The sequence below is a fragment of the Papaver somniferum genome, chromosome 2 (assembly GCF_003573695.1).
Source record: "Papaver somniferum cultivar HN1 chromosome 2, ASM357369v1, whole genome shotgun sequence".
In the NCBI taxonomy this organism is placed as follows: Eukaryota; Viridiplantae; Streptophyta; class Magnoliopsida; order Ranunculales; family Papaveraceae; genus Papaver; species Papaver somniferum.
This window is the reverse complement of record NC_039359.1, coordinates 10,000,859-10,145,037: the sequence shown is the minus strand read 5'-3', so window position 1 is coordinate 10,145,037 and position 144,179 is coordinate 10,000,859. Positions and strand designations below refer to the sequence as shown.

The window sequence follows — 144,179 nt, the reverse complement described above, 5'->3', positions numbered from 1 at the left end:
TTTTTTTTATCCAAATCCACTTTCCATCCAATTCTAATCGAATCTGGAAACCGTATCCGGTCTGTTTAGCCCAAAGGATATAGTCCAATCAGTTCCAGCGATTTAGTCTCCTCGTAACATGTCCAAATTCCGATCGAAAATTCTGCAACCTAATTTTGTTTCTTCAAAAACCAACTTCCCTCCAAATTTCAGATTCAAAAGGTTGAAGAAAGGTACCCCTTATCCATTTTTGTGTGGAAATAGTAATTCCTCCGGCATGTGTAAATAGCACCTTTTCATCCAATTTCTCCGCAAAAGCTTATTTCTCCAAAAATACCTACAAAGACATAAAATACCAAAATAAATACAAAAGTGGGTACTAACAATATAGAAAATTGAGATCAAAATAAACATATAAATGCGTCTATCATCTACCATACAGAGGTTTTCCCAATCAGAATTTAGGTTTTGAAGCCTAGCTTCTTTTTCACAGGTATTCCTTTCAAATACGGTTTCTAAGATATCCCAGGATTTTTTAGACTTAGAGCACGTAGTCACATGGTGCTGAAGATTTTGGGTAATGGCATGGATGATAGCATTTAATCTGTTAAAATTTTTCTTTGCAGCAAGAATCTCGACAGTATCATATTTGCCAATATCCTTTGGAACAGTTATATCACCTTCTGTAACTTCCAGAGGATCATAGCCATTAAATACATAAAACCATGATTGAAAATCACGTGCTTGAATAAAGGCACGCATAACAATTTTCCACCATAAGTAATTCGAGCCATCAAAGACTGGCGGTACGTTTATAGAGATAGCACTTCTGTCCATAGAGTCAAATCGCTACAAACACAGATTTATCATGTCTTGAACGTGTTAACCTGGATCTGATACCAATTGAAAAAGCGAGGATTTAACAACCACACCTAATATTTCGCTTAACAATCTGTATGGACAAACTCTAATAGAATTCCAATAGAATCAACTAGACAGTCAGACTCAATCAATGGAAATATATCCAAGAGTTATATCTCAATTTCTCAATTCAATCCGCAATCAAACAAATAGGAATTTGCGAGCCTGATTGAATATAAGAAATAACTTGCACGGTATCAAAAACCAATATCCAAGTGTCAATTAATTTAATCAACAACTAAAGGTTGGAGTCACAATTGATTGAACTTACGCACAACCTGTGATATTTCAATTATATAAACAAATATAATCCGGAAAAGAAATAACACAGACACCAGACTTATATTCCCAAAGAACAACCTAATAATATCAATCACCTCACAATAATCTTAATCGTATGGTAGCGAAACAAGATATTGTGAAATCACAAACGATGAGACGAAGATGTTTGTGACTACTTTTTATCTTGCCTATCGGAAATTAAATCTCGAGCCAATCTTAGAGAAGATAGTACTCAATCACGATAGAAAGCAGCAAGATCAGAACACGCAACTACAGAGAAAATAGTTGGGTCTGGCTTCACAATCCCAATGAAGTCTTCAAGTCGTTAACGTACTGGGTTTTGGAAAAACCTAAGGTTAAAGGAGAATCGACTCTAGTCGCAACTAGTATCACACAGGAAGTGTGAGGATTAGGTTTCCCAGTTGCTAAAGTTCTCCTTTATATAGTCTTCAAATCGGGGTTTGTAATCAATGTTACCTTGGTAACAAAGCATTCAATATTCACCGTTAGATGAAAACCTGATTAGACTCAAGCTAATATCTTTCAACCGTTAGATCGAACTTAGCTTGTTACACACAAATGAAAAGTGACTTCATTTAGATATGAGTAACCGTACCTACACGTGAGCACCTTGTTGGCTCAACAATAGTTAACCGAAGTTAGCCATATGGACACTTTCATATCAACCATATTCATCTTAACCATAACTAGTTCAAATGACTCAAATAAAACTAGTTCTAGAGTTGTTCAATTGTTTATATTCTCATAGAAGTATACAAGACACAATTGAAGCAAAAACGATTTTGATTCACTCGAATCAATTCATGAAAATTATATCCACTGTTTGCAAAAGATTTCATTCCTTATTATATAAATGTATTAGTTCATGAACAAACCTATTTTAGAAATAAACTTCTCAAGTGCAAACGGGTACGCATACCTAAGTAGCCGGACTTGGACTGTGTTTGCCAGTATACAAACGGGTACGCATACTATCGTTCACATCCAAACTCAGTTGAATATAGTGCGCGTACGGGTACACATACCAAGGTTCCTGGACTTCAACTGACTTCGCCAGTACGCATACGGGTATGCATACTACATTCCGGTCTTGGATCAACACATATTCAATTACCCATACTGTGCACATAATCCAATCATGGTTAAGTGTTATAAACTCCCATTTCAATCATTGAAACATTCTTAGATGACGACAATAGCTGTCTCACACAAACTATTAGCTTCAAAGCAATTTTCAAGTGATCGAATGATCAATACGAAATATTCTGAGTCTAATCAAATTATTGTCTCACACAAATCATGTAAGATGTTACCAGACGATTTTCACATGATCATCTTTTGACTTTCGTCAAGAATATAAGATGAACTTGGTTAAAGAGAAAGCTGACCAACACATATTTAGAGAAATATGTAAGCGAGTTAAACTCAGCTCGAAATATCAAATGTGTATAATTGAAGTTTATATAGCTATACGACTTTTGTATCAAATATGAGATTGAGTAGATAGACTTTTGAGTGATAGATAAGTTCAAGTCTCCACATACCTTTTATTGATGGAGTTCCACAAGGTCCCCTTAGTAGTTCTTTGTCTTCAATCGATGAACGTCATGAAGTCTAAATCTAAACTACACTTTTTATCTTAATCCGAGACTTAGCTCTAAGTAGACTAGAAATCAAGACTTATAGTTTTGACAACTAAACTTGACAAACAAGATTGAGATAGCAACGCTTGCGAGTTCGAACGAGCAGTACTCTAACAGACCCAAAGTCGAAGACTTATACACAAATATTCTCCCACAGATATGTCTATTCTTTATTCTGTTTTTGTTTCGTATTTTGATATGAAAATCAAGGTGAACATGAACCAAATAAGAATACGGTATTTTACTCCCGATGAGCAGCCTATAAATTTTAGTCACCTCACAATAACCCAACTGATTAATATGAAAAGTTATTGTGGAATCACAAGAGTCTGAGACGAAGAACTGTTGTGATTACTTTTTATATCTTACATATCGGAGATAAATCTCGAGTAAATCTTAGAGAAGATAAAACTCAATACGATTGAACAAGTAAGATCATAATACACAACTACAGAGAAAATAGTTGGATCTTTCTTCACGAATCCCAAATGAAGTCTTCAATTCGTTAACCTAATAACGGCTTTGGAAAAACCTAGGTTAAAGGAGAATCAACTCTAGTTTGCAACTAGGACATAAGAAAGTGTCGGGATTAGGTTTTCCAGTTGCTAGAGTTCTCCCTTATATAGTCTTTCAAATCATGGTTGCTTACAATCAAAGCTAAGTGTTAGAGCACTGCTCGGTCGAACTCGCAAGCGTTGCTATATCAAGCTTTTTTTATCAAGTTTAGTTGCCAAAACTATAAGTCTTGATTTCTAGTATACTTATAGCTAAATCTCGGATGAAGATAGTAAGTTTAGTTGAGCGTTAGACTCCACGATGTTCATCGATTGAAGACGAAGAATTACTCAAGGGAACTTGTGGAACTTCATCAACAAACGATATGTGGAGACTTGAACTTATCTATCACTCAAAAGTCTATCTACTCTATCTCCTACTTAAGACAAAAGTCGTATTGTTATATAGACTTCAATTATACACATTTGCTATTTCGAGCCGAGTTTACCTCGCCTATGTATTTCTCCAAATATGTGTTGGTAAGCTTTCACTTTAGCCAAGTTCATCTTTACTCATTACGAAAGTCATGTTGATTATTTCAATAACTTGAAAATCGCTTTTGATGAAAATAGTTCGTGAATAATAACTATTTTAACATTCTCTAAGAAAGTTTCAATGATTGAAATTAGAGTTTAGAACATGTAACCATCTTTATGTATAAACATAGTGTGTTCTCACATTTGTGTAAAAGTCCAAAACCGGGAACCCAAAGTATGCATACCCGTAAGCGTACTGGCGGTTGTTGGAAATCCGGGTAAGTATGCGTACCCGTACGCATACTAGCGGAAAGTTCACGTCCGTGAATTTCTACTGGAGTTTGAAAGTGAAAAACAAACTCAATCCGGTTACTTAAGGATGCGTACCCGTTTGCATAGTTAGGTAGGTTACTTTCTAAAATCGGTTTGTTCATGAGCTAAAACATTTATATAATAGGGAATGCAATCTTTGCAAACCGTGGCTATAATGTTCATGAATCGATTCGAGTGAATCAAAACCGATTTTGCTTCGATTGTGTCTTGTATACTTCTATGATATCTAAGCAATTGAACAACTCTCTAACTAGTTCATTTGAGTCATTTGAACTATTTATTGTGGTGATGAATAAGGTTGATATGAAAGTTCTCATATGGTTAGCCATTGGTTAACTATTGTTGAACCGACTAAGTGTACATGTTTAGGTACGGTTACTCAAAACTAAATGAAGTTACATTTTATTTGTATATAACAAGCTAAGTTCGTTCTAACGGTTCAAAGATATTAGCTTGAATCTAATCAAGTTTTCATCTAACGGTGGATATTGAATGCTTTGTTACCAAGGTAACTTAGATTGCAAACCCTGATATGAAATCTATATAAAGGAGAACTCTAGCAACTGGAAAACTTAATCCCCACACCTCCTGTGTGATACTAGTTGTATAAGCTAGAGTCAATTCTCCTTTAACCTTAGGTTTTTCATGAAACCCTGTAGGTTAACGACTTAAAGACCTCATTGGGATTGTGAAGCCAAACCCAACTATTTTCTCTGTAGTTGCGTGATCTAATCTTGTTGTTTCTATCATGTTTGAGTACTGTCGTAAGATTGTCTTAAGATTTATATCTCCGATAGGCAAGATAGAAAAGTAGTCACAAACACCTTCGTCTCATCGTTTGTGATTCCACAATATCTTGTTTTGTTAATCGATTAATATTGTTGTGAGGTGATTGATAATTCTGGCTTGTTCTTCGGGAATATAAGTCCGGGTTATCAATTGGTTCCTGTTCACCTTGATTATTATCAAAATACGGAACAAAACCTTTAGGGTTTATCTGTGGGAGACAGATTTATCTATTCAATAGACTTTTCTGTGTGATACAAATTTGTTTATCAAGTCTTTGACTTTGGGTCGTAGCAACTCTTAGTTGTGGGTGAGATCAGCTAAGAGAATCAAGTGTGTAGTATCCTGCTGGGATCATAGACGTAAGGAGAACGAATGTACCTTGAATCACTGTGAGATTGATTAGGGTTCAACTATATTCCAGACCGAAGTTATATTTGTGGTAGGATAGTGTCTGTAGTGGCTTAATACAGTGTGGTGTTCAAATCTGGACTAGGTACCGGGGTTTTTCAGCATTTGCGGTTTCCTCGTTAACAAAACTTTTGGTATCTGTGTTATTTATTTTTCGCATTATATTTTGTTATATAATTGAAATATCACAGGTTGTATGTTGAATCTATCAATTGGTAAATCCAACCTTTGGTTGTTGATTGAAATTGATTTATCCTTGAACATTGGTCTTTGGTACCGTTCAAGTTATCTCTCTTATATTCAATCGGGCTCACAAATTATTATTTGTTTGATTACGGATTGAATTGAGAGACTGAGATACAAACTCTTTGATATACTTTTCTTAAGATTGAGTCTAACTGTCTAGTTGATTCTCTTGTAAGTATATTGGAGTTAGTCCATACAGATTGCTAAGCGAAATATTGGGTGAGGTTGTTAGACCCACGCTTATTCAATTGGTATCAGAGCAGACAAACACGTTTAAGACCCCATAAGTCTGTGTTTGTAGCGATATGACTATATGGACAGAAATTCTATCTCCATAAACATACCACCAGTCTTCGATGGCTCAAACTACTTGTGGTGGAAAATCGTTATGCGTGCTTTTCTTCAAACTCATGATTTTCAAACATGGGTACGTGTTGTTAATGGCTACGATCATCTGGTTAATACAGAAGGTGATGTATCTATACCTAAGGATATTGTTAGATATAATCCAGAAGAAATCCTTGCTGTAAAGCAAAATTATGACGGCTTAAATGCTATCATACATGCCATTACCCCAGATCTTCAGCATCATGTGACTACTTGCACAAAGTCTAAAGAAGCCTGGGATATCTTAGAAACCGTATTTGAAGGGAAGACCTGTAAAAAAGAAGCTAAGCTTCAAAACCTTAATTCTGATTGGGGAAACCTTTGTATGGCAGATGAAGATTCATTTGATGAGTTTAATCACAAAGTGTTTGAAATTGTTAATGCATCTTTTGCATTGGATAAAACCATTCCTGAAAAGGACATTATGATGAAGATTCTCAGATATCGACCATCTAGATACGATTCTAAGAAGCATGTCATCGTTGAAGGAAATAATCTCGCAACTTTTTCCATAAATACTCTGGTTGGGAAGTTAAAGATCTTTGATCATGAGCATTCATCCAAATCCGGAAAGGATGTTGCTTTCAAAGCACAAAAGAGCACTAAATTACTTGACAAAAGTAAAAGTTTTTGTATCTCTGAAGATGATCTTTCTGAGGCTGATTCATCAGATGAAGATCTTGACAAGTCAGTCTCCTTGATCACAAGACAGTTTAGGGACCTTCTTTTGAAGAGAAGTAAACGGTTCTTCAGAGATAAACCCAGGTCATCAGATAAACCCCATAATCGTGTTCCTCCTAAAATAGAGATAATGATGAAATTGATGACGAGGATATGCCTCAGTGCTTTAAGTGTAAAGGTTTTGGCCATTTTGCAAATGAGTGTCCAAATCGTAAAAAATAGACTGGGAACAAAGGTCTTGCTGCAACTCTTGATGAAATGTCTGACAACTATGATTCTAATGAAGACGAAAAGTCAAGTGTTGCACTTCTTTGTGAAAATTTTGATTTTGATAATTGTAGCAATACATACATCAATCTTGATATTCTTTCATAAGAAATCTCAACCGATCTGGAAGAAAAATTTGATCTACCTGTTTCTACTAGAAACTCTTTTTCTGATTTGACAGGTTCCACTAAGTGTCTATCCCCGTACACATCTCGGGCGTCTGAATCATTTTCCAGGTTGATATGCTTTTATTGTTCTCTCAAAGGTCATGAACTTTCAAAGTGTTTCAAGTTCAAACAAAAAATGAGATATGTCAACAAACTTCAACGAAGAGCGAATCGATTAGCAAACAAGCTAAAATTTGTTCAAAAATCAGCAGAGGTATGTAAACGCATCTCTTATTTAAAGAAGTTAGTTTTCAAAGAAAAGACTAGATCATTAGAAAGAAATTTATGGTCTAAACACTATGAGAAACAGGGCTCTATGAATTCCTTTTGAAAAGGATATGGTGGACAGATTATTGCTCACCCCAGCACAACTTCAATTATGTTGGTTTGTGCATCTTGTCTCATGTGCCTAATCAAAAGAGAAAACATTTTGCACACCTTAGGCTTTAGGAAAAGAAAATTCTTTTGGATTGTTTTGATTTTCTTTTTTTTTTTTGTTTTTGTTTTTACTCTATGAGCATTGTAAAGTCTGGAATTCGTGCCGCTTTTCATATCTAATTGACATTGGAAAAGTCTTCCCTGTTTAGTCAATAAAAGAGGGTTAAAATAGACAATTTTGTCTTTTTTAGGGTATGAGTTGTGTGTACGTGAATCCTTTAAGTGTATAAAGGTTCCGTAAGCCTACATTCCTTTTTTCTTCACTAAGAAACTCTTTTATCATAAGTTTGCTTGTAGAGATTGTTCTGAGAAATTTCTCTCACAAACCCATATTGCTACGGAGACTCCAAGCATCATAACTTCTGATGGAAGAGATGTTAATATGATTGTTAAGCCATCAGTCATGAAGGAAAAATACAATCCTCCAGTTCACTCAAATTTGAAAAGAAAAAGGAGGAATGTGAGAAAATCAAGGGTTGTTCCTTCAAATCTTCAGAAACTCTCTGGTGTTCTTGAAGAATTGAAGGAATTAAGAAAGGAAGTACAAAAAATAAAGGCTTTTGTGTTTAAGACTCTTGAAATTCAGAAGGCCCTGGTTTGGCATCAGTCAAGAAGGTTTGTTGATATCAACTCCTTTCTTCATGAACCTTATGTCCCAATGGCTGTTGACGACAAGGAGTTCGGGGACGATAAAGAATTTTTCATTGGTCTTAATGTCTAGGAAACTTCTTATGAGAATTTATTCTTATGTTTTTAAGAAGGATAACTAGGATTTGTAATAGCCATTATTGTCAATACACATAGCTATTTCCAACGATTTTCATCTTGCAATGTTTTTAGATTTATTTATTTAAATTCTAAAGTTTATTAAATTTATTTTTTATAGTTATAATAAAATAAAAAATAAACAATAAGAAAATTACATACTTTTGGTTGGTAACCTAGCAACAAGCTGGGCTCCAACTCCTTTTTGAATAGCAATACCTAATCTATGGAAAATAAAACTACTAATACTACTACTAGCATCATTACTAACTAAGCAATTCTTCAGACGCTTGAAAAAACATAAAGTATCCTCCCCAAGTTCCCCTAAGGTAGAGAAAGCTAGAACACCGAGACCATATCCAAGTGATACACACTTATCCAAGTATTTAGTGCGTTTTCACGCAACAATATTAGAAATAGCTTTGCCAGGAAAAAAAGAGCGGATACCTTCACCTGTAAAGGGATAGACCCCTGTAACATCCATGCACACATCCTTACCATTTTCCCAGTTAAGAACGAGGATATCAGCCGATCGTATATCTTTGTCATCATCTGACAGAAGCCCAAGAGAAACTTCCTTACGTGCAGGCACACCAGCTTTGTAACAAATGTCAGCGACTATATCACGTACAAAGTCATGTCGGAACTTAACTCCAACATCCTTAGCACATTTGAAAAGAAGAGGGTACCCAAATATACCTCAATCTAAAACTTTTCCACCTATAAGTCCTTTTCCGAAAGTGATTGTCTATGGACTGAGTCGAGACAATACAACTAACCGGTTCACATTTCGTGTGATTATCTATGGACACGAGATCGATACAATACAACAACGAAGTATGTTTACTTGATAATAGGTTCAGACTTAACCAAACTTTAGGGATTGTCTATCAAGCAAAATAGGAATTAACGTTTGTGCAATTTACTTTAAATTATAATAAACACAATTATAATTGCGAAAAATAAAATTAAATGACACAGCAAGATTTTGTTAACGAGGAAACCGCAAATGCAGAAAAACCCCGGGACCTAGTCCAGAATTGAATACTCTCAGAATTAAGACGCTATGCAAAATCAAACCAACTTCGTATAGTTGAGACCAAGCAACTAAACCTACAGTTCACCTAGTTTCCTCAGTATCCCTGCGCCTCCAACTTGTAAATAACTTGGAACAATTCCTTTGATTTGTATTCCAAACAGTAAAGGAATAAAAAATCTGAACGGTAACAACTCTTTTCAAACAACGTGATATGAGTTTGACAAAGGCTCTTCCGCGTAACCAATAAATTCCTGTGTCGGGTCCTTAGATCAATCTCTCAATAACTACCGAAGTAATTGTTAGACTATGCAATGCTATAAATCACAAAGAAGTGTATTGATGCCGATCTACTCAACTAATAAATCCAATCTATCACAAAGATAAACCGATTATAGTTGGATCCCTTTCCAGCCGAAACAAGTATTGTGCACACCAAAGATTATGAACCCAAAAAGTCTTCTTGTCTTCAAATCTTCTTTAATCTTCAATCAACACCTGCACACAATCAACTTGAATCTCTTGTGATCAATCACACAAAAAATGAAGTCTGTTAATGTTGGATTATCTCAAGACGTCTTTAGATCTACAAACAGTTCTAAAGATCCCCGTCGAAACTTCGATCTAGTTTGAGTGAATCTTATATCAGAAGAGAAGATTCTCAAGCATAAACAAACTAGGTTCAATCAAAATTCAACAACCATTAGTAAATTAAATCAATCGAAAACTAATAATAAACTTCAATTATCTAGTTTCCCACCAACGGTACTAATAGAGCTTCTCAATCTCAAAGAAGTCTTTAAACTGAGCGGCCTTAAGAGATTTCTCCTAATTAGGCTACTTTCCTTTACGAATAGGTGGCTCCACCAGTAACAACACAACTAGGTAGTTTTACTGGCTCTGAAGATTAGTTTTCTAGAAATGCAAACTTCAATATTTATAGACAAGGAAGTTTGGACACCAAAGAATTTCCAAAACCGAATATTCTCAAAGATATGCAATAAACACAAAATCGGTTTTCATAACTCTTGGAAATGCACTGTCCAAATATTGACCGAAATCCCAATAGAAAATCTATAATCAGTAAATGCAAATTACTAATTATTATTTTCTAAAGATACGCATTTAATTGCTGGAAATTAAATAGCATATAAAAACTAAGAAACCTTAATTAAAAGATTCTCAATTTATTTCGATCCTGGGATTCTCCATTAGCTATTAAGGAATATCTTTGAACAACTAATGATAAAAGTTACTGCACATGTTCAAAGTATGTCTACATCTTTACTTTGCAAGTCCTTTTCATACTTACAATCTTGGAAACGCTTTTCCACACTTCCAAACAAGTTTAGAATTGGTTCGTCTGAATTCGAAGAACTATGTGATTGATTATCCTATCAAATCACCAATTATGGGTTTTACGGTTCTAACAAAACAAGTTCGGTTCTACCTCCATGTGAGTACTGTGCATTTTCACGCTAGTTACAAAAATTCGGTTGACTAGGTGTATATGGGGCAAAACTAGTTGCTGGTTTTTAAGGAATTTAGGAGACGACCGTGCGGAGGAAACTACTTGAACCGAGCGAACTGTCTATCCTCACACAGATGCACTGCGAAAAGGGAGTGCTTTGAATTCGAGAGATCAATCTGTAGGACTCCGGCCTAAACCAAGACAATGACCGTTATAGAGTCAATTCGGTTACAAGAGAGGATGGGTCGACATGTAAGAGGGAAGCTGAGAAATGTGTGAGATCAATGGTGATCGAAATTGTAGGTGTGTTGTATATTCTGCGTGAAGAAAAAAGATAAGCTCTGATTGATTGAATTTGCTCTGTCGAGAGTAATTGTTCAGACCTTGAGTTTTTGTTCTCTTGTTGTCCGTTCGGCGAAAGAGAGTCTGTTGTTTCAATCATGATTCAGAGACTTATTTATATTGCAAGAATTGTAGACACCTTGACCCCATGAAGTGTGACAGTTACTGGAGTCAAATAGTGGGGAAGTGGAACTCGTGTTAAAACCAGTTGCTCATCGTGCGAAGACTTGGTTGATTTTCTACCCACTACTTTTCTAACTCCTCTAACTGCTTGCACGACTTGCTCACATTCTCATCGTGTATGAACACGTGCTGTAGACCTCCAGACCAAAACCCTAGTTGATATCCCCCATGGGACACGATTGATGTCTCGTGTGATTGTGGAGTCGTCGAGGCATATTTAATCAATTGTTGACTTTATGAGACGATGAGTCTTTGTATTGCTGAGTTGAACATGATTTTTAAATGTTCTAGGACTCATGGATTGAACATGCCTGTTGAGGCAGAGGGTCGAATGAATGTTGATAGTTAAGGTGAGAAAATGTTGCTGAATTTTTGAATATTGATAGTTGAATCAATATTCCTTAGTCTAAGCAAATGTTGCTCATCTGATGAATTATTGGTAGCGGGACCAAATAAAATATTAATTTAAGATACCGGCAACTGAGCCGAGTATGATAATTAAAAAGTTGATCGCGGGATCAACGTAAAATTATTAGTGTTTGAATCTGCTTAGAATTATGTTTTGCAGAGCTTTGGATTCGAAACCCTAATTTTGATCAATTACTGATCAATTGATGATTTATTGAAAATCAACCACGGAATGAAGGAGTGACCGGCTAAATGGGATGATGGACCGGCTGTGTATCTCCCAGATGCTCGAGTGAGAAAATACCAAAGTCTCTTGAAGACCAGTTGGTGAAAGGATGATTAAATGCTGGTGTTTGAGGGTGAAAACGATTTCTGCCGATTTTGGTAATTCCGGGTGTGTGGGTGAGAAACGGGTTAAAACCCTAAACAATGTACTGCAAGGGAGTACTTTAGATTCGAGAGATCAATCTGTACAAATCCGGACTAAACCAAAAAATGTCTGTCCGGACTTGCTTCGGTCACAAAGTGAAGGAGAAGGTTTGGTCTTGGGGAGGGAAGCGAAGAGAGTGTTGAGACCAGAATAGTTGATTCTGGAAGAGTAGTTGTTTCACGACTTGTATCAGAAAGTGGGAAGCTAACAGATGTAAAGCTAGCAAATATTTTCTGAGTGTTGTATCCTCCTGACCTGAACTTGTTGTTTGGTGGAAATAGGTAATGCCTATTTATACCAGTCGAAGTGAAACGTACTCTGGTCTCATTAAGAAATGGGAAACGGGGGAGTAAATGGAAGGAGGTGGTAACCGGTAACGCCTGGAATTGATGTTCCATAAAAGAGAGCATTTCACCATTACTCCCTGTATTTATTAACCGCCTCATCCTTATGACACTATCTTATAACGGGCGTAGTGTACGCCGCACGCTGTAAACCGCCAAACCAATACCCAATGAGCATCCCCCAGTTTGTGACATGTGTTGATGTCTCGAGCGTTTTCGTAGAAAACATGTAGCATGTTGTTGTTGTCTGACAAGTTGAGCTTGGGAGACTTTCCGATTCGGTGGTGACCTTCGACGGTCAAGATTTTGCATCTTAAGAGGAAAGGTAGCTGTTGATTATTGTAACCCTTCGTTTGGTAGCCAGTGGCATGAAAGCATGATCAGTATGGCTTTAATATATCATAGTTTAGGCGCGGCCAAAAGTTAGGGTTTTGGCTTTGTTTAGGCGCGACCAAACTAGGGCCAAAGGTTTCCATGCGTTAGCTGGTAACCTTGGACGGCTAAGATCTGCATCTTAGATGAAGTGGCCGTTGAATGTTGCAAGCCTTCATTTTGGTAGCCGCACAGGGAAAGCCGGCATGGTATGGCGCGGCAAGGTGGCTGGCATGCCATTGGAAAACGTGGCATTGCCGGCATGCTTTGGTGCGGTTTGGCGTGGACAAAATTAGGGTTTTGGCGTTGGGCCAAATGTTACCATGCGTTGGTTGGCGACCTTGGACGGCTAAGATTTGCATCTAAGATGGAAGGGTGGCCGTTGATTGTTGCACGCCTTCGTTTTAGCAGCCGTGAAGGGGAAGGCTGGAATGGCATGGCGCGACAAGGTGGCTGGCATGCCATTGGCACATTTGGCATGTCCGACATGCCTTGACGCGGTTTGGCGTGGCCAAAATTAGGGTTTTGGCGCTGGGCCAAAAGTTGCTATGCGTTGGTTGGCGACCATGGACGACTAAGATTTGCATCTAAGATGGAAGGGTGGTCGTTGATCATCGCACGCCTTCGTTTTGGTAGCCTCATAGGGAAGGCCGGCATGGTATGGCGCGGCAAGGTGGTTGGCATGCCATTGGCGCGGTTTAGCGTGGCCAAAACTAGGATTTTGGGCCAAAGGTTACCATGCGTTGTTTGGCAACCTTGGACGGCTAAGATTTGCATCTAAGATGGAAGGGTGGCCGTTGATCATTGTATGCCTTCATTTTGGTAGCCGCGTAGGGAAGGCCGGCATGGTATAGCGCGTCAAGGTGGTTGGCATGCCATTGGCACATGTGGCATGGCCTGCCTTGGCGCGGTTTGGCGTGGCCAAAACTAGGGTTTTGGGCCAAAGGTTACCATGCGTTGTTTGGCAACCTTGAACGGATAAGATTTACATCTAAGATGGAAGGGTGGCCGTTGGTCATCGCACGCCTTCGTTTTGGTAGCCGCATACGGAAGGCCGACATGGTATGGCATGGCAAGGTGGTTGGCATTCCATTGGCACATGTGGCATGGCATGCCTCGGCGCGGTTTGGCGTGACCACAACTAGGGTTTTGGGCCAAAGGTTATCATGCGTTGTTTGGCGACCTTGAACGGCTAAGATTTGCATCTAAGATGGAAGGGTGGCCGTTGATCATTGCACGCCTTCGTTTTGGTAGCCGCATAGGGAAGGTCGGCATGGTATGGCGCCGCAAGGTTGTTGGCATGCCATTGACATATGTGGCATGGAATGCTTTTGCGTGGAGGTGCGGCTGGCATGGTATGCCATTGGCACAGTGGTGCGGCTGACATGGTTGGTATGCCTTGGCGCGGAGATGTGGCTGGCATGGTTGGCATGCCTTGGCGCGGAGATGTGGCTGGCATGGTATGCCATTGTCACAGTGGTGCAGCTGGGATGGTTGGAATGCCTTGGCGCGGAGACGTGGCTGGCATGGTATGTCATTGGCACAGTGGCGCGGATGGCATGCCTTGGCGCGGAGACGTGGCTGGCATGGTATTCCATTGGCACAGTGGTGCGGCTGGCATGGTTGGCATGCCTTGGCGCGGAGACGTGGCTGGCATGGTACGCCATTGGCACAGTGGTGCGAATGACATGGTTGGCATGCCTTGGCACGGAGACGTGGCTGGCATGGTACGCCATTGGCACAGTGGTATGACTGGCATGGTTGGCATGCCTTGGCACGGAGACGTGGCTGGCATGGTATGCCATTGGCACAGTGGTGCGGCTGGCATGGTTGGCATGCCTTGGAGCGGAGACGTGGCTGGCATGGTCTGCCATTGGCACAGTGGTGCGGCTGGCATGGTTGGCATGCCTTGGCGCGGTAACATGAGAATTAGGGTTTGGCATAGATGATGTTAGTCAGTGTTAAGGGTTCTGCCGTGGAACATGACCCATGTAAAAAAAAGGTAGCCCGGTAATTCTTATGTAGGCATGCTGATTGATTCAATACATGCGCTAATGGTCATAGTGACGTCATGTCAGATGTACAGTTTTACGATTTTGACCTTAAGCTAAAAACCATCATCAACATTAAGTCCCCTGCTTAGGTCAGAACATGAGCATTGTTGCGAGGTAAGCATAAGATGGTGACATGCGAGGACAAAAATCGAAACGACAGGTCGTGAAAAGATGGTCAGGAAGGTCCAACTAACCTTTTTTGAGAGGTAAGGAGAGTTCATGATCCTCGTGTTTGGCGGCCTTGCATAGATTATATTTGTGGTGTAGACCGTGAAGTGGTAAGATGAAGATCGTCGGCTTAGTCTGGCCATGCATCACCTTGGCTGGGTTAGGGAACATCATGACGCTGGATTGGCGAGTTGTTGGTGTTGGCGCGGCAAGTCATGGCGCGGCACGGTGGTGCAAGGAATGACGCGGTTTGGTGAGGCAAAGCATGCGTGGACGGCTTGGCGTGGTGGGGCCAAGGCATGGCGCGGACCTGGCGAAGCAAGCATGACGGAAGGATCGGCGTGGTGGGGCCAAGGCATGGGGCGGTTCTGTCGAGGCAAGGCATGCATGGACGACTTGGCATGGTGTTGATTTGTCTTTGCGGGCCCGATTGCCTCTTTTCCTTACTTGGCTCAAATATGAAGTCCTTTCCTCATTCAAATGCCAAAGTATCACGCCCTCCTGTCTCGTTTGGATTTCATTAGGATTTTGATGAAGGGTTTTGTTTGAGGCTGATTTCCCGGCCGTGATGTAATCAAGTTCCGTTTACTCAGTCTCTGTTTCTCTTTCTTCCTTTAGGGTTTCCACAATATTTATGCCGGTGAAGTTGCATCGTCTTCCCCATTTTACAACAAAGGTTTCCTCTTGTTGAGTCCGTCTCTCTTCATCATGTCGATCAGAAGTGAATCATCCTCGAGCCAGCTAGATTCTTCAGTCAAACGCTTGAGGCCTGACTCTTGCAACAATTACCCCGTCCGGGTCATTCGAGTCAAGAAGATTATACCGATATATTTTTATTGATCAATAGGTGTTTCATTTTTTTCCGATGAATGACAAAAGTTCTCTTCTGTGTAGAGATATCCTGTCGGAGCATGCGTCACCATCATTGATGAGGATGACTTGGTTACCCCTTTTTCTTCGAGACCGCTCCTACCAACCGCTGCAGATCTGGAGCGCCGACTTAGGAATTTCTTATCATGAGTATCCTAATGCAGGTTTGTCGTTCGAAACCCGCATGAGGTTTCTTTCCTCTAACTACCGGAACGTCGGTGGGTTTCTGGTGCGGAAAGAATTCGTGACTCTTTACACAAAGATATGGAGGATATATGGCCATATCGCCATCAGGAATATGGTGCAGTATTGTTCGTCTGCTTTAGTTTCTATAGTGAATTGTCTCTTTCCGATGGTCGCCGAAATGGAAAGTATGTCTATCCGTGTTGTCGCGGACTCAACTATTCAAAAGTGGGAGAACATGGTGTCTACCTGTGAATCTCTGAAGTTCAACGTTAGTTGGTTGCGGCACCGTATTGATATTGTGAAAGTCGACAGAGCCGACACTCTTGCCGGCGTGGTCCCTGCTACGAAAGCTATTCTGGAAGAGGAGAAAGCTCTGACCATGGAGTCACAGAAGGTGGCAGAGTCAATTCGGAACTTGAAGAGTAGGACTGAAAGGTATCAAAGCCGGTTAAAGATGATGCTTTCGAGGGATTACAATCTGTTGGATGGGCTTTTCTGAGTTATGTAGTTGCGAGATGTTTGGTTTCTTTCTGGGTTTTAAGCATGTTTTGCCCCCTTCTTTTTTTGTATTGTTTTTTTTTTTTGAAAGAATAAGAGAATTTTATTGATTTGCTTCAATCAAACAAAGGAAAAGAAACTTAATATTTGAGATGTGGAATAAAAGTGGAGAGATGCCAGGCTATCCGTGTTTGTGATATGGCGGCGCGAGGTGGCGGTCAGGCGTAGTATGCCTTAAGCCACTTTCCGTTGATGACTGCCTCCCGTTTTCCTCCGCCTTATTTAATGACCTTGTAGTACCCAACGTTGTATGCTTTCGTGACTATATAAAGCCCTTCCCACTTTGCGGAGAATTTTGGTGCAGACGCGTCTTGCTGAATATGTTTGGCAGTCTTTAGTACCAAATCTCCCACTTGAAAAACCCGAGGCTTCACGGTTTTGTTATATGCTCAGGAAACCCTATTTCTGTATGCTCGTGCGTGTTCTTCTACCTTGGATCTTCTGGAATCTACAGTGTCCAATTCTGCGACTCTGGCGCTCAATGATTCAGCTTCATTCCATCGAACTGCGCTTGCTTCGGCAATCCTAGCCGACGGGATTTTAACTTCCGCTGGGAGGATGGCGTCTGCGCCGTAAACAAGGAAGTAGGGAGAGGCGCCGGTGGAACTTCTTGGTGATGTCCGGTACGCCTAGAGTGCCATTGGCAATTGCTCATGACATGTCCGAGGATTATCATGCACTGTCCGACTAAGGATTCAGACCAGAGTTTTGTTAGTGCTTTCAGCTTGCCCGTTCCCTTGGGGGTAGTACACGGTGGAGAAGACTTGCTTAATTCCGTATTCTTCGAGTAGCTCCCTGTAGATGGGGAAAAACGGTTTGCTGGTTTTCTAAGAAAGTGGAGAGTCGAGCGTGCTTTTGAGACCCCTCAACCGAGCGAACTGCTGAACCTCACACAGATGCACCGCTGCAAAGGGGGTGCTTAGATTCGGGAAATCAATCTGTATGACTCCGGCCTAAACCAAGACAATGGCCATTCCAGAGTCAATTCGGTCACAAAGAGGGAGATGGGTTGATCTGTATGAGGGAAGCTGAGAGTTGTGTGGGATTAGTGATTATCAAGGATTGTGGGTGTGTTGAAAGTTTCTGCAATATTGCTGAAACGCTGAAGTTGAGTTCTGTGAATAAGTTTATTTCGAGTTGTTGATGGATAATGATGATAATCGATGATTGATTATATCCTGATGTCCTCGATTTAGACTTATTTTTATTGCAAGAATGATGTACCACTGATCCCTGTAAGTGTGACGGTTTCTTGAGTGAAAGAGTGGAAAAGTGGGATATCGTGGTAAAGTCAGTTCCATGTCGTGCGGAGACTTGACTGATCGTGTACCCACTACTTTGCTAACTCCTTCAATCGTTTACACGACTTACGAACATTTCTCATTGTGGATGAATCCACGTGCCGTAGACCGCCAGACCAAAACCCTAAGTGATATCCCACATTTGTGACGTGATTGAGATTTCACGAATCGTGGAGTCTGCAAGGAAGACGTGTATTAGTTGGTCAGTTGTTGACTGATTTAGATTGTGAGTCTAATTTTGTTGAATCGAGCATAAGTAATGAATGCTCGGCGATTCATGGATTTGAACATGCAGTTCTCTGAGATGTCAATGAATTACTGACTAGAGACTGAGCAAGTATTGCTCAACTCCACGAATTGCCGAATATTGAGAGTTTGTCGAGCAACTGAGCAAGTATTGCTCAATTCGACGAATTTGATAATTTTGGTGTGCAACTGAGCAAGTGTTGCTCAATTCACCAAAACACTGAATATTGATAATTTGACGTGCAATTGAGAAAGTGTTTCTCAATTCGAAAAACTACTGATGAGTTACCGAATATTGATGGTTGGATCAATATTCGAGCAACTGAGCAAGTATTGCTCAATTCAATGAATTATTTACTGGTGGTGCCGTGACCCAATAAAATAAAAAATATTAGTGAATTACCGAATATTATTAATTTGGATGTTGATTACTGAATCAACATAATTTTGTGTTTGAACTTGCTCAGAATGGTGATTCGTGAAGCATTTGTTCGAAACCCTAATTTTTGATCAATCCTTCAACAATTGGTGAATCGCTGAAAATTGGTCATGAGTGAAGAGGGACCGACCACATGGGATGATGAGCGTCCATGTGATGCCCGGTGCTCGAGTGAGCATGCACCAGGGTTCTCAGTTTGAGAGTTGGTGAAAGAACGATGATTCAATGCCGGTTTCACCATTTTTTGAAATATAGATGGGTTCAGCATTAGGTGATAAAACCTAGGTGTGAGAGATGAGGACCGACCAATAGGGCATGGGACCGGATCTTGGTGGTCACGGTACCGGTTGTTGGTCATTTGGAGAATCCTCTAGTTGGTTGGAGAGAGTTCGGGCCCAGTATGAGCAATCGAGCAAATTAGGTTAGAATTATGAGAACGTGTGGGACCGGCCTTGTGCAAGCCCTAGGAATGACTTTGGTCGGTCATGGAGGCATGCACGTGTTGCTGTGGTGTCCGTGTTTCCATAATGAGAGTTTCAGTATTTTCTGATGCACGTTCGAGCAACATAGTGAATTTTCTGAAGAGTTTCATCTCGATTGAGAATTCTTGATTTTTGTTGGAATGAGCATGTATGCTCAATTCATCAATATTTTGAAAATATTAAAATAAAAGTGTTTTAATATTTGAAATTTCCGTGAGAGGCTATCCAGTCGTGTGACTATGTTGGCTTTTCGTTTTTCATGATTTGAGCAATATTTGAGAAAATATGGAGAAATCATGAATTTTGCTCAAACCCGGGAGTTTCATGAATTGAGGAAAATAATAATTATGGGAAATTAGGGATTGCAAGGTGTGGGACCGGCCATGTCCGACCGACTAGGTTGCCCGGTCCCGCACACTTTTCCCTAATTTATGATATTTATTTTTCATGAATCCTTGAAATTATAGAGAATCCATGAAGTTATGGAGAATCCATGAGTTTTTGTTGAAACGGAGGAGTTTCGCGAGATTAGGGAATAATAATAATTATAAAAAGCTAAGGATTGTGAGGTGTGGGACCGGCCACGGCTTAGGCATGGCCAGCCGGTTAGGTTGCCCGGTCCCGCACACCTCTCATTATTTTATAATATTAATTTGTGAATCCACCAAGTTATGGAGAATTCACGAAATAACAAAAAATAAGGAAAATAAGTGATGGTCATGAAATAACAAGGAAAGTTGCTAAAACAAGGAAAGTTGCTAAAACCAAGGAGTTTTCGTGAGTTCATGAAATAACAAAAAATAAGGAAAATAATGGGAGAGGCACGGACCGACCATGGCTAGGGCACGTCCGGCCGGCCGGCTTGTGGGCCCGGCCCTGGGCGTCTCTTATTATTTTATTAATATTTATTGTTTTCTCCTGTTTTGCGAAGGATTCCTCATTATTTCATATTTTTGGACACTCATTCGTGCATCCGGGTGCTCAGTCGTGCATCATTGTCGAGTACACTCACACCATTTTTCTGGGGCTTACTCAGTGATGGTCCAGATGCCCGGTTGTTGGGTATTTATTACTGATTTATGAAATTCAGTGGAGAATAATTCATGAAACTGAGTAATAAGATGAGTAGTTATTTATTATCAATCCATAAATCAGCAGCGGATTGGACTATGGATTCAGAATAATAAAATGATAACTTATCACCATCTCATGGAATCTCAGATTTGACCATAAAATCAGAGTAATGAAATGAGCGGTGATATTACCATTCCATGGGACCGTGGTGATTCGACCATGAAATCGGAGTAATATCTATTACCATTTCATGAGATCAGCCATGGATTCGATCATGAAATCAGAGTAATAAAATAAGTGGTGATATTACCATTTCATGAGATCATTCGTGGATTCGACCATGAAATCGGAGTAACATCTATTACCACTTCATGAGATCAGGCGTGAATTCGATCATGAAATCGGAGTAATACATTTATCTATTACCATTTCGATCATGAAATATGAGTAATGAGATAAGATAGATTATCTTCTAGGAATTCAGTGGTGAATATGACCTAGAATTTAATCTCTTGCGTATAGTCAGTAAATCAGCGAGTGTTGCTAATGTCCCGAAGACGTTTTTCCCTCTCAACATTTCATGTATGGAGGACCGCCTGAGTCTATACACGGGTCTCTCTACATAGTCAGGAACAGTGAATATCACCGTCCTTAAGACGTTATTGCTCTCAATCTTAAGGAGAACTGCCCAATTGTTCTTCTATGTAGAGGTGAATTCCTCTATGTAGTCAGGGAACAGTGAGTGTCACCGGCATCCTGAAGGCGTTAAGCTCTCAATCTTACGGAGGACTGCCTAATTAAGTTATTCTACATAGAGGCTATGATGAAATGCCGGTGTCGAACGCTCCGGAGAGCCTTTCGAGCGACATATGCATCATACTTCGTAAAACACGAATCGTCACATGGATCCCTGAAGTCGTGTCAGAAACATGCAGTATCATGATTTTACGGTTTTGACCTTTGTTGAAAATCCACCATCTACACTCCTGTACTTGCTTGTTTGCGAAAGGAGTACCGTTGTCGGTGATGATGTGTTTAGGCATGCCAAATCGGCAGATAATGTACTCCTTAATGAATGCCGCGATTGTAGTTCCATTCGTCCCTCGTAAAGGTATGGATTCGACCCATTTGGTGAAATAGTCGATTGCTATTATTATGTACTCGTGATGATTTCAGGACGGTGGATTGATCTTTACAATGATGTCGAGTCCCCAGCTGTGAAAGGGCCACGGACTGCTTATCGAATGCAGGGGAGTCGACGGTACATGGATAAGGTTTCCGTGAATTTGGCATTTTTGCATCTCTAGACGAAAACAGCTGCATCATCCTCCATGGTTGGCCAGTAGTATTTCTCGTGTATCTGAAGAAATAATTTCCGTTTTTCTTGATGTTTGCCTTCGTGCATTTCTTTCAGCATGATCGGGATTTCTGCTTCTTTCAAACATCGTAGAAAACTTCCTCCAAAGCTTTTACGATATAAGATTCCTTCGTGGAATACGAATCTCTCGGACCTTTGTTTTATCTTGGCTGTATCCTTCTTATTGGTGGGGAGTATGCCACCACGAAGGTAACTGATGTATGGTTCTTGCCAGTCCCCAACGTGACCAATATTGAAAACTTCTAATTGATGCGGTGGCGCTTGACAGTTGGAACAGGTTTTTTGAAGTAACCGGGATTGAGCCTCCATTTCTGGCCAGTAATATCCAAGGCGTTGCAAATGGCGATATAGTGTTACCACTAATGTTTGCCCGCAGATTTCATCATGGACGAGATTGAGTTGTTGTTGTGCTTCTCCCTTTCCAAGACATCTTGACAAAAAATCGTCTGGATTTCGATGATATAGCACCCCTCGGAGCATGAAGAAATTTTGTAAGGTTTTGAGACTGACTTTTCCCTGGAAAAGTGAATTGTTAAGCTCTTGGATAATTGGTGTTCTCCAGTCGCCAGCTTCATCTTCTTCGGGTTGTGAAAGCCATGTTGAAGCCACGGTTCGTATCTTCACTGTCAGGGTTTCCTCAAAACCTTCAAATTGTAGTTTTGATGCTAGCGTGGCTAGGAAATCAGCGTGTTGGTTTCCGCTGCGCCCAATATGCGTTATGGCCGCGTTGGCAAAGTAGTTTAGCAGTTTTTGTGCCTCGGATCTGTATGGGGCTAAAGTTACTTCCTTCAGTGCGTATACTCCTTTCACCTGGCTGACAAGTAATTTAGAATCCCCTCTTATTTCTAGACGTGTGTCTCCAGCTCGTTTAGCCAAGGACAATCCAATGAGAAAGGCTTCATATTCTGCTGAATTGTTGGTGCAGGGGAAGTCTAGCTTGAAGGAGTGCGATAATACTTCACCGACTGGGGATATTAGAACCACGCCTGCTCCTCCAATACCGTTGTTAGGAGTAGCGGAGCCGTCGAAGAATAGTATCCATGTTTCTTCTTGGATGAAAGAGATTTCCGGAAAGTCTCCAGGGAGGTCCTCGTGTAGTGTCATGGTATTCTCTCTCGGGAACGCCGCCAGCAAATCCGCAACTGCTTGCCCTTTGATGGCTCTCGGGGAAGCGCATGTTATGTCTAACTCTAACATTTGGAGGAGCCATTTTTGGTCAGTCTTCCTATCAAGGCCGGTTTTGAGAGGAGGAACTTCACAGGATCAGAGTTAGATATTAGTACCACTTTATTGGAAAATAGATAACGCCTGAATTTATGGATGGAGTGGATCAAAGCTAAGCATGCCTTTTCTGCTTTGGGATATCTGAGTTCAGCATCTCTTAAAGTTCGACTGAAGTATTAGATGGGATGTTCAATCCCTTCGTCATCTTCTTGGGCGAGGAGAGCTCCGACAGCAGTGTCACTAAAAGCAGTGTAGAGGTGTAGCGGTCTTCCTTGTATGGGAGATTTCATGACGGCTGGGGAAGATAATGTTTGCTGAATCTTCCGGAACGCTTCTTGTTGTAGTGTGGTCCATACGAAGCTTGCTCCTTTCTTCAGTAAGGGGGTAAAGGAAGCAACAAGTTGAGCCACTCCTGGTATGAAGCGGCGAATGTAGTTTATTTTACCCATGAAACTCTGGAGTTCTTTCACGGTTCACGGTGGTGGCATAATGAGGATGGATTGTGTTTTGAATGGGTCAACTTTAATTCCCTCGGCAGTCACTTGGAAACCTAGGAACTTGCCCGGAAAGACACCAAAAGCACACTTCAATGGATTCATCTTCAGTTTGTACTCACGACATCTTTCAAACACCTGCCGCAGAATTCCTGCATGGGCTTCCCGAGTTTTTGACTTGACCACTATATCATCTACATAATCTTCGACTTGCTTGTGCATCATGTCGTGAAAAATAGTGGTCATGGCGCGTTGGTATGTGGCGCCAGCGTTTTTTAAACCGAAGGACATCACAGTGTAGTAAAAGTTTCCAAGAGGAGTTCGAAAAGCCATCTTACTCGCGTCATGTTCGTACATCTTTATTTGGTTGTAGTCGTTGTATCCATCCATGAAAGAGAACACACCATGTCCACTGGTGGCGTCTACTAGCATGTCAATGTTGGGGAGTGGAAAGTCATCTTTAGGGAAACATTTGTTCAAATCTCTAAAACCGATACAACACCTGATCTGGCCATTCTTCTTTTTTACCGGAACTACGTTGGCCAACCAAGTAGGGTGGTGAATCGGTTTGATGAAACCAGCCGCTAGTAGCTTTTGAATCTATACCTTAATTTGTTCTTCCACATCGTGTCGGAATTATCTCGGGGTTTGCTTGACCGATTTGGATCCGGGTATCACGTGTAAATGATGAGTGACCAGCTTCTCGTCCAAGACAGGCATTTCCTCATATGTCCATGCAAATACGTCTTGATATTCCTTGAGAAGGTCTACCAGCCTTACGCGTTCGTCCGCGCACAGAGTCGAGCTGATCGAGATGGGTCGCGAAGATTCTTCACTCCCGACATTAACAACCTCAAGCTCGTCCATGGTAGAGTTGGTCCCGTGTTTTAGTTGTCGTGGTGCATCAGGTACTTCCTCCTGCGGCTCGTTACTACGTTTGTGTTTCATTGGGCGGAGAGACTGTGTGGTAGTCTCTCCTGTTAATTGCTAACAGCGACGCTGATATACGGTTTTTATTTTTTCATCATGACCCATGATAAAAGACCTTCCTCGCTTGTTATGGGTGCAAGCCGAACTCCGTTTTGGCGTGTGGAGGCTGGCTTGTCTTTTTTTCGAAGGGGGGATGTGAGACCGGGTTTCTCCGTTAAGCGGTGCAAGACCATCTCTTTCTTCAATAGACGTAAACTTTAGCAGTGGAGTGTGGTGAGCCTTGTTGGTTGTGGCATGCGGGCCCTTTCTTGGTTCAAAAATCTCCATGCCACAGATCGGCGCATAGGGAATAACGATGCAGCGATGCGAACGACTTCTCCGTTTAACATGGTTTTCAAGCACTGGTGATACGTCGAAGGAATGATTTTGTTATCGTGGAGCTATGGTCTTCACAGTATCATGTGTTAATCTGGCTCCTTTTCTATTACCTCGAACCTTATTTTTGACTGGATGGGTCCTACTGATAGATTCAGGTGGATGTACCCATACGTGCTGGTTTGGTTTCCTTCGAAATCGGTCATTGTAGTGGACTGTCGCACGACTTCGTTCGGCCATACCCTGGCCGTTCTGAGCTTCCTGACGGTAACAACGTTGGAGGATGCTCCCATGTCGATGAGAGACCTTTTGAATTCCACGTCCTTGATACGGGACGTGACATGTAGGGCCCGGTTATGCCCTTTCTCCGCCATCATGTCGTCGTCGGTAAATGTGATATTGTTGATGGACATCTCTGGCGTTCTTGATGTTTCCAAGCGTGAAGGAATCAAGGAAGCGTTTAGCGCTATTCGATTGATGGCGGTGAACGTCTCCATCCATTGATCTTTTGAAAGATGTAAGAGTTCACATAAATTTTCCACCAGTGAGGCCGCTTCCTGGCCTACTGGTTTCTGATTAGTAGTGAAGCTGTTGACTTGGGAGTGATCGTTTGGGATGTTAGTCCCCAGTCCTAGAGCTCCCGGGATAAGTGAATCGTTCAACTCTGCCATTAAGTTGATGAGGAAGTCCAGTATGATGTTAATCGCATCTTTCATCAGACCCATGTTCTTGGTGTGGATCTCCTGAATCCGCGCCAAGTAAGTCAGCCTTGGTATTCCTTCGTCGATTGCGTTGTTGGGCGTTGCGTTGGAGGAGGAAACATTGCCGTTAGTCTGAGTGAAACTTGAGGACACGGATTCAGCCCTAAAACCGACCATCTTCCTGAGTTAGAGAAACGTATTCTGGAATTGGTATTGAAACCGAGAGATTGATCTCCCACTGTGGTCGCCAATTATTTGAGGGTGAAAACTATTTCTGCTGATTTTGGTAATTTCGGGTGTGTGGGTGAAAAACGAGTTTAAACTCTAAACAATGTACTGCAAGGGAGTACTTTAGATTCGAGAGATCAATCTGTACAAATCCGTCCTAAACCAAGAAATGGTCGTTCCGGACTTGCTTGGGTCACAAAGTGAAGGAGAAGGGTTGGTCTTGGGGAGGGAAGCGAATAGAGTGTTGAGACCAGAATAGTTGATTCTGGAAGAGTAGTTGTTTCACGACTTGTATCAGAAAGTGGGAGGCTAACAGATGGAAATCTAGCAAATATTTTCTGAGTGTTGTATCCTCCTGACCTGAACTTGTTGTTCGGTGGAAATAGGTAATGCCTATTTATACCAGTCGAAGTGAAACGTACTCTGGTCTCATTAAGAAATGGGAAACGGGTGAGTAAATGGAGGAGGTGGTAACCGGTAACGCCTAGAATTGATGTCCCATAAAAAAAAGCGTTTCACCATTACTCCCTGTATTTACTAACCGCCTCATCCTTATGACACTATCTTATAACGGGAGTAGTGTACGCCGCACGCTGTAAACCGCCAAACCAATACCCAATGAGCATCCCCCAGTTTGTGACATGTGTTGATGTCTCGAGCGTTTTCGTGGAAAACATGTAGCATGTTGTTGTTGTCTGGAAAGTTGAGCTTGGGAGACTTGCCGACTCGGTGGTGAGCTTCGATGGTCGAGATTTTGCATCTTAAGAGGAAAGGTAGCCGTTGATTATTGTAACCCTTCGTTTGGTAACCAGTGGCATGAAAGCATGATCAGTATGGCTTTAATATGGCCTAGTTTAGGCGCGGCCAAAAGTTAGGGTTTCTGCTTTATTTAGGCGCCACGAAACTAGGGCCAAAGGTTGCCATGCGTAAGATGGTAACCTTGGACGGCTAAGATCTGCATCTTAGATGAAAAGTGGTTGTTGAATGTTGCAGGCCTTCGTTTTGGTAGCCGCATAGGGAAGTCCGGCATAGTATAGCGCGACAAGGTGGTTGGCATGCCATTGGCACACGTGGCATGGCCGGCATGCCTTGGTGCGGTTTGACGTGGCCAAAATTAGGGTTTTGGCGTTGGGCCAAAGGTTACCATGCGTTGGTTGGCGACCTTGGACGGATAAGATTTGCATATAAGATGGAAGGGTGGCCGTTGATTGTTGCACGCCTTCGTTTTAGCAGCCGTGAAGGGGAAGGCTGGCATGGCATGGCGAGACAAGGTGGATGGCAAGTCTTGGCGCGGTTTGGCGTGGCCAAAATTAGGGTTTTGGTGTTGGGTCAAAGGTTGCCATGCGTTGGTTGGCGACCTTGGACGGGTAAGATTTGCATCTAAGATGGAAGGGTGTTCGTTGATCATCGCACGCCTTCGCTTTGGTAGCCGCATAGGGAAGGCCGGCATGGTAAGGCGCGGCAAGGTGGTTGGCATGCCATTGGAATATGTGGCATGGCATTCCTTGACGCGGTTTGGCGTGGCCAAAACTAGGGTTTTGGTCCAAAGGTTACCATGCGTTTTTTGGCGACCTTGGACGGCTAAGGTTTGCATCTAAGATGGAAGGGTGGTCGTTGATCATCGCACGCCTTCGTTTTAGTAGCCACATAGGAAAATCCGGCATGGTATGGCGCGACAAGGTGGTTGGCATGCCATTGGAACATGTGGCATGGCCTGCCTTGGCGCGGTTTGGCGTGGCCAAAACTAGGGTTTTTGGACAAAGGTTACCATGCGTTGTTTGGCAACCTTGGACGGCTAAGATTTGCATCTAAGATGGAACGGTGGTCGTTGATCATCGCACGCCTTCGTTTTGGTAGCCGCATAGGGAAGGCCAGCATGGTATGGCGCGACAAGGTGGTTGGCATGCCATTGGCACATGTGGCATGGCATGACTTAGCGCGGTTTGGCGTGGCCAAAACTAGGGTTTTGGGCCAAAAGTTACCATGCGTTGTTTGGCGACTTTGGACGGCTAAGGTTTGCATCTAAGATGGAAGGGTAGTCGTTGATCATCGCACGCCTTCATTTTGGTATCCGCATAGGGAAGGCCAGCATGATATGGCGCGGCAAGGTGGTTGGCATGCCATTGGCATATGTGGCATGGCATGCTTTGGCGCGGAGGTGAGGCTGGCATGGCATGCCATGGCGCGGAGATGTGGCTGGCATGGTTGGCATGCCTTGGCGCGGAGACGTGGCTGGCATGGTATGTCATTGGCACAGTGGTGCGGCTGGCATACCTTGGTGCGGAGACGTTGCAGGCATGGTATGCCATTGGCACGGTGGTGCGACTGACATGGTTGGCACGCCTTGGCGCGGAGACGTGGATGGCATGGTATGCCATTGCCACAGTGGTGCGGCTGGCATGGTCTGCCATCGGCACAGTGGTGCGGCTGGCATGGTTGGCATGCCTTGGCGCGGTAGCATGAGAATTAGGGTTTGGCATAGATGATGTCAGTCAGTGTTAAGGGTTCTGCCGTGGAACATGACCCACGTTAAAAAAAGGTACCCCGGTAGTTCTTACGTAGGCATGCTGATTGATTCAATAAATGTGCTAATGGTCATAGTGACGTCATGTCAGATGTACAATTTTACGATTTTGACCCTATGCTAAAAACCACCATCAACTGTTGATTTAATCATTTATTAAAATAGTGCTCGTCTGATCCTTAGGTGATAAAACCTAATTATGAAGAGATGGGGGACGACTAAGGGGTCATGGAACCGGCCTTGGTGGGTCATGGGATTGACTGACGACCATTTGATGAAATTCCAAGTTGTTTGGAAGAGTTTTAACCTAGTATGAACAAATTAGGTCAAATTATGAAAATATGTGGGACCAGCTTCTTGCAAGCCAAAAGGCTAACCCTGGTCGGTCAAGGTAGTATGCCCATGTCACCAAAGTGTTCGTGTCTCAGTCTTGAGAATTTTGATATTTTCTGATGCGCGTTTGAGCAACATTTGAGAAAATATGAAGAAATCAGGGTTTTGCTGAGGATCGGGAACTTCATAAGATGAAGGAAATAATAATAAAATAAAGAATCATAAAGTGTGGGACCGGATATGGCTAAAGCATGGCCGGCCGACCAATGAGCCCGGTCCCATGGCACTTTTTCTAATTTTATATTATTTTCATGATTTGAAGGAAATATCATGAAATCAAGGAGTTTGTTGAAACGAAGGAGTTTCCTTGAATTGAAGGAGTTTCCATGAGATGAAGGAAACAATAAAAATAATAATAATAAAATAAGGGGCGTGTGGGACCGGCCACGACTAGGACATGGTCGTCCAGCTAGGGGCCGGTCCTGTGAGCTTTTCCTAATTTTATATTATTTTCATGATTTTAGGGAAATATCATGACATCAATGAAATACTAATAACAAAATATTAAGGAATCATGAGCTGTGGGACCGGCCACAACTAGGCATACCCGGACGGCTAGTAGACGTGGTCTCATGGCACCTTTCTTAATTTTATATTATTTCCTTGGTGTGAAGGAAATATCATGAAATCAAGGAATTTCATGAGGTGAAGGAATTTTGTTCAAATGAAGGGATTTTCATGAGATCAAGGAAAAATAATAAAATATGATAAAATAAAGAAAGAGGCGTGGGACCGGTCACGGCATGACCGGCCGGCCGGTGGGCCCGGTCTCCTAGCGCCTTAGCGAATATTTTATTATTATTATTTTTCTTCCTATTTTGCATAGGTTCATCATTCCTTCGTATTTTTGAATGCTCGTTCGTACATTCAAGTGCTCGTTAGTGTATTATTGCTGAGTACACTTGCACCATTTTGGTCGGGGTCGATAGTGGCTCAGATGCCCGTACGTTAAATATTTATTACTAACCCATGGGATTTTGCTGGGAAGAGCCATGAATTGAAGTAATGAAATATTAATATTTTCTAGTATTCAGTTAATGACTAGAAATAATTAATTGATGGCTCTATACTAGCAGGCATGCTGTCTAGGAGCATTAATTATTCAAGGATTGAGTGATATGAGCTAGTTGAAGCGTCATGTTTCTTTTATATAGTCAGGGAAAACATTGTTACATTCTGAAGACGTTATTGCTCTATACTAGCAGGCAAGCTGTCTAGGAGCCGTCCAATCGTTCGATTCTCTATAGAAGTAATTACTGAAATTGCTCAGTATGCATGAAATATGTCTTTGTCTCAGCTGAGAGACTGCACATTTCATGTATGCTCTGAGAGACAGTATGCTCTTGCGACATGAGTTATCATGCTTCAATGAGAGACATGAGACTCAATACTAATCTGATTGCTGGATCAGGAGTATGTAAAATTATGGTTTTACGATTTTAACCTTTGTCGAAAATCCACCGTCTACATTAAATCCCCTGCTTAGTGAGGGACAGTCATGTTCCTCAGTCAGCACTGGATGGTGATTTTCTAGTTATAGACGAAATAAGTAATTGAACTTAGTCGTAAGATAAGATGTTACCGGATTTTCGATTGCACGAGCGAACCATGGATTGAACGAAGATCCCGATGGCATGATAGAGCATCATCTAACGAGCATAAACTAGTGTAGCACCGCTTATTCGGTGACGGAACCTTGGTCGATTTAGGATTCACGGGTCCGGGCCCAAGAAAGGAAATCCTAGTGGAATTAGGTTTTGGAAATAAAATTTAATATAAAAGAGATTAATCCTTTTTTTTTTATTTCTCCTACACACGACCGACCACCACCTTCACCCCTTCATCTTCTTCACGTCAGCAGCAGAGAAGGAAGCCGGAAAATCTCGCTGGAGCCACCAGCGTCCGACCGTCGGCGCCACCGTCCGACCAACTTCCGGCCAGCACCGACCAGGTAAGCGATTTTTTTTCCAGAAGTTTGTTGTTTGCTCATGAGTTGTTCATGTTAAACTTATATATGTATATATAGGCGTGAGTTTTATGAAAAACCCTTTTTTTAGGAATGTTCGTTCGTTCGATCATTAGTTCAAGAAACTAGCAATAATCCCTAGCTTAAGAGAGATTTTTTTTGAAATAAACCTATGTCCAGTGATAAAATTTTGTCTATGAGCTTTCATGAAAACCAAAGCTTTATCTTAAAAGGTGTGAATTTTCACAAAATCGAAATAAACTCTCGTTTCAAAGACGGACGATCGTACGAAGGAAAAAGAGATTTTTTTTTTGATAAAACCGTGAAATATCCATGACTTTTTTTTTGTATTTAAGAGAGTTTTGCTCACGTCAATTTTTTTTTTAAAATTACGTGAGTAATTCACGTTATAATATATATATATATATATATATATATATATATATATATTTTCTTTGAAAATCAAAGTTTGATTTTTGAGTAGCCATTAAAAGTAGACAATTATTTATGATGAAATATTGCCTTGGTTTGAGTCTTTTCATAACTCAATGGTGAATGTTCACATGGAAAAATTATGTTCATGATTTTATGAAAATCAAAGTTTTGCTCATTTTTGTAGGTTCGAAGAAACGAGCAAGTTTTGAAGTGCTAACTTCTTGTATCACAATCACTACTGCTAGTGGAATCGTAAACATGTAAGAGTTAAGAATTACCATTTTGTAGATGCTCGTATGAGCGTTTTTATCATCCAATTTCTCATTCCATCGTTTCGTTGATGTTCGCATCTTGTATGGATGATATTCTGAAGTAGAGTTTTGTGTGCATGTTACAGCTACTTCGCAAGGATGTCTGACTCCCATGAAAACGATGTCTCCAGAGACGATAAATGCATGGATGAGACTTTTGTTGGTGAAGAAGAAGAAGAAGAAACACCTGGAATCAAAAACGTTCCAAATGTAGATGATGCATTCTTCGCGGTTCAGCAGGGAACTGAAAAACGCCTCAAAACCCCAGCATTTCGTCTTCTGATAAATACCAGAAGTATTACTCATAAGAAATTGGTGACTCCTCGGGCAACCATTCGATTTTGTCTTGAACGAGGACTTTTTTCTTGCGTCAATTATAGAGTTTAAGCTTTCTCGACGACCTTTAGAAAAATTCTCTTGATGGGCGAAACATATGCTGGGTTTTCCTTGTGTTAGAGCCATGTTGGATAGTGCACAGGTGACAAGGGCTATCCAAGCATCTGGAGACTTGTTCATTTTTCATGATGCGCGTGGTATTGTAGCTCTACTTTATCGCTGGTGCATTCTAACTCATACTTTCATATGCAAATGGGGAGAGTTTACCATCACCTTAGAGGACGTAGTTGCTTTGTTGCATCTCCCAATCACGGGTAACCTTCCTGAAAGTCTTTCTGCGGAGGAGACAACAATCTCTAACATCTTGACAGCCGAGATGGAGGAAATTAATAAAGTGTCTGGCAAAGGTTTTTATGCTCACTGGTTAACACACTGGTGGCCGAGAGATACCCCTCTTGACAGGCCTGTCGACGGTACGTTGTCTATCGCTTCTTTCTTGTGTTTATGGCTGTCCAGAGATGTATTTGAAGATACTGGAAATTTTTTGAAGCCGTTTGTAATTCCCTTTTCCATTAAGATGGCTCAAGGTGAGCAACTTCCAATAGGTAGTTTATTCTTGGGTTCTTTGTACTCTAACTTTGACTCCTTGGTTATAGACTCCAGCATCTCAAACAACTTTATGAAGATTGAATGCTATGCCAATACAATGTTTCTCCAAGCTTTAATGTGGGAACGCTTCAAGAATTATTCTCCCATTCCTCGTACTATTTTACAAGGACCGAATGCTGATGCTCGTCATGTATTTTCTGAGAGGGATAATGCCAGGATTATGCGTTGGTCTACAAAGCATCCTCGACCGTCCATGGGTGTCAATTCCTCCGTATATTTCTCAATTGACAACCTTCAATGCTGGAGAAAGTATGGATTTGAAGTCTGGTGCAGGTTTGAGTGACGGTGAGAGGTCTTTTATGCTGAGTTGCATTCCTGGTCACTTGATATCAGCAATATATGGAGATCTTTCAGTGGAAGAATACACCATCGATAGAGCATCTCGACAAATGGGTATGGATCAGTGTGTTCCGACTTTTCGAAGGAAGAAGCCATCGATTGAACATCTTAAGACCCGTTTAGACTGCACACATGTGGAAGGAAGAACTTACTGGTTCCCTTGCTCTGAACGAGTTACGTTTTGGGATCAACAACTTGAGCATTTACACGATTTTGTGATGGTTGATAATCCTTTGGTGAAGGAACCTCCTTATGCTGAGATGATTGTTGCTCGACCAAGACTGAAGCATCTCTCTAATGGTGATAAACGAAAAACATCTCCAGGGTGTTCACAAGTATGTATCCTTTGTACAATTTTCATAAAATCATGACAATTGTATTTTGATTATTGCATCAATTTTTTTTTTGCAGGACGGTCGTATCGTGAGACCTCGAATTGATGTAAACTTCTCAGAAGCAGAAATAATTATTCACGGTGGAGAAGGCAGGAGCAAAAATTATAAGATGTTGCCTAACACCATAAATTCCCAGTGGTTTCCTTGGTGAGTTGTCAATATTTCTTTCACCGTGACTTCTTCTCATCCGTGTAATTAGGATCACAAAACTCATGTTTGTTATTCCGTTACAGGACTTTACCCCGTCAAGTATCGATGGCCTTCAATTCTCTGTTGGGCAAGTAGTTTATGAATCAAGTATTGAAGAAGAAGTTGATGTAAGTACCTCGACGCACATTTAGCTGCAACCTTTATGAATAAAATTCTAATTGTCACAAATATATCCAGGAGGATGCTTCCATGGAAGTGGAGAGTACTGGTGATGCTCATTCGTCTTCGGAAAATAGTGACAAGGAAGATTCCCGGAACTCAAGACCAAATGAAAACGATGATGTTAATACGGGAAATTCCGACTCTTTGAATGCTTAAGAGACCACCCAAGTAAGAATTTATCTTGTATTAAATTCATATAAGAATAAAATTGCTGATTTGTGAATGAATGAATGAATGAGAATCCATGTGAATACACGAAAAGTTTTGCCGAAATACACGATGTCAGATTTTAGCGATCTACCCATGTATCCTCATGCCCAGAAAATTTGAGCACATTTAGGGGCCGAAATCAGCGAAACAGTAAACTTTCAGGAGACTTTCAGAAAATTTTCAGCTGGCATGTAGTTCGATGTTTTGGATACATATTTTTATTCGTTTATCCAATCGCTATGAGATTTTGATATGTTGTAGAGAACATCCATACGAAGAGAATAGTATATAACTCAACCATATATTATTCACCAATTTCTCTCAGTTCGTCATCTTATGCAGGACAATGTAAAATCTCTTCAGATGAGCTTGTTGCAAAACATGTTTTTATGACTTTCACGCTATTTGTTCATGTCTTGAATGCATAATAATAAACTTTGATGATGTTAGACCACGTACATGCTGGAGTTTACGATTATCTTTAGTTTTCATGTTTAGATTGCTCTAATCTCATGTAATCTTCGTATTAGGTGCCAAATACCGAAGTTGAGAATATGAAACCAATAATGATAACTTGAGAAACCCTGGGGTTATTGATGAAGAGAAAACCATCTCTGCAATTCAATTCCATGAGAGGGTTGTTACTGAAGCTGTTAAGGAGACCGAGATCTCGATTGTTGTTGTTTCAGTGATGGAAGAAACCGAACCTAGAGCAGAAGAAGTTGTTGTCGAAGTTGCTCCAATAATCGAGAATCGTATAGTGGTGCATGAATACCCGAGTGCAGGAGTTGCTTTTGATCCTCCATTTGGCGCATCACTCCAATATCACGAACTAGTTGGCGGATTCAACGTTCTTATTGGATATGCAGGCTTGTACGAGAAGATATGAAGGAAGTTTGGTCACATCGTCCTTGACAGAGACCCTAAGCGTGTTAATTCTTTAACAATCCAAGTAGGTGTTATCTTGCGTGTTATAAATGATATATGCACCAGAGCTATAAATATTGTTACTCCAGATGTACTCTTTGATTGGGAGTTCAACTTGGAGAATTCTAAGAGACTTGCCTTCAACGTGAAGTGGCTTCGTAAGAAGATAAATGTTATCAGGGACTCATGTAAGAATAACATACCTTTCCCAATGATGTTGTAGTGGAGAAGAAAGACAAGATTGCTATATTGACCGAAGAGCTGAATATGGAGAAGCCGACTTTACAAGTCTTGAAGGATGCAGAGGAGCGAAAATCTTACTTTGTTGATTTTCTTTCCATAATATCTTGAACTTATGAGAGATGTGAAGTTTTTTTTTTTTTTTTGGTTTTGATTGGTTTTGGATAAGTAGATGATTGAGGATTTTCTTTGGGTTTGATAGAGATTTTCTTTAAGTAAACTGAATTTTGATAAATTGTTAAACTCAAATTACTTAATGCAAGTATTGCAAACATTTTGGAGGAAATTGAAATACATTGAAAGAAAATCCTAAATGCCAAATTCGGATATTTTGTGCGCTCATGCCTTGAACCCAAATACCTCAAAGATCCCATATCTTAGACGTCGAATGCTTTGAGGCATGTTTCGTGTATTACTGCCACATTCGATTTGCCATCCATGTTGATCAATCTGTAGTATCCACCATGTTAGAGCATTTCTCGGTCGAACTCGCATGCGTTGCTATCTCAAGCATGTTTGTAGTGATCAAAACTATATGTCTTGATTTCTAGTTTACTTATGACTAAGTCTCGGTCTAGGATAGTCAAGTATAGTTGAAGCTCCAGACTCCATGGCGATCATCCTATGAAGATGAAGAACTACTCGAGGAACCGGTGGAACTTCATCCGACTAAAAGGTATGTGGAGGCTTGAACTTATGTATCACTCAAAAGTCTATTTTATCTCCTACTCTTGAGACAAAGTCGTATAAGTATGATAGTTTTAATACATACACATTTGCTATTTCGAGCCGAGTTTACTCGCCTATCTTTTTCTCGAAATATGCGTTGGTAAGCTTTCGCTTTAACCATTTGCATCTTTACCCGTAACGAAATTCATGATGACGTTTCAATCTTGAAAATAGCTTTGATGACGATAGTCGTGAATAACGATTGTTATAACATTATAGAAGAATGTTTCAATGATTGAAATGTAGAGTTGAGATTACCATCTATGGATATAAGCATATATAGTGTGTTCTCATATTAGTTTATGAATCCATGTGCCGGAATCCAAGTGCGTGCATATGTGTGCATGCGGTATTGGTGAAGGAGACAGTTTGAGTACACATACCCACGGAAGTTTTCATACCGAAAAATTCTGCTGGAGTTCATAAGTTTGCAAACTAGTAAACCAGTCACCTTAGGTACGCGTACCCGTATGCGTACTCATGGAAGTTTTTGAACCGAAAATTTCTGCTGATTTTGTAAACTCAAATCCGGTATCTAAGGTACGCATACCCGTACGCGTACTCAATCTGGTGATATCTCAAATCGGTAGTCCATGAACTTAAAATAATAAATTATAAGGAATGCAATATTTGCAAACCGTGGCTATATTGTTCATGAATTGATTCAAGTGGATCAAACCGATTTTGTTTCAATTGTGTCTATGAATAAAGACCTAAGTAATTGAACAACTCTTCAACTAGTTCTTATGAGTCATTTGAACTATTTATGAGAAAGATGAATATGGTTAATATGAAAGTGCTCATATGGCTAACCATTGTTTAATTATTTGTGAACCAACTAAGTGTACACGTTTAGGTACGGTTACTCAAACCTAAATGAATACATTTCATTTGTGTGTGTAACAAGCTAAGTTTCGATCTAACGGTTGAAAGATATTAGCTTGGTTGAATCAGGTTTTTCATCTAACGGTGAATATTGAATGCTTCGTTACCAAGGTAACTTAGATTGCAAACCCTGATTTGAAAACTATATAAAGGAGACATCTAGCATCTGGAAAAACTAATCCCCACACCTCCTGTGTGATACTAGTTGGTTTGCTAGAGTCGATTCTCCTTTAACCTTAGGTTTCTTCTCGAGACCCTGTAGGTTAACGACTGAAAGACATCATTGGGATTGTGAAGCCACACGAAACTACTTTTCTTGTAGTTGAGCGATCTGATCTTGCCATTTTCTATCGTACAAGTTCAATTGAATAATTGGCTTGAGATTATATCTCTGATAGGGCAAGATAAAAAGAAAACATAAACATCTTCGTCTCATCGTTTGTGATTCCACAATATCTAGTTTCGCTACCATACGATTTAGATTATTGTGAGGTGATTGATAATACTAGAATGTTCTTAGAGAATATAAGTCCGGTTTATCAATTAGTTCATGTTCACCTTAATTTATCAAAAGAAGGAACAAAAACTCTTGGGTATTTCTGTGGGAGATAGATTTATTCAATTTTATAAACTTTTCTGTGTGAGACAGATTTGTTTATCAAGTCTTCGACTTTGGGTCGTAGAAACTCTTAGTTGTGGGTGAGATTAGCTAAGGAAATCAAGTGCGTAATATCCTGCTGGGATCAGAGACGCAAGGAGCGCAACTGTACCTTGAATCAGTGTGAGATTGATTAGGGCTCAACTACAGTCCAGACCGAAGTTAGTTTGTAGTAGGCTAGTGTCTGTAGCGGCTTAATACAGTGTGGTGTTCAATCTGGACTAGGTCCCGGGGTTTTTCTGTATTTGCAGTTTTCTCGTTAACAAAACTTCAGGTGTCTGTGTTATTTTTATTCCGAATTATATTTTGTTATATAATTAAAATATCATAGGTTGTGCATTGTATCGACCAATTGTGAAATCCAACTTTTGGTTGTTGATTGGAAATTGATTGATCCTTGGATATTGGTATTTGTTACCATACAAGTTTTTATCCTTGTATTTGATAAAGACTCGCAGATTTCTATTTGCAGTAAAGATCAAACAAGAGATTGAGATATTAACTCTTCGATATAATTTTATCTAGATTGAGTTTGACTGTCTAGTTGATTCTCTAGAAAGTATATTGGAGTTAGTCCATAAAGATTGCTAATCGAAATATTGGGTGAGGTTGTTGTACCCCCGCATTTTCACACCAGCAACAGACTTAGAGATCATAAATGGTCCTTCCCAATTGGAGTTCTTTGCAGAATGAAAGTTACGCTTAGTTGTTTTGAGAACTAAATCTCCTTCTTGAAACTTGTTAGACTTGATTGTCCATTCCCTGAATATGTTTTGTTGGTTTGGAATTCCTCGTGCAGTGGGATTCCATGTTGTCGAATCCTTCCAATCTTGCGGTACATATGGACATTCGTGAAAAAGAGAGTATCTAGGATATTGTTTGTCGTGTTCATCCATTATTTCAGCAATGGCCGTATTAGTGGGATGCTCAACTTGGGGCGGTTCTGCATCCAACCACTTGGTGAAATATTGCTGAGGTGAGGTTATCCATTCATAGCATTTTGCAATAGCTAAGTTGTTAGTGTAGTGAAGCCCTCGGACCCAAGCAACATATTTGAAAGTTGATAAAATGGATGCATGAGGAGGAATAAGCCTTGCCTCGGTGCAGAACATTTTGATGAAAGTATTTGCACTTTCTTCAGGTTTTTGTGTCAGTTCCATTAAGGCTTTGACATGATCAAATGGTGGAGTATCTTTTATTTCTTCCGAATCAGAGCTTTCTTCAACAGAGAAATATACAATTGAAGGTGTTGGAGTTACCTTTCCAGCATGAATCCACATACGTCCAAGAATCATATCATATCCTGGATCTTCCCGGATTATATAAAATTTGGTTTCTGTCCAGGTTGAGTTCACCTTCATTTTGAGAGTAATGTAGCCATAAGCATCTCTGGGCGTCCCTTCATGATCCATGATTGAGGTTGGAGCATGGATAGCTTCTTGTCGAGTGATACCAGCAGCTCTGAGAGTTTTTAGAGGGATAATATTGACAGTAGTTCCAACACCAATCAACGCTCGTTTGAACTCATTTCCTTTGAGATGGACTGTGGTGAGAAGTCTCCAGTCATACATCTCTTTTTCTGTTACTGAAGGCTCAGGAAGTGTCTCCTGGATCAACAAACGCTTTCCTGGCATGATGTGATTCAATGCAGCAAACGTGTCTTTTCTTTGATCCCTTGATAAGTACATCAATTCACAGGCGTGTTCGATTAAGGATTGAACTGCTTCTTTGACAGGTGGCTCAAAGAGAGTGAAGGTTCTGACCGGGAGAGGGTCTCTGTGTACTCCTTCAGTCCCCAAGTTAAGCTCCCCTGATTCGACCTTTTCTTGGAATATGCGCTTCAAGATTCTGCAGTCCTTTGTGGGATGATTGACAAATCTGTGAAAACGACAGTAACGAGGATTTTTCATGTCCTCTTCGGTTGGTTCTTTCTTGACATACAGTAACTTGATTACACCGTCTTGGATCCAGACATCTAGTAGTTCAATCACCTCTTCAATGGGAAAAGGGAAATCAGGCGCTTCTTGATCAACTCTTGTGCGTTGAGGGGCTTGTGCGTCTTTTTGGTTTTGTGCTTTCGAAGGAGCTGGAGAAATATGCTTGCGTTGCAGCTCGGCTTTTCGTTTGCTCCCTTATGCAATAACGTTTGTGGAAGGTTGGAGGCTGTACTATTTGTTGATTAAACGTCTGCTACCTCGAGTTTCTTGTGGTTATTCAGCTTTTGTAGCTTTAGCCTTCTCTAGTAAAGCAGATGTGGTAGTCGCTGATCTCTTAGCCGCTTCATGAAGTTCTGAAAAGGTCTGGAACCGGAGATTTTCCAGTAAAGCTCTGTAGACCGGGATCATTCCATTGATGCACAAGTCTACAAGTTGCTGCTCTGTGATATTTGGATCATGACAGTCTAGGGATTGAACTCAGAACCTTTTCAAATAATCATTAGGATGTTCATTGCTCCTTTGAAACATCCTTCCAAGATCAGAGAGGGTAATTTGCTCTAACACAAAGAAATATTTTATGTAGAAAGCATTAATCATTTCTCCCCAACTTGTGATACTTCCTGGTGCGATGTTGTTGTACCAGGTATATGCCCTTCCTTTCAGAGATTTTGAAAATTCCTTAAGACGGACGACATGGTTATGCTCATGTTCTCCCAATGCCTCGAGAAACCGAGAAACGTGTTCTCGAGCATTGCATGTTCCATCATAAAGGGTGAACGTTTGAGAGACATAACCTTTTGGAAGAGGAATCCTTTGTGTAGCAGCAGGGTATGGAGGTTGGTGACGATGGACATATAATGTCTTATCTTTTCCACGGTCCTCCAAGAGGCGTTCCAAGTCTTCACGAGTGATGAAACTGGACGGTTTCTTCTCCGGCGGGTTGTCTGCAGCTTTAATAACTTCTTCATCATCTACTAGATGGATCGGAGTGACTTCAGGATCAGCGTCCGAAGATGTTTCTTTAGCTTTTCCTTTCTCCTGAGTTTTCTCTGACATCTTTTTTGTAAGAGTACTGAGATAATTGCATAACTCTTTCTGAGTAGCAGCCATGTCAATCTGATTCTTGGAAAGAGTTTCTTGCACCTTCATGAGGTCACCTATGGTAGGTGGATTTTCCCTGATTTCTTCAGGAGACCGGCAGAAGAGAGGATTGCTTCCGGTGTTGATTTGAGGGGGAGTGGTACCGCCAGTGCCGTTGTTAGGAGCCGAAGCAGTTTCTGGAGTACCATTAGTATTGCTAGTGCTAGCATTGTTTGGGTAAGGATTTGTAGCTGAACCTGACCTAAGATCAACTATCTTTGTTAAAATTGAGATTCCAACTGAGAAAACGATCTCCCACTGTGGTCGCTAATCTATAGATGGGGCAAAAAGAGTTGCTGGTTTTTAAGGAATTGAGGAGACGACCGTGCGGAGGAAACTCCTTGAACCGAGCGAACTGTCTAACCTCATACAGATGCACTTCAAAAAGGGAGTGCTTTGAATTCAAGAGATCAATCTGTATGACTCCGACCTAAACCAATACAATGGCCGTTCCAGAGTCAATTCGATTACAAGAGAGGATGCGTCGATCTGTAGGAGGGAAGCTGAGAAATGTGTGAGATCAATGGTGATCGAAATTGTAGGTATGTTGTGTATTTTGCGTGAAGAAATGAGATAATCTCTGATTGATTGAATTTTCTACGTTGAGAGTAATTGTTCAGACCTTGAGTTTGTGTTCTCTTGTTGTCCGTTCGACGAAAGAGAGTCTATTGTTTCAATCATGATTCAGATACTTATTTATATTGTAAGAATTATAGACACCTTGATCCCATGAAGTGTGACAGTTGCTGGAGTCAAAGAGTGGGGAAGTGGAAATCGTGTTAAAACCAGTTGCTCATCGTGCGGAGACTTGGTTGATTTTCTAGCCACTGCTTTGCTAACTCCTCTAACTGCTTGCACGAATTGCTCACATTCTCATCGTGTATGAACACGTGCTATAGACCGCCAGACCAAAACCCTAGTTGATATCCCCCATGTACACGATTGATGTCTCGTGTGATTGTGGAGTCTGCGAGGAAGATTTAATCAATTGTTGACTTTATGAGATGATGAGTCTTTGTATTGCTGAGTTGAACATGATTTGAAAATGTTCTAGGACTCATGAATTGAACATGCCTATTGAGGCAGAGGTATAATTGTCGAATGAATATTGATAGTTAAGGTGAGCAAATGTTGCTGAATTATTGAATATTGATAGTTGAATCAATATGCCTTAGTCTGAGAAAATGTTGCTCATCTGAGTAAATGTTGCTCGTTTGATGAATTATTGGTAGCGGGACAAAATAAAATATTAATTTAAGATACTAGAAACTGAGCCGAGTATGATAATTAAAATGTTGATCGCGGGATCAATGTAAAATTATTAGTGTTTGAATCTGCTTAAAATTATGTTTTGCAGAGCTTTGGATTCGAAACCCTAATTTTGATCAATTGCTGATTTATTGAAAATCAACCAGGGAGTGAAGGAGGGACCGGCTACATGGGATGATGGACCGGGTATGTAGCGCCCAGATGCTCGAGTGAGCAAATACCAAAGTCTCTTGAAGACCAGTTGGTGAAAGGATGATTAAATGATGGTTTAATAATTTATTAAAATAGTGCTCGTCTGATCCTTAGGTGATAAAACCTAATTATGAAGAGATGAGGGACGACTAAGGGGTCATGGAACCGTCCCTGGTTGGTTGTGGGATTGACTGACGACCATTTGATGAAATTTCAAGTTGTTTGGAAGAGTTTTAACCTAGTTTGAACAAATTAGGTCAAATTATGAAAATATGTGGGACCAGCTTCTTGCAAGCCAAAATGCTAACCCTGGTCGGTCAAGGTAATATGCCCATGTCACCAAAGTGTTCGTGTCTCAGTCCTGAAAATTTTGATATTTTTTGATGCGCGTTTGAGCAACATTTGAGAAAATATGAAGAAATCAGGGTTTTTGCTGAGACTGAGGAATTTCATAAAATGAAGGAAATAATAATAAAATAAGGAATCATAAAGTGTGGGACCGACTATGGCTAAGGCATGGTCGGCCGACCAATGAGCCCGGTCCCATGGCACTTTTCCTAATTTTATATTATTTTCATGATTTGAAGGAAATATCATGAAATCAAGGAGTTTGTTGAAACAAAGGAGTTTCCTTGAATTGAAGGAGTTTCCATGAGATGAATGAAACAATAAAAATAACAATAATAAAATAAGGGACGTGTGGGGCCGGTTAGGGGCATGGTCCCGTGAGCTTTTCCTTAATTTTATATTATTTTCATGATTTGAGGGAAATATCATGACATCAAGGAATTTCATGAGATCAAGGAAATAATAATAATAAAATAATAAGAAATCATGAGGTATGGGACCGGCCACAACTAGGCATAACCGGCTGGCTAGTAGACCCGGTCTCATGGCACCTTTCCTAATATTATATTATTTCTTTGGTGTGAAGAAAATATCATGAAATCAAGGAATTTCATGAGATGAAGGAATTTTGTTCAAATGAAGGGATTTTCATGAGATCAAGGAAAAATAATAAAATATGATAAAATAAAGAAAGAAGCGTGGGACCAGCCACGGCATGACCGGCCGTACGGTGGTCCCGGTCCGCTAGCGCCTTAGCCAATATTTTATTATTATTATTATTATTATTCCTATTTTGCATAGGTTCATCATTCCTTCGTATTTTTGAATGCTCGTTCGTACATTCAAGTGCTCGTTAGTGTATTATTGCTGAGTACACTTGCACCATTTTGGTCGAGGTCGATAGTGGCTCAGATGCTCGTACGTTGAATATTTATTACTAACCCATGGGATTTTGCTGGGAAGAGCCATGAATTGAAGTAATGAAATATTAATATTTTCTAGTATTCAGTTAATGACTAGAAATAATTAATTGATGGCTCTATACTAGCAGGCATGCTGTCTATGAGCATTAATTATTCAAGGATTTGGTGATATGAGCTAGTTGAAGCGTCATATTTCTTTTATATAGTCAGGGAAAACATTGTTACATTCTGAAGACATTATTGCTCTATACTAGAAGGCAAGCTGTCTAGGAGCCGTCCAATCGTTCGATTCTATGTAGAAGTAATTACTGAAACTGCTCAGTATTCATGAAATATGTCCTTGTCTCAGCTGAGAGACTGCACATTTCATGTATGCTCTGAGAGACAGTATACTCAGTCAGATACTCTTGCGACATGAGTTTTCATGCTTCAATGAGAGACATGAGCCTCAATACTCATCTGATTGTTGGATCAGGAGTATGTACAATTATGGTTTTACGATTTTAAACTTTGTCAAAAATCCACTGATAAGCTCAGAAACCTACCATAAAATACTGCAAGTGCACAGTGTCTAACTAGTAGAATAATGGCAAGTACAGGTCGTTCCCACGAGGAGTGTGAAATACTACTACTAACTAATATCAAAAATAAATAATCGACAAGATGATGTTTTAACGATTCTTCAGAAATTTGGAACAAAACGAAATAATATAAAATTCTAACAATAAACAAAGTTGGAATGGGTTATTAGGATTTTCGATTTCCACCAATTAATTATGCAAACTCTACTAATCTTTAAAAATATATTCCATGTATTTTTAAATATTATTTCTCCGCTGTAATTTTCTTCGTTTCATGGGTAGTGATTCTAAAACATTACCTATCAATCCTAAAGTATATCACGTCAAATAATTTAACCAAAGCACGTCATATCAATTGAAAAGTATAAATAATCAAGAAAATCATATGAGCAATTACGTACCAAGCTATGAAGAAAAACTACTAATCAATCAAATCATTATTAAATATATAAATGTAGAGTTTACACAATAAAATTGGTTTCTACCTAAACCCTAACAAGGATCTAGCTAGACATGGCTTTCTCAAAAGCCATAAACATATTCAAATCAAACTAGCTAAGCAAAATCGGATTCGGAGAAGCAAAACTCCAAACCCTAGACTGTGAAACGGCTGTGTAGCCGCGCTCCCCCCTCCTCCTGTTTTCAGTCCCCTCGTCTTATATCTTTTCTTTCCTCTAGGTGTTGCTGCGAACCAAAACAAAATAAGACCTAGCAAATATAGTATCTGCCAAGGCCCAGTCCACCGGTCCAATACTGGATCCAACTTGCCTACCAGATCCTGAACGGCTTAGCACCTTCCTCCAACTTCGCTGCACCAGTTCAGCTCGAGATCGTCAATGTTTCATTCCGTCATTGTTGTTTGAAGAAGTCTATATAACGCCACTGCCTTCCGTTTTCTCGAGAATCATACTCCCATCTCGGTAGCCGAAACCCACCAATTCTCGGCACCCAATTCAGCCTTATCTTCAATTGTTCGAACCCATAAAAATCCCAACCGTTCTCCTCAAATCTTCATTTATTCGAACCTGACTTTGTGTAACCATTTATTTTCGAAATCCCAGCTTAACTTCTTCGTACACAGCATAAAATCATGGCAGTTGATCACCGGTTCTTCTATTCATCTAAACCTCGGCTACAACAATGCACTCCATATTTGATCTCCACCAGCAAACTATCGAGTCACTCGCTTCATCCATTAAGATCAACCAACAACACTGTCTTCTCATTCTCCAAACTCGAGTCATTCACAGCATCAACCACACACCACCAATTTTTTTTACGAGAACAAAACTCTTCTGAGCATACAAATCTCGACCACCAACTTCAGAACATAAATATCAGTCAACCACCGATCACCACCTAGATTTGCTGCTGCCTTCTTCCATTCGAGTGCCTGGCAGTTCAAGTACAAACCATCCACAACCATTTACTCCATCGACAGCTCCCTTCCATACACTCAACCGCGAAATCTCAACTGTAGTCCCATACTCATGCTGTCTCAGTTCGATTCCATCTACAGCACCTATCGAACCCAAACAGATTCATATGGTTCATCCCGTTCCGTTCCAAGCCAATTAACGTCGCCTAACCCTCGACAAACAACAGACGAGTTTCTCCAATCAACCCCGCATCCTTACTACCAAGTTTGAGACAGATAATCTAACTTCCATTCTTCTTCTCGGTCTCAGCAACTCATACAAATCACCGCTGCTTCTTTCCCAGGCCATCTTACCAAGCCTGCGAAGCTCAACCAATTCACGTACACAGAAAGAACCCCAATTCATTGTTTTGTTGCTGAAATGGCGAGACTCCATGCTCCAAAGTTGCTGTTGATCGATCACCAAATCCACCAGTCGACCACAATCCAATTATCCAGCTCGTTTCAAATTCAGGGTCCTTCCGAATTCAGGCAATTACCAAGTCCGGTCACAGCATCGTTCTCCATGTTCTGAACCTTTGAGAACCATATCCACTGTTTACAATCACTTCAGCCGACCATCCCTTAGCCCTTAAAGAACCTCCACCAGTTCACCCAAGTACCTTGCAGTATAACCAGAACAGCTAACATGAGCGTCTTGTTGTTCTTGTAGCCTGAGGTTCCGTTAACTCCAGTCTCGATCCGTTTCATTCAAAGCTGAATTCCTACTATGAATAATCAGTGGGCAGATGCTTGGAGTAATGAGAACGCTCCAGTTTATGCCTAAAATCCTTTGTCTTTTGTTATGAACAGCTCAGAGAAATGAAGTTTTAATACCACCAACAAGAAGAGATGGAGTGTTAGCTACGTCCACTCTTTGATTCTCAAAGTTCTAATTGGGTCCAGGACCTCCAGGTGCTTGAAGCAAATTCATTCTTTAGAGCAACCACAGTCACGGCCAAATTTGGGGACTAAACTCAAATTTGGTCTCAAAATATGCCGCAACGGAAGGGACCAAACCCAAATTTGATCGCCAAAATTAGGGTTTGAGACCAAATGTGGTCGTTAACCCAGACTAAACGAAATATAGTGGGACGGAAGTATTAATAGCGTATGAAAGCAGACGAGATTTTAGTGACCGTATGAAATCAGACGGAAGTATAATTAACGTATGAATCAGGCGCATCTATAAACTCCGCCTAACCAAACGCATGTAATACATACGCCCCAACACAGACGTAGTTATATTGTACGCCCCAATGGGACGTTGGTATATTTTACGTCCCAATGGGACGTTGCTTTAATGTACGCCCCAATGGGACGTTGGTATATTCACTCGTTTAGTGGGCTAATACGTTATTAGAAGAAGATTAGTGGGCTAATACGTTATTAGAAGAAGATTAGTGGCTAATATTTATGTAAATTCACTAATCAGGCGGTCATTAAAAGTGCGCCTGAATCAGGCGGTCATTGAAAGTGCGCCTGAAATCAGGCGATCATTAAAAGTGCGCCTGAATTAGACGGACATTAAAAGTGCGCCTGAATCAGGCGCACATTAAAAATGCGCCTGATATCAGACGGTCATTAAAAGTGCGCCTGAATGAGGCGGACATTAAAAATGCGCCTGAATGAGACGGTCATTAAAAGCGCGCCTGAACTGGGACGGTCATTAAAAGTGCGCCTGAACTGGGGCGTTTGTTATACTTCCGCCTGACTAAAAATAGTCTTCCACGACTGTGGTTGCTCAGTGTAAAATGCCAATTTTTTTTAGCTTTTGGTCTGCTATTTGGCATTTGGTCGACTCCATGACTGTGGATGCTCTTAGCCCACTAAACGAGATGTCCATGAAATAGCTTCAGTGCTGCTGATATATAGAAATACCAGGCCGGCCACAAAAATGTCTTTCGACGTCTTTGTCGCAAACTCCGTTCTAGCTCCTGTTTTAACCATTTACTTACTGGTTGATTGAATTCGCTTGTACTTTCTACAAAAGCACTAAAATAGTATTGTTATCCAAAATATCGAGTCCTAGCTAATATAAATATGGGTATAAAATGAAGCACTTACGTGCTTATCATCCACCATCCACACTAGGTACTAGGATCGGTTCCCCACAACTTATGGTAACTACTTGTATTCGGTTGCACATGTCCATAGGATCGGTTCCCCCAAAACTACAAACTTGTTGCACATGTTCATAGGATTGGTTCCCCCATTTACTAAAAACGTGTTGTACCTCTTACAAGGATCGATTCCGTCTTGTAAATTTGTTGCACCTCTTACTAGGATCGGTTCCCCATTGACTAGATAAAAGTTTTTATTTACAAGGCATCGATCATACCATATTGAGTGATTACTTAAGATCGGTTTCACTGATAAAATTCATACCAGTACATAAGTCAGGCCTTGTGAATAGTTTTACCAAGATACATAAACACGTTTATGAGCGGTTATACTAAACACACATATTGGTAGTTCAAAATAGATTTGCAATGAATAACAATCCCAGTAAGCCTAGCGATTTCCCTTTTGATTCACAAAACAAGTTTATGAACTTACTTCCTTTAAACGAATGTAAAACATCGTTTCCTAGGATGAAATCTTCACTCATACCCATACATAATCACAATAGGACTCGTATGATCATGTCGATATATTATATACAAAGTTTAATGGTTAAGCAATAAACCTCGTATTGTATTCCTTAATACTATGTCTAACTATAGTATCATACACAGCTTCGCAGTTATGTTTTCAATATGCACGACTTGAAAGATACGTTAGGGAATGAAACATTTCAAGTCAAATATTACTAACCTCGAGATAAAGGATGATGTTGTCGTTGTAGCTCCATACTTCTTCACATTCTTCATGTCTTCATGTAATACTTGTAAGTCTCATATCCTAACACTTTCAAGCTAACCTATACGAAGTTGACTCTAGTATATAATCAAGCGACTCTTTAAATGAGTTTTGATTCACTAAAATATGACAACCAAACTTGACATACCAACGCTTGGTGGGTTCAACTGAGCTATGCTCTAACAACAATGAAGCGCGTGATCTCCATAAATATCCATAGTTTTGTTACAACTGGAGCATAAACCATTCTCAACAAACAATGGGATACCCAGGCGGTAGCAAAGGACAGCTCTGAACTGTCTCGTCCCGAGGCATTGATTAAGCCCATTGATAGGTACCGCTAATAAATAATCGTGTGCATGCTTAACTCCGTTACACTGCCACAAAATGGAATCTCTATCAAACATAGAAAATTGGTCTGGTATTTTCTTCTTAATCGCATCAAAATAGGTAACTGCCAGGGATTGCATGGGGGGGGGGGGAGTATCATCGACGCACTGCATATCCAACTGATAAGCATAGCCTTTGTTTGTTGAGAATAAGTTACCAAGGATCACCTTTTGCACTGAAGCCGTCTGACTCTGAGAACCAAGGTAACAGTAGGCACGGGTGTCTTCCATGGTATAAATGCCGAATCCACCATCTTTGATAGGCAAGGTAGCTAATTTCTGCTGTAAAGGGACAAACCCCGAGCCATCACCAGTGATAAGGAGTCTCAAGTACTTGAGCAAATGATCATAAAAAAGCTCAGTAGCTTATTGAAGGGATGCAGGATTGGTAGTACGTAATGCAAAATATAATCTAGAAACACCAGTGCAATTACAAAGTAATATCATCTCGCTTTGAGGATCCTTGAGTTTTTTGATGGAAGTCATAAGTTGAATAGTCTTGTTCATTCTACTCAGCATCATATCAGTAATAAAGTTCAAATCCAGACTCGTAGAACCACCCAAGAGTTTAACACCATTAGACGGTCTACCAATATCAGGCGGGAAAACACCCTCTTCAATACTTCTAGGATCAATTGAAGGCCAGAAGACTTAAGTTTTCTTTTCATTGAGATGTAAACCCCTACCTGGCCCTTCGGTTTCTATTATATGCAAGGCCTTAGACACCTCAAGTGTATCACCAATGATTGTACCATTATCAAGGTACCAAGCGTGCAAATCGAATTTGCAGCTGGAAGCAATAGTCTTTACTAGAGGCTAAAGAGTCAAAGCAAACAACAAAGGACCGAGAGGGTCACCCTGTTGGAGTCCGAGGGCAGAAGACAAAATATATTTGTCGTAGTAGAGTTTAGCAGGTCGCATATAACAAAATTCTATCGAGAAATACCTGGACAATGAAAACGAACCTCCTTGATGAGCTGAGATATGCTCACCATGTTGAACGCATTAGAAAAGTCAATGAGCAGCATTGACATCATGTCTGAGTGACCTTTCAACTGAAGGAGACCATTTACAGCATGTAAAATACTCTCCCCTTCAACAGGAACACCAACCCCGAATTTGTAATCGCCTAAATAAGAAGTCATATCCTTTCCAACAGCGAAAGCATCCACCTTAGAAACCAATCTATGCCAAACCGTGCCAACTACAATAGGCCTAATGCCTCCTCCAGGCTTGAGTAACGGTGTTAAGGGCGCGCTAGCTATGAACTCTCCTAACTACGCAGGGTATTTTCCAGGCAACCAAAGATTGAAAACTCCTTTAATCGAAGCAAGTAAGTCATCTGCAACAAAATCCGCAGCCCCACTCATCACATCAACTAAATGTTGAGCCCATAAGCCATCTCGTCCGCATGATGTTCCTTTAGGAAAACTCTTAATAGCTCCCAAGACTGCCCGAAAATCCACAATAATTGGATCCGTTGTAATATCATCACAAGGAACAATTGGAGGAGGCGTTGTTGGGTGCTTATCTTGCAATTCCAATAAAGTTTTTTCATTGTAGGGAGCCATCCCACTTGAAGAAAGCACTCGAATCGCTGCAGCAAAATGGCCACATCTAATTTTCTTATGGCAAGCCGTCAAGTTAGCCAAACCCTGCTTCTTCTCATCTTTATTCTTAGACCCAAAACGGGCAGGGAGCTGTAGCATTTTGTCAACCAAAACACAACAGTCGTTGGGCTCTTTTCAAACTGATAGAGCATGGTTTATGGCTGCTATCTCTAAGCGTTTCCTTTTACCTGATTTCGCCTCAGCTGAGCTTCTCGGACTGTAAAGTTCTAAGGTGCAAATGGGAAACAGTATTAGCCGCAGCCAAGCATTCAAGTTGGTTGGGTTAACAATGACTTTGTCGAGACATGATTTCAACGATCTCGAAAAGATAACCGGCACTGGTGAGGGATACATGTTATAGTCATGAATTGTCTTTGGAATACACAATTAAGCAACTCTGTAGAAAGAGAACAAGCAGGCTCTGCTACAGAAACTCCATCATTCTCCTCAGAAACAACACAATCCATAACATCAGAAGTATCCGGACATACAACACTAGTCTCAGCTGACATAGCCAACCCGTGAAAAATAAAATCAGCACCTTCTCCGTTGAATGGTCTAGCAACAACATCTCCATGAACCACCATTCTTTTCCCTTGCATGATATCTTCCAGGCATGTAGATGCATACATATACAGCACAACCGCATTCGTAAGCAGTCAAGAACTTTCTCCCATACGCGGTGTATATGCTGATGTTTGGCAATCAAGTCTCTGCAAAAAGCCTTGTTAGCATCAGAAAATAGTTGCCTATCATGTAGATTCTGTAAGAAAAATCCTTTGACATACCCCTTGCCATTAACCCCGTATGTACATCCATGAAAACTCTTGAATTGGCAATGACAATAGCCATTATCATTACCAGTAGCTTCTTCTGTGGCAGGAGGAGAAAAAGAAGAGTACAAAGATAGCAGGGGAGGTATTGTTGTCAATCGGTTGCGGGAAGAATCCCTAGTCGATCTAGCCATGAAGGTTGCAGAAGAACCATAAAAAGAAAAAGAGTAAAACAAACCTAAAAAAAGAACGCGCGATTAGGGGATATAAAAAACAATTGGGGGATATAGGAAAAAGGCGAAAACAGGATCCAAATATCAAATCAGGGTCACCCCTTATCTAAGTATTTTATGTAATTCTTAATCTATCCCTCACTAATCAGGATTAGTGATTAATAATAATTAGTAAAATCTTAATATTTTTGATAAATGATTAATGTGTGTTTTTATTTGTGTTTGGGTGAGAGTAGAAGGAGGGAAAGAAAATTTGAGAGGGAAATTATTTTGGTGAAAATGAAGGATGATTGTGAAGAGAGAATTGCTGCTGCTGAATCTTTAGCTCAACTACAACAAGGAGCATATCTTGAATCTTTAGCCAATGACAACAACTCACAATTACAAGTTTTTGTGGAACCAACACTTTTGGAACATGAATTTTATGAGCATGAAGTGTTTCGTGAAGAACCAATCCAAGAGAGTAAACTAGCTCAACATATAAGCACTCCCAATACTCAGGTAAAGCTGTGAATAATTTGAAAAATTGATTTTTTTTCTTAGAATCCACCATTGTTGCTGCTGTAAAATCTCAGTACCGGCATGGTCAAAGTATGAATACCATGCTGGATTCACAAGTACCGACATAGTATTCATACTACGAATATGTCGGAACCTTGATATCCCCCTTTTTGAAACTAAAACCGGCATAGTACGCAACCAAATTACTATGCCGGTACAAAAGTTACTTTTTCCTACCACAGAATATTCTACGGAATATTCTACCGACATGGTTGAATTGTAAGGTTACCATGCCGGTACTGCATGAAAAACATACAGGAAGCAGTGTCTTCCGAAGCTAAATATCGGCATGTGAAATTATCTATAGTTCCATGCTGGAACTGTGTACTGGCGTGGAACCATAGATAACGAGCATGCCGGAACACCTGCCGGCGCAGTTCAGTTTTAACGTCCATGCTGGTACATACAAAAAAACATACAGGAAGGAGTGTTTTCCAAAGCCAAATACCGGCATGGTATATTAAGTATGTGCCATGCCAGAACCTCCTACCGGCGTGGTCACTTAGATTACGAGCATGCCGGAACCAGTATTTCCAGCGTTGCTTTCAAATATATTGAGAATGTCGTAAGCGTCTCAAAATTGGTCTTCAGTTTCGGAGCAGTTCGACTATGCCGGGACTGTAATCGAGCATTTCGGAACTGCATACCGACATAGTATTAATTTTTTTTTTTTGGAACTAATGTATTTCCTTTTCCTTCGATCCTTAGGTTGTGACATATATTGATCCAACAAATGCAAAACCACTCGGTCGGGATACATCGGAATACTATAAAATGCCTTCGGTATGTTACCAGAGATTTCTTTTCACCTAGTATCTTGAATATTACCAATGGATTGCTTGTAATGAACCTTATAATCTCCAATTGTTGTCCTTATCTAGGGAATAAAAGATCCAAAGGAAGCAATTGCTTTGGCTAAAGAGACTGCTCTTAAGAATATGCGTGTGTTGGTGAGGAATACCCAAGGTTTAGAAAGCCGTTTTGAGATGGTTTGCGAGAAAATTGTGCAATACAAGGAGAAGAATATCCACAAGAGAAAGGATTATGTATATCCGAAGAAGACTAATAGGGTATACAAGACTCATACGAGGAAGGATAATTTCCCCTTTAAGCTTGTATTCCGTCTAAATGACAAGAACAGTGAATGGGATTGTGAGGTTTCGTTCGGCCGTCATAACCACCGGGATCCGAAAGATTTTGTTGGTCACTCCCTATTGGCAAAGCTAAAACCTCATTAAATTGAGGATGTAAAGAGATTGACCAAAGCATTTACCAAACCGAGACAAATTCTCAGAGGCTTCAAGGAAAAGGATAAGACGAACGTGTCTTCTCTAAGTACAATTTATGGCGCACAAGCAAGTATTATAAGGGTGGAATGGGAAGGGATGAGCGTTATGCAAGAATTTGAGAAGATAGTTTGGGATTACAACTACACGTGTATCATTAAAAGAGGGTCGGACAACAAGCCTCTTCAAATATTCATTTCGCATCCTTTGCTTTCAAAATTGGCTCATACATGTTGTGGTGTTTTTATGATGGATTGCACCTATAAGACAAACAAATACAATATGTTGTTGTTGAGGAAGGTGAGAACCTTTAACTTTTAATTTGACTATGCCCTTGCCCTTCTTTCCCTTGCCTTGTGTTGGTTGTTGACTTGTCCCACCAACTTCGCTTTGGCTTGCTAATTGACTTGGATGAACCTCATCATCTTCCTCCTCACTTTCCTCTTCATCATACTCATCGTCCTCAACAGTTCCAGTAGGTTCATGGATTACAAGTCGACTACGGTCACCACCACTCTCCCAAATTATCCCTCTTGTATCAGCCCCCAAACGCTTGTTGCGACCTTCATTTTTCCTTTGAGGAGGCAGAGACTGAGGAATATCAAGACCGTCCTTCCTTCTTCTCTTAATGACAACATCTTTATTTTGTCTTTTGTTAGCTTCCTTGGCTTTTGACCTATATATATCATAAGCACACGAAATGAATATAAGACAACTCATTTTCAGTTTTAGTACCGGCATAGACTCACTTAAACAAACCACGCCAGTACATAGATCCTGGCATAGAAACTTAGCATATAACTCTTGCTGGTACATTGTTCCGGTAGTCATATGTAATTCTCCAGGATACCAAAAGATCACTATCGGCACTTAAATCAATTCCATGTCGTAACTGGGTACCGGCATACAATGCAACCTAAAACCTATGCCGGTACTGGTGACAAATTCATAGGTGTTCCTGTAAGTTTTAAGTCCGCTACCGGCATACCCGAATTATTATTAAGGAATGACGTAACCTAAAATCGGCACAGTATTCAACCCAATTTCTATGCGGGTACATATCATTCAGTTTCAGGCGACTCTGGGTTTGGAAACGGCATTGCATTCATGCTAACATATAAGCCGTAACTTACTACCGGCACTGTATTCATTCTAGATTGAATGCCGTAACCCAATACCGGCATTGTATTCATACATATTTCAGTGCCGGTACTCTCTGTAGCTTAACTGTTTGCGTTAGGGTTCGCGATTTTAACCTAAACCCGTTGTTATAAATCGATTTAAACACCCATAAAGTAGTTTAAAATCACTTACCTTCTCAAGAAGCCATGTTTGCGAGAGGTTGATTGTCCGAGTTCGCTGCTTCTTTCTCTTGAGCAATCTTATCAAGTCTTTGTTTTAATTTCTGTTGACCAATCGATTTTGAGTTTGATTGGGCATTTGGTTTATTTCGTGGAGGCATTGTTATGATTCGGGTAGGTTAATCGACGAAGAAATTTTTGAATCGACGATTAATCGTCGATGAAGAACGGATGAAGAAAAGATGGAAGGAAAAAAAATTCAAAACCAAACCCTAAGAGTGCCGGTACTGATTGGAGAATGGGGGATAAATGAATTTGGTTTTTAGATTTTAAGTTTTAGGGGAAAGAGTAGTATAGTCTTTTCATAATGTTTTTTAATTAACCAAAGGGTATTTTAGTATTTTTATAATCACCCCTTAACAGACACTACTGGTTAGGAGAAGTAATGCATATCCCCCGATTGTTTTTTTTATCCCCCAATCGCGCGTTCTAAAAAAAAAAGAAAAGAAAAACGACAGAAAAAGGTGTCGAGAAGGGAAATAAAAACGAAAAATAAAACTGTGAATCATGGAAAGGAAAACCAAAGGAATACGAAAAAAAAGAAGCCACGTATACATAGTAAGTTTATTTGGAAGATGATTTTGCAATATTAATCTTTATGGTTTTATATATTGCAACTTGTTATGGGATATGTGTGTTTGCATCCGTGAACTTTGATTGTTCCATACATGGTCAAAAGTTAAGTCTTTCATATGTCGGTATGCAAGTATTGATAAAAGATTGAATGAAATTTTGACGAACAAAAGTTAAGCTATTATGTCATTATGCAAATATTGATGGAAGATAGGATGAACTTTTGTTTACAAAGATTAAAGTTTATTATATGTCATTGTGCAAATAGTGATGAGAAATAGAATGAATCTTTGTTTATTCCGCAGTATTGATCTGTCCTGATCCATATTTTTATGTAAATACTGTGCGGCTCCGTAAGTTTTCTTATGTGAGCATTTCCGATTAAATTAATCATGGGTTCTCTTGTAGTTAATTTAATTGATATTTTTGGATACAAATTCATATTCTTATATGATTTTAGTGTCCACAGAAATCCTTCTTTTCTTGTGAAAGTAAGGTTGCTTTTGTTAATCTTTCGAGAATGACATTTTATAGGGGAGAGTTCTTAATTGAACTTGTGCTTAATTTCCAAATCTTTGTGGGGAGTGTGGCTGTGGAATATTATAGGGGTTATCTTGTATCTTTATAAACTCCTTGATGAATGCATTTAGTTTCGGCTATATGATTGCATCTAAAAAAGTTGATATGTGCTTTTCTTTTGGTCATGAAGTATCTCTATGGAAATTTCATTAGGATCCCACTAATTTCGTACCTTTGCCAATTTTATTGACAAAAAAGGGGAGAATTAATGTGTAGTTCACACTACAAATACATATGGTTTTCGGATCATTATGTAAGGGGGAGTGGTTTTCATGTGAGATAAACTATTGAATAAGGGGGAGTGATACATATCACCATAGTATTGTTGTCGAAGTTGTGATACAATTGAACTTTGATGCTGTGTAATAATACTATGACACTGTATAACAATGACTGGGAGCTATTGTTTTCTCATTATTATAGCTACGGATCTTCAACAACGATGATGCTGAATTGAATACCTTTAGAATCATTTGAGTACTTGGAAGTGACGAAGATTTCGAGTAATTTTGAAGAACCAAGGAGATCAAGCATTTGGATGAGAAGGTACAAAGTTTATTTATTTTGTATTCCATAAATATTGATAGTTATGTCACTAAAATTAACAAAGGGGGAGATTGTTAGAGCACTGCTTGGTCGAACTCGCAAGCATTGCTCTCTTAAGCTTGTTTTTCAAGTTTAGTTGCCAAAACTATAAGTCTTGATTTCTAGTCTACTTTATAGCTAAGCCTCGGATTAGGATAGTAAGTGTAGTTGATCCTTAGACTCCATGGCGTTCATCGGTTAAAGACAAAGAATTACTCAAGGGAACTTGTGGAACTTCATCAACAAAAAGTATGTAGAAAGTTGAACTTATCTATCACTCAAAAGTGTATCTACTCTATCTCCTGTTTGAAACAAAAGTCGTATTGCTATATAGACTTCAATTATACACATTTTCTATTTCGAGCCGAGTTTACCTCGCCTATCTATTTCTCGAAATATGTGTTGGTAAGCTTTCGCTTTAGAAAAGTTCATCTTTACTCGTGACGAAAGTCATGTTGATTATTTCAATAACTTGAAAATCGCTTTGATGAAAATAGTTCGTGAATAACAAATATTTTAACATCCTCTAAGAAAGTTTCAATTATTGAAATGAGAGTTTAGAACATGTAACCATATTTGGATATAAACATAGTGTGTTCTCACATTTGTGTAAAAGTCTAAAACCGGGAACCCAAAGTATGCGTACCCGTACTGGCGGTTATTGGAAATCCGAGTGAGTATGCGTACCCGTACGCATACTGGTGGAAAGTTCACGTCCGTGAATTTCTGCTGGAGTTTGAAAGTGAAAAACAAACTCAATATGGTTACTTAAGTATGCGTACCCGCTTGCATACTTAGGTAGGTTACTTTCTAAAATCGGTTTGTTCATGAACTAAAACATTTATATAATAAGGAATGCAATCTTTGCAAACCGTGGCTATAATGTTCATGAATCTATTCGAGTGAATCAAAACCTATTTTGCTTCGATTGTGTCTTGTGTGCTTCTATGAGATCTAAGAAATTGAACAACTCTCTAACTAGTTCATTTGAGTCATTTGAACTAGTTATGGTGAAGATGAATAAGGTTGATATGAAAGTGCTCATATGGCTAACCATTGGTTAACTATTGTTAAACCGGCTAAGTGTACACGTTTAGGTACGGTTACTGAAACCTAAATGAAGTTACATTTCATTTGTGTATAACAAGCTAAGTTCTGATCTAACAGTTGAAAGATATTAGCTTGAATCTAATCAGGTTTTCATCTAACGGTGAATATTGAATGCTTTGTTAGCAAGGTAACATAGATTGCAAACCTTGATTTGAAATCTATATAAAGGAGAACTCTAGCAACTAGGAAACCTAATCCCCACACTTCCTGTGTGATACTAGTTGTATAAGCTAGAGTCGATTCTCCTTTAAACTTAGGTTTTTCATGAAACCTTGTAGGTTAACGAGTTAAAGACTTCATTGGGATTGTGAAGCCAGACCCAACTATTTTCTATGTAGTTTCGTGGTCTGATCTTGCTGTTTTTATCGTGTTTGAGTACAATCGTAAGATTGGCTTGAGATTTATTTCTCCGATAGGCAGATAGAAAAGTAGTCACAAACACCATCGTCTTATCGTTTGTGATTCCACAATATCTTGTTTCGTTAATCGATTAATATTATTGTGAGGTGATTGATAATTTCAGGTTGTTCTTCTGGAATACAAGTCCGGGTTATCAATTGGTTCCTGTTCACCTTGATTTATCAAAAGACGGAACAAAAACTCGTAGGTATATCCGTGGGAGACAGATTTATCTATTCAATAGACTTTTCTGTGTGATACAAATTTTTTTATCAAGTCTTCAACTTTGGGTCGTAGCAACTCTTAGTTGTGGGTGAGATCAACCAAGGGAATCAAGTACGTAGTATCCTGCTGGGATCAGAGACGTAAGGAACACGACTGTACCTTGAATCAGTGTGAGATTGATTAGGGTTAAACTACATTCCAGACCGAAGTTAGCTTTGTAGTATGCTAGTTTCTGTAGCGGCTTAATACAGTATGGTGTTCAAATCTGGACTAGGTCCCGGGGTTTTTCTGCATTTGAGGTTTCCTCGTTAACAAAACTTCTAGTGTCTGTGTTATTTATTTTCCGTATTATATTTTGTTATATAATTGAAATATCATAGGTTGTGCATTGATTCGATCATTTGGTAAATCCAACATTTAGTTGTTGATTGAAATTGATTGATCCTTGAACATTGGTCTTTGGTACCGTTCAAGTTATCTCTCTTATATTCAATCGAGCTCGCAAATTATTATTTGTTTGATTGCGGATTGAACTGAGAGATTGAGATACAAACTCTTTGATATACTTTTCTTAAGATTGAGTCTAACTGTCTAGTTGATTCTCTTGTAAGTATATTGGAGTTAGTCCATACATATTGCTAAGCGAAATATTGGATGAGGTTGTTAGACCCCCGCTTTTTCACTAAGATAGCTTAGTAACAAAGCATTCAATATTCACCGTTAGATGAACTCCTGATTTAAGATTCAATCTAAGTTTGCTTAGAAATTAAGCAATCAATCTCCACCGTTAGATGGTTTTAGCTTGTTACACACAAATGAAATATACTTATATTTAGATATGGGTTACCGTACCATCTAACACTTCTGTCTTAGTCGTATTCATCTAACACTTCTAGATCAAATATGATGATCAACCAATCATGAAAGATAATAAAATGAATCTAATTGTGTTTCAAATAGAGTTGTTCAATTGTTTACTATCTCATAGAAATATATATGAACAAAATGAATCGAAATCGGTTTGATTCGTAATCATACAAAGTACTTATACAAGAATCAATTCATGAACATTAAGCCACGGTTTGCAAAGATTGCATTCCTTAAATCATAAATATTTTAGTTCATGAGTATGAGAATCATACATAACCGATTTTAGAACTTCACCACTGTGGTCGCAAACCAGGTACGCCAACAGCAGCTCCGGACCTTGGACTAGTCAAGCCGTTCGCAAACCCGGTTCGCGAACAAGTGCTCCAGACCCAACTCAAGTAAACCCGTTCGCATACTAGGTAGGCAAACAAGATTTACGGACCTTCTCAGGTAAATACGTTCCCATACTAGGTACGGAAACAAGAGTTCCGGACCTGAATCATCACAATACAGTTCGCATACTAGGTATGCATAACGTGTTGTATCTAGACATGGGTAATTGTTTTAAACTCTCATTTCAATCATTGAAACATCCTTGGAAGACGACAATTGTAATCTCACACATACCATTAGCTTCAAGTAATTTTCAAGTGATCGAATGATCAATACGAAACTTCCCGAGTTAACATCAAATGACTGTCTCACACAAATCATATAAGATGTTCAAGGTAATTTTCACATGATTATCTTTTGACTTAATATTTAGTTCCAACAAATAGATTGTTTCCAACTAAACTCGTCAAGAATATGATGAACATAGCTAAAGCAAAAAGTTTCCAACACATATTTCGAGAAATAGATAAGCGAGATAAATTCGGCTCGAAATATCAAATGTGTATAATGTAAAAGTCTATATAGTTATACGACTTAGTCTCATTAAAATATAAAATTGAATAGACTTCTAAGTGATAGATAAGTTTTAGTCTTCATATACCTTTTCTTGATGAAGTTCTTTCAAGCTGCTCAGTAGATCTTCTTCTTTAATTGGCGAATGCCGTGAAGTCTAAGTCTCAACTACACATTCTATCTTAATCCGATACATAGCTATAAGTAGACTAGAAATCAAGTATATAGTTTTGATCAACAAAACTTGACAAACAAGCTTGAGATATCAACGCTTGTGAGTTCAACCGAGCAGTGCTCTAAGAGAAGGAAATGGTGTACATCATTTGGGAAGATTCTAAATCATCTCTTCAAACTCGTTATAGCGCAATTATCTTTCTTGATTTTTTTTGGAGAACTCAGTAAGTTGCAACAAGCCGGAGGTGTTGAAGATTATCAATATGAGTTTTAAAGATTATTGGCAAAGTATGATTTGGAAAAGCGGAGGTCTAACAAGCACACCTAATATTTCGTTAGGCAATCTGTATGGACTAACTCCAATATAATTCCAAGAGAATCAACTAGACAGTCAAACTCAATCAAGGAAAAATATCCAAGAGTTATATCTCAATTTCTCAATACAATCTGCACTCGAACATAAAGAAATCTGTGAGCCTGATTGATATGAGAAATAACTTGAACGATATCAAAAACCAATGTTCAAGTGTCAATCAATTTCAATCAACAACCAAATGTCGGATTTACCAATTGATTGAACTACGCACAACCTGTGATATTTCAATGATATAAACAAATATAATGAGGAAAAGAAATAACACAGACAACAGAAGTTTTGTTAACGAGGAAATAGCAAATGCAGAAAAATCCGGGACCTAGTCCAGATTTCAATGCACGTTGTATTAAGCCGCTACAGACAATAGCCTACTACAAGTTAACTTCAGACTTGAATGTAGTTGATCCCTAACCAAGTCTCACACCGATTAAGGTACAGTCGCGTTCCTTACGTCTCTGAATTCCAGCAGGACTCTACGCACTTAATTCCCTTAACTGATCTCACCCACAACTAAGAGTTGCTACGACCCAAAGTCGACGACTTTATAAAAAAATATGTCGCACACAGATAAGTCTATTCTGATAGATAAATCTGTCTTCCACATAAATACCTATGAAGTTTTGTTCCATCTTTTGATAAATCAAGGTGAAAAGGAACCAATTGATAATACGGTCTTATATTCCTGAAGAACAGCCTAGAAATATCAATCACCTCACAATAACTTAACTATATGGTAGTAGAACAAGTTATTGTAGATTACAAAGAATGAGACAAATATCTTTGTGATTATTTTTTTATATCTTACCTGTCGGAGATAAATCTCGAAAAAATCTTAGAGAAGATAATACTCTATACGATAGAACAAGTAAGATCTGAACACACAACTACAGAGAAAATAGTTGGGTTTGGCTTCAGAATCCAAATGAAGTCTTTAAGTTGTTAACTTATAATGGTTTTAGGAAAAACCTAGGTTAAAGGAGAATCGACTCTAGTCGCAACTAGTATCACACATGAGGTGTGTGGATTAGGTTTTCCAGTTGCTAGAGTTCTCCCTTGTATAGTCTTCAAATCAGGGTTTGATAGCTTTGAAACAAAACAATCAATATTCATTGTTATATGAAAACATGATTTAAGATTCAAGTTAAGTTTGCTTAAAACCAAAGCAGTATCTCTCCACTGTTAGATGATCTTATCTTGTTAATCACAAATGAAATATACATTCATTCAGATATGAGTAATCGCACCTGCTACATGTGTATATCGAGTTGGCTCAATAACAATTAACCGAAGTTATCCATATGAACACTTTTATATTAACCACATTCATCTAACTTCTAGATCAAATGAATCTAATTGTGTTACTCGTAAAGTTGTTCAATTGTTTATATTCTTGTAGAGCACTTCTCGGCGGAACTATGAAGCGTTGCTATCTCAAGCTTGTTGTCAAGTTTAGTTGCCAAAACTATAAGTCTTGATTTATAGTCTACTTATAGCTAAGTCTCGGATTAAGATAGTAAGTGTAGTTGAGCATTAGACTTCACGACGTTCATCGATTGAAGACGAAGAACTACTAAGGAGAGCTTGTGGAACTTCATCAACAAAAGGTATGTGGAGACTTGGACTCATTTATCACTCAAAAGTCTATCTATTATATATCATATTTAAGATAAAAGTCGTATAGCTATATAGACTTCGATTATACACATTTGATATTTCGAGCTGAGTTTAACTCGCTTACATATTTCTCGAAATATGTGTTGGTAAGATTTCGCTTTAACCAAGTTCGTCTTATATTCTTGATAAAAGTCAAAAGATGATCATGTGAAAATCACCTGGTAAAAACTTACATGATTTGTGTGAGACAGTCATTTGATGTAGACTCGGAATGTTTCGTATTGATCATTCGATCACTTGAAAATTTCTTTGAAGCTGAGACAGCTATTGTCGTCTTCTAAGAATGTTTCAATGATTGAAATGAGAGTTTAGAACACTTAACCATAAATGGATTTAAGCACAATATGCGTACTTGCATATGTGTTGATCATAGACCGGAATGTAGTATGCATACCCGTATGTGTACTGGCGAGGTCAGGTAAAGTCCGTGAGCTAGAGTATGCGTACATGTACGCGTATTGGCGAAGTCAGTTGAAGTCCAGGTATTATAGTATGCGTACTAGTACGCGCACTGGAATCAACTGAAACTTGGAAGTGTACGACAGTATGCGTACCGTTTGCATACTAACGAGCACAGTTCAAGTCGGGCTACTTAGGTATGCGTACCTGTTTGCATACTTGAGTGGGTTATGTTCTAAAATCGGTTTGTTCATGAATTAATACATTGGTTCCCGGACCTGAATCACACTACAACAGTTTGCGTACTGGTATGCATACTGTGCTAAATCCAGACAATGGTTATTTGTTCTAAACTCCCATTTCAATCATTGAAACATCCTTAGAAGACGACAACGGCTATCTCACACAAAGTATTATCTTATAAGTAATTTTCAAGTGATCTAATGATCAATATGAAACATTCCGAGTCCACATCAAATGACTATCTCACACAAATTATGTAAGATATTTCAAGGAAATTTTCACATGATCATCTTTTGACTCATTGTTTAGTTTTAACAAATAAATCATTTCCAACTAAACTCGTCAAGAATAATGATGAAAGTAGTTAAAGCGAAAAGCTTTCCAACATATATTTCGAGAAAGATATAAGCGAGTTAAACTCAGCTCGAAATATCAAATGTGTATAATTTAAAGTCCATATAGCTATATGACTTAGTCTCAATAGGAGATAGAATATAATAGACTTCTCAGTGATAGATAAGTTTTACTCTTCACATACCTTTTGTTGATGAATTTCCTTCAAGCTCTCCTCAGTAGATCTTCGCCTTCAATCGATGAATGTCGTGAAGTCAAAAGCTCAACTACACATTCTATCCTACATAGCTATAAGTAGACTAGAAATCAAGACTTACAGTTTTGATCACCTAAACTTGACAAACATGCTTGAGATAGCAACGCTTGCGGGTTCGACCGAGCAATGCTCTAACATGATTCACTGCTACAAACTAGACAAATAAGTTTATTTATTAGCGGGTTGCGAGAACCAATCCATACCGATATACAAGCCAACAACGTTGTCAACAGCAATTGGGTTGTCATGTCTATTTGAGGCACGTTATATTCTCAATAGGAGGCTATCACTCCAACAACAAATCAAGGGAAGAATCCAGTAAAGTAATTGACGACTCTGGAGTTACAAGAACGATGGAAACAAAGGTTTTGCTTCACATGTGATAGATGTTCATGCTGAGGCATCGATGGAAGAAACTATTTATGGTAACTCTAGTCATGGAAGATACAAAGGTAAATATCATACAGAAACTGGCAGCCATAATCTTAGGGACAAGGCTTGATTCAAAGGGGAGAGAAGTTGATATAGTCCACTTTAGACTTATGTTTACTTAATATATATTTGAATTCATATTGAGTCTTTCACATATTCCTTGTTTGTAGGATTTTGTTAGAGTTCAGGATAAATAAAACTTTGTGGTTATATTATTAGTGGGTCCGTTATCTATGTTTATCCAAGAGCAGTTAATGTAATCTATATATATATATATGGTATGTGTAATCAATAAAAGGGATTGATTGTGTTTTATCTAAAAAGAGTCGCAGTTGTACGTGCGATTTTGTGGGTTAGCCTCCTCTGTTAGCATTTAGTTTAAGGAAGGGTCCTCTATAAACCTCTATATCTTGTTCTTCTTTTAACTATCAACAAATCCTTCTCCATTACAGCATACTGTAATCATACCACCAAACTCAAAAAGTAAATCTTCCAAGCTTGATAAACAATCCTTCCTCGATCGACACCTGGTCTCAGAATTGTGGCACTTACCTAAAAATATGAATGCATGAGTATTAGTAAAGTAAAAAGAAAAAATCACATAGGGTGTGCTAATTTCTCATTTCATCGGGCAAAGATATAATATAATTTTTTTTTATATAAATAAAAAACTTAAGTTACATGTAAATGACCAAATTGGGATTGGAGCCATTACATGACTGACAAGACAGTAACATCAGAGTTTAAACGACACACATCAAAATTAGAATAGCTCCACTAAAACGTCAGAGCAGATTGAGCTAATTCAACCAAATCAGTAACATGTAAGAAGTAAACAAGTTTAGATGGCATTGTTCGGATTGTTTTAGAAAAAACCAAGCCGAATAACAAAACTATACAATTCAGTAATGTTAGGATCATAGAATGATCTGACCATCTCTCAGGGGTTTTAATAAAAAAGTAGCAAAAGTATCCAAGGTAATCTGAGATGGAATAAATTGCCGGAAATTTTTCTAAATCCTTCTGGATGGGCGTCGGAGACTGAGATTTGAAAGTGCTCTGAGTTGATGATGTTGTTGAAACTGTTGCTGATGTTATTAGAGTTATTGTAGTAGCTACGGGAGTCGTTGCTTGAGTTGATTTTGATTTTGTTGTTGTTGTTGTTGTTGTTGTTGTTATAGATGTTATAGTTGTTGTTGTTTTTGTTGTTGTAGAAGAAGTTCTTGTGAGAAAAACCAGGTCACAAAATCCATTCATCATCATATGATAGAGCTAAGAATCAATCAAGGACATGAGATGACCATAATCGAAAATCCCCAAACTGAAAACTTAAAAACTTCTAGATCTGAGAAGATATACCAAGAAACCAGATAAAGGAACTAATCCTACACTACTAAAGATTAAAGAGTGAAAAAAGCAAATCAATGAAGGTTTTACCTGCTCAGATCTGTTTAGAGCAAACCTGAGCTATGAGGCTCAAGCGACGCTAGGATTCAATGCGTTCAGGAGAGAGGGAGAGCAGGGAGAACCTTGTTAACAAAATAAAACTTGTTAGAGAGAGCAGGTAAAATAATCCAATTCCTATAAGTTTATTTGGGAACCAAGCAATATCACCGTCATAACATGATGGCACTCTTGTTAGCAAAGTAAACATACTTACCGGAAGTACATTTTAAATAATTAATGCTTCCTCAGATAGCAAGGCCTTTAACTTAATCCCCAACTACGCATTTGCCTACCTAGCCATACCTATAGAAGGTTACTTGTCCACCCCTGTTTTCTTAGGGGCGCACAAATTTACATTCCAGTGTTAAGTTTAATCAATGCCCGGATACTTAATTTGCAAAATTTAATATCCACTATGAATTCGAAGCTTAATTGATGATTGACATTAATTACAAGGATGATCAAAAAAAGTACGAGCTCAAACTTCTCTATGTTTTTATATGAATTCCTAAGTCCCAACCTTAATTAACATTAATTACAAGGACCATAGAATAGAATATGAATCTCAGCTCAAAACTTCTCTATGTTTTTATATGAATTCCTAAGTCCTAACCTTAATTAACATTAATTACAAGGACCATAGAATATGAATCTCAGCTCAAAACTTCTTTGGAGGAAGTTAGTTTCGAGATTTTTGACAAAGATACTATTTGTGACCTTGTTTATTAGAATCTCACGAGCTTTAATTCAATTTAGACATGAGTCATGACATCGTTTGAATCATTGTTTGGCTTAGAACGAGTCGCCATGACTCTATCGATTCACAAGTCAAATATTGTTATGAACCTCTAGTAGTCTTCTTGCTTTTAAATAGAAAAAGGTATGTCGAATTTGGGTGTTCATGGGCATAGTCCTCACGTACTCGTATGTCTTACTCTGTAGTTAAGAGACATTCTACCAAATGAGTTGCACACACCTTAACACTACCAAGTATTTGCGATTCAATATACAGTTAGATCGTAAATACTGTTCCCGATTTAAATAACCATGTTGCTGATGGCATTAAATGAAAGTGGAAGTCATAAATCATGCACCAAGAAGAGTTTACGTACGTATGTCCATGGGAGATTAAAGCCCGTGACAAGGACCTCGACGGTTAAGAAGCCACGAGTGCCCATCTTGAGTTTTGATCATCGTGTCATATTTCTTAACCCTAGAAAAAAAAATATCACGCATTTGCATTAATTCTAACGCATCCACCATTTTCAGTCACCACCCTGGCTCAGCACTCTCCAACATTTCAAACAAATTTGTCTCCTTTTTTTTTTTCTTCTCTTTTCCTAGATTTCTCCTTTTTTCTCAATTGACTAAAGCTAGCTAGCTAGCTTCTAAAAGAGGACCCCACCTTTTCTCAAAAAGTGATTCAACAAATATTATATCAAGCATCATCAGACCATACTCACTTCTCTTCTCTCGCTCTGAAGCTCTGAAGCATATATACTCTCACACTTACACTTCTGGAGAGTTGTAAACTTTTCTTCTCCATTCTCTCTAGCGGTGTGAAGGAGAGATCATGGGGAGAGCACCATGTTGTGAGAAAGTAGGTTTGAAGAGAGGGAGATGGACAACTGAAGAAGATACAATCTTAACGAATTATATTCAAGCTAATGGTGAAGGTTCATGGAGATCATTACCCAAAAATGCAGGTAATTAGCTAATGCAATGTTAAAATTGCCTCTCTTTTTGGTAAGGATTATTGCTAGAGTTGATTTGAATATTCATAATTAATTTACCTTATTTAAGAAGGTTAAATTCTAAACTTGTAAAAATTGATCATCACGTCATAGCATTTTTTTTAGCATTTGCATCATGCGGATATTCACGAGATACACAAGATAACAACATTGTACAGATAGTTTACGTGGATATTTTGTTTTTCTTTTTGTTGTTTTTTTTTTTTGCTTCATTTTGTTTTACTCTCGCATGGAGTGATTTTTCTGACATGGGTTTTGTTTTGTTATTTCTTATGGAAATAGGTTTGTTGAGGTGCGGAAAGAGTTGCAGACTAAGGTGGATTAATTACTTAAGAGCTGATCTAAAGAGAGGAAACATCTCTACTCAAGAAGACGATATGATCATTAAGCTGCACAGCACTTTGGGAAATAAGTGAGTTCTTCGATCTGCCACGCATCTCTCTTTTTTCTTTGTATATTTGCATTCTTTAGCTAGGATTTTCATTTCTTCATTTTGGTAACTATTCATATAGTCAGAGTTCTAACGGTACACAGTTATGACCGAAGCCGCCGCTAGATATTTAATCAATCTAACTTTTCTATCATTGATTAATCACTATTTACCAATCTGATGTACCTATCAATAACTGAGGTAAGGTTCAGCGTCCGAATCCAGAGATGAAAAAAGAATTGCAAAAGCTGACCACAGAGTACTAGAGGAATCGGGTAATTTACGGATTCCACAGTCATTAGTAATCTTTTGGGTTCAGTAAACGACCCATTAATTCTTCAAGGACAGAAACAGTTGGATTTTCTTTTATAAATCTTATTTCGACACAAAAAGTACCGCGTTTGTTGACCTATATAACAAAAGTTTATGTCTGAGTAAATTGGTATAAATCAAGGACAAACAGCACACACGAAAAAAAGAAGCTAGCCATCTTATGATTTTAGTGGTATAAATCTATGTCTACTCCATATGCATGTATTATATATATAGGGTTTGGCCAAGCACTGAATATTGCATGCACGGTGTTGCCGCTAGGAGGACCATAAGGCCTGAGCTTGCAAATCCGTGTACTGCAAGGAAGCCTTGGTATAGCGTACCTCTTTTTTCTTTGCTCCATTAAGAAAGAAAATAATCTTAGTTTTATTTGTTATTACTGCTGGTGGTTGTTGGTTAATCTCGTATTGATATTAATTGGAGTTTAATTGTTTCATGATGTAGGTGGTCGGTGATAGCTGGACACCTACCGGGAAGAACAGACAACGAGATAAAGAATTATTGGAATTCTCATTTAAGTAGAAGAATTCATACTTTCAGAAGACCCCTGCATTACAGTAAAGAAACTCCATCGCTGGTGACAGTAGATACAACTAAATTGAAGAGTACAAATGGTGGTAAAACGTACAAAGGTGGTAAAAAAAGTAGAGGAAATATGAAAAAGAACAAATTAATACCATCAGGTAATAATATGGCAACACGGATGGCAGAGAGAAAAACTACTGATGATGATCATGATCATGATCATGATCATAGAAAAAGTGGTTGTGAAGATGATGTAATGATAACTGTAACACCCATATCACCCCAAGAGAAAAATACCCAGATGATGGATGTACTAAGGCAAGTGGAGAAAGAGAAACAAAGGACAAATATGGACTCATGTGACCGAAGAGATCAAGGTAAAGAAACCATAGTTATTTCAGGTCCTTTTCATGATGAAGTTGGAGGAATATTAGGTCCTAGTGGGGGAAGTGAACATCAAGGAAAGGGAGACAGTGTATTAACGTTGTGTACAGGTGAGGAGGAGATAGAAAGTGGGTTGTTGAATAGTCCATATGTAGAACAAGTACTGCTTGCCTCTGGCATATTCTGCTCTAATGAAGAACTTATTATGGGCAATGAAAATTTGGGTCCGTCATCAGATATTGATGACCACAATGGCCCTATTAATGGTCATACATTTAGTGATGGGGCTGGAAATAGGGTCATGGGTGGTTCGAATATTAGTGACGATCAAAACCATGATTTCATTCAGAGTAAGCTCATCACAAACCTAATGGAGTACTCTTCTTCTTCTTCAAGTAGTCACGATCAAGCAGAGACTGTTTGTGATGATCATGTTTTTGTAAGTTCAGGTAATACTATTTCAGACATGCAGCATGGAAGTCATGAATTATGCCCTAGTTCTTCAATGAATTCAACTACTACTTCAAGTAGCTTTACTACTATTAATACTGATACAATTGAAGATAGCGAATGGGTTTACAATTGGGATTTTGATATGGGAAACGCAACTGTTGATATGGATTTGAAAGCAACTTCTGCAGTATGGGATATTGAAAAAGAAGAAATGCTATCTTGGTTATGGGAGAATGATGATACTGGCGATGATGCAGCTGCAACTATTCCAGAGTCTGAAAAACAACAAGCTTTAGCTGATTGGTTTCTTTCTTTAACTCGTTAGTTATCATTCATGATGTTTTTGAAATTAGAGGGCTTGCGACCTATGTTAGTTTAAATTTGGTTTGGAAATAAAAATGATCTTTATTTTATTCATTTAACAACAATAACCCTAATATAAGTAAACCTCATTTAAATAATGAGCTACATTCTTTTTAAGAAAAGAAAAACAATACGACATTCCAAGAGGAACTAGAGTTCTTGTGTTTTCAATGAACTAAACCGATTGTTAAAAAGAGACTTAATTGAATTGGACCCAGTGGCTGTTGTACCCATTTGTCTGTCACATGATAGCAGTTGCAATTACTCCTAGGGGTTTTTCATATTGTCCTTTCTTAGGCAAGTTGGTGGTTTGTTCACTGTCCTACACTCTTTATGTTAATTAATTCTAAAACTTTTCATCTCTGCCACCTCTCCCTATCCCACTTTCCCTCTAAAAGAAATGCACTGTCATGTCATGTTCACAGTGCAATTCAAGTGTAAAAAACCTGGGTACTATACTAGTACTACTATTATTAGATCTAGTTGTGCGGCTCTGCATGGTTCTAATATTAATCAAAGCATAACTTAATGAGAGGAAGAGAAGTGTGTGACGTGCCAGAGCGCTAGATCTCAAAGAGCAGCTGCAAAGATATTAGATTCCAATGTATACGATAGCACAAGCAATTACACCGAGCAGAGAGAGTGTGCATGACAAACTGTTAAAGAGCAGCTACAGTAGCTGAGATTAGACATGATCCTGCATATTCATATAACAGATATTGCAGTTCATAAACAGCTTAAACTGTAGGACAAAAATCAGTTCACTGTTTTTAATTTTAATTTTTATCTGACAGAATTAGTTCACCTTTGAAAATGGAATGTATATACAGAGCTGATATCGAGGTTTCCAAAACAAACCCATCGATTCCAGTGTTAAGGGTTTCTTTCTCATACATTGTGATCTACAAAGATCTCCTACGTACTGTGGAGCTAGTTGAATTTCACACTTTCTTCATAAGTTTGTCAAGAATATATATTTGATATTTACTGATGTTATCACTTGAAACTAAGGTTTAATATAAACAACAAGAGAAGAGTAAAACTATACAACCTCAACGAAGATCCGCAATCTCGAACTTCAATTTAGGATTCATGTAAACATGTGAACAATGCTCATAAATAGGACTACCGTCAGAAGGCTCCTCATGTGGATGAAAGCCACGTTGTTGACAGTTACGAATCAATGAGACTCCCCCAGGATCAGATAAATGGAATATGCCGTGCTGTCTGCAACCAATAATTGAGTAGCTGATAGTCTGTAATCTTTGAATGTTTAAATACGACAAGACAAAGTTGTTGGTTCGACCGATACAATGAAGAATTGGTGACCTTGGACTACACAGTAACAATCATTTTTCATGGTCCAATTTTTAAACTCCCTTTTCCTTTTTTATTTACTTCAATTCTACTATTCCGCAGAGTTGAAAAATTGTTGGACAGAAGGCAGAGTGGGTAATGGGTGTAACCAACTGCTATTTTGGTTCAGCTGGACTATGCAAAGTCACTGTAATTGTAACAATTCAGGTATAAAGGGAGAGACAATTCTACCTGGAAGTATCTGTGGGGGCCATGACAATTGCAATTGCTTCAGGTAACATGATCTAATAAAAAAGCCACGTAAAATCCATGTTAGAAAATTTCAAATGAACTGCGAAAGTGAAGTAGGTATGGGCAGTATATTGAGGCCTACACGCATATAATACCAATTCCAAATAGTCTCTTATTACCTGATATGAGTAATGTGTATGAAGATCAACTGAAGACATAAAGCAAGTCTGTGAAGGATGTGTCTGAAAAACAAACCAGGAACTTAATGAGTGAAGTGACTGTATACTTTTGTGACTAGGACAACACATATCAAGGATTAAAGATGTGCATGATATCATACGATTGATATCAAACTGAAGTATTGGTAGACACATTATGCGCCCAAAATGAGACAAGGATTAGACAACAATAAGTCCTTGAATAAAAAACAGGATGACTACTTGAAAGGTGATTTTTCTCACTTACATGAATCCACCCGAGGGGAAAAAGGGAGAGTTTGTCTTGAAACTCAAAAATTTCTTCTTCATTCATCGTCGAGCACTGGACAAACAACAAACACTTCATCACGAATGACGTTCACATATGCACATAGCATTTAAATAAGAAGTGAATCCCATGCGGGTGCAGTAGATTTAGGAAGAACACAAACAGTACAAATAAGTTTTCTTTTGGTTCAATGAGCTCTGTGGACAGTTTTCATCTTAATTACATGAAATTAGACTGGCATCCTAGACAAGCCAAATAATTTAGCTAAATTGGTGGGGATCATCTAATGGGAAGGAACACTGAAGCTGGAGTAAGACACTACAAATTACTGTCAAATTGGTGAAAGAGAACAATGGAGCAAGATATTACTTACAGAGTCTGAAGTTGCCTCCTGCTTTGGAATTATCAGTGTTGTAATATGGAATACTCTGTTTTTCTGCAATTTGTTGCAAAAGTCAGAATAAATATAATATTCATTATAGTTTGCTGCAAACATCAACATTCAGAAGAACTTACCAGTTTACCAGCAAGAACCCCGCATGTTTCTAAATTTTTCTTTGTATTTGCTTGCGCCAACCTCAGGAAAGCGTCCATCATACTTACAGGCTGCAAAATGAGCATTTATTTTCACGCTACGGATTAACTAAACAACCTTTCAGTAAACCTACCAAAGAGCCGAAGAACCGGTACTTAAGAAAATTTTACAGCATTACAGCAAGAAGAGAAGGTGTAGGTTTGGGGTGGATGCGAGTCTTACAATGTGTAAATGCTGATAAGAGTTAGAGTTGGACATCTCATCCGGCATAGATTTTGCTGGTCCAGGTCTTGGATCAGCAACTTGTGATGGGTGCATCGGGTGATAATCATGCTGCTTCAGCTCAGCAAGAACTGGGGGAGGAGAGGGTTGCCTGATGTTATTCACTTGAAGAAGCTCTTCTATGATGTTACCACTAGAACACGAGTCCTCTGCAGAACTTGACCATCTACCATCATCCAGGGCAAGAACCATATCCATTGTAGATTTATCAACCTCGGGATCATGGGGTCCACCCTGCAGTCTATTTTCCATTGACAGAAAGAAAACAGAAAACTATGCGTCCATTACAAGTAGAAATATTTCAATAAGAAATTTGTAACATGTTACAGAGAAAATTCAAACTGGCCTATAAGAATGAAACAGACAAACATACGCATATGCAATGCATACTAATATGAGGTCAAAGATGAACGATTCAGGAAAGTAGTTAAGCATGAAGGGAATTGAGCTAGGATCCTGACCCTGAAATCTCCACTGGAGTTGAGTCAATTTTGCTTGGATATTGGACCTGCATCAGATCATATAGTGGGTTAGTGAGTCTATGGCATATGCAGTTTCATACAAAAATGAAAGGTTTAATCAGTACCTTTAATGTGGTAGTAGGCTCCGGCCATTTTCCCTGAAGACCATTTGGACCAAAAATCGAATGCCTGGATAACGTTTCCTCTTTTGGAGGAGGTAGACCGAATGATCTGGAGATAAAACCATCAGTAAGAAAAGCACTAAGCCTAACTTTTACGATGTTATCACTGGCATATAAGTGAAAGAACTGCCAAAAACATGCTACAGAACTCATGAAATTTTGAGTTAAATTATCAGCACAGACTTTATATGTGTTGGCCAGGTATACATGCAGAAAGCCAAAAACAATGGATAATCAAACAATTAACACAACTTGTTCTAAACATGTCTTGATGTAAAGTGAAACAATATACATACAGCTTCTGGAACTGCTTCTCTATCTGCATGGTGTTTGATGAAACAATCTGATAATTATTTTTGTGCCTCGATGATGCCTGAGATGTGCTTCTGCCAGTTGGGTACAGCTATATAAAAAGAATGGGCAATTTTTTAGCTCAAATGAGAAACAAACATGATAGTAATGATTTAAAAACCAGTGACAACTGAGACTTCCAATTGCTTAGTTCTGTATACGGAAAGGGGGTGGGGGTGGGGGTGGTGGAAGCAGACCTGACTAGTCTCCAGGTTAGACATAATTTGCTGGTTAGTGGAATGAGCAGATTGTGGACGATACGAATCAGAATTGTAAGAAATTCTCTCAGGGATGCCAAGAGTATCATAATAAGCTTTATTCAATTCTGCCACTCGACGATCAACCTCCAGCTTAATAGATTCTAGCTCAGTCATGACAACTGAAAGTTTCTGAAAAGAAATAGATACCGAAAAGGTAGCATTATAATGCATGCACTTAATAAGAGCTACCTAAAAAGATGCAATCAGAGAGAAACACATGTATGATTTCAATCAACTCACTTTCATATACATAGATCTTAGCTTTGGAAGTATGACTTGGTAATCTCGATGGCTTGGAATAGTTTCCGCAACCAAACTGGAAAGGTAACACACAAGTCAATCAATCTATCAGAACTGTAGATTTAGTTTAAGTGAACCTAACATAACATAAGATAGCAAAGCAAAAACGATCTATCTAGATGTCTTTTTGTTACCTTGAAAACCTAACAAGCATAATATGCAAATCAATAATGTTTCCCTCCTCCCGATAGATATTTGCCTGCATACCAACATAAAAGTAAAAAATAGCAGAAAAATCAATAAACAGGCAAGTAAATCATGCCAAAATGAATATGTACTGTAAACTGTAGACTAGTTTGATTCATTACTAATGTAGTAAAGCAAAGTGTCAATGATCATTTCCACCGTCTGTGCTATTTTCAATCAGGTGGAGATATTCCTATGACAACCACAATACGATAAGGTAATGCCTATACTAATCGTGTTATATTTTCAATTTCCAATCAACTAATCACCTCATTATTAATGTATTCCAATTAACAAATTATAACCAAAATTCACTTTCTCTCTAAGATTGTATTGGCAAATTATCACCTCAAATTATTCACTTTCCCTAGTTTTCCAACTCAACAAATTATTCAAACCCTAAACCCCAAATTTGAAACTAAATCACTCTATCCTAAGTTCAATTTAATAAACGCCCTGGGCAGATCAAATTAACACTAACTGAAACCAAATAAATATAAATTAAATTGAGGTAAAATTCATTCAGACCAAACAAAGCAATCAAGAGATGGAATTAAGAAAATTAAACCTGTTTAAGAAGAGAATCAGCGATTCGATAATAGTTACGAAGTGGAAATCGATTATCAACATCAATATTTCTAGTCTTGGCTTTTAAATCGATCGGACCTTCGTGTGTCTTCATCGTTTAAATTTCTTTTAGGGTTAAATTTTGAACTTGAACAGTGAACAAGAACAGAGAGAGAGATATTTTAATTTTTCAAGAACTTTTGTTCATGGCGTGTATAAAACGTAAAAATAATTTCTCTGAGTTTTTATGTCGACATAATATTTATATTAATCTGCTCACCTACATCTAAGGTAGGTGTACATAACCATAAGCAAAACGGGGTATAATAGTCAATTCGTCGTTCTGGTTCTCAGTCTTCTTTCTTCAGTTAAGAAATTAAAATCTTTAGTTTTTCCGAAAGAGGAAATCTACAACAGATCGAAAAATAAAACCCTAACTCGAAACCCTGGATTTTTAATCGATAGAGGGAGAGATTTTTAACATCTCTCCTGAATTCTTTTCATACTAAAGATTCAATACAATGGCGAATCAAAGTTGGAAATTTTTGTTACTGGTTTGTGTTTTATCATCCTTAACTCTCTCTGTTCTTGCTGGGTATGTAATCATCTTCATTGAATTACTACATTCTTGTTCGGCTATTTTATATAATTCATATAATGGAGAATTTTTCATCATCTTAACCTGAGCAATTGGATTTTTCATTGATTGTAGGAAAAGTTATTACGACATACTACAAATTGCAAAAGGTTCAACAGAAGATCAAATTAAAAGAGCATATAGGAAATTAGCATTGAAATATCATCCTGATAAAAATCAAGGAAATGAAGAAGCTAATAAGAAATTTGCTGAGATTAATAATGCATATGAAGTATTGAGTGATCGTGATAAGAGGAATATTTATGATAGATATGGGGAAGAGGGATTAAAGCAACATGCAGCTCAAGGTGGTGGTGGAAGAGGTGGAGGAATGAATATGCAAGACATTTTTAGCTCGTAAGTTTCATATACGTGTTTCATTTTCGTGTAATTTTTACTAGCCGATTGTAATTTTTATTGTTTGACCACCTCAGATTTTAAATTCTTGTTAGGGTATGACTGGTTTTGATTGTTACGTCATTTGTGTAGTTTATGAGGTTATTGAATTATCACATTGTATCACCTTAGATTCTTGTTCCCATCAAGAAAACTGACGCAATTAGGTAGATTTCACTTGGTGTTGGTGAATGATGTTGCTTAAGGGTCATAGTTCTTCTTTCATTGCGTCTGATTTTTAGTAATGTATGATGTCATTGGTTTTGCGCATTTGTGTGATTCTTAACGTCATGTTTAATTGGATAGACTTTATTGAAGTATGGATTGATGCTTTTTGATTGTTGACGAAATGAATATTTGTGTGTAGTTTCTTTGGTGGAGGTGAACCAGAAGAGGAGGACAAGGTTGTAAAAGGCGATGATGTGATTGTTGATTTGGATGCTTCACTGGAAGACTTGTACATGGGAGGCACTTTGAAGGTACGACTACTTTTATTCTTGGAACTGGGTTGTGGACATTGGAGACTTTTCAATAGTTGATGTGTATTATAATGAATCTAATCAGGTTTGGAGGGAGAAAAACGTCTTAAAGCCGGCACCTGGTAAGAGGCGCTGTAACTGTAGAAATGAGGTCTATCACAGGCAAATAGGTCCTGGAATGTTCCAACAGATGACAGAGCAGGTATGCATTGTCAGATATTTCAGAAAATCAAATTACGAAACTTAATTAGAGCCATGCTGAGATGCTGCACAAAATCACCCATATGATAAGATCACTGCGTTGCATTTTGAGAGCGCTGATTCTCAAGCACCAAAAATATTGGCTTTCTTAGTATTTGGACACTGTTCTCTCTGCAGGTTACTGCGAGTAAGAGACTGGTTATACACCTCTTAACATTTTTCTGCTAATGTGCACTCTACAGGTTTGTGAGCAATGTCCAAATGTCAAATATGAAAGAGAGGGGTACTTCATCACTGTTGATATCGAGAAAGGGATGCAAGATGGACAAGTAAGCTTAACTTAAAATCCTCTTACTCTTTGACTGCCTTTCTTATGAGTTATATAAAGGAACAAGTTCTCTTACACTAGATGCTTTATCTAATTCCCTGAAGAGCATTAATGTAATTAACTTCTCTTTTTATTTTATTTTAATCAGTTTAGAAACAATCTGAAAAGATGAGGCATGTAATTAGTATAGTACATTATTGACTTCTTGCTGTGTAGTTTTATGTGCTCTTCTCATTTTATTCCTTCTGCTAATTAAACGGTCTTGTTGGTGACCTGATTTGGCAGTAGTTCCCTACTGACAATGAAGCCACTTCTGACTTCTCTTCCTCGTTTGTTGGGGTTCAGACTAAACATCTTTACATCTCTAATTCAAATCAGTGGATAAATTAGAAATCTGATGTGAACGACGGAACAAATAATTCGTGCTCCAAATTCCAAAACCACATATACGCTCATCTAAATTGTTCTTCACCTATATGAACTTTTCCTTTACTTGACTGTATGTTTGCGATTTTGTTGTTAGAATTAGCTTGTCTTATATTGTCTAGCACTCTAGCTACTTCATAACCTCTAGGATTCTTGCAGGAGGTATCATTCTACGAGGACGGTGAGCCTATCATAGATGGAGAAGCTGGAGATTTGAAGGTTTGATCAACCTCAGTTTAAACAAAATCTCGTAACTAATGTAGTAACTTAATTTGACGACTACAAGTGTGTTCTGTTGTCTTCTGCAGTTTAAGATCCGTACTGCCCCCCATGACATTTTTAAAAGGGAAGGAAATGACCTCCATACAACTGTTTCAATAACATTGGTAAATCTTCCTTCTTTTTATCTTTCCTAACTGCCTGTTTCCGAGGAACAAACAAACTCTTTGGTATTTTTAAGCATTAACTAATTTGCCAACACCCCCTTTTTCAGGTTCAAGCTCTTGTTGGTTTTGAAAAGAACATCAAACATCTTGATGAGCATTTAGTGGAAATCGGCTCGAAGGTATATATTCTCTTGTCTTCTGTTAAATGCTTCCTTTCATTTATAATAAGATCAGTAGCTGATGTGAGGAATGATTTGCAGAAAATTACTAAACCCAAGGAAGTGAGAAAGTTCAAAGGGGAAGGGATGCCATTGCATATTAGCTCAAAGAAGGGAGACTTATACGTCACTTTCGAGGTTGTTTTCCCTTCATCACTGACAGAAGATCAGAAGACAAAGATCAAAGAGGTGTTTGCATAGAACAAAGAATTAGTATTAGTAGTTATCTTGTTAGGAAGTTAAAGAAAAAAACAGAGAGCTCTGATTTTTGCTGTGTTATGATGTTATTGTCACAAATGCTTCATCAAGTTTTAGAATTTTTTCTGTTTGAATTAAAAAAAAAAAAAAAAAGTATTCTATATCTAAAATTTGCTAGAACATAGAATCAAACTAAAAATGATTAATAAATACTGTTTGATTATCTTTGTGAAGTATCTGGATTATGGACGAACCGTGGTTTATTCCTCTTAGCTGGCCGCCAGGAAACTTCAGTGTGTGCACACTTTAGTGCAGGCATAAGTTGCATTAATCCATTTGATTGACTTTTGATGCCGTAGAAATTGACCAAATTGCAAGGAGTTGACCTGAAAAACGAACCAATCAATGAGTTGTCAGTTCTCTTCTCCCACAGTCCCACTTGGACTTATATATTTTAGCTTCGCTAATATCAGAATGAAGATTCAAGAAACAATAAGGAAATTGGAAATGGTTAGCTCTGAGAAGAAGAAGATCCGGTTGAATCTTTCCATTGAAATTTCAGGATTGTTGTTGTTGATATTAGTATCAAGTAGTGTGGCAGATGTTGTTGTTCTAAATGATAACAACTTTGAGAAGAACGTTGGACAAGATAGATATGCTTTTATCAATTTCTACTATCCAGGGTTCCTAACCTGTGAAAGGCTTGATCCTCAGTACGAGAATCTTGGTGAAAACATTAAAATGGCTAATGAATCTGTTCTCATTGGAAAGGTATGCTGTATTTCATTCCACATTCATCTCTTATATAGTTCATATCTATTTCCATTGAATTTTTCATGACAGTTGAAGGGTTTCCTATAAAGGTCGACTGTGAAAAGAATTGGAGCATATGTAAGAAGTATGAGATCACTGTTTGGCCAACACTGAAATGGTTTTATAAAGGATCATTGAAACCAAAAGAGTAAGCTTCATTTTCCTTTTATAAAACCGAAACTCAGCCCTTTAATAAATTTGTAGAGTAATACAAGAAATTTATTTTTCATCCTCTGCAACCCATTGTTATCTGATTGGTAAAAGTCTTTGTATGCCTTCAAATGTTTAGGTATGAGGGGCAATGGCATGTACAATTTCTTTCTGATTTTGCAAACACTGAAGCAGGTAATAATTAAACAGCTGCAGAATACTCGTTTACTAGATATTTTTTTTTTTTGATTCAACAAAGATCTTAGGTTACTAGTTTGAAGATATTACATTGTAGTAGTCATGTCGCTGGTGTCGCAAGCCCTCAAGAGGTTGGGTCATCAGCCTATCTTTCTTAAGAAATTTAAATGTAGTATAGTGGGTGTCCAACAAAACAGGTTGCAGTTGCATTGACCTGGGAGGCCAATACAATGGCTGCCTGATTCACTTTTTTACAACAAAAAGAAAGAAGAACTGTTTTGTTTGCTCTATTCAAATCCAAAATGTCTTCCTTGATGTCTGCACTCTTCAATTCTAGATTGAATTCTCCAGTTTATGCTGCGCTTGAATGGCTCCATTACAGGTGGCTTCTATTTGTGTAGTAGGGGGCTGGCAAGCTGCTCCGACCATTGAATTGCTTCTTTAATGCCCTGCACCTCCACCTCAATTAGAGCCTGAGTTCTGCACCTTCTTACCCTTACATTCCTGCACCAACCAAGAGAACATCTGTAAATAAGAGCAATAATACCACTTTTAGTACTTTGGTCCCATATGAAAGCACAGTTTATCTTTGCGTTCACGAAGTCTGGGAAGGTCCAATGTTCTGTGACATGCATATGAGATCGAGTCTCTTGTCCTGTTGGTTTTTCGAATTGGGTCTCCATGCTATTGTAGCCAAATGATAGCTGTTTGTTGGTGATGATTCAGTCCCCCTAAGAACATTCTCACACCTGGCTTTCCAGATATACCAGATAATGGTTTGCGCAAACAGTACTCCAATTACCCATAAATGACCATCCAACGTATTTGAAGACTGACTGAGATTTTAACCACGTGAGTATGTTTATAATTCAAAGTTTGCGGCAAGCGATACATGCCATTTAACGGGTTGAGCTGGAGGAATAAAATCAATCTTATTTTTGTGGTGACCCCTTATGTTTAGTTTTGTGGATATTGTTTACATGTAGTTGTGATTTTGATTTCTTTGTATGTGCAGAGACAAATTTGAAGATAGAAACTGTTCCTTCCAATTTAGTGGTGCTGACAGATTCTAATTTTGATGAAACCAAAAACGTTATGGCTGTGTTTTATGCATCATGGTGAGTTTAGTTTATAAACTCCTGCATCTGCATGAACAAAACCTAAACAACTTTCTGTTTAGTTAAACTTGTTTTCTTTGAATTTGCAGGAGTGTTATTAGCAAAGCACTTCTACTTGCAAGTACATTATATTATGAAATTCCCCTTTCTATCTTCAAGGCTATTAAGAAAGAAATAGGAGCTGAATTGACAAGGTTGCGGGTGAAAATTTGAAGAAGTGCAAATTATGCTCCATTTTTACTTTGGCTTTTCTATTTCGTTTTCTAGAGTTATGAAGAGATTGCAACTGCAATGAAGAGTTCTTTTGTGGTTGCTACATTAGATGTCGTCAAATGCAAAGATATTTCTGATAAGTGAGTCATAATTTTATATCAGCTTACCTCAATAGGTTTATTATCTGTGTTTATCAAGGTGAATAATCATTGTCTCTATGCAGATATGGTATCACTCGGACTCCTACTCTGAAAATTTTCAGCCCCTTGTACCAGATTCACATTCATTTTTGCCAATGATGTCCACAAAACTTTACTTTTTTAGATCGGAATATTCAACTAACTAAATCATTCCTAGAACAAACACTAGTTCAGTTTGACAACAACTTGAACTATCAATTTCGGATGAATCAGCAAAAACCAATCATCAACCAACTTGTTACTATTTATTGTGCGATGTATCATCATATTGAAAGTTGATAGTTCGGCCATAAAAATGGGTTTCAGATGCGACTCGAAGAGTATGCCAAAATGAGCCTCAATGTTCTATACTATAGTATGAATGACCTATGGGCTATGGGCACTTCTCCAGAAAAATTAAAGACTATGAAAAGCACCAATAATTGGAAACACAAACTAGGATGCTACTTTTTAATGGTCCCCCTAAATCTACTGAGAGTAGTCTGAGAGTTTATTTAATGATACCCTCACCCCAGGCTAGCTCTTTATTATTACATTAAGTTAACAAGAGATCCAAACAAAAAATAACTCATCATTTCTCTCTTTCACACACTAAAACCTAAAGCCTAACCACCACAATCATGCAACGCGAAAGGATACAGAAGCACACATGGTTGAGCTGCATATAAAACCAAAAAGAGTACACACCCTGTGTACTGTTCCAGTATCACTCATAATCTGGATTTAGGACCCTACAAAACGATTCTTGCCCTAATTGTGTGGGGTACTAGGGGCCTTACATGTTCTTCAAGAGAATTCCAAAAATTAATGAACCAAAATAGAAGAAATTATATTAGGATATTTTTCCTAGAATCAACAATGTCAAGAACAGATAAGATTAGGGAAATCAAAAACTAGATTTCAACATTCAAACTCAAAATCTTCAATCTCTTTAAGTGTAAGAAATTAGAGAAATGAGAAATTAACATAATATATGTTTCTTGATTATTAACATAACAAATTATTATTCTAAGTAAACAAATAACATTCATATCATACTATACACAACAAGAAGAAAATGAAGAAGAATGTTTGATTACCTAGAAGAAACAGTGGTGTTTAAAGATCTAGCAAAAACATTCATGGCGCCATAACCCTTTGAACTAAAACCTAAACACCCCAGTAATCCTTGTCTATAAGGTAGATAAGTTTTCCTCTTCATCTCTTCGGCTTGTGCTCGATTCGAAGTATATAGCATTTCATGTGCCGAAGGCCCTGGTACTCTCCTCTTACCGATTCCGTTAATCGGTCTAACAGTTTTTTTGGCGGGTACTGAGGATTTCTTCTTCTCAGTGGTAGCAGTCACAGTTTTTTCTTTCTCATTCGTCACTGGAATTGAAGAAACGGATTGTTTTTTGTCTTTGACGGGATTGAATGAAATTGAATTCCAGAACTTTTCTTTTGAATAAATTCCTCTTCCTTCACTTTTACTTCTTAAGAAATCTTTTAAGAAAACCCATCTCTTTGAGCTTCTACTGGAAGTTGATGAAGATCTGGAAGTTGAAGCAGAGTCTGATGGAGTTGTAGTACTACTTTCTTCTTCATCGTCTTCTTCGACGGAATGTGTTTGTTTATTTTCTTCTTTTTCTTCTTGTCGGTGCCACTGAGATTGTGAACTTCTTAATGGAGATAAAGATCTAGCTCTACGATGTATAGATCCATTTCTCAACCTACCTTCTCGTTTCAAAAACACTGATTCCTCGTCTTCTTCTTCTACTTCATTTTCAAGATCTATTAATGGAGTTAAGATCTGTGGTTTCTGTAAATGAGATGAAAGTTTCATCGGTCGGATCTGACCGTTTAAAAACAACTCATCTGCTGTACTTATGGAATTACTTTTTGAAGAAAAATCAAACTCAAATGATCCTGATGAACTTATATTCACTGTCGAAGAAGAAACAGAGATTGATTTTGATTGAATGTAATGCATTGGACTTGCTGGAGCACTAAAAAAATACCCATTGTTATTATTGTAATCTCTGTTACTTCCTCCGGGACTTGAAGGAGCACTAACGTACGGTGATGAACAAGTACTATCAATCATCTCATCTAAGTTTTCTTCCTCATTTATGAAGCATTGAGTTTGATAAGAAGTATGTAGAGCCACATTTTCGTTAAAAATCCTAAGGTTTTCTGATGATCTTTGGTTTTCTCCATTAATAGGGCTCTCCATCGTTGCAGAGAGTAATGAAACAGAGAGTTAAGAGGAGAATGGTTATGTTTATACTGCCCATGAAGAAGAAGAAGATAATGTAGTGTATTTGATCTAGTAGAGGGGCAGTTGAAATAACTTTACTGCACCGCCACTGTATCACGTGCATAGTTACTGTTTTAAAACATACTTTAAAATTAGTCAGAATTATGTTTTGGTTACGTACTTTTAACGTGGGTAAATTAACGAATCTGATAATTGGTGAGATATTCGACTGCTACAAAAATATGATGTTGGTACACTTACGTTAGAAAGAGGTGAACGAACATCTTTGTCAGTTGATGTACGGCCTTCTTGAAGTGAAAAAAAGCTAATTATTTTCCCTTAAAACGAGGAAGCTTGTACACGTGTAAAGGCGTCGTAGAAATTATCGTTTTGGGCGGCGATCACGTTTCGGATCTAAGTATTTGAGAGTGGGAGGGACTAAGAAAGCCTGCACGATGTCACAATGATGTTTTATTGTGTCAAAGGCTATGATCCAAATACTGCGCCTTAATTTAGCTCTAGAACCCACAAAACGAAAAAATTGCAATTACCATTAAAGGTAGTGTTTATACGGTGTGTGTAATTGGGAACTCTTGGATAATCGTTAATCTCCCATGAGAGTTTTTCATTTTGCATTCGTTATTATATGACAGAATAATATCAAAGAGTATCTCGCACTAATTGAGAATACTACAGTTTAATGAGAGAATAAAGCTAAGTAAGGAAACAACATAATATCTAATCTATTACACCCCCTTAGTCGGAGCGGGAGAAGAGCAGACGCTCAGACTAGCACGGAAACGAGTAAACAACTGTGGTGGATTGCCCTTGGTAAAGGTATCAGCATATTGATTTTCCGAGGGGATGTGTAATACATGAATGTCACCAGTACAAACACGATCACGTACGGAATGTATATCAATCTCCACATGTTTGGTGTGTTGATGTTGAAACGGATCGCCGGACATATAGACTGCACTGACGTTATCACAGTATAAGTGGCACGTCGTAGAGGTAGATGAAGCTCAAGAAGTAAGTTGCGAAGCCAAGTATTACTATCTGCAACTATTGGACTGCATAAGAAATATCTGATCTAGTGAAGGCAGACAGAATAAAGACTGTAGGTTGTTCAGTCAAAGTAGTAGGAGCCAGACTAGTAGAGGTGGTAGCGGAAGAAGTGGGAGGCACTGTAGGTATGCGCATGTGGGGAGGAGTATATGGAATAGGGAAATTGAGGACAATAGACGAAGGGGCTGAGGGAGCTTTAGGCTTAAGATTACGTAGAGTTTAACTAGTGGATGATCCACTAACTGCAAGAAATAAGTAGAAAGAAATAGAAGATCATAAATCGGACAAAAATGAGAATGAACTGATAAGCAAGAGAGAAAATCAACATTAACAACGACAAGAATTCATGAGATTCATAACAAAGAAAGGGGACGTTAGAACAAGAAAGTAATCCAAGAAGCACGAAATAGGAAACAACCAAGATTTAGAAGATAGAAGAGACCAACATTCTGAGAAAGATAAACGAAAAGATAAGAGGAATTCATTTTCTAAGAAATTGAAGAAGATGAGAAAGATAAGAAAAATTCATGTAGAAAAAAAGAAAATAAGCAACGATGTGCATCTTGCAATAGTCGTTCAGTAGATTTAGCAGAGAGAAAAGATTTCTGAAAAAGATAAGAAAAGAAAAGTTCATGTAGAAATATAGAAAAGAAGCAACGATATGCATCTTGCAACAGTCGTTCAGGAGATCTAGCAGAGAAGAAATATGAGCAGAAATTGTAGAGAAAATAGATCGAGTTTAGAAAACAACTAATATGGAAAGAAAGAATCATAGACGAGATTGGAAAGAAACGAGATTGTAGATTTGAGAGAAAAGCACAAAACTGAAGAGAAAAGATCAATATTACCGGAAATTTGATCAGTAGAAAGAGAAATCACAATCCATAAAGCTTCAACAAGAATCTTCAATGAAAAATCTCCAACAGTTAATTCCAGATTATCGGAAACCAGATCTGAGATGCCAAACGAAAACGAAAATGAAGGTGGGTTGCAGCAGCAGAAAATAAAATTGATGATGATGGTGATGGTGGTGGAGGTTGTGGTTGTGATGGTGGTGGTGATGGAAAACCAGGCCTAGAATCTTACCTGAGAGATGCAGACATCTCTCAGTCTGATACCATCTTGGATAATCGTTAATCTCCCATGAGAGCTTTCCCTTTTGCATTCGTTATTATATGACAGAATAATATCAAAGAGTATCTTACACTAATGGAGAATACTACAGTTTAATGAGAGAATAAAGCTAAGTAAGGAAATACCATAATATCTAATCTATTAGGAACAAATTGATTTATGGAGGGATTAGTTACTTGGACTGCTGAATTGCCCACTATTGTGCTTGCTGATGTGGCTTTTAATAGTGTTCTTAATACCAAGATTAGAGATGTGATGGAACCAACAAAACGAATAATTGCAATTTAGCTCCCCAAGAGAAAAGAAAAAGAAAAGGACATTGCAGCTAATTTTATTTTATTTTTTGATAAGTAAAGAGGTAGGATACCCATCCTCAAATTTCAGTAATTCGAGAGACCCAATATTAAGAGGTTGATGTTCACATAGCGGAAACTATCGTGGTGAGGTAGGATACCCATCCTCAAATTTCAGTAATTCGAGAGACCCAATATTAAGGGTGTTTTTGGAAACTATCTTATTTTATAAGGGTGTTCTTGGAAACTATCTTATGTTCCAAAATAAGGTAGCTGATATTCAAGCAAAAACGGCAAAAACAGATAGAATTTCTTTGACTTGGGGCTGTGCTCCCCCTCCTGCAATTTCTAACCAAGTTGCAGTAGATTGCTCTCGTGTATTAACTTAATTCTTTTATATCAATACATTTTTTTGTTTCAAAAAAAATATATTAAGGGTGTCAACGGAGGTAGGAAAGTTGCAGAATTCAACAAAATGTCCAAATTATTCGATATCTAAATTTGGATATTCTCTTTATTTATTTATTTTAATCTTTTTTTATATCCTTTTATCTATAAAAAAGGATGATATTTTTCATATTTATTTTTTCCCGAAAGAAACCCCGTTTCATAAAAAAAACAAGAAGTTACACGATGAAGGGGGATACTTTTAAAATAATTTCTGAAGGAAACTGACCTCATTCCTAAGTTACGTGATTTTTCTTGCTAGTTTCGATTCTTATTAACAACACTGTAGAGTATTTGTATTTTCCTTTGTAGTATTTCCGTATAGTCAGTTCCATACAGTCACACGTCTGTTATGTACGTGTTTATGTTGGTCACTACAGTTGTGTTGTGACAGCCTGTACTCAGAAATTCAACCATCCTTTTTGTGTCTGTATTTCTGACATTATATAAGTACCCGAGTCTAGTAAGAGTTCTGTATCTGTTGGTTAACATTGAATGCAGGTATTGATTACTACTGTGGTATCAGATAATAACCTTCCGCACCGCCATTAATGGCTTCTTTTCAGATCTGAAATTTCCTTTTTCATTTCTTTCGATCTTGTTTCAATTTCTTTCAGATTTATCTTTTTCTCTTTACTGTTAATCATCCGATCGTTATCAATTCTTGTTTTTCTTTAATGGTTGATTATGACTCTCGAATTTCCAATGTACCTCTCAATCAAATTTCAAGTATTCTTTCTTACAAACTCAAAGAGGATAATTTCCTTACATGGAAATCTCTCATTTTTCCATTACTGAAACGTTACAAGGTTCATGGATTTCTTGATGGATCTCTTCCATGTCCTTTGTATCTGGTCGATAACGCTGTAAATCCAGGTTATACATCTTGGCATGATGATGATACTACTCTCATTCTCTGGATTCAGATGTCCATCTCTGAATCAGTGATTCCTTATGTTGCTGGTGCTGAAACTGCTAAAGATTTGTGGGATACTATTGAAGCAAGATTCGCTAAAAGCTCTTCTACACACTCTATTCAACTTCGATTGAAGCTATACATTGAAACTTGGGTCAGGTACTATCTCTACTTTTCTTGGAGAAGTAAAGAAAGTAACAGATGAACTCTTTACTGCTGGATATAGAATTGTTGATGATGAACTTGTTGTTCTCATATTAAATGGATTAGGTCCTGAATATAGTTCATTCTCTACCTCTATTAGAATTCGTAATCCTCCAGTTTCTTCTAAAGAACTTCATAATATGCTATTGAGTGAAGAAATTGTTGTTACTACAAAACACAAGGATTTAATGTCTGAAGCTAATGCCAAAGATTTTTCTACCAACACTAGACCTCAGTCTAACTTTCATAGAGGTAGAGGTAGGAGATTTTCTCAATTTTCACATCCATCACCTTTTCCACATTCATATCACGTGAGATCCCCGTTTAACTCATTTTCTATAGGTTACTCTCAATTTCAAATGTATCCTACACCTTAGTTTGTGCCAAATTTTCAATATAAACCTACTATACTTCTTCATCCACTCCTGTTGTTACTTCTTCAAATCCTTCATCTTTATCTAAACCACCTTGTCAAATATGCAAGAAGGATGGACATCAAGCTTTAGAGTACAAACACAGAATGAACTTTACTTATCAGAACTTTAATGCTCCTCATAACTTAATTGTTATGTTATCTATTGCTAACATAATGGGTGAGAATCCTTGGTATGCTGTTTCTGGAGCAAATAATCACATTACCGATGATGAAACTGAATTGCATCATTCAACTCCTTTTGGTGCTTCCGAGGAAATACAAGTTGCAAATGGTGAAGGTATGCAAATTACACATATTGGTAGTGCTTCTAAATCAACTACTTCTGCTAATTTTCTTCTCAATAATGTTTTACTTGTACCAAGATCTTCTCAGAATCTCCTATCAGTTCACAAGTTTACTAGTGATAATAATTGCTCAATCACTTTTGATTCTCTTGGTTTCAATGTTAAGGATCTCTCATCTGGGAGGATCACTTTTCAAGGGACACATAAAGATGGACTTTATCCTATGACATTCCTCAAGCATAATTCACACAAAGCTTTCTCAAGTATAACTACATCATCAGCAACAACATGGCACAAAAGACTGGTTCATCTTTCATTTCAAGCGTTACAAAAAGTTTGCAAAACTTTAGACTTGTCCAACATTGTCAAAACAACTTTGTTTTGTAATGAGTGTCAGTTAGGTAAAAGTCACAAATTACCTTTCTCTGTTTCTACTCATGGAGCTAACTCTCCTCAAGAACTACTTCAGATGGATTTGTGGGGTCCAAGTCATGTACCTTCTACAAGTGGATGAAAATACAATGTCAACATTATAGATGATTACTGAAAATTTTGTTGGATATATCCTTTGCATGACAAATCTGAATTTAGGAAAATATTTTTATATTTCAAGTCTATGGATGAAAATTTACTTCATACTTATATTATTACAATTAGAAAAAATTGAGGAGGAGAATTCTTACACAATGAACTGGAAGATTTCTTGTGTGTCCATGGGATAAATCATGAGTTTTCATGTCCTCATACACCTGAAAAAAATGGTGTAGCTGAATCCAAACATAGACATCTTGTTGATACAGGTAGAACCTTTCTCATTCAATCAGGTTTAACCGATGCTTTTTTAGTTGATGCATTTCAAACTGCAAACTATGTTATTAAGAGACTTCCTTTCAGAAGTATTGGATTCATATCACCTTTTGAGAAGTTATTTAATCAAGTACCAAATTACTATTTTATGAAATCTTTTGGTTGCTCTTATTTTCCTTGGTTGAGACCATATACAACTCACAAATTACAACCTAGAAGTATTCATTGCATCTTTATTGGATATAGCTCCATGCATAAAGGTTACAGATGCTTGGATGTTAAAACTGGTAGAATTTATACTTCAAGACATGTTGTCTTTAATGAGAATGATTTTACTTTGGTGGCTACTTCAGTTACTAGTTCTAGTTAATATACTTCTCAAAATGTTCCTTCTACTTCAGTTCAGTTATCCCAGGATGTTGGTTCTACTAGCACTACTTCAGAGGTCACTGCTTTTTCACCAACACTTACAACAGATGTTACTTCTAGTTCTGATTTACTTCCTACTTCAATTACTACTTCTTCTGCTACAGCCTCTGAAGTTTCAGCTCTTAATACTCATCAAATGATCACTAGAGGCAAAAGAGGTATTTTTAAATCTAATGTTTTCAATACAAAGCATGTCTTATCAGCAAATTTGGTCTCAGCAATACCTCCACCAACACCTACATGTTTCTATAAAGCTTTCAAACATCCAAAATGGAAGAATTCCATGGTTGAAGAACACACAGCCTTAAAAGATGCTGGTACTTGGTCTTTGGTTGCTCTTGATTTTTCCAATAATGTTGTGGGACGTAAGTGGGTATTTAGAATCAAATATAATGCGTATGGAACTATTCAAAGGTTTAAATCGAGACTTGTTTCTAAGGGGTTTCATCAGCAAGAAGGTATTAACTACATAGAGACTTTTAGCCCTGTAGCTAAAGCAACAACAATAAGACTTATCTTGTCATTAGTTGTGAATTACTCTTGGAAGATAAAGCAATTAGATGTGAGTAATGCTTTTTTGCATGGAGACTTGGAGGAGGATGTCTACATGCAACAACCACCTGGTTTTGTTGATGTTGAGAAGCCTAATCATGTTTGCAAATTGCACAATATATTTATGGACTTAAGCAGGCACCTAGGTCTTGGCATGATAAGCTTCTGAATATCCTTGTCTCTCACAAATTCAAGCCATCAACAACAGATTCTTCTTTATTTGTTCAGAAGGTTGGCTCAAGGATTACCATAACTTTGGTTTATGTTGATGGTATACTTATTACAGGAAACTCACAAGCTTTTGTGGATTCATTTATATCCACTCTGCAATCTTATTTTCCTATCAAAGATTTAGAAAATTTTCATTACTTCTTTGGTCTTCAAGTTAAAAGAGATGCATATCATCTTTTTTTATCTCGAACCAAGTATGCTCTTGATCATCTAGAGAAATTTGATATAACTTGTGCCAAACCTTGCAGTACTTCAATTTCTCCTTCTTCACAGATGTCCAAGTCAGATGGCATTCCTTTATCAGATCCAAGTGAATACAGATATTTTGTAGGTGCCTTGCAATACTTAACTTGGACTAGGCCTGAAATAGGCTTGTTGTCAATCAAGTTTGTTTAGACATGCAAGCTCCTACTGATACTCATCTTATAACAGCAAAAAGGATTCTCATATATATTAAGCACATTATGTATTATGGGATACTCTTTTCTAAGGTATTCTTAGCCATTCATGGGTTTAGTGATGCTGACTGGGTCGGATTTATTGATGTCAGGAGGTCTACTGGTGTTTACTGTATCTTTTTTGGCACTAATCATATTTCCTGGTCTAGCAAAAGGCAGAATGGTGTTTCTAGAAGCTCAACAGAGGCAGAGTACAGATCCTTAGCAAATACAGCTGCAGAGGTGGTATGGGTTTGTCAGCTGCTCAAAGATCTCTATTTGTTTATTCCTATACCTCCAATCATTTCATGTGATAATCAAAGTGCAGTTTCTCTATCTTCTAATCCTATCTTTCATAGTAAGATGAAACATCTTGCTATTGATTACCATTTTGTCAGAAAATTGGTTCACAATAAAAGTTTGCAGGTGAATTATCTTTCCACTCATGATCAAATTGAGGATATCTTCACCAAGGGATTAGCAGGACCAAGATTTTCTCTTCTTAGACACAAGCTGAGTGTAACTCCTTCTAGCAGACTCCAACTTGGGGGGGGGGGGGGGGGTAATAACACATCAGATTATTTGTATTTTCCTTTGTATTATTTCCGTACAGTCACACGCCTGTTATGTAGTGTCTATGTCGGTCAGTACAGTTGTTCTGTGACAGCCTGTACTCAGAAATCCAATCGTCCTTTTTGTGTCTGTATTTATGACATTGTATAAGTACCCGAGTCTAGTGAAAGTGTTTGTATATGTTGGTTAGCATTAAATGCAAGTATTGATTACTATTACTTATTGCATTTTATATTTACAAACACACACCTAGATTTGACAAGAGAAGTTAATCCGACTTACAATCATTTATAGGTGAAAATTTCGTCCAATGCATAAATGAAGTAGCTCCACTGATAGTATTGACTAGGGTAAGGTTATTGGATACATATATAACTTTTTTCAGTTGCATTCGAGTAGTCCAGGTAACAACTGAGTACAAATCATGTACTTCTGCATCAATTAATGAATATACATATGTTGTCCAGCATCTTGTTGCTCCAAAATCTCTATTTTCTTTGTACCAATTGATTATATGCCCTGTAATATTAGAATTGTTAGTCATTGAAGCATCAACAAACATTAGATCACAATATGCATTACTCTTTATCAAATCATTTGTCAATCTAAATTTTAGCTAATATGGTGCTTTGTTAACTGCAGTCTTTTTAAGAGTGTGAAAAAAAATTAAGTTTGATGGAGAGAACCTAGTTGGATTACTATTTGCGTAACAATAATATGATTCTGTTTCAAATGTTCAATATTGGATTTACATCTTGCTTTCCAAACCTGCCAAAGAACAATAACATACTTCTTTTGATCAACTAATAATTCAGGAGATTTTTTAACATCTAACCAGTTTATGACCCAATCACGAAGGGTACTGAAAAAGCTTGAGGAAAGCTACCATACCAGACCGCTCTTGTAAAAGCACAATGACATAATAAATGAATCATAGACTCATCAGCTACACCACAAAAAGGACATCAAGAATTCTCTGTAATGCCTAATCTGCACATATAATATTTTAAAGGTATGATGTTATGCAAACATTTACACAAAAAAAAATTGAACTTAGGCAATATATCAAGGTACCACAGCCTTAACCATTGTTTATGTTCTTGTGAAATATCAATGTACTGACCACTTTTCAGTTTTCTATATGGATTTGGCAGTGAACTTGTATGAAGATGTCAGAAGCCATCTAATTAATGTTCTCCTTACCTGTGATAGGTAACCTTATCTGCAATAAGTTCTTAATCTAAGAAACATTGAATAGCTCATTCAAGAATGATTCTTCCTATTCAAGCCTGAAATGATTAATTAGTTGAGATACTTCATTTAGATCCTGCAAATGATAATTAGTTGGTCTCTTTAAAGGTTAATCATTCTGATAGATCTAGTTATCTTGATAGATACTAATATCATCACCATTTCCAACCCCCCACACGTGATATTATTTAACTATATCCACCATTCTTTTCCAGATTCAACTATTTTGTTTCTTCGAGGTTCAACATAAAAGAGAATGTTTTGGAAATATTTAGATTTCAAAACCTTAGTACATAGGTCATTTAAATTATTCATTATTTTCATGTCACTTTATTAAGGATATCTAAATTAAACCTCATAATATTGTTGAATCCAAGACCTCCATACTTCTTAGTCAAACACATAAACTCTTCCAAGCTTTAGGATTTAATATGTTCCTCTAATCGGTGACTTATACGATTTTCTTTTTGATGAATCTAGGCTAATATTAATTAGTTTCTTATATATTAGTCTTACAGATTATAGAGTTCATGGATCAGTTTAAAATCAAAGCCTAAGGTTCACTTTATTTTTATTTCATTTGACTTTTTGGTCTTCGCATTGTTATTAATTGTTATTTTTTGTAGCTCTGTCTAGCTTTTTCCCCGTTTTTACTTGTTGATCTTGCAATTTTTTTGTTGTTTCAGATATTTTTCATAATGACTTTCTAATCTCTTACCTGACTCATCAACATAGAACGACGTGTGTTTCAATAATTGGTTTCTAATCAGAATGTCTCAAGGTGCCTATTCATAGAACCAACCACATTTATCTTGGGTTATAACGACCTATTCTTAAGCTAAAACAGAACATTCATTTTAAGGTTTCAGCTAAGATATATTTGTTTAGAATCATGTCTTCCGAATCTGAATATTCGATTGAAGTTATTACATCTGATATGGGAAACAACTCTTTGCAAGATATTTTTTTTAAATCATGAGGATATTGATATTAAAGAGGGTAATAACAACTGGTCTATTAGTATAATTTCAAAGGTATTTCATGAAGACCCTATGTCTATGGGTGCGGCTAGAAGAACAACAAAAAAGAATTTGGCAGAATGTTTGAAAGTTCTTCTTCAGTCATCATGATAGAAATATATCATCAATTCTGAAAATATTGCAGATAAGGAATTTTCATTGGGTAATAAATATTTATTTTTCAGTGGTCATCTTGTTACCATGCATCATTGGGATCCAACCGTATATATAAATCAACTTGATTGGAGGAATATAATGGTGGAAAGATTTGTTGGAACTGTAAAAGTCCATCTTATGGAATTGCTACACCCCATAAAAGGGTTACTGTTACTGTTCAAAAAAAATTAGATACTCTATGGAGGAAAGGTGTCACGGTGGAAAAGCTTAATGGTGTTAAACCAAAGTTAATATTCTACTATTTAGATCAACCATTTTGTCTATGTCCTAAGTGTTTTGCTGCAGATCATAAGACAAGGCAGTGTACTATAATTGCTAATAAACTTCAAGATGAGCTTAAGCAGGTGCAACGTTTCTTGTGTTCCAGGCCATCAAATAGATGCAATACAGTTTCTCAGGTTAATTCTACTCCACAGCTGATTAGTGATTCAAGTCCGGTGTTGTCTGTAAATATTTCTAATGGGTCCAACATGGGCAATGGAAAGGGGGTAACGTAAGATGCTCCAGGTCCAATAGAAAGTAAAAGAATGAGAATGGAAGAGATGATATTAAATGCACAAAATGCTACAGTAGAGCCAACTATGGATATGGAAACCAATAAAACGCATGTTGGTCTCTTAACAACTGATGGCCATGGTATTGTCTCATACTTTATTCGAAAAATTACATGAGATAAAAACCTTTAAAAAATTGTCTAAATTGAAAATTGATAGTATCTCTTTTCCATAAACAGATGGAGTATAACTTTTGATGTCTTTATGAATGTTAACTTAGTGAATAGCACAAAAAATAAGCATCAAAATATTTTATCTCGTCAATGTTATCCACATGTTTATGTAACTTAATTCATAAACATAAAATCAAGGCAAAATATGATTGATGTTCTTTAATTAGCATGATTTATAACATTTTTAAGGATTCTTTAAAAGACCAGTAAAAAAGTGTCATTAACTAATGCAAATTTTAGTATTTTACCAAATTTGCAAAACATGCACGTAAATAATACTTCACGTTTTCACTTGTTCATGTGTTGTAGCAGAATTTAGAAAACTCATGTAATTGGGGGTCCACAGGTGCTTAGCTGAATAATTTTTTATTTTTTTTGGTGATATGGATGTTATTAACAAAAAAACTAGTCGATCCTTACAAAACGAGGGAAGGCTCTCCCCATAACATCACTAGCCAAAACAAAACATAAAAAAGCAGGAGGGGAGTTGACCCATACACAAGAAATACATTCATTAGCAGCTATTTTTGACCAAACATCAGCTGAAAAATTCCCCTCCCGATAGTGATGTCGAAAACTTACACTTTTAAAAGCCCGAGACAAGTGCAAAATATCTCTCAACAGACCTGTACAGTACCAACTATTATTGGTTTGTGTGTTGCAAAGAGTAATAGCATACTCAGAATCACTTTCAACAACAAGCACGGTAACGCCAATGTTTGCTGCCAATTGCATCCCATCGTGAATTGCCTATAATTCAGCAACATTGTTGGAGTTCTCGTGAATATAATGCACAAAGGCAGCTCGAAAACCGCCAGTAGAATCACGTAACACACCTCCAATGCCTGCACTACCTGCATCAGTTTTATCTCCATCTGCATTAAGTTTAACAAAGTCATCATTAGGAGGTTGCCATTGAACATAAGTAATTTGAATATGTCATGAATCATATAGTGGATAAAGGTCACCAACCACATTTTTGTATAAATGTAATACAAGTCAATCGACCACGGTGCACTTATTCCGAGAAAACAAAGGTTAAATCAACCATCCTCATGGTTTTAACTCGAAATCGCATATTGTTATTACGAGATCACATATCGCTTAATGCCAGTATTCCTAACACCCAACTATAATCTTCAGGATTTACAATTTCAATATTATTTTAAGTCTTGGATCCAAGTATTGTGTCAATCAATAGATTATGTCATTTTAACTTGATTGAATTGTATGCTCACCAGAAAATGTATAAATATTCTTATGTATGGCGGCTTTATAACACCCACAATATTACTGTAGTAGTTATTATAAATAAATAACGTCGATCGAATAAATCACTACAATTTCGTAAGTTTCTTAATCACGTATTTGTAAATAAATATTGGTATCAACGCCACTTCAAAGGCAGTTTTATCTCATCGTCTTCAAATGAGGAGGTATTAACTTAGATATTGTCAATCGTTTATTGATTTAAAGCAGATATGTGTTTTCTAAAGATCGTTATATTTCTAATATTTGACAAGATTTTGTATTTTTTGTAATTTGTCTGGTAGTATTTTGAAAAATAACTTGTTTGAGATGGATTCGATTCATGTATTTCTAAAGTTTTGATTATTTACCTTTATATTGTTTATGTTCTTCACAGTTGGAAGGGAGAGTAATGTGGTTTGAATAGTTGACTCAAGTTTGAGTTTGAATAATTGCAACTATTGTGAAAGAGAATAATATCGTTTGGTTGTTTAGGATTATGAGATGAATATATTTAAATAATTGAGTTGAATAATACGAAGGATATGTGTGTCTATTGGTGATATTGTAATTTTCTTCGTAACAGGTTCATAAGATTCAGTCTTTAACAAATAATATTGTAGTTGGTACACCAGCCACATTCGATACACATATACAAGATTGTCTCAAAAAAAAAGGATATTTTACTAAGGATGTTGAAATGAACTTTATTCCAACTAAGCTTGGCAAGGCTTTAGTGAAGGGGTACCATGTTATGGGATATAAAGGACTGAGAGCAGAGATCTTGGATGATATGAAGGCCATAACGGATGGGAAAAAAAACACGAAAGATGGGGTGTTAAAGTGTATATGTAGGCTATGTGCCAAGTGTGGTCAATCCCACGTGATTGTCCTCCTCTGTACAAAAAAGGGTGCTTGTTTGTATTGTCGTCAGTGAGGCCACCAGTCAAGTTGTTTCCCAACTAATTAAATTGTGTCTTGCCTTGCCCTTATTCTCAAGGGTTTTGTACCTGATGTGGCTTCTTGGTTGAACCAGTGAAACTATGGAGGTTTGTAGTCGTTGTGATAATAAGTCAAACTATTTGTATCGGGCATTAGCTAAGTGTATTATAAATGAATATATTATTTGATTATGAAATATTGATTCTTCCATATGTTTTAGCATTAGCTAAGTGTAATAGAGCAAACTATATGTTGATTTTGTTGATTATTGTAGAAGAGATTCAATCAAAATGAAGGAATAAGTGGTACAGGAATAAGTCGATGTACATTTGGTATATCATGATGTCAGGTACTTCTTTTGCTTTATTTGCATGATGAGGATCATTTCTTATGCATTCTTTGTTTCTATATTTACTTTATATAAACACTTGATGAATGTTATCAAATGTGTTATATGACCGTGGAATCTTATCTAGTGTAAAGCCATGGTAAACTTGGTAAACAATTATATGGTTGCATAATACCACAATAAGGTTGAATTAGTTCAAAGTTTGTTATCCAAAAATATTATTTGGCTTCTCTTTAGACTTATTTCTTAAATTAGTTGTATAAATTTCTAACACATGTTTCATGGTAAATTAGTCGTATAAATTTACTTGGATTTTCTTTGAATATGAAAACAAGAGTGATTCTCGTAGAAAAAAAGGGAAGTGTAGTAAAAGTAACAGAATTGATTTGAAGACATTGGATGGTTACTCATAGGCTTAGTTTGATTTGTTTATCGCTTTTGAAGAAAATACTTCAGTATTGTGCATGGTCGTGTTGTGTTGTGTTATGTTGTGAGACAAAACCAATTGTACATTTGGTAAACTATAATCTAAATGGTAAGACCGATTTAAAAAAGTATGTTAATTGTGTTTGACAATGTATCAAACTTATTTTTATTGTTATATCAAAGGAAAAAAGTGGACATATCACCCAAAATAGTTTTATTGTAATTTATTGGTTTAGAAAGAAAGATATATTTCCAAGAAACTAAATCAAACTAAAATTAAATAAACACTCAATTAATACTTATAAAATATTAGTTAGATTTTAAAATATATGTAGAATATAAACAATTTGAAACATTTACAAAAAAAAAAAGACAATAGGAATATAAAAACATCATCTAAAAAGATGATAGTGGGTCCACAACTTCTTATTCTTTTAGATTTAAAAGTTTCCCTAAGTCACCGTTAAAAAACTAAGCCAAACTGGAAGTATTTTTTTTTTCAAAAAACACACTTTCAAATCATTTTACCAAACACACATGTACGAAAAAATTGTCTAAATTACACTTGTCAACAATGATGTTAAGTTTATTGAATAGATAAATCTGCCTTCTACAGATATGCCTATGAGTTTTGTTCCGTCGTTTGATAAATCAAGATGAACTGGAACCAATTGATAAACCAGACTTATATTTCAGAAGAACAACCTAGTATTATCAATCACCTCACAATAATCTTAATCGATTAACGAAACAAGATATTGTGGAATCACAAACGATGAGACGAAGATGTTTTTGACTACTTTTCAATCTTGACTATCGAAGAATAAATCTCGAGCAAATCTTAAAGAAGATGGAACTCAACACGATAGAAAACAGCAAGATCAGAACAAGCAACTACAATGAAAATAGTTGGGTCTGGCTTCACAATCCCAATGAAGTCTTCAAGTCGTTAACCTACAGGGTTTCGTGAAAAACCTAAAGTTAAAGGAGAATCGACTCTCGTCGCAACTAATATCACACAGGAGGTGTGAGGATTAGGTTTCCCAGTTGCTAGAGTTCTCTTTTATATAGTCTTCAAATCAGGGTTTGCAATCAATGTTACCTTGGTAACAAAGGATTCAATATTCACCGTTAGATGAAAACCTAATTAGATTCAAGCTAATATCTTTCAACTGTTAGATCGAACTTAGCTTGTTGTACACAGATGAAATGTATCATCATTTAGATAAAGTTAACCGTGCCCAAACGTATACACTTAGTTGGTTCAACAATAGTTAACCAATGGTTAGCCATATGAACACTTTCATACCAACCTTATTCATCTTTATCGTAACTAGTTCGAATGACTCAAATGAAACTAGTTAGAGAGTTGTTCAATTGTTTATATTCTCATAGAAGTATACAAGACACAATTGAAGCAAATCGATTTTGATTCACTCGAATCATTTCATGAACATTATAGCCACGGTTTGCAAAAGATTGCATTCCTTATTATATAAATGTATTAGTTCATGAACAAACTGATTTTAGAACATAAACTACTTAAGTATGCAAACAGGTACGCATACCTAAGTAGTCGGGCTGAGTTAGGTTACGCCAGTACGCGTACGGGTATGCATACCATTTTACTCTTCCAAACTCCAGCAGAAATTCACGGAACTTGAACTTCCGCTAGTACGCGTACGGGAACGCATACTTAGTTCCCGGACTTCCAACAACCAACCAGTATGCGTACGGGTACGCATACCATGGTTCCCGGTTTTGTACTTTACACAAATGTGAATACACACTATGTTTATATCCAATAATGGTTACATGTTCTAAATCCTCATTACAATCATTGAAACATTCTTGGAAGACTATAATAGCTGTCTCACACAAACTATTAGCTTCAAAGCAATTTTCAAGTGATAAATGATCAATACGAAACATTCCGAGTCTACATCAAATGACTATCTCACACAAATCATGTAAGATGTTACAAGGCGATTTTAACATGATCATCTTTTGACTTTCGTCAAGAATAAAAGATGAACTTGGTTAAAGCGAAAGCTTACTAACACATATTTTGAGAAATAGATAAGCGAGATAAACTTAGCTCAAAATACCAGATGTGTATAATTGAAGTCTATATAGCAATACGACTTTTTGTCTCAAATAATAGATAGAGTAGATAGACTTTTGAATAATAGATGAGTTCAAGTCTCCACATACCTTTTGTTGATGAAGTTCCACAAGTTCCCTTGAGTAGTTCTTCGTCTTCATTCGACGAACGCAGTGAAGTCTAAAGCTCAACTACATTTACTATCCTAATCCGAGACTTAGTTATAAGTAGACTAGAAATCAAGACTTATAGTTTTGGAAATTAAACTTGACAAACAAACTTGAGATTGCAACGCTTGCGAGTTCGACCAGGCAGTGCTCTAAAACAAACCTTCAATTATAGGGATCAACCCAGGAACGTACAATGTATTTACTTTTAATTACAACTAAACAATATTTATAATTGCGGTGAGTAAAAGTAAAGACACAACGAGATTTTGTTAACGAGGAAATCACAAGTGCATAAAAACCTCGGGACCTAGTCCATCTTTGAATACTCTAAAAATTAATCATCTACACAAAGACCACTACTTTGTATAGTTGAGACCAAGTTCACTATCCCTAGTTACATAGTTTCCTCAGTATCCCTGCGCCTACAAGGTACAACCAATGTGGCCAACACACCTGAATCCTAAAATATAATCCAATATCTTAAGTTGCTTCAGCCTCTGTGAAGACTTCAAGCACTCAACTCCTCTGGATCATATTTCGAAACAGTAAAGGACTAATCTCTATTCGTTAACTGCTCTTTAAATCTCAAGAAATAAATCAAAGATTATTGTTAAGTCAAACAAAGGCTAATATAATAAACTCGTTTATTTGGGTAAGTGAAATGACGAGGGTACCAAGTACACCACAATCTTTTCGATATCAACATATAAGTCATATACCTTGCGTGACCTAATATAGATAGAGACTGTTAAGAAGATAACAACTGCAAGGTATACACTTGGTATATAAAATAAGTTTGTAACTGAACCTTAAACTATAGGGATCAACCCAAGTGTTTGGGATTAACGTACAATTTATTTAATTTTAATTATAAGTAAAGAATAATTATAATTGCGGAAAGTAAAAGTAAAGACACACAAGATTTTGTTTGCAAAGAAACCGCAAATGCAGAAAAACCTCGAGACCTAATCCATTTTTGAATACTTTAATAATTAATCCGCTATACAAAGAGCACTCCACACTTCGTATAGTTGAGACCAAGTAAACTACCCTTAGATACCTAGTTTCCTTTGTATCCCTGCCCCTACAACCAATCTGGCCGACGCACGTGAATCCTAAAATAGAGTCCACTATCTTACGTTGCTTCAGCCGTTGTGAAGACTTCAAGAACTCAACTCCTTTGGATCGTCTTCCAAATAGTTTAGGTCTAATATATTTGGTAACCGCTCTATCAACCTCAAGAAGCTAATTAGATATTTTAATGAGTACGACTAAGACTCTTATAATTAAAATCAATTAAACTCCTTAGTCTGGTTTAGATCAATCAAGATCATGTGTACCAAAATAATCAAATATTGATTACCAGTCAAACTAATTAGATCTTAAAGAAAAACTATAAAGTGATATCAATTTATTATGGTTATTTAATCAATCGTCTATTAAAGATAAACGAGATCTAGTTGGGTCCCATCCAATCAAGTTTGTGCATGAAGCAAAATCACAAAGATACGAAACCAATAAGAAAATCTTCTTGTCTTAAAATCTTCAGTAGTCTTCTTTTATACCTGCACAATAACAAATTTGATTCCAACTTATGATGATCACACACAGAATATATTCTATTAACAATGGATGATCACAAGTCAATGCTAGATCTAAAGTCGGATCTGAACTACCGGTAATTTCTTGATCTAGTTTGAGTGACCTTATATCTGAAGAGAAAGCTCTCGAGAATAGTCAAACTAGGTGCAATCAAGAGTTAACAATTGTTAGTCAATCAAATCAATAATCGAAAACTAAAATAACAATACTGATTCTAGTTTCCCACCAACGGTACTATCTAGACGCTTCTTGATCCCACAAAAGTCTTACAGACGTAAGAGATTTCGCCTAATTAGGTAACTTTCCTCTCCAAGAGAGTATTACAAGTAATATTATTAGTCGGCTACAACAGTGACTACAAAATGAAGTGCCTGCCTAAGGATAAGTTTTTTAAAAGAAACAACTTCACTGTTAATAGACCAAGGTAGATTGGACATTAAGGAATTTCTATAACCGAAAATATTCTCAAAATGCAATAAACACCTAAATTTGGTTTTGTCTAATTCCGACCAATATCCAACTGTATAACCGAAATCCCTCGTAGAAAAGTCAATATTAGTTAGAAATTTAACTAATATATCTTTCCACAGATATTTTTTGCTTATTGGTAAAACAAAACATATACATTCGAAAATCTCAAATAGATTCTCAAACATTTTGGTTTGGGTTCTCACCTTGAGTATTAAGGAGTATCTTTGAATAATTAATAAATAAGATTTCATCTCAAGTTCAAATTACTCACTATATCAACATCTTGAACTTTCCTATTTTTCTAACCCAATTTCCAAAATCACACAAACCTTGAAGTGTACGTGACTATAGAGATCGGTTTTGCCTATTGGGACCGGTTCTACCTTGACTCCCAACATAAGTTAAGATCGATTCCACCTTGATTCCCTATACAGGTTTGGATCGGTCCAATCTTAGATCTTCAATAAAAACCGAACCTTCAATCCTATTGATTTCATTCAACTACGAAACAAGTTCGTACATCTACTTCCGTAAACTCATGTAATTAAACATAGTTTTCTAGGCATGAAATGAAACCTACGTTCACTACACAATCTAGTAACGAGTTACAAAGATTATGTCAATGTCGCAATTACGAAGTTCAAAAGATAAATATTATACTTTGTAATTTAATATACCAATATAAAACATTCTTAACTATTGATATATTGTTCCTTGACACTTTGATCATAATAAGATGATCAAGTCTCTAATAATATAGTTTCATGTATATAGCTTCACATTTTATGTTTTCAATCTAAAACGACTTGAAAGCAACGATATAAAAATGGAAACAAATCAAGTCATATATTACTAACCTCAAGTGGAAGGATGATGTCATCGTTGATGTCGATACGTCTTCAATGAAAACCGGACCTTCAATCATATTGATTTCTTTGAGTTATGAAACAAGTTCGTACGTCTACTTCCGTAAACTCATGTAATTAAACATAGTTTTTTAGGCATGAAATCAAACCTATATTCACTACACAATCTAGTACCGAGTTACAATGATTATGTCGATGTCGTAATTACGAAGTTCAAAAGATAAAAGTTATACTTCGCAATTCAATATACCAATATAAAACATTTTTAACTATTGATGTATTGTTCTTTGACAGTTTGATCATAATAAGATGAACAAGTTTCTAATACTAGAGTTTCATGTATATAAATTTGCATCTTATGTTTTCAATCTAAAACGACTTGAAAGCAACGATATAGAAAGGGAAACAAGTTAAGTCATGTATTGCTAACCTCAAGTGGAATGATGATGTCATCGTTGATATCGACACGTCTTCGAATTCTTCAGGTGTTCGGAATAATACTTGTATGTCTCAACACTTCTAGACTTTTTAGTCTAACCTAAACGAAGTTGACTCTAGTAATATAACCAGGCGATTAATGAGTTTTGATACTACAATATGAATACCAATGTTTGACGGGTTTAACCAAGAAGTGCTCTAACACCCTCTCAAATTAGCGCAAACACCCATGCAGGCGCCAGACGTTTCCCACTTATCAAATTCGACTTTGGCGTTAGACAGGTCCACTAACCATTTCATGTCGGTACCAGATAGCGTCGGCCCCACCTGCATACGCTGGTGTTGTCTTGCGTCAGCCTTCCCTATGGATAATTTGTTAGCGCCAGCTTCTTCTCCATATTCTCGCTCATGCCAACGGGTGCCAGTCTTTCTTTCTTATGTTGGCATCATCGGCACCATCTACTTCCCCTTCTTGCTGGTACCAGCGCCAAGCTTTGCTCATTTTATTTTTATTCTTGGCTAGCAGACCATCTTTTCTTGGCTTGAGTTGTAGACCTTATTGCTCTTCGATACAGGCGTGCCACATTACCTTGTCAATATTTCGTATTATTGTCTTGTCTCAACAGACACTGTGAAGTACAAATATCACTTGGCTTATTTAAATTGCTAAATCTCTGTTAGACTTAGATGTCGCATTAGACTATATATACTCATCAGTCTAATTAATTAAAGTGTCATATTACGTGCCATTGCCTCGTCTCAACTGGCACCGTGGAATGTTGATGGTGCTTGACTTACTAAAAATACCAAGTCTCTGCTTGAAAAGTTATATCTAGGCTTGATGCTCTTCGGTCTAATTAATTAATTATCATACCGAGTCTTGGCTCAACTATTGGAAAAAATAGTATTTCAATCAACTTAACAGTAGCAACATTTGTCTCTACTGTTAATTTCATACGAGGCATCAATTATATCGTATGGATTTTTGCTAGGGTTTTGTCTGGCAGTCTACAACATGTGCGATGTTAACAAAAAAGAAACTGAGTAGTGTAAACGAGGATGAAGAAAGTAATGGGCACGTGAATCTCGTTCTTCCACGTTTCTCCATGTTTTCAACTCTTCCACTTCTCAATAACTTCCACCTCCTACGAGATCATTAAGTGCTACAACTACTATAAATAGGCTACTTAACTTATTCACATTTAATCTCAATTTCATAAACTTTTTCTAAGCCTTGCACAAAGTAGCCTTTTAAAAAGTAGTTTCATAGGAAGTTAAAGAACTCTATACTGTTCAACAACATCACACTGCAAACACATCATACTATGATTTATTTATTTATTTGCTTACCTCCCTAAAATGAACCCTATTTCTCCTTTGTAACTGAAGAAATACTTGAATAGCCATTTTTTGGTTTATGCGAGTCTTGTTCTATTTTGATCTCTTGTAATCATTACAAATTTCGATTTTACCCTGAATTTTTTCATTATTATTTTACCCGTAAAAAGTATAAAAGGAAACTAAATGATCGCAAAGAAAAACATTATGACGTATAATTTGGCTAGGTTAACTCCAATGTATAAGCTACGCGATCAAAGAAAACACAAAGTGAAACTTTAGAAAAATGAAATTCAATAAAATGAAGAGCACGAGTAATGTTCAGTTGTCGTTTTCAAAAATAAAATTACATTTTCATAGTTATAGTATTTTATTTAAATACTTGCTAGTTGTAGCTCATAAATACATACTTGCTAGTTGTAGGTCATAAATTTCGAAAAATTGGTACTTTCTATTTTCTGATTATTTCTACTCAAATAACTCTTTATAGCTTTATATCTAAATTTAAAATGTTTCAAAAAAAATAATCTAAATTTAATAAAAATATCAATTTGGAAGCTAGAGAAACACATGCTTCGAACGAAGGGATAATAATCAATGCTTCGACATAGTTTGAAAGACTAAAACCATGTTGCAAGAAAAAGACAATAGAAGGCAGAACAAAAAAATCGACATAAACATTATGATGAGTGTGTAAACATGTCATTTTTAAATCTTAATTTACATTTATTTAGTTCATTATTTTGTTTATATTTAAGGGTTTTTGTTTAGTTTTGCAGTTTCTAGAAAATAAAGCTTGATGGACTAAAATGCAAAACTATGGTCGTAAATAGAGGAAATGAAGTGATTTATGATTGAATGGGCTAAGTCCAAAAGGAAAAACATGGAGAGTTATTTCATAGGTCCAATTTTTTGGATATGGGCGTGTGGTTACGGGTGAGAGTGGGCTGGTACGGACCGGTTTTCACCTCATCCTCATCCAATCCAATACAGTACGGATTTCAAATTTGGTATCCACATCCAATCCAATATCCAGTGGATTTGCATCTAATGGATGCACGGATGGCCGGATTGGACACGGATAATCCAATGGATTTGTTTTAGTTTAAATTTATAATAAAGAAAATAAAGCCAACACGAATGACTCGTTATAAAACCTACATATTTTATATGTGTATACAAATATGAAAATGCCATGTACAACATTCCCAGCAAACAACTTAAGAATTCCTAAATGATCTACAGTATTTTCTAGAACTATAAAAATATCCTTAACTTAACGGATACGGATGTCCAACGGATTTTCAAGGTTGCATTCGCGCCCAACCGTTGTCCATTGGATTTCAAAAATTCCATCCTCATCCAACCCATTAACGAACGATCCGGACATTCATCCGCAAAAGAACGGTTGGTTCCGGTTAAATCCGCGGATTACGGGCAAAATGCGCACCCCTACGCGTGATAAACATGTCAAGGCGTGTGTAGAAAGTGTGGAGTCCATTTTATATCTACAAGATTTGGAGGATTAATATAATATATATTCCACCTATGAAAAGCAAATAAACATTTAGAGGGAGAGCAAAAAATGATTCGATGAGTTAACTAGCACGGTTTTATAATTTTATATGACTCGGACCATAATATCTTTAGTGACGCATATTGTCTCGAGAAACTCACAACACATACACATTTTCTAACTTAACCAAGATCATAACCACAACTTTGTTGTCGTCCAGCTATCTACAACACATACCTCCATTACTTCCTCTACAGCACCATATGTATTACTACAACATAACACAAATCAATTAACAATGGTATAAAGATCCTGCAAACAAAAGAAAAGAAGAAGAATAAAATAAAAGTTTAAGTCTAATTAGTTGAAATCAAACATAATTTGGCAACCTTGCACCATCAATCAAAGAGAAAGAGCTGAACCTAAATAAGGTGAAATTGAAGATTGTTTTAACTGGTAGCCTTCAACCACTGCATATAATATTAGTAGTAACAACCCAAATTAGAATTGAAGGGGCAAATTGAGAGAGAGATTTATAGTGAGAGGCGTAGATACTTCATGACGAGAACCTAAGTTGAGATACTTGAGAAAATATATGAGAGTGACGCTGGATATTAGAGATGTTAATACCCATAACCACTACCATTTCGTTTTCTCCATTTTCTGTTATTGTTGCAATTGCATTATTTTTCCCATGTTCTAAACAAAATGATCGTAGGATCTAACAGCCTAATAGGTTAAGTTTTAAGTTTTTTTTTTTAAAGGAGATTTAAAATTGATATCAAGTTGCCAAGGATACATTATAGCCTATTAGGGTAATTTGTGCATCTTGTTACAGTTGATTCCAACTATATTGTCAGACTATGGGAAGGTGTCTGACCATCATCGACTGGATCAAGAACAAAAGAAATTTTACTTTGATTCCGATTAGGAGAGAGGGCTATTTTGGTGTGGAAAATTTTTAAACTTGACTCATTAGTTGAATTGGTCGAGTTAATGGGTTGACTATGATTTTCGCTCTCTTCGGATCACTTTTTGCTCTCCCTTTAATAAAAATTAAAAATAAAAAGTGACAATTTTTTAATCAAAGAAGAAAATAAAAACATTAGTTTGAAATCCAGATATTTTCCATATTACCCATATTTTGTATTCTATTTATTTAGTGAATATACTGTACTAATTAAATGTGAAGATTGTGGAAAGATTTCAAAGACTTAGGTATAAAAAGGGTTCAAAGACACATGAAGAGGGAAGTGAAAAAGCGGGGGTCTAACAACACCACCTAATATTTCGCTTAACAATCTGTATGGATAAACTCAAATATACTTTTAAGAGAATCAACAAGACTCAATCAATTAAAAGTATATCAACGAGTTTATATCTCTCTTCTTGATTTGATTTACTCAAGCAGGAACTGCGAGTTCTAATCAAATGCAAGTAATAACTTGGATGGTACCAAAGACCAATATCCAAGGATCAATCAATGACAATCAACAACCAAAGGTTGGATTACTCTAATTGATAATCTAACGCACAACCTGCATTATTTCAATTATAAAGATAAAACAATATAATGTGGAAATTGAAATAACACAGACACCAGAAATTTTGTTAACGAGGAAGCCGCAAATGCAGAAAAACCTCGGGACCTAGTGCAGATTGAACACACACTATATTAAGCCAATACAGACACTAGCCTACTCCAAGATAACTTCGGACTGGACTGTAGTTGAACCCCAATCAATCTCCCACTGATCCAAGGTACAGTTATGCTCCTACGCCTATGATCCCAGCAGGATACTGCGCACTTGATTCCCTTAGCTGATCTCACCCACAACTAAGAGTTGCTACGACCCAAAATCGCAGGCTTTGACAATAAACAAATCTGTCTCACACAGACAAGTCTATCAAAGGATCAATCTGTCTCCCACAGATAAACCCTAAAGGTTTTGTTCCTTCTTTTGATAATAATCAAGGTGAACAGGAACCAATTGATAGTCCAGTCTTATATTCCCGAAGAACAACCTAGAGTTATCAATCTCCTCACAAAAATCATAATCGTATGGTAGCGAAACAAGATGTTGCGGAATCACAAACAATGAGACGAAGATGTTTGTGATTACTTTTTATATCTTGCCTATCGGAGATATCAATCTCAAGCAAATCAATCTGATTGTACTTGTATGACAGAAGATGCAAGATCAGATCACACAACTACGATAAAAGTAGTATCGGTCTGGCTTCACAATCCCAATGAATTCTTTAAGTCGTTAACCTGGTTTTAGAAGAAGAAAACCAAAGGTTAAAGGAGAATCGACTCTAGCACGCAAACTAGTATCACACGTAAGGTGTGGGGATTAGTTTTTCACAATACTAGATGTCTCCTTTATATAGTCTTTCAAATCAGGGTTTGCAATCAATGTTAGCTTAGTAACAAAGCATTCAATATTCACCGTTATATGAAAACCTGATTTAGATTCAAGCTAATATTTCTCAACCGTTAGATCGAAAACTTATATTGTTATACACACTTGACAATGCACGCTTCTAGGTTTGTTAACCGTTCCCAAACGTATGCACTTGTTGGTTCAATAATAGTTAACCAAAAGGTTAGCCATATGAGCATTTCATATCAACCATGTTCTTCTTCACCATAACTAGTTCAAATGAACTAGTTAGAGAGTTGTTCAATTGCAAGGATATCTTATCTACTATACAAGACATAATTGAAGCACGGATGATTTGATTCACTTGAATCGGTTCATGAACTTTTGTAGCCACGGTTTGCAAACTGCATTCCTTAGTGTTTTTAAGTTTAAGTTCAGAAATCATCTTCATATATATAACCTTCTCAAGTTCGCAGACTAGGTTCGCGGACTTAAGTTACCGGGCAGACAAACTCCAGCAGAAATTCTCGGGTATGAGAACTTCGCCGGTTCGCGGACTGAGTTCGCGGACTTAGCTTCACGCAAGTAGTTTTTTAACTCCAGCAGAAATTCTCGGGTATGAGAACTTCGACAGTTCGCGGGCTTGGCTCACGCCATTCTTCCGGTTCTCTTGATCAAAAAGTTCGCAAACTTTGATTCAAGGAATTAGACTTATCACTACACCATATTCAGTGATTAGTAACTAAAATTAGAAACTAGCATTATATGAATGCCAAAAATGAGGCACAAAATAATGGCGCTGCCTTGCGAAGGCTGGGACTCAACCGAGCCAGGCATAGTGTCAACCGTTTGATCATTTTTGTGGGTGTAAGCATTCGGCCGATGATAATTCTTTGTTTAGTACTAGCGAAGTCTTAAGGCTCCCCATCTAATTTACATAAAAGTGATAACTGATAAGTATTAACAGGATTTTATGGATAAGTTCTGGTTAGTATAAGATATCTTTGCCGATTCATTCCTTCGTTGAAGAATGTATAAATATGCGGGGAAAGAGTAACCGTTACTAATTCGTAACGGGATTTCTAGTTACGAAAATTTAGTAACTGCTATGGCTCAGTTAAGAATTAAGACAAATTTAGTAACGGCCCCCATGTTGCCATTAGAAACTAATAGAATAGAACCGTGTTAAAAGCGCGTGTGCCTGGTAACACCTATGTTTACGCGTGCTACAGAGGTGTGTGAGAAAACTAACCCTAACCTAATACTTATCGTCTTTTCTCTTTCATTTTCGTTCATCCACCAGCATAGCAGCCTCCATGAGGAAAACATGAACAAGATGGCTTGTTTATCAGAAACCTCCATCTTCGTCTATTACTCTCGATCTTCCAGTATCTCCGTCTCTCGCTCTCAATCTTTCCTCCCATTTATCGAGAAAGATTCATGAAAATCAACAAGAAGAATAACTTTTCTCTTTGTCCTGGTCTCTCTACCTCGATTCAAAGTTAAATCATCATCGTAATATCCTTTGAGTTTTGTTCAAAATCAATACTTCTATTTAGCGATTTTAGAGTTGATTCATTAGGTTTTGATCTTGTTCTGATTAATGTTGTTTGTTTGAAGCGACGAAGAAAACCTAAAATCCAGAACACAGAGTCCTCTTCAAACATCATGATCAATAGCTGGTGGTCGAGGGTAACTCTTTTCTATTGTTTTTATCGATTCCACCACAAAATTTTCAATTAGGGTTTCCAATTTTTTGTGTTTTTAGGTGTTTTTAGATTTCATTTAAGTTTTTTGTGCCTAATTTTGATTATGAAAAGGGGTTTTCTTATATTCTTATACTGATATTGATTTTAGACATGTAATTTCTTGAAGAAAATAGTCAGGTATTTTCGTGTCAGATGCTGCTGCAAATACTGATTGCACATGCTGTTGTGGGTACTTATTACAAATGCTTTTCGAATCTCTAAGGAAGGAGACTAAGAAGGAAATAAATTTACTGGTAAAGGACTTGAAGGTGTTTTGAGGAGAAGGTGTGCGCATATGACTGGACTCTTGGGGTTTGAGAACTTCAGGTATATCAGTTAATGTAAAACCTTATCTATATCTCTCTTTGTTGTCTATGTGTTCAATTTTCATATGAGAAAGATGAGCTATATATTGAACTCTGGCATGCTTGTGCTGGTCCTCTTGTTAACATTCCTCAGTGACAAGGTTTTTTACCTTCCTCAAGGTCACTTGGAACAGGTTATGGTCGAAATTGTGTACATGTTTACTGTTACGTAAATGTTAATAGTGATGTTAAGTCTTATTATTTATGTTTGGTTTGGGTTTGTAGGTTGAAGCATACACCAATCAAGAATTTGATATACAATTGCCAAAGCACATTTTTCCTTCATAATTTTTTGTCGGGTTGTATACATGCAGTTAAAGGTATATGAATATCTCTATGAGTCTCAATATACCACATCATTATGTATTCAGACTAGTTAATTTTCATTTAATTTTCTTAGATTTTTACTTTGGTGGGGATACTTGTTGTTTCAACTTGATGTTGCAGGCTGAATAGAAACTCATGAGGTGTTTGCGCAAGTGACTTTGCTTCCTGTGATGGTCGGATACTCATTCAATTTGCTTATGTGGTTATTTTATCTGGACTCTGCATGTGGCTAATGCTTTGCATCTTTACAGGAAGAGGTGTCTGGTATTTAGAATGCCTTCCTAAAGCGGCATGCTGATGAATGCCTTCCTGTGCTGGTTGGTTTTCTATAAAAACTTGTATATGCTATATTAAATTCGTTCCCTTCAGGAAAATTTAGTATCACATAATTTTCTGTCTATCGGTTTGAAGCTAATTGGCTGGTTTCTAGTTAGGTAAATTATTTGTTTTGTCACAGGACGTCTCACAAGAACTGGTGGCTAGGGATTTGCATGGGTTAGAGTGGCATTTTCTATGAATTTTCTATGAATCCAGTCCATCATGGAGTCAGTATTTTTTCCATACTAAATATATCTGGCACAACGAAATCAGACTATGTTTTGTTAATCAATCAATCAATCCATTCTTTTTTTTTTTGTGTGTGTGTGTGTGTTTCATTACAAAAGGTCATCCGAACCGGCATTTGTTTACCACTGGTTGGAGTATTAATCTGAGCTCGTAAAAGCTTGTTATTGGAGATACTTTTGTCTTCCTTAAGTTTTTTTCTCTTTTCTTTTCATTGCTTCTCATAGACATTTACGATGAGGCTGACCAGTAGTAATCTGGATTTTCTTGTTCCAACGGACTTGCTTTAGAACTTAAGTTTCAGCCATTAAGTTTTAAGGGATCTTTTGTGCACATGGGCGAAAATGGAGAACTTCGTGTGGGTGTTCGACGTGCAATGGAGACACAAGCTTCTTCATCCGTTATATCTTTTTGCAGCATACAACTTGGTGTACTTGCCACTGCATCTCACGTTATATCTACTGGGACCATGCTTAGTGTATATTACCGTCCTAGGTAAGAAGTATTATATTCCGCAGTCCACATTTTTATCATACTTGCACATTTTTGCTGATATTTGTTGATTTTTTATAGGATGAGTCCGTCCGAGTTCCTAATTCCATACGATAAATACATGAGCTCAGTTAGGAATAAATATTCCATTGGAGCGAGGTTCAGAATGAAGTTTGAGGGAGAAGAAGGCCCTAAACAAAGGTGAATACAAATGGGTGTTTTAAATTTATCTCTTTTGTCTCTCGGTAGATGTAAATATTAACTTCAATTCTGGTGTATGTTAGAATTGTAGATACAATAGTTGGAATTGACGATGTTGATCCGGTCAGGTGGCCTAGATCGGAATGGAGATGTCTCCCAGTAAGTTATTGTAGTTATATGAATTGAATTTTTCTGAATCCAATTTTCTAGTTATTTTCCATGTGTATTATCCTCATACTTGGGATGAACCTTATTTAACAGTTGCCATCCTAAAAGAGTTTCTCCTTGGACAATTGAATTATCTGACAATGCAAGGACCAATTCTATTCCAGTACAACTGAGAACGGCAAGAAGGGTCCGAATCTCCTCATCTGCTGATTCATCTATCTTGGATGATGGTTAGTTTTCAATGTCTGTCTTCTTTACTTCACAAATATCTCTTGGAAGTAACTTAATTAAACCCATTTTTGGGGTCCCTTGCATTCCTGAAAATAGTATTAGGAACTTCTTGCTAATTAGACCTGAAAGTGCTACTTTTAAGGTTATCAGGGATGTATCTTCTGATGTTATTATTGATGAGGAAAATCTGAGAGTCCCTTTCAAAGTTTTTCCTGAAATGATATCCTTTCTTATGGTCACTTTCATTTTCGAAAATTACATCCTTTTCTTATGGATTAGGAATTTCTTTTTAATGTTACCTGAAGTACTTGTCTCTAAGGTTATTACAGATATAATGATTCGAACAATGTTTGCTTCTTTCGAATGAATGAGTGTTTGAATGTGCAAAGAATGAATGTTTGAATTTGATTGGATTGAATGACAACAATTCCAGGGATAGGGTACTTGCAGGGTAAAATAAAAGGGGTGGGAATTAATTTTGACCAGGTCAATGAAGAGTGACCTCTTTTTTTGTTACAAAAACATTAGTAATGGAAAAAAAGTGTTACTATTTTTTTACCAGGATGATTGGGGTCAGTCAACGTTGACTTGGTCAATATATTTGTAACCCTAGTAAAAATTTAGAAACGGTCCTGCCGTGGTTACTAATTTTCATTTGGTAACGGCCCTGTTTCGGTTACGAAAACAGTTACAACCCCATTTAGTAACTGAAATAGGGTGTTACTAAACGCAAAATATGGTGTAGTGTATAGATAAATATGTTTCCACAACAATGCTTATGTCCACCATTGGTTATGTAATATAAACTCTCATTTCAATCATTGAAACATTCTTAGAGGACGTTATATAGTTGTTACACCATTTCTCGTCAAAGCAATTTTCAAGATGATTGAAACATATCATGAATTTCGTCACATGGTAAAGATAAACTTGATCGAAGCGAAAAGATTACCAACACATATTTCGAGAAATAGATGGGCGAGGTATACTCGGCTCGAAATACCAAATGTGTATAATCCAAGTCTATATATATAGCATATGACTTCTTGTCTCAAAGAGTAGGAGATAGAGTAGATGGACTTTTGAGTGATAGATAAGTTCAAGTCTTCACATACATTTTTGTCGAGAAGTTCCACCGGTTCCTTCAGTAGTTCTTCTACTTGTATGATAAATCGCCATGAAGTCCTTGAGCTCAACTATACTTTCTATCCTAGTCCGAGACTTAGCTATAATAGACTAGAAATCAAGACTTATAGTTTTGATCACTAACATTGACAAACATGCTTGAGATAGCAACGCATGCGAGTTCGACCGAGCAATGCTCTAACAATCTCCCATTTTGTCAATTTTAGTGACAAAACTATCAATACATATGGAATACAAAAAAGATAAAGAAACTTTAGTAGCTCCTATTCCACATGTCTAATCTTCAACATTCCTCGAAATCTTCGTCACTTCCAAGTACTCCAATGATCCCAAAGGTTGTAAGTTTAGCATCACCGTTGTTGAAGATCCGTAGCTATAACAATGAGAAAACATAGTTCTCGATCATTGTTATACAATGTCATAGTATTATTACACAGCGTCAAAGTTAAATTGTATCACAACTTCAACAATAATACTATGGTGATATGTATCACTCCCCCTTACTCAATACTCCATCTCACATGGAAACCACTCCCCCTTACACAATGGTCCGAAAACCATATGTATTTGTAGTATGAACTACATACTAATTCTCCCCCTTTTTGTCAATAAAATTGGCAGGTACAAGAACGGGATCATAATTAAATTTCCGAGAGAGATATTTCATGACAAAAAGAAAAAAAACATACCAACAAAATTTAGATGCAATCATAAAGCCGAAGCTAAATGCATTCGTCAAGGAGTTTAAAGATACAAAATAACCCATCTAAAATTCCACAGCCGCACACCTCTCAAGATATGACCATTAAGCACAAGTTCAAAAGAAATCTCCCCCATTTGATGTCATTCTCGAAAGAACAACAAGAGCGACCTTAATTTCGAAAGAAACGAAGGATTTTTATTGGACACCAAAAACCATAAGAATGATTTTCTATACCCAAAACTCAATCAAATTGATCACAAGTAAACCCATGATTAATTTAATCGGAATACGCAATCAAATTAAACACAAAAAATGATCAATTCAATTGATTGCGCTCAACATAAGAGAACTTATGGAGACACGAAAATACTCAACTAGATTAATTACAATAGATCCCATAATTAATCTAATTGGAATACACAACCAAACTAATCACAAAAGTAATCAATTTAATTGTCATTTGTTTTGCTCGACATAAGAAAACTTACGGAGAAATAACTAAATAACCAAACAAGATGATTAATTTAGTTCAATATGCTCGACATAACATATCTCACGGAACACCAACTAAGCTAAAAGATCAACTTGGTTGTATAGTGCTCAACATAAGATACATTACGGAGCCTCACAGTAATACATAAAATATGGATCAGGGATGATCAATACCGCGGAATACACAAGGATTCATTCTATCTTAAATCAGTATTTGCATAACGATATTAATAGACATAATCCTTGAAAACAAAATATTTTAACCTATCTTCCATCAAGATAATTGAAAATATAGGCTTAACTTTTGTATTTGTCAAAAGTCCATTCATTCTTTTACCAGTACGTGAATACCGACCACGAACGACTTTACTTTTGACAAAGTATGGGAAAAACATAGTTCATGGACGTAAACACCAATCCCATAACAAATTGAAATATAACAAATCATAAAGATTAATACTGCAAAAACATCATCCTCCAAATATTTTTAGAACTTAATACTAATAAACCTAAAGAATAAGAAGATGAAAAATAATAGCTATGTGTAGTCACAATCATTGCTATTCCAAGCACTAGTTATTCTTCCAACTAAACCAAAAAGAAGACATACTAGGCAACAATGTCTTTGAGAAATTCCTTATCATTCCCGAACTCCTTGTCGTCAACAGCCATTGGAATATAAGGTTCGTGGAGGAAGGAGTCAATACCAACAAACCGTCTTGGATGATGATGTCGAACCAGGGCCTTCTGAATTTCCAAAGATCTTAAAATACAAGCGTTTATTTCACTAATCTCCTTTCTTACTTCCTTCAACTCATCAAGAACATCGGAAAACTTCCGAGAGTTAGAAGGGACAGCCCTTGGCTTTCTTGTATTCCTCCTCTTTCTTTTCAAGGAAGGAGTTACTGGAGATTTCTCTTTTTCCTTGATTGATGGCTTAACAATCATATTGACATCTTTTCCATCCAAAGACAAAATGCTTAGAGAACAGTTATAAACAACTGGTTTTTATGAGTGAAATTCACAATCTCATCAAGCAGTCTTAAGATATAAAGGATATCTGAGAGGAAAAAGGAATGTAGGGTTCGCAACCATTAAACAGGTTTGTGGACGCCCAATTCTAAACCCTATAAAGAGTAGAATTGTCGATAATAACCCTTTACTTTTATTTCATATACAGGAAAAAGAAAACTAAAAAGAAAATTTTTCTTAAAGACTGAGCGGTACACAATCTTATCTCTTTTGATCAGGCACATGAGACAAGATTTACCAAACAACAATTTGTCCACCATTTTCCTCTTGAGAGGAATCCACTGACTTCTGTCTATCAAAGCGATTTGACCATACCTTCTTCTCTAATGGTCTTATGTTGTCTTTGGAAACCAACTTCTTGGACAAAGATAAAATCCTACATACCTCAGCAGTCTTCTGAGCAAGTTTAAGCTTCCTTGCCAATCGATTTGCTCTTCGTTGAAGTTTGTTGGCGTGCCTCACTTGATGTTTGTACTTGTAACATCTTGATAGTTCATGACCCTTATGAGAACAAAACGAGCACACCAAACTTGGATAGTATTCATGTATCTGTGGTGTGAAAGCACCAGACACATAGTAGATCCTGAAACATTACAAACAGAGTTTCCAAAGGATGGGTCAATTGATTCTTCCAGCTTGATTGGATTCTTTTCTTCACCGGAACCATAAAGGTTGATATATGCATTGCTACAATTATCAAAATCAACGTTTTCACATAGAAGACCAACACTTGATTTCCTATCTTCATCAGAATCATAGATCTCAGACATCTCATCAAGTATTACAGCAAGACATTTGTTCCCAGTGTATTTTCTACGATTTGGGAACTCGTTTACAAAATGAACAAAACTTTTACACTTAAAGCACTGTAACATATCCTCGTCATCAGCCTCGTCAGCAACCCTGTTTTTAGGAGGAACGCGATTATGAGGTTTATCTGATGACCTAGGTTTGTCTCTTGAAAACCGTTTACTTCTCTTCAATAGAAGATCCCTAAACTGTTTTGTGATCAAGGAGACTGATTTGTCAAGATCTTCATCCGAAAAATCACCCTCAGACTGATCATCCTCAGAGACACATACACTTTTACTTTTATCAAGTAACTTAATGTTCTTTTGTGCTTTTAAGGCAACATCTTTTCTGATTTTGGATGTATGCTCATGATCAAAGATCTTTAGCTTTCCAACCAATGTATTTCTGGAAATATTATCAAGGTTATTTCCCTCAATGATGGCATGCTTCTTAGACTAGATGGCAGAGATCTGAGAATTTTCATCACAATGTCGTTTTCAGGAATAGTCTTACCCAATGCAAAAGATGCATTAAAAATTTCAGACACTCTGAGATTAAACTCATCAAATGTATCTTCATCTTCCATACGAAGGTTCTCCCAATCGGAATTAAGGTTTTGAAGCCAAGATTCCTTTTCACTGGAGTTACCTTCAAATATGGTTTCTAAGATATCCCAAGCATATTTAGACCTATTGCAATTTGACACATGCTGCTGAAGATTTGGGGTAATGGCATGTATGATGGCATTCAAACCTTCGGAATTTTTCTTTGCAGCAAGTATCTCGGCAGGATTATATTCACCAATATTCTTGGGAACGTTTACATCTACAACTGCCACAACGGGAGCATCATAGCCATTAACAACATATACCAATGATTGAAAATCACGCGCTTGAAGAAAAGCTCGCATAGAAATTTTCCACCATAAGTAATTAGAGCCATCGAAGACTGGTGGTACGTTAGAGATAACACTTTTGTCCATAGATTCAGATCGCTACAAACACAGACTTGTAAGATCTTGAACGTGTTTGCCTGCTCTGATACCAATTGAAAAAGCGGGGGTCTAACAATGCCACCCAATATTTCGCTTAGCAATCTGTATGGACAAACTCGAATATACTTTTAAAGGAATCAACAAGACTCAATCAATTAAAAGTATATCAACGAGTTTATATCTCTCTTCTTGATTTGATTTACTCAAGAAGGAGCTGCGAGTTCTAATCAAATGCAAGGAATAACTTGGATGGTACCAAAGACCAATATCCAAGGATCAATCAATGACAATCAACAACCAAAGGTTGGATTACTCTAATTGATGATCTAACGCACAACCTGTATTATTTCAATTATAAAGATAAAACAATATAATGCGGAAATTGAAATAACACAGACACCAGAAATTTTGTTAACGAGGAAACCTCAAATGCAAAAAAAACCCGGGACCTAGTCCAGATTGAACACACACTGTATTAAGCCGCTACAGACATTAGCCTACTCCAAGCTAACTTCGGACTGGACTGTAGTTGAACCCCGATCAATCTTCCACTGATCTAAGGTAAAGTTATGCTCCTACGCCTCTGATCCCAGTAGCATATTGTGCACTTGATTTCCTTAGCTGATCTCACCCACAACTAAGAGTTGGTACGACCCAAAATCGCAGGCTTTGAAAATAAACAAATCTGTCTCACACAAACAAGTCTATCAAAGGATCAATTTGTCTCCCACAAATAAACCCTAAAGGTTTTGTTCCGTCTTTTGATAATAATCAAGGTGAACATGAACCAATTAATAATCCGGTCTTATATTCCCGAAGAACAACCTAGAGTTATCAATCATCTCACAACAATCTTAATCGTATGGTAGCGAAATAAGATGTTGCGGAATCACAAACAATGAGACGAAGATGTTTGTGACTACTTTTTATATCTTGCCTATCGGAGATATCAATCTCAAGCCAATCAATATGATTGTACTCGTGCAATAGAAGATGTAAAATCAGATCGCACAACTACGATAAAAGTAGTATCGGTCTGGCTTCACAATCCCAATGAAGTCTTTAAGTCGTTAACCTGGTTTTAGAAGAAGAAAACCAAAGGTTAGAGGAGAATCGACTCTAGCACGCAAACTAGTATTACACGTAAGGTGTAGGGATTAGTTTCGCATAATACTAGATGTCTCCTTTATATAATCTTTCAAATTAGGGTTTGCAATCAATGTTAGCTTAGTAGCAAAGCATTCAATATTCATCGTTAGATGAAAACATGATTTGGATTCAAGCTAATATTTCTCAACCGTTAGATCGAAAACTTAGCTTGTTACACACACTTGACAATGCACGCTTCTAGGTTTGTTAACCGTACCCAAACGTATGCACTTTTTGGTTCAACAATAGTTAACCAAAATGTTAGCCATATGAGCATTTCATATCAACCATGTTCTTCTTCACCATAACTAGTTCAAATGACTTCAAATGAACTAGTTAGAGAGTTGTTCAATTGCAAGGAAATCTTATGTACTACACAAGACACAATTGAAGCAAAGATGATTTGATTCACTTGAATCGGTTCATGAAACTTTATAGCCACGGTTTGCAAACTGCATTCCTTAGTCTTTTTAAGTTTAAGTTCAGAAATCATCGTCAGATATATAACCTTCTCAAGTTCGCATACTAGGTTCACGGACTTAAGTTACTGGGCAGAGTTTACAAACTCCAGCAGAAATTCTCGGGTATGAGAACTTCGCCGGTTCGCAGACTTAGCTTCACGCAAGTAGTTTGTCAACTCCAGCAGAAATTCTTGGGTTTGAGAACTTCGACAGTTCGCGGACTTGGCTCACGCCATTCTTCCGGTTCACTTGATCAACAAAGTTCGCAAACTTTGGTTCAAGGAATAAGACTCATACATAATGTGTTTCCAAAACAATGCTTATGTCCACCATTGGTTATGTAATCTAAACTCTCATTTCAATTGTTGAAACATTCTTAGAGGACGTTATACAGTTGTTACACCATTTCTCATCAAAGAAATTTTCAAGATGATTGAAACATATCATGACTTTCGTCACATGGTAAAGATAAACTTGATCGAAGCGAAAAGCTTACCAACACATATTTAGAGAAATAGATAGGCGAGGTATACTCGGCTCGAAATACCAATTGTGTATAATCCAAATCTATATATATAGCATACGACTTATTGTCTCAAAGAGTAGGAGATAAAGTAGATAGACTTTTGAGTGATAGATAAGTTCAAGTCTTCACATACCTTTTTGTCGAGAAGTTCCACCGGTTCCTTGAGTAGTTCATCTACTTATATGATGAATCGCCATGAAGTCCTTGAGCTCAACTACACTTTCTATCCTAGTCCGAGACTTAGCTATAATAGACTAGAAATCAAGACTTATAGTTTTGATCACTAACATTGACAAACATGCTTGAGATAGCAACGCATGCGAGTTCGACCGAGCAATGCTCTAATAGGAAGTTCAGTTTTCTAGTTCACAAGAGCAGTAAAATATATTAGTTTCTTTTTCTTTTCTTTTATATTTGTAATGGTTAGATAATATTTCTACTAGGCTAAGAGGAATCCCTATGATGTATGTTAGAGAGTGTTACTTGTTTCTCACTAATAACTCTTATGGTCATTTTATCTTGTTTATTAAATATAATAATTTTCTTCATGAGTCCTTATGCTTGTTAAATGATTTATTTATTCTTTATAAAAGACAACATCTTTAAATGAAGAAATCTGTTAGTATTTTGAGATATTTTATTGGTTTAAATCATCCAAGATGTTGATTCATGTCCTAAATCGTCTTGGGTATTTAAAGAAGAATTTTGTAGAAAAATGATTGAATTATCTAATATCTAGCATTGCGGTGGAATCAAAGCCCTGGTATTTTCTTAATCATTCATTTTATTATTTAACTTATAGTTTATTTTCTTAAAATCATCTTTCTAGCTTAGTATTTATTAAAAACTAATAGTAAAAAATCAATTTAGTCCTTGTGGAATGAACCGTATTTTGAATATTGTCTCATCGATAATCGTGCACTTGCAGTAAACGATTTAAATTACATCACATTACATTTTTATACTATTTTCGTTCTGGGAGATTTATATGGTTTAACATACATCAGAATTCAACAAATAATATCCATACGAAAACTAGAGAAGCATTATATCAAACATTGAATCATGTCGCAAAAAGCGGACATGACAAGAAATCTCAGCTTCTCAATATGCATTGATCATGCAATCACGTGAGAAGCTTTCCTTGAATTACAAAGAAGATTTTAGAACCGCAAATTGTCGGAATAAGCTTTGTACACCAAATGGTTATCCTAAGAACCATGGTTGGATTGTTCATGAACCATCAAGCATTTAGGGGGTTCAATAACTCTTAAAACTAAAACACTTTGTGAACTGTGCAAAACAGTTTGTGAACAATTTGTCGTCTCGGAGTTCAGGAATCTTTCGTATCCAATAAGTTCGCGAACTATCCGTATCACTGATCATGTTACTGAAACCTGGAAAGTTATCCTGCTCGATTCTCATTTGATGATGTTGTTATTATGGAGATCATTTTCATTCCATTAGTTCAATCTAGTACTCATGATACGAAGGCTTGACCGCTTGGTAAGGGTGTCAACATTATTTGTCGGAACGGATATCGCCAATTTCGTATCCGTATATGATAAGAAATTTCGGTAGTTTTCGGACGGATTTTCAACATTGACATTCGTATCCGTTTCGTTAAGGTTAACGAATATCCGTGAGTATCCAATAATTATCCGAAATACTATATTTTACATAAAAACACCTAATTTTCTTGTTTGTCTTTAATCATTTATTCTTTTAGTGATCTATAATCCTAACACCAAATTAATTTTGATAATTTTGTCATTCATTCATTTCATTTCAATCAAAATCAATAACACGTGCTAAAAATAAGATATATATTAACTTATAATAATAAAATTATATATATATATATATTATCGGATTTCAAATAATCACCCTATAGGATATTGACAAATCATATCTGTATATCCGATAAGAATAACTATCCGATATGATATCTGTATTGGATATCCCAAATTTCGGATAATATCTTAAGTTTTCGGTAATGACACAGACGAATGTTGGATAATCGGTTATTCATTGACATGCCTACCGCTTGAGATCTTTCAAATTGCCATATTTCTACTAAATCTTTCTGTTGGGGCTTATATAAATTGAATTCCCTCTGAAAAAGAACCTTTGAAAGTGTATTTAGAAAATCAGGTTTCTCATGGAGTCAACTTATTTGTTTGGAAAGCTGCCATAAATCTTATTCCTGTTGGGATGAATCTTGATTGTAGATTCCATATCATTTTTGTCGTCTGTGGATGAATATATATAATAACGAGTCTGGCATGCATGTTTTAAAATGTGTCCCTTTGGAAGTAGAGTTGTTTTTTTTATTCTCTTTTCATGTTAGATGGTGGTTTTTTTTTTTTTGGATTAGCTGCAATTTTGGTTGTTGATTTCTATCCCGTTTTTGTTTGACGAGTTTAATCAATTTTTTGCTTTACTTGGTCGAACATAAATAACTTTCCTTTTGGAGATAATCTTAAAACTCCTAAAACTGTTTTAAACAGATTTCTTTCCATGACTAATTCAAGACATAATCTTGTCCAACCCATCCTTTTTCAGCAAAATCTTAGAATGGATAAATGGATTCCATCTCCTTTAGGATGGAATAATTAAATGCAATATTAATGGTATCTTTGCTAAATTTTTTTGGATAACGGTGCATGGCATGATATATGATGCGTAACTCCTCTTATAAGGTTTCTTTTTGTGGGGCCTATTGTTTGTGGTTTATTATCCTGAAAAAGCTGAAACTCAGCCTGCCTGGGCTATTATGAAGAAAGTTTTAGAAGTAAAACTCACTTGTGTTGTCATTGAAAATGATGCCAATAAACTTCTTGATAAACTGAATATCGGGTATTTGAATGGAAGTTTTTGTATTGATGCTTTACTTGCTGGCCGGATTGGGATATACCCAAATTTTCTGGGGTATGCAAAATTTAAACCCATCCAAAATAGTGTGCTAATGGGTGTCTAAAAGAGACAAAAATGTTGTTACTATTAATACTTGGATTCAGTTTCATTCAAACCGTAAAACTAAAACCCGTCCAAGAAACTTTAAAATCCATCTTCAAAACTCTAATGGACGTGATGAATAAAAAAAATAAAAAATAAAACAAAACTCAAAACTCAAAATGAAATCAAAATATCAATAAAAATTTGAAATTCGAGGTTACGAGGTTTGAGATTGGGTATGATTTCATAACCAGTATGATTGAAAAGCCGTCAAGGAGATATATTTTTTAGCATGATGACTTTTCTTGGTGTTCAAAAGTCGTCATGGTCTAAATGTAGGTTGACGATTTTGATTAAGTAAGTTTTATAAGTTTTTAGGGTCGTCATAATCTTCAAATATCTATCTTGATGACTTTGTGTTGGTCGTGACTTTGTCCAATTTCGACCATGACGGCCAATAATATCTTAAATCAATCTTTTTCTGTGTCCCATTTTTCATTTAGTCGCCATGTTTTTTTATATGTAATTGTGACGAGCTTGTGTATAAGACTTTTAGTCGTCAGTGTTTGACATTCTCGATCTTGACGACTATAGCTTAGTCGGCATGTTATGAAATTAATACCTTTCCGAATAATCATGCATTTATAACACCTTGCTCTTTATGAAAAATCTCACTCGGTCGTCATCAGGGTTTATTACCAACATGCCGGCTATTGATGGTGGTTATCTTCCATATTTGTCAAAAATCAACACTTTTCATACTTTCAGTTCTGAAAGGTGTTGATTTTTTCTGTAGTTTTGAGAATGAAACCATTAAACATCGTTGTAATCTCCTTTTTAGAAGTATTTGGCTAGTGCGGTTTCATTTACGTTACAAACAAATTTTTATCTCTCAAAAATCTTCCCACATAATCCATAAGTTCAATCAAACTAAAAATAATTTCATAACTTTTATTTTAACTAATTAATCTAACAACATTAATTAAGTTAAACAGATTTATTAGTACTAATTAAACAAGGGCAATTTAGTCATTTTGGAAATATATGTATAAGAGGCTTCGGATTTTACTTTCGAAACGACCCTAATTTGTTTTATTAAGTATATTCTAATTAACTGGATATTCCCCAATCTCGCCAACTTGAGAAAAAATAACTTTCTTTTTTGATAAAGAGAAAATTTATTAAGATTATCTGCTGTTATGATCTTTGGATAAATGACCACAAATAGCAGGATCGAAGTCTACATAGGTTTCAATATTTGTAGCATTATGCCTGACATTCTTGGCAATAGCATCTTCTACTCTATTGTCGTCCCGACTAACATAAATAAACTCACAAAAAGGAAAACTAGAGATCAGATGTTTGATCTCTTTTATTAAGTTTCTATTCTCCCATTGAATGAGTAAAACATTCCCATTAATGAAATCAATAACTAACTTACCGTCTGCCTCAATTTGAATGGATAAATGCCTCTTTGCTTTTGCCCAAGATAAAGCTTCCCTTACTGCCATGTAATCCACCTCTTTAGGATTCAGAGCTCTATTTTCGCTGCTCCCTTTGATTCCAAGACAGGTACCTGTATGATCATGCAAGACAATGTCAGTGCCAAACTTATTAGAGTCATGATCAAAAGAACCATCTATATTATACTTCATAATGCCACTGCTGGTGGATTCCATCTAGAGTCAATATCACTAGAAATATGAAATGCAGAAATGTTAGAAGCAATGCATTGCATATGAGAGGCTAAGTGATAATTTATTTTATGGATTGAAGTATGAGAGTTAAGAGTTACTCCCTGAAAGACCACATCACATCTATCTTTCCACAAAATCCAAGTACAAATCATAAGTGAAAATAACCATCTGAGATTCTCAACAGATTCATTAGAAGAAAACCAACTAATAACTTATTCTGTTACAGAGTTGCAGTTCTCTCTGACTGCATCTATGTTGATATTAATTCCTCTCCAAACTGATCTGGCATGCCTGCAATCAAAAATTATATGTTCCACGTCTTCTAAATCATGCCCACATATGTCATAATGAGTTTCAACATCAGGATTATAAAGAGTTCTCTTACTTTTAGAAACATTGATGCCTCTTACGCATTTCCAAATAAATAACTTTATTCTGTGAGCTACTTGGATACTCCAGAGCCTTCCATACTCTAGCCTCAACTGTGATTCCATTAACTTGAACTTCTCTGTTAGTATAAGTCAACATCTTATATGTGCTTTTAACAGAGAAATTACCATCTTTAAATGGCATCCAAAGCATTACATCTTCCTTTGTACAATATATGAAGAGAGACTGTATTTTAAGAGTGGTGGCAGCATCAAATAATGTATTCAGAAGAGGAATATTCCATTGACTGGTGTTAGGCAGATATAGCTCAACAACATCTTCATAAAATCTGAAATGTTCACTAATGGGTAAAGGTGGATGAGCCATACCAGGTATCCATTTGTCCTTCCAGATTTTAGTCTTCTTCCCATTGTTTATCTCCATGAAGTAGTTTTGCTTGACTATTTCCATGCCTTTTGTGATTCTGTTTCAAGTGTAAGAGCAGTTTTTTGCTGAAAGATTTTGATGTAGCAAATTTCCACTTTTTAAGTATTTGCTGCCTAGAACTTGAGACATCAAGCTACTTGAATCAAAACAGATTATCCATGCAAGTTTTGAAGAAGAGCAAGATTCAGCTTTTCTAAATCTCTAAAAGCAAGTCCCCCTAGTTCCTTAGGAGTGCACATATTCATCCAAGCCACGGGGTTTGAACCTCTATTGGTGTTGTATCCCAAGAAAAATTTACTTTCTATGGAAGTCAGCTGCTGAATAAGATTTTTGGGAAGCTTGAAAGTTCCCATTTGATAAACTGAAACTGAGTTGAGTACATGCTTGACCATGGTACCTCTGCCAGCTTGTGAAAGAGATGTACTAGACCATGAAGAAATCTGGATTCAAAATTCTCTTTTATAGTCGTAAAAGATTCTTGTTTAGAATGTCCAAGAATAAGTGGAGAACCCAAATGTTTTTCTTTAGAACTCATTACTTTAAGTCCAAGAAGTTGAATTAGAGACTCAGCAACTTGAGGATTTGTCTTTTTACTGAAATGCACTGCAGACTTTTCAAAATTGATTAATTGACCTAATTGAGAACTGAAGTTATTAAGAACCTCCAATAATTTGGTAATAGTACCATTGTTTGTTTAAGTAAAGATCAAGCAATCATCTGCCTGACGCCTCTTGTTAGATTGAAAGATTCACAAGGAGAACCATTGAGCATAACTGATAAAGTTGTAGTACTAATATACTGATGAATTAACTCACAGAAATCATTTGAAAAACCAAAATGTTGAAGTACCTTAATCAAGAAAGACCACTCCAACCTGTCGAATACTTTTGACATGTCTAGTTTTAAGGCCAGCCAACCAGATTATCCTCTTTTCTTCTTTATAGAATGGATAATTTCTTGAGCAATAACAGTGTTATCACTAATGAGCCTTCCTGAGACATAAGTTGCTTGGAAAGGAGATATAATATTATCCATGATTGGTTTCATTTTGTTGACAATGACTTTGGAGATTATCTTGTAAGAAGTATTACATAAACCAATGGGTCTGAAATCACTTGCATTGATTGCTTTCTTCTTCTTGGGAATAAGAGAAATGTAAGTGTTGTTGATCTGTTTAAGGATATGTTTTGTTTAAAAAAATCTCTTAACCATTAAACAGACATCATCACCCACAATATGCCATTGAATTTTAAGGAAACCTGCTTGGAAGCCTTCAGGGAAAGGAGCACTCCAGTTCTCCATGCTTTTAAGAGTGTTGAAGATTTTATCATTAGAAGGAATTATGGTGAGCATAAAATTATCTTCAGCTGAGATGATGGAAGGAAGAACATCATAAAAAATTTCCTCAAGAACTGGATTAGTTGACGTACTAATACTTTTAAAATGCTCTGACATGTGAGTTGAGATATCTTCCCTTATTACCAGCCATTTGTTGTCACTGTCTTGTATGGAATCTATGTTGTTTCTGGATTTCCTTTTGTTGACTTTGGAGTGGAAGTAATTGCTGTTGTTGTCCATGTCTTTAATGAAATGATCTCTAGACTTATGTTGATAGAACTCACTTTTAATCTTATGCCATTTACTTAATTCCTTGTTGATGTTAAGAACTTCCTCATTTGTCACGGGATCTGGAGGGCTCTCTTGTAATATGCTTAACTCTTTCTGCAACTTGTCTACTTTCTGATTAATGTACCAAAATGTTCCTTATATTCCATAAGGACAACATCTTTCTTGTAACTTGCAGTTTGTTAACTAACTGAAAAGCAGGAGAGCCATTGACACTAGATTTCCATGCATTAGCAATAACAGTAACACAAGAAGAATCATTCAACCAAGTTAAAAAGAACTTGAAAGGTTTCCAACAACTGGGAGCATTAACATTAGATTCAAACATGATAGGGATATGGTCACTGCCTACTTGATTAAGATGATAAAGTTTTCTATTTGGAAAATTTAGTGACCAACTGATATTCCCTAAGACCATGTCAATCCTAGATATTTTTGTTCCAGTACCCATGTTATTGTTGGTCCAAGTATAGTCCTTACCAACAAAGCCTAGATCCTCTAGACCATTAGTGGTAATAAAATTGCTAACCCAACTATCTGTATAAGTAGGAGCATGAGTCTCATTGTCTGGCAAGTGGAAATTGAGGTGTCCTATAACTAACCATGGGCTAGAATTTTCAGAACTTATTTGATGGATGTAATCCCATTGTTCTTTTTTCCTAGTGGAATTTGATTGACCATACATACATGTTATCAAAATTTCAGGTTTACTAAGATCAATTTGAACCATAATGTTGAACACATTATGAGATTTATCAACCACATCACAGGTGAAGCCACTTTTCCATAGAAGGGATAGACCACCAGGAAAGCCCTTGATGCTCAATATAGTCACAGTTTGGGTAATGGTATTTTTTCAATAAAGGCATGCAAACTTGTCTACTTATTTTTGTTTCACACAAGAAAATAATGTCATGGTTCTGGGTTTTAATCAAGTCACTTCAATGATTTCTGGTATCTGAGTTCTTAAACCCTTGAACGTTCCACGAGATTACTTTCACGTTTGCAATTGAGTTTAGACGAATGATGAGAAGGAAAATTCTTACAGGACTGCAGTGCAAGGTACGGCAACACAGATGAGTATTAAAGAACCATGCAAAGGTGATACGTAAAAATTCAAATATGCATGAGGAAATAAGTGTCTGAGTAATAAATGAGGTCAAACATACCTAGTTTTTTGTGACAATGACTAATGATATGAAAAATTAAAAACTTATAATTTCAATAAATAAGATTAGAGTTTACCTGTTTTTCCAGTTCTGCATTGAAAGCTTTTGTGTCTATGATTGTGACCCCCTGAGCCGTTTGATTGTTCATGATGATGTCAATGTTACTAGACGATGAGGCAGTGTCGCTCTCTTCCTGGATCAGCTCGTTATCTTCCATAGCTCTTTGTCTTTTGCCTAGCCTGATATCATCTTCACCTTCAACATCCTTTAGAAGGAAATTCATATTCACTGCCACTCCATATTTTTGTGGGACAAAAAGAGTAGATATCACAAAACTCTTTAAATTCTTCCTAGCAGCAGGAACCTTTGAAGTTGAGGCTGGGACAATACTTTTTCTGAGACTGTTTGCATTATCAAAGAAATATGGTTTGTCATGAGCCTTGGCTAAGAAAACTGCAGCATCTTTACATGCTCCTCTGCAATGCTTGAGTACATAGCATCCCGTGCAAATTCCACTAGGTTGGCGTTCATAGAAGAACTTGATCCATCGAGTAAGACCAGCATTAGTGATTTCTTTGACTCATCTTCTTAGAGGATTAGTGAGATCATTGTTCACGCACACTTTGACTGGGTCACTGCCTATAGGTATAACATCTTTTGGATGCAAAGCTACCACCTCTCCCATAATTTCTCCAATTTTTGTGACTGCATCCATATTCATATGCTCAAGAAGCAAAAAAGGTAGTTGTATCCATAATTGTTGAAAACCCCATTGCTTCTCAGTATAGACCATGTCAGGAATATAGTCATGAACCACTAACAGATGTTTGTTGACATTCCACGGACGCTCATTAATGACTCTGTTCAGAAGATCTCATTTACTGAACTTAAAGATCATTATGTTTGGATCGATTTCTACAATTCTAACATCTTCTGGTGTCATAAATGGCCAAGTGAAACCTATCCATTTTTCCACAGTTTCAACCTTCATTCTTCCTTCGATGATGATTTTGCCTATAACACTTGTTTCCCAGTTGTTTTTCTCTTCCTCTCCTTCAACATCATTATGATTATAAATGACAATCTCATTAGTACCACCAAGATCCAATGCAACTCGCTTGAATTTGTTAACCAGAGCAGCAACTGATTCACTACTTTCGCCTTCCATTGTAAGGTTTTTGTTTCTAGGGTTTATGGGAAAAGGTTTCTGACTGTGAGAAAGTTGTTGCTGAGGCTTAAAAAGACTGTGATTAAGGATAATTCTCATTATAACTAATTAAGAATAATTCTCATTATAATTGTGATCTTTTTGAAGAATAATTCTCCGTGACTTTGAAGATAATCATCATTATAACTAATTAAAAGAATATCTTTTTGAATACGGAAACTCGAATATCTGGTGTTGACTCTCCGATAATTAGGAGCCAGCATATACCAAATTGAATGCTGACTAATTTGAATTTTTTGAAATTTCAAAATTTCAAAAGGAAAGTAAGGCGGGATTTTAGGTGGTATTGACTTGGTGGATCGGTGCGGATGAACCCTGATATTGAACTCTTACCATTGACATCATCACAAACAATCATATCAATCAAACGTATGATTAAAACAAGCTCTACAAACGCCATAATCACAATACTAAAATAGGCAAACACCATTAGAGACATCAAAAGTTGTAAACACATAATGGAAAAAACAAGAAGGATTAGTGATTCATATTAAGCTTGGAAAAGACTAATAAAGTTACTTAAAAGAATGAAAAACTTGAGAGTTATGAAAGTTAAGATTAAAACAGATGAAAAAGACTGAGAAAGTGTTTAAACATAATCAAGAGAAAAATTACTGAGATAACTAAGATGATCAAAAGAGGGAAACAGTGAGTGTATTTGCAAACAGAGTTAACTCATCTGTGTTTTGGCCAACACCTCTAGTGATTTATTGATCAAAACAAAACAAAACAAAACAAAACAAAACAAAAAACGGCAGTGCTATTTGGCTCCCTAATTTCCACCTTCTTATTCTCCTCTCTACGATCTAAACCCCATATTAGGGGAATGGTGAACCCCATCTGAACCTGAATTCGAATCTCGATGTGGGGCTTAGATTGTAGGGAGGTGAAGAATAGGGAGCCAACTAGCAATTCTGGGAAAGAAAAAAAAAACTCTAGTGATTTCTGCCAATTGTTGATGCTGACGTGTTATCTCCCGGGGCCTTTGCTTTTTCTTTTTTTGGTAAATAAGTGACAGAATGAAAAAATGATTTACTAGCATGTGCGTAGAACTATCCACAACCCCCGAATTCTCTTATTACTTTCTAATGGCCCTGTTTTGTTCCAACACAATCAAAAACATTACTCATTATCACAGTGGTCACCATCAAACTGGAAATGAAAATCAAAATTACCATCATCAACATGAATGGTAAATCGGGACTATCGAGGAGTTTTTATTCTAAGGCATAATGGTGACGCTTGGAGATGATTTATATGTTGTTGTTGTTTTTTTATGGAAGATGATTTATATGTTAAGTGCCTATGATTTTTCCATGGATGACACTTTTAAACAGGACTTTCCCTTCAGCCTTTCAGTTTTTATTCTAAGACAAGTACCGTGCTTAGGACAAAAACCCATCACAGAAACTCGTAATTTGTGTGCCTGAACCTGAACGAATATGAAAATAATTTAGACAACGTAAACCAGCCAAGATCGTGTCCATAGAAGGTGGAAAACTGCAGGTGAACGTGTTTAGCGAGTATTTTAAAATGTCTTTAATCCCTTTTTTTTTTCTCGTTAAAAAATGTCTGTAATTTGCAACTTCGTGCAGCTTCACCATTATGGCATTCTCTGCATTCCCATGCTCCAATCCATATATATATATATATATATATATCTGTTACAGTACTCACCAACAACACCATTTTCAGATTATACTACTATTTAGATTCTCTTTCCATTAGCAAATTGCAGCACAAGTTGACAAACAAATCCCCAAGCGCTGGCACTGCATTCTGAAGTGATAAACTTTAAAAAGGAGTAAAAATGGTAATTTTATTATTAAAAACCTGACTCACAAAGACTGACCCTCTCTTTTCCTTCTTTCAAGAAAGGGAATCCATACTCCACCACCACTACTACAGTACTACTCCAAGTATTAGTTTGAGGGTTTTGTCATGTGTGAGTCAGTGAAGTGTCCTCCCTCGGTCCCTCTGGACTCTGGACCCTCCTCTCTTTAAGATTTTGAGTTTAATATCAACACAACCGTCTAACAGCAACCACTGTCACGATCAAATTTGGGTACTAACCCAAATTTGGTCCCAGAAAGTGCCGCAGTGGTGAGGAGTAAAGCCATATTTAGTCCAGAGAATTAGGGTTTGTGACCAAATATGGTCGCCAACCCAGACTAAAATGATCAATAGTGGGACGGGGTTATTACGAGCGTATGAATCGAGACGGAAGTATAGTGGGCGCTTCACACCGGGCGTATGTATAAAGAACGTATGATATTGGGGCGGATGTATACAGAGCATTTGAATTAGGCGTATTTATAAACACCGTCGGGCCATACGGAGATAAAACATACGCCCCATAGCAGGCGTAATTAGAATGTACGTCCCAATGGGGCGCAGTTATTAAAAACGCCTGGTTTGGGCGCATGTATTACGTGCGCCTGTGTGAGGCGCATGTATTATGAGCGTCTGTGTGATGCGCATGTATTATGAGCGTCTGGAATGGGCGCATGTATTGTGAGCGTTTGTTAGCAGGCGCAACTTTAATTTACGCCTGCTTTGGGCGCATGTATTACGAGCGTCTGTTACCAGGCATACACCCAGACGTGCGCCAACGGTTATATTTTGGAACTGATTTTCTGATTTTCTGATTTTCCGACCGTTTCAGGCTCCATTGGACCTTTACCTTTGCGTTTCTTATTATTCATCTTTTTTCCTTGTGCAAATCTCGACGTTATTCTGCTCAACATCTGAGCACGATATAAATACAAGTTAGTGATTGTTTTTTCAGCAGTACAACAGTACCCTCCATTTTAACAGATTTGCAACAACTGAGTTAGCAAATCAGCAAAAAATGAACAAATCAACATCTGTTATGCTTAAAGAAATCAAATTCCACCCAAAAACAAATCAAGAAAATTACGCCTAATTAACCTAATTACTTAGGAATAAAAACCATACCTTTAATCTTCAATCAAATTTCCCCGCACCCAATTAACGAATTAGATTACTCGTTTCTTTCACAAGAACATAGATTAATGGCCATCACATGAGATTTAGGAAGAAAATTTGCCCTAGATTTTTACTTAGGTTTCGTCGTCGTTTTTTTTTTCTTTTGTAAACATAGGTTATGTAGAAAGAGGAGGAGAAGAGATAATAACGTGTATATCCAGACGGTCTTTCTAAAAACGCCCAACTCAGACGGATATTCTATGCACGCTCCACTCAGACGCTGCTTCTATAAACGCCCCACTCAGACGCTGCTTCTATAAGCGCCCCACTCAGACGGATTTTTAATAAACGCCCGACACAGACGCACAATCCATCTACGCCTGAACTAGACGCACTTTCTATGTCCGCCCAACACAGACGCACCTTCCATATCCGCCCTACCCAGACGCACCTTCTATGTCCGCCCGAGTCATACGCACTTTCTATCTCCGTGTGTATCAGACGCACATAACTTCTCCGTCCCAGTAGACGCACTTCCCATCGCCGTCCCATGTTAGGCGTGAACTATACCTACGCCTCAATCAGGCGCACGTAATAACTCCGTTTCATTCAGACGCATATTTTAAAGAACGCTCGGTCAAGAAACGTGAGTATAAGTTCTGTTTGCACCAAGCGTTCATATAAGTTACGCTTCACCAAATTTTGGTCGTCCCCCATTGCGCTTGAACACCCAGAATACCAAATTTTTTTAGCTTTTAGTCTGGTTTTTGGTATTTGGTCCGTCTCATGACTGTGGTTGCTCTAACCACAATCGTTTGTCTCTGCCTAAAACACATAGAAACCATCCATAGCCAAGCAAAAGGTTTTGAGGTGGGGGTCAAAAACAAAATCTGATATGATCTCTCAGTAATGACTAATCAGAAACTCTCAAAGGATGGTGGATGGATATAGACACCTTCTTCTTCTGCTGCTTCTTCTTCAACTTTATGATTCTGACATTTCATGGATACATGTGTTTTCTCTCACAAAACCTTAGATCAAGTTATGATATGTAAAATTCTTCCTTGGTAAAAATAGAAAGAAAAAAACAGACAGTAGAATTTTTGATTACTACAAAACAGAAGATACAAAGCTGAGTGACCTGCAAACCTGATCAACAGAGTTATGGCCCAACCTGTCCTTTACTTCCAATTCTCTATTATTGAACTTTGGGGGTCCAGAAATAGTGAGTCAATAGTTGTAGCATCTTCAATCACATTCATGAACAAAATGTTTTCTTTACTAAGCATGAAACTGTCTTAGGTTCAAGTTTGTTTTTCGCAAACTCAGCTCTTAGTCATGTATCAGACTGAGTCTTGTCATGCTCGACTAACATTTACATACTCAACAAAAAATAATGTGCAGCTCAGGTGAGCCAAATTCAGAGAAATCAAACTTACGATTCTACTAGTCGCAATGACTTTGTGAACCCAAACGACGCCACGATGCCACCTTCACTGAACTGTTGGAGACTGGAAAAATAGCAGACACCACAATGCCACCTTCAGTGAACTGTTGGAGACTGAAAAAATAGCAGAAACACCACAATGCCACCTTCAGTGAACTGTTGGAGACTGAAAAATAGCAGAGAAAATACAATATGGGAACAATCAACTTTCATTAGATGAGAATGCTTATAGCCCTTGCAGAAGAAAATAGCAGAGGTAGTACAATCATGGGAACAATCAACTTCCATTAGATGAGAATACTAGTAAACCTTACAGAAGAAGAACAAAAACTAATAAAACATATCAACAACTAATTCATCAACTAAAGAACTTAATATCCTTTTCTCTACATCTAATCCAACTTCAAATTCTTCAGGTTCAAATTCAAGCCATCTCCCAAACTGACTACTCATATCCTTGTCGACAACATCATCCATGGCTCTCCATACTGAAACCTCCTTGTAAACCTCATTTGCCAACCAATCTGTTCTCCTCACCATTGCTAACCCCTTTGCCCATTTTGCACTCCCCCCACCAACGTATCTTCTGCATCTCAAATCCAAACATTCACCTACACAATCAAATAATGTTCTGCGTCGGAGCTTGCTTTCTTTTTCATCCTCTACAGCGGAAACTCGTGGCCAATATTTTCGACTTTCCAATTGGTCAAATAGATGAGGATTTATGATTTCACGGGCTCGACCCAATGTGAAATCCTTAAACATCAACTCTACATTGGATAGTATTTCTCTAACATACTCTAGCTCCCACTTGTCTGATCTTGTGTAATCTGTGGCACCGAATGTTATTGTTTGCTCACAACTCACACCAGCTCTAAATGGGAACGATGCTGAATCAGATAACTCGGTCTCGAACTCCACTGATGGAAACTTCTTAGGACAATTTGAGCTAACCTGTAGTTCAGCTTCAACTGATGAACATTGTTTCCCACCTTAAGAAGAGAGAGAAAGTAAATTTTATTTCGGATCACACCTCAGTATTTTTTAGTAGTAAAATGAAAGAAAGCAACACCAAACTCAAAAGGAACAATTGAAGAGCGTAGCTGTACCATTCATAAAGTAACTATCCCCACTATCTGAAGAGATGCAACTTTCATTTGAGAAAGATGATTCAAGAGTTGATACCGGACTAGGATGTCGAAAATCGAGCTCTTTTGTTCTCGTTTCGCTGTTGTTGTTGCTGCTGCTGCTGCAACTGCTATACTTCCCAACATCTTCAATACCCTGAATAATATGATCACATTTCAGTACAATGGACAATAATCCAAGGGATAAAAAAAAGGAGGATAACATTCTTCTACATAACGAGATATTTACAAAATATGGCAGTATTGGCAGACAATGTAGTTTCTAGAGCTATTCGCTTTCAGTGAAATTGAAAAGAAATAAAAAGCCTTTAATAGGAAGGCTTAAAACCAAAACCAAAACCAAAACCACTTAAATGACTTATTTGAAAACATCTACAACAACTAGGCATTAGTCATCAATTCCACCATGAATGACCCTAATACAGGTGCAAATTGTATTTACTTTTTTCAGATAGCTATTACTTTTGTATATATCTATAACAGGTAAAAACGAAAGTTAATTACAATAAATACATCAACTTAGCAATAGCATGAAATAGTTTGAACTGTGATGGGTAAATGCAGCAGAAATCTTAAAGATAAAATGAAGAATGTTTTGAAATGGGAAAAAGTAGTGTGGACAAAGAAGACCTACTTGCAACTTATGCCAATCAATTGAGGAGCAGTTGGAGTCAGATTGGCTACACGATACAGAAGTAACATCACTCCTTGATTTGCTACGGGAAGAAGACTCAACTCCAAACGTTAGCTCTTTTATTTTTTGTTCCAAGAGAACACTCAAAGCATCTCCTCCTATCCCATTCAATCCCAGGGAAGGTGACCTTGTATATTTTACATCAGTGAGAGTTTCCTCCCTATTGGAATCCGTACAAAAGTTGATATTTCTCTCCACCACCTGACCAGAGGATTGAGATCCAGAACATGGTCTCTTCAGAGGAGAAGTGAATGTAAAAGAAACAACATCCATACCACTTCCTCTGTGATCATATGCCCGCTTGAGCTGCGCATCTAATGCTGCATTAGACTGTCGAGGCAGCTGATCTCTATCAACAGAACCAGTGTCACTAAAGTTACTTTTTTCGAATTGGGAATCGCTTTCTATAGGCCGTTTCTTTCGTGGAACATTCTTTGTTTTTGACGCGGCTGCCTCTTTTTCGTGATCATCACTCTCTAAGACTGTCCTCCTGACCCCAACTTTGGAAGTCCCTGCAACCTTACTTGGGGCTTTATCCCTGCTGGAAGAAGATAGAGGTTTCCTACCTTGTTGGTGAGGAACCGAAGGCTTTAATTGTGGTCTATCTCTAATTGTCTGGCTATTCTGTTTCTGGTTATTCTGCCTGAGTACGCCAGAGGTGCGATCCAAGGCCGGCTTCTTCCGCGTACTGTTTTGAGCATTCATTTGGCTCTTGATTGGCTTATTCGACTTAAACTCATGTCTGTCTTTATGGGTCGTAACACTTCTACTGCTTGTTGAACTCAATGCTTCTCTTCTCTGAACATTAACTTTTGCTTGCACAGCTAATGAGACAGATTTTCCTTTGGTCTTCAATCCAGCAGAATGACTTTCATCTGAATATGTCGAACTCTTTACTTGCGGCACGTCATCTGATCCATTCCAGCTTTTGTTCATTGACTGCCCTTTAAGATATTTAGCAGCATTGGATTCAGTGGACCTTCGGGATGATTCTGGGAGCTTAGATGGCCTTTGGCTAGCTTCCATTTTCTCCTTCAAATCCCGAATTTTTATAGGAACCGAAGGAGACCCAAGAGACGGCATCTTGTTCCTGTTAGTTACCTGATGCCCCCTTCCGATAATCCTTGATGCTTCCTCCATTATTTGAGCAGCAGCCTTGCTTGGGATAAATCCAGGGTTTTTGATAGGCGACAAAAGCTTATGGTGGGTGATTGAAATGGCCTTAACTGATCTTGGAGGTAGTACTTCACTTTGGAACCTGTCAATTGGCCTGTTTAGGTTGTGTTGAGGTCTCATTTCAACTGGCTTCTCAGCATATCTCTCACTTTCAGTGCACTGGTAGCCAGAACGAACGAATTCATTCCCATACAGAACCTCTGGAGTTCTCCTGTAATGAAAATCCTGAAGAGATCTGGAATCAGAAAGAGGACTAGAGTAGGGCTCAGCAATATCAGAAGTGGGTAAGCAATCCAATCCCATAAGCCTGGCTACAACCCCAGGAGCTTTAGTTCCGTATCCATCTTCGTCGGTCACTGAAGAAGCACAACTATAATCACTCCTTTCTCTGAGAGTTGATCTTCCATAGAAATCATCATCAACCTAAGTAGAAAGAAAGTAAATAAATAAATCTTACTAATCAAAACAAATGCGTTAAAAATAATGTAGCAGGACAGGAAACAATTAGCAAATACCCACCTGACTAAGCTGTGATGTAGTGGAATTCCCTTCACTTCTTTTTCCCTGTTTCGACCCCTCTATAAAATACCACCCCAAGAAAAAAGCATTGATAATCAAGTACTGAAATATGGATCATAGTTCTCCAAGACAATACAGATTTCATTTTACATTTCAGCATATGTTCCATTGACTCAGTGAAAATCATCAATCATTTGCACATATTTAATTCGACAATGCAGGTTTTATTATGTAGTTATCATTATTGTAATCATCACAATATGATGGCTAAAATTACCTGGTGACTTGTTGGAAAAAAGCTTCTTCCTTGACTTCCCATTCCAATCAAATAGTTGAAGGAATCCACCAACATAACGTCCTCCTCCACCCTTTGAACCTTGTTTTTGACCCCCCATTTCTTACACCGTAATCATCAACACACTAGAATAGTCAATACAAAAGATCCAGCTACACGAAATCCATCTGCAACTTTATCCAAACACTTATCAATCAATTGATCAACAAAAACTTAATCAATTACAGTCATGCATAATAAATTAAACCCAAAATCAAATCAATACTAATCCTTAAGCTTAATCCTTAATAGATCCCCATACAGAGCATAGATCAAAAATCAATCATTTCACCCAGAAAAATCACTACGAATATTCGATTTTTATTATGAATATTAACTTTTTTAGATCAAACATCAAAATCCCGGGTATATACAGTAAAGATGCTACCTTTATGCAAACAAAAGATTACCAAAGTAGAGATCTGAAAAAAGAACTTACAAGAATGATGAGAATAAGAGATCTGAACTTTCTCCTCATCAACAAAAATGCTCTCCGCTGCAGACAGTAAGTAAATCAATGGGGTTTTGAGTTTTAGGGTTTTACAACACAGAAATGATTCAGGAGTTACTGTGAGAGAGAAAGAGAAACAGAGATTTGTATAAAGAAAAAAGAAAAGAAATATTGGAAGCAAAGGGAAGAGTGAAATGCGTAGTTGGAGCATTAAATGGAGGCAGCAGAAGAGAAGAAGAAACAATTGGAGCCAGCCATTTAAAATACCATTAGATTTTGAAAATAAAAATTCCAAGGAAAATAACAAAAATGACGATGATATAATAATGATAAATTCATAACGTCTCTTTTTGGTCATGGGTTTTCGAAGTAAAAGTAAGTGTGATCGAGGAATTTCAAATTCTTGGAGCTGGAGGAGAGAGAGTGGGGGCTTTGGAAGGTCAAAAGTCAAGCGAGTCAATGCCTGGTTCTGTTTTTCTCGAGACTTTTTTGTTTTTTCGTTGATTCCCACTCATTAGCGATAAGCAATCACCAAGTATAAGCTGGATCCAATGTTTTAGTTTTGATTTATGCAATGGATTTGTAATTTGGGTTTGGTCTTAAACAGGGACAACTTCTGTGATGAATTGATTTTCTCATGCATTAAAGAAAAATCAACATCTTTTCAAATATTTCAAAGGAATTATGAATACTACTGATTACTTACTAGTCACTAATTTGAAATGTTTCCAAGCTTATCATATTCCAATGACTATGTTTCCTCTTGGATTCCAGAATTAAAAACAAGGAGACAACATATGGTCCAAAGACAAATAGTAGAAACCTGTACGTGTGCCTCTATGCTCTGACTTTCAATTTGTGTTTGGATGGGAGATATCCGTTGTGGAGGGCTGATAAGCCCAAAAGAGCATATCAATAGTGAAATTAGAGTGAAATGAAAAGTAAAGAAAGGAAGAATGTCAGACAAGAGGTCAGAAGAATGCATAGAACAGGGAAGGAGATAACACAAACAGTAAGATCAATGTATTTCCTTTCATGATATTCAGATTACAACATTCATTACATGTTTGCTATTATTAAGCAAAGAGTTCATTTGGGGTAAATTTTACCAGGCTTGATTGGGGTATATCTAATGAGACAAAATCTGGTCATTTCGAAGCAAAACCAAGTCACCCCTTAACCTTGTATTTTTTAAATGGCTAATATGTCCTTGTTTGATTAACACTAAAAATTCTGATTAGGTTAATTAATTGAGTTTAGATTAAAATTTTGTGATTGTGAATTCAATAGATTAAACCTTTTATCTGTCTAATGAGTTAGATTTCGATCAAAAAATTTGATTTTGAAAATGTACAAGGTCGGCAAGGTCGAGGTTTGAATAAGGTGTCGACCGGTGGTAGCCGGCAAGGTCTACTTTGAATAAGCTGCCGACTAAGACGGGTCGGCATGGTCCTCGGATGAAGCACACGGCGACTATCTTGGGCCAGTAATCTTACGGTCGGCATGTAAATATTTCCTACAATGTCGGCTATCATATGATCGGCATGCACATAATTTTTAACACTGTCGGCTGACCTGTAGTCGGCATGCTAAGGATTTCTAACCTTGCCAGCATATACTTATACCAAACAGAAAATAGAATATGGGAAGATGTAATTCACTTTATTCATGCAATTTTGGTTACTACATTGATTGAAACATAAAATACAACTCCTTGTCGACGGAAAAACGAATGCACTTAGCATGTGCATCAAGCCTTTGAACCCCTAGGTGACCCTAGTAGACGAGTTATAGTCTCGTGAGGGTTTACATAGAGGTCTACCCACAAAACCTATACAAAAACTTCTAAAGCCATCAATCTTCCTCCTCCGAAGACGATACAGCATCCAAGTAGTCCGGGTTATCCTCCAGGATTCTTTCTGCCAAGAAGTGATAGCTTGCATCGAACGCGAATGCTTCCCCCTTTACCTCCAAGTAGCGCGCTTTCACGACTTCATGCTACAAAACACAAAAACAAACTTACATTTGTTAGTGGTGTTTCGTTGGAAGATAACACAACATGGGTTACGTAAAAAAAACCACAAAATTACTTACAAATTGTACAATGGACAAGGTGAAGTTGCGAGTGTTAAAAACCGAGGTTGGAGAGCTAAAAAAGAAAGTATCCCGTTTTCGATGACAAGGTGCCTATCGTGCACTTGTTGAACACTTCTTGCATTTGGATGCCCAAACTCTTGGCTAAATTTGCTGTGTACCCTAGCCCAAAAGGTTGTGGAATCCACCCTTTCGGAGGATTGACGTCTAAGTCGTTTTTCCGCATACCAAGCTTTGGTGATTGACAAATCTTCATTAGAATCAAATGAAGCCATTGTTATATGTAGAGATCTATTGGGTGAGTTATATGGAGTGTATGATGATATGAGCTTTGGAGAGTGTATGCAAAAAGTTTTGTGTTGTTTTATGGAGACAAGTAGTGTATTTATAGGATGGTGCCCAAATTTGGTCGTTATAGTGTCCAAGTACAAGTCAATCAATGCAACTGTACTTGCAAAATTTTGAAATTTGAATTCGTCGGCACAATTTTTATTTCCCCAGTATGCCGACTAAGTTTGGCCGGAATGGTATGAAATTTATTACTATGCCGACCTTATGATGATTTTAGGCATCAGGAGATCATTTTCTTCTGTGTAACCGCCGGAAATGTATTTGGTCATTAACATGTCGGCTACAATATGGACCGCAGGGTACGAAATTTATCACCATGCCGACTTTATGACTTTTAGGCATCAGGAGAACATGCAATTTTCTGTTTAACAGTCAGAACGGTATTTGGTTACTGGCGTGCCGGCCATGATGTGGTCGGAAAGGAACATAATTTATAACATGCCGACCTTTCATAATTTTAGGCATCAGGAGAAGGTATTTGCTGCAACACATAGCCGACATGGTCGATAATATAATACCATGTCGACGTCGTAACAGCCGGTTAGATTTTGATCTGATTCCCCTGCCGACCCTGGTATGCAAATAATTTCTGGTGTCAGGGCCGGCAGTCTGACCGTTCAAAACCATGTCGGCCCTGGTGTGGTCGGTAATGTAACTTAAAAAAAACATACTGGCATAAGTATTGAAACTTTACATAGCTAAACAAACTATTCATTCAATAACTAGAAATCCAATACTTGTTGTCCAAAATATGAAAACATGTCCTATAAACCTTAAAAATAAAACATTTGTCCAACCGTTAACCTTAACATTTGTCCAACACAACATAAAGAAATAAACTAGAGACTGCATTCATTCACCACCACGACCCCGACCCCGTTTAGGAACACCGCCACTACTACTACCTTCACCACCACGACCACTGCGATCCCTCTTTTTGTTAGCATTCATCTTGGCTTGTGCTTCCCTCCTGGATTTTTCTTCCCTCTTTACTTCAGCATCAACTTGCTTGAAAAATTCATGGGCCTCCTCATTGTCAATACTGCAAGCATAGTCAATGTGCTTGGTTTTCTCTTCAATCGACAAAGGCTCTCATCTGTCTTTCGCGCAACACAACACCTTCACAAAGGTCTTCAAATGCTCCTTGAAGGAGGACTAAGAGTTTTCAGAGCTTTCTTCTTCTTTTGCAACCTGAACAAGAACAATTAAGAAAAAAAATTCATAAGTCAGCAGGGTCGACAAATATAACATTGCCGGCTACACAACAGTCGGAAGGGTCGTCTAAAAAATGCATGTCGGCTAAAATGTAACCGACGGGGTATTATTCAAATAACCTGTCGGCTTATAACAAATATAAACACAGTAGATACAAGGATTTTTCACCAAACCAGTCGGCAAGGTCCATTACCAACACCCTGCCGGGCAACATACAGCCGGCAGGGTGATATTAAAATACCATCCCGACTTTCATAATTAAAGGCATCAGGAGAACAAAAAAAAAATTCAACTACAGCCGGCAGGGTAAAAAACTATAACACACCGACGGAAAAACAACTAACGCCGACACGCTCCTAGGTTGAATAACTTGCCGACCATGCAAGTACCAGTTACAGGTATTCAACAGCCGGCAAGATCTTCAACCTAGGAGCCTGCCGGCCAAACCCTAAATATAAATAGTCGGCAAGGTCGATAAATAATACCTTGCCGCCGTCGCAAATGCCAATTCACAATTTCGATTTTTTTGACCTAATTTGACATGCAAACATGAAATTGAAGTACTAGAATGAGTTTAAGCATGCCTTTACTTTCTTAATCGCACCATTTCTCGTGTTTCAGCGGCTATGAATTCTTCTTCTTCAACCGTTTTTTTTTCCTCTTTTTGTTGAACTAATTTTGAAAATTCGGGGTTGTATTCATTGCGCTTTCTATTTGTTTGTTTCATCTTACTAGCCCTAGGTCTCGGCGTATCCATTTGTGAAGATTAATCGGAATTTTTGGATCGACACGATTACGACAATTTAATCGTCGAGTTTTGATGGTGGTGGCGGGGGAGGTCGGTATGGTGTTTGAGGAGGAGAAGAAGAAGAGAAGAAAGAGATGAAATAAAGAGAATGAAAACTGATTTAGGGTAATTAAGATTATAAAGGGTAAGGGAAGTTTTGTAACTTTACCCATTAGGTCTCCCCCTTTGCCCTTAAAAAAGAGTCCACTTAAAATTGGGTATACCCCAATTAATCTGGGTATACCCCAATCAAGCCAGGAATTTTTACTAAAATACCACCACTTACAAAGCAAAAGAAAAATAAATGGAGGTCAAATTCGTCAAATGCTGGCTATAAGACACTGAAGGATGGAAAGGTAAATTTAATTTATGGTGGAAAGTTCGAGAAACAAGTTCAAATTTCAACACGACAGTAGTTTTTCGAATATGTTTATCTACTTTTCTTTCCCCGGGTATTTTTGTTTCATTGGATTATCAGCTTATGGTTGTTTTCTAATAGTGGGTTTGTTGTATTTCTACGGCTTTTTAATCGATCAATAAAAGTTTCATATTATTATGATAGGTTTCAGTAAAGTAAATGTAGAAGATGGAGAAACTGAAGTATGATTTTTTTACTATCATGTGATTCATGTTGGATGGCCATGTTTAATGTATAATTTTAGAATATTTTGTCTTCTTTTGATCAGTATCTGTGAATTACGAATATAAAGATTCAAAAATTAATCCAGTTTGAGCATCAACTTTTTTTCGGTATTATTGGCAACTGTGCATATCTATTTAGGTTTCATCCTTTGATAGCAAAGCTAAAAATTATTGCAAGTCAATAGATTAAAGAACCAAACCTAAGTGTTTTTTAAAATGCATCAAAGAAACACTTTCAAGATTATCATCTTTAATTCATTTCATTGTGTAACTTAGAATTGATTAACATGAATATAAACTCTTTTACTTCTTTCTTTGCTATTAGATTAAAGTGTTGAAGTGACTGGAATAGTGTAGATGAAATATTAATATTCTTAATATAAAGGATAATGATGAGGTTCAGTGTTGCAATTTTAAATTCAATTCTAGGTTTTCTGAACATATATAGTGCCACGTGGCAATCAATTGTTACCTGAAAAGAAACGTCTATTGGTTAAATATTGTTACCTGATGAGAAGATGTGTCTTTTCAGAGCTAGGTATTATAACTAAATTGAAAAGGTACGTTTTGTTTTAAGATGCGCTCTTAACTCGAGTGTTTTTTTCCATTTCCTATACCAGTAGACGCGTCTTTTGGTAAATTTCTCTATAAAATCTTATATTCAACATTTTCCAAATTCTATACCTAAAGGCAAATAACCAACGACATATAAAAGTCTTCATACGTCAGCGAACTGGGGATTCATAAGCTTGCAATGATACATATAACCAACAACATGCAGTCAAGGATAATCGGTTAAACAATTGGAAGATTCAGAATAATACATCTTATGCTAACTTAACATGATATTTATAATGTCGCTACATAGTCATGTTAATATTTTCCAATTTATGTCTGTCAGAAGAATAATTAAGCGAAAGACGATCAAAAATAATGAGATGAAGGTTAAGAGCGCATAATACTAAGAAAATCTTGGAGAGACTAAACCAAAATCAGACTTCTATAGGATGAAAAAACAGCCTCCTGTCCGTCACAAACTTTGTGCAGAGAATCTAAAATCAGACTTCCCATTTCCAAAATCTCATCAAATTGAGATGTAATTTTACATAATCTATAAAATTGATTACAAATTTTCTTCCAACATAATAACAGAAAAAAATTATCTTTTCAAAGTTCTTGAAACTACCCATTACATTAATCGTAATCGATCAATTTCAGATATTTTGTTAAAAAACAGAAAAAAAAACTTCCAATTTTAACAAATCTACCTAAACGACTGAATAACAGCTGAATCGGTTTCAGATTTCATTCAAAAAGAACAAAATTTAGTATTTTCTTTCAGTCAATTTCGATAAAAACTCGCAAGTGAAACTGAAATTGTTTTCCTGTAAAACAGAGAACAGATACAGTGGGTTCGGATATTTCACGGTTAAGAAGAACACGAGTACGGTTCTAGTTATCCGACCAGTTATTAACAATCGACCCAAACCGCATTCACAAATATCATGACACGCTATACTTACCTGGACGACAATTCATGACATGGTAGATCAAGAATGCGCACTCTATGTTAGAGCACTGCTCAGTCAAACTCGCAAGCGTTGCTATCTCAAGATTGTTTGTCAATGTTAGTGATCAAAACTATAAGTATTGATTTATAGTTTACTTAAGTGATGTCTCGGACTAGGTTAGATTGTGTAGTTGAGCATTAGACTTCACGGCGTTCATCATTTAAAGACGAAAAACTACTAAGGAGAGCTTGTGGAATTTCATCAACAAAAGGTATGTGGAGACTAAAACTCATCTATCACTTGGAAAGTCTATTTCTACTCTATCTCCTATATTGAGACAAAAGTCGTATTACTATATAGTATTCGATTATGCATATTTGATATTTCGAGCTGAGTTTAACTCGCTTACATATTTCTCGAAATATGTGTTGGTAAGATTTCGCTTTAACCAAGTTCATCTTATATTCTTGACGAAAGTCAAAAGATGATCATGTGAAAATCGCCGAGTAACATCTTACATGGTCTGTTGATACAATCATTTGGTGTAGACTTGGAGTAATGATTATTTCAATAACTTGAAAATTGCTTTGATGTTGATAGTTCGTGAAAACAGCTACTTTCATCCTCTAAGAATGTTTCAATGATTGAAATAGAGTTTAGAACACTTGACCATCATTAGATTTTGAACATATTATGTGTTCTTGCATATGTGTGATCCATGACCGGAACTATAGTATGCATACCCGTATGCGTACCTGTAGTTGTGAATTTCCGAGAGCCTTAGTACACATACCCGTACGCGTAAGGGCGAAGGGTTTGGGTCCGGGAATTTTTGTTGTGTTTGGAGGTATGCGTACCCGTACGCATACTGGCGAACCCAACTCCTTCCGGCTACTTAAGTATGCGTACCCGTTTGCATACTTGAGTGGTTAAAGTTCTAAAATCGGTTTGTTCATGAACTAATACATTTATATATTAAGGAATGCATTCTATGCAAACCGTGGCTATAATGT

The 144,179-nt window shown here is 37.3% G+C and overlaps 7 protein-coding genes across 28 annotated transcripts; 4 read left to right on the top strand and 3 right to left on the bottom strand.

Annotated features, from left to right (window-relative positions):
- Positions 1 to 65,883: 65,883 nt before the first annotated feature.
- Positions 65,884 to 68,830, top strand: LOC113346873. 2 transcript variants are annotated; one of them, XM_026590419.1, is made up of 3 exons: positions 65,884 to 66,230; positions 66,561 to 66,690; positions 67,486 to 68,830. In XM_026590419.1, exons 1-3 carry the CDS (start codon positions 66,098 to 66,100, stop codon positions 68,726 to 68,728), a joined length of 1,506 nt encoding a protein of 501 aa, XP_026446204.1. In that variant the 5' UTR covers positions 65,884 to 66,097; the 3' UTR covers positions 68,729 to 68,830. The 2 variants fall into 2 exon arrangements, with proteins under 2 accessions (XP_026446204.1, XP_026446205.1); XM_026590420.1 differs by lacking the exons at positions 65,884 to 66,230; positions 66,561 to 66,690 and adding an exon at positions 67,272 to 67,353.
- Positions 68,831 to 69,526: 696 nt separating this feature from the next.
- LOC113346872 (AMSH-like ubiquitin thioesterase 3) lies at positions 69,527 to 74,129 on the bottom strand. The gene is made up of 14 exons (XM_026590418.1): positions 73,926 to 74,129; positions 73,306 to 73,370; positions 73,112 to 73,187; positions 72,809 to 73,000; positions 72,557 to 72,663; positions 72,204 to 72,309; positions 72,079 to 72,125; positions 71,558 to 71,858; positions 71,317 to 71,406; positions 71,174 to 71,236; positions 70,780 to 70,854; positions 70,494 to 70,556; positions 70,315 to 70,367; positions 69,527 to 69,993 (listed from the first exon to the last, which is right to left on the bottom strand). The coding sequence occupies exons 1-14, from the start codon at positions 74,037 to 74,039 to the stop codon at positions 69,819 to 69,821; spliced, it is 1,527 nt and encodes a 508-aa protein (XP_026446203.1). The 5' UTR covers positions 74,040 to 74,129; the 3' UTR covers positions 69,527 to 69,818.
- Positions 74,130 to 74,295: 166 nt separating this feature from the next.
- On the top strand, positions 74,296 to 77,335 carry LOC113346874 (dnaJ protein ERDJ3B-like). Its single transcript, XM_026590422.1, has 9 exons — positions 74,296 to 74,519; positions 74,637 to 74,918; positions 75,325 to 75,436; positions 75,522 to 75,638; positions 75,880 to 75,966; positions 76,551 to 76,610; positions 76,700 to 76,777; positions 76,885 to 76,956; positions 77,038 to 77,335. Exons 1-9 carry the CDS (start codon positions 74,446 to 74,448, stop codon positions 77,194 to 77,196), a joined length of 1,041 nt encoding a protein of 346 aa, XP_026446207.1. The 5' UTR covers positions 74,296 to 74,445; the 3' UTR covers positions 77,197 to 77,335.
- A 350-nt stretch (positions 77,336 to 77,685) lies between these two features.
- Positions 77,686 to 79,948, top strand: LOC113346870 (protein disulfide-isomerase like 2-1-like). Of its 2 annotated transcripts, XR_003358650.1 has the most exons (6): positions 77,686 to 77,964; positions 78,057 to 78,154; positions 78,296 to 78,351; positions 79,370 to 79,472; positions 79,562 to 79,825; positions 79,909 to 79,948. XR_003358650.1 is itself a non-coding variant. In XM_026590417.1 (5 exons), exons 1-5 carry the CDS (start codon positions 77,701 to 77,703, stop codon positions 79,683 to 79,685), a joined length of 645 nt encoding a protein of 214 aa, XP_026446202.1. In that variant the 5' UTR covers positions 77,686 to 77,700; the 3' UTR covers positions 79,686 to 79,870. The 2 variants fall into 2 exon arrangements, 1 of the variants encoding a protein (XP_026446202.1); XM_026590417.1 differs by lacking the exon at positions 79,909 to 79,948 and having other exon boundaries at positions 79,562 to 79,870.
- A 547-nt stretch (positions 79,949 to 80,495) lies between these two features.
- Positions 80,496 to 82,160, bottom strand: LOC113346869. Its single transcript, XM_026590416.1, has 2 exons — positions 80,965 to 82,160; positions 80,496 to 80,543 (listed from the first exon to the last, which is right to left on the bottom strand). The coding sequence occupies exons 1-2, from the start codon at positions 82,095 to 82,097 to the stop codon at positions 80,504 to 80,506; spliced, it is 1,173 nt and encodes a 390-aa protein (XP_026446201.1). The 5' UTR covers positions 82,098 to 82,160; the 3' UTR covers positions 80,496 to 80,503.
- A 26,098-nt stretch (positions 82,161 to 108,258) lies between these two features.
- LOC113346867 (auxin response factor 2-like) lies at positions 108,259 to 111,277 on the top strand. Of its 19 annotated transcripts, XR_003358646.1 has the most exons (11): positions 108,259 to 108,464; positions 108,584 to 108,655; positions 108,839 to 108,849; positions 108,935 to 109,038; positions 109,302 to 109,396; positions 109,524 to 109,576; positions 109,655 to 109,720; positions 109,861 to 110,462; positions 110,541 to 110,660; positions 110,744 to 110,819; positions 110,922 to 111,277. XR_003358646.1 is itself a non-coding variant. In XM_026590411.1 (9 exons), the coding sequence occupies exons 5-9, from the start codon at positions 109,705 to 109,707 to the stop codon at positions 110,931 to 110,933; spliced, it is 429 nt and encodes a 142-aa protein (XP_026446196.1). In that variant the 5' UTR covers positions 108,259 to 108,464; positions 108,584 to 109,038; positions 109,302 to 109,396; positions 109,524 to 109,576; positions 109,655 to 109,704; the 3' UTR covers positions 110,934 to 111,277. The 19 variants fall into 19 exon arrangements, 6 of the variants coding, with proteins under 6 accessions (XP_026446196.1, XP_026446195.1, XP_026446200.1 ...); XR_003358648.1 differs by lacking the exon at positions 108,839 to 108,849; XR_003358642.1 differs by having other exon boundaries at positions 108,846 to 109,038.
- A 21,232-nt stretch (positions 111,278 to 132,509) lies between these two features.
- Positions 132,510 to 136,885, bottom strand: LOC113346866. 2 transcript variants are annotated; one of them, XM_026590407.1, is made up of 6 exons: positions 136,555 to 136,885; positions 136,059 to 136,249; positions 135,782 to 135,840; positions 134,027 to 135,685; positions 133,354 to 133,528; positions 132,510 to 133,236 (listed from the first exon to the last, which is right to left on the bottom strand). In XM_026590407.1, exons 2-6 carry the CDS (start codon positions 136,174 to 136,176, stop codon positions 132,575 to 132,577), a joined length of 2,673 nt encoding a protein of 890 aa, XP_026446192.1. In that variant the 5' UTR covers positions 136,177 to 136,249; positions 136,555 to 136,885; the 3' UTR covers positions 132,510 to 132,574. The 2 variants fall into 2 exon arrangements, with proteins under 2 accessions (XP_026446192.1, XP_026446193.1); XM_026590408.1 differs by having other exon boundaries at positions 136,059 to 136,243.
- Positions 136,886 to 144,179: the final 7,294 nt, after the last annotated feature.

Bases quoted from the DNA above. Each gene is read 5' to 3' on its own strand.
- LOC113346873 (XM_026590419.1), top strand. From the start codon at position 66,098: ATGGGGAGAGCACCATGTTGTGAGAAAGTAGGTTTGAAGAGAGGGAGA. The intron at 66,231-66,560 runs GTAATTAGCTAA...TTATGGAAATAG, and splicing joins ATCATTACCCAAAAATGCAG to GTTTGTTGAGGTGCGGAAAG. The intron at 66,691-67,485 runs GTGAGTTCTTCG...TTCATGATGTAG, and splicing joins CACAGCACTTTGGGAAATAA to GTGGTCGGTGATAGCTGGAC.
- LOC113346872 (XM_026590418.1), bottom strand. From the start codon at position 74,039: ATGAAGACACACGAAGGTCCGATCGATTTAAAAGCCAAGACTAGAAAT. The intron at 70,855-71,173 runs GTAAGTAATATC...TTGTTTGTCCAG, and splicing joins AGGAGGCAACTTCAGACTCT to TGCTCGACGATGAATGAAGA. The intron at 70,368-70,493 runs GTAATAAGAGAC...CTTTTTTATTAG, and splicing joins ATACACATTACTCATATCAG to ATCATGTTACCTGAAGCAAT.
- LOC113346874 (XM_026590422.1), top strand. From the start codon at position 74,446: ATGGCGAATCAAAGTTGGAAATTTTTGTTACTGGTTTGTGTTTTATCA. The intron at 74,520-74,636 runs GTATGTAATCAT...CATTGATTGTAG, and splicing joins ACTCTCTCTGTTCTTGCTGG to GAAAAGTTATTACGACATAC. The intron at 76,611-76,699 runs GTTTGATCAACC...TGTCTTCTGCAG, and splicing joins GAGAAGCTGGAGATTTGAAG to TTTAAGATCCGTACTGCCCC.
- LOC113346870 (XM_026590417.1), top strand. From the start codon at position 77,701: ATGGTTAGCTCTGAGAAGAAGAAGATCCGGTTGAATCTTTCCATTGAA. The intron at 77,965-78,056 runs GTATGCTGTATT...TTTCCTATAAAG, and splicing joins AATCTGTTCTCATTGGAAAG to GTCGACTGTGAAAAGAATTG. The intron at 78,155-78,295 runs GTAAGCTTCATT...TCAAATGTTTAG, and splicing joins GGATCATTGAAACCAAAAGA to GTATGAGGGGCAATGGCATG.
- LOC113346869 (XM_026590416.1), bottom strand. From the start codon at position 82,097: ATGGAGAGCCCTATTAATGGAGAAAACCAAAGATCATCAGAAAACCTT. The intron at 80,544-80,964 runs GTAATCAAACAT...TTTTATATGCAG, and splicing joins AACACCACTGTTTCTTCTAG to CTCAACCATGTGTGCTTCTG.
- LOC113346867 (XM_026590411.1), top strand. The intron at 110,463-110,540 runs GTAAGAAGTATT...GATTTTTTATAG, and splicing joins AGTGTATATTACCGTCCTAG to GATGAGTCCGTCCGAGTTCC. The intron at 110,661-110,743 runs GTGAATACAAAT...GGTGTATGTTAG, and splicing joins GAAGAAGGCCCTAAACAAAG to AATTGTAGATACAATAGTTG.
- LOC113346866 (XM_026590407.1), bottom strand. From the start codon at position 136,176: ATGGGGGGTCAAAAACAAGGTTCAAAGGGTGGAGGAGGACGTTATGTT. The intron at 135,686-135,781 runs GTGGGTATTTGC...CTTTCTACTTAG, and splicing joins CTACATCACAGCTTAGTCAG to GTTGATGATGATTTCTATGG. The intron at 133,237-133,353 runs GTACAGCTACGC...TCTCTTCTTAAG, and splicing joins GGATAGTTACTTTATGAATG to GTGGGAAACAATGTTCATCA.